This window comes from Strongylocentrotus purpuratus, unplaced genomic scaffold (assembly GCF_000002235.5).
Source record: "Strongylocentrotus purpuratus isolate Spur 01 unplaced genomic scaffold, Spur_5.0 spur5_scaffold_8, whole genome shotgun sequence".
Classification (NCBI taxonomy): domain Eukaryota; kingdom Metazoa; phylum Echinodermata; class Echinoidea; order Camarodonta; family Strongylocentrotidae; genus Strongylocentrotus; species Strongylocentrotus purpuratus.
Window position 1 is genome coordinate 600,867 of NW_022145614.1, and position 127,201 is coordinate 728,067.

A 127,201-nucleotide genomic window follows, 5' to 3' on the forward strand; every position below is an offset into this window, starting at 1 on the left:
GACACTGTTCAAATGACCCCTTATATCCACAGAACTTTTAAGTCCCACTTTGTGTATTTCAGAATAATCTCTAATCACTGATGAATCACTGAGCCAACTCGCCTTCTCCTTACTTGTCCTAATCTAATATATGGGGAATGTGAAGAGATGTCCTTTTCAGGGGACAATTTTCTTTAATGATACATTCTCACACTGACATGAAAAGAAAGAAGAAGCTCACAATTATTTTTCACTTTCCCAGAACTCCATAAAATTTACGATTATTTTTTTTCTTAAATGAAGACCCACCTTCCTTCACAAAGCTAATTTGTATTTTCCCGTATGTTCTTGCATTGTAGGCTATATTTTACTTCTCCGAGTATAGGAAAGAACAAATGACTACTATCAGAATGTGATATTTAATAACTTGGAAATAAGCCGAATTGAATCGAATGAATTTTGTTAACGGTCTCCCTGCTCCGGCAGAATCATTCTAAATTGTAAAAATGTGTAACTGTTTAACCCATACAAGATTGGGCTACTTTGAAAATTTAAAAAACTGGGGGGAGGGGGGGGGGGCTAAACTCTCCCTAAGATCTCGGCAGCCGAGACTCCGATCGACTCCAAATTTGGCATGGTAAGAGATGTCCATAAGATCTACAATATTGCATAGTTTAAACATTTATTTTAATTAGAATATGCTTATTAGAGCTAATTGATTATGCACATTTTTTTGTGTGTGGATATTTTGTGTATTTTTCTATCATATGGGGATTCTTATGAAACAAAACGTGTTCATGGCACAATATACATGCTAAGATTATATATTCAAGCATTACGAAGTAATCGCGAAAATAGTGGAGAGGGGGGGGGGGGGCTTAGTAGGGTTAAACTTGAATACATTATGTCGGGAAGAGTTAAAACAAATTAATTGGCTATGTCTGCGCGATTCTGATCAAACAAAACATGCAACTGACACAAAATTGTCGTTTTCTCTTTTCTATATCTGAACGTATTCATGCAAATACCGATTCATAGTGCTGATAGATTTTCTTTTTTCTTTTTTTTTCTTTGCCCTTTCTTAAAGTATCCCTGCAAGGACGAACGGTATTGGTTCGGACTGAAGAAGTCAGTTCCTGGTCCATTTCTTTGGTCTGACGGGACACCAGTTGACTACACCACATGGGCACGGGGTGAACCTAATAACAAGGATAGCAACGAAATATGCGGCTTTATTAAGTATAACCAAGTTGTTTGGAATGACAATGCTTGTCATAGTAACAAATACTTCATCTGCAAATGTTCTGCTGTCTGTCATCATGAATAAAATATCTAACCTTAATAGGCAACTACCCGAAAAGAAAGCAGAAAAATGATAATAATGATATTCAGCTTTATATATATATATATATATATATATATTATTCATGTCGGACGTCTCTATAAGCGCTTTACAGAATGATAAACTATTACCCCGGTCATTGGATTTACTGCTTGACGGCACAAACTGTGTGCACAATCTCCACTTCCCTGGGGAGCATTCCAGCCAGGCGTGACTTGACGCTTAAAAAACTGTTTGACCAACAATGACGGTCGCATCCTATAGGGTACCCATTTAACACCTGGGTGGAAAGTAGAAAATGTAGGTTAATATCTTGCCTAAGGATAATAGTGCCGTGTCGGGATTCGAACCCTCGACCTTTGCATTTCCAGTCACGTGCCTTAAACCACTCGACCACGACACTCCCAGACAAAGAAGACGAAAGACTTAATGCGTGGCTGATCGTCAACAAAAGAGAGTTAAGTCTTTTGTCAACTCTGTTTGATGCTACGGCAGGCAGCCAGTGAAAACAAATTCGTTTAAATCAAATTATGGAAATGCAAGCATTACTTTAAGGCCCGGTCACACAGAGGGGACGCATGGGGAACGCACGGCCAGCGCATTGGAAATTTTCAATTTTGGCCAGTGCGTTGTCGTGCGCCCAACTTTTGTCGTAGCTACAGCGAGCTGACACCAAATGCATAGCGTGTTGCTAGCGCGCTGAGCGCATCCAGGGCGCATACAGTGCGCATACAGACCGTACCCAGAGCGCACATGATAACAAATTCCACGAATGCACAGCGTGTTGCTAGCGCGCTGGACAAATGGTCCACGCATGCACCGCGTTCTACGACGTACGGCCAGCGCATTGGAAATCGGAAAAGGCCGTGTGCCTAACTTTTGTCATGATTTTGGAAAAGCTAGCGAACTGACACAAAGTGCACAGCGTGTAGCTAGCGCGCTGTGCGTATACAGGGCGTGTGCTCCGCGTATGTCTGGCGCTGGTCTAGCGCGCTCAACGCACGTCTGGCGTGCCTTTGGCGTGTACATTCATGCGTCGAGCTCCGCGCACACTTTTGAGTATGCTCAAAAAATTCCGACGCACACAGCGAATGACGACGTATGCATAGCGTGGGTCCAGCGCGCTCGACGAACGAGTAACGAGTGATGACGCACGCCTAGCGAACGACAACGCACTGGCCAAAATTGCAAATTTTCCATGCGCCGGCCGTGCGTCCCCCATGCGTCCCCTCTGTGTGACCGGGCCTTTAAACAGACATGAACTTTATCATTCGTGGCTCATTTTTGCTGATTGTGTTGTCATATGAAAGGGCAGAAAATGAACTTTCTATAAATGTGACTTTTCCTTTGAAATTCAGATACCGCCCGCCAAATGACATTTTGGTACCCTCTCTTCAAATAGTTTTCAATCACCCGTGCGTGAAATATGCATCATATTAATTGCATCAAATGAAAGAGGATGATCTAAGTTTTACAAATATGTGTCATTTATTTATTATAATTGTGACAAAGTTCTGATAAAACATGGATAATTCTCGGTTTCGTTTTTTCTGGGACGCACTGTAAATATATACATACGCTTGTGTACAGGTGCATGGTCGATACATTGATTGATTGATTGATTTTCAATTTTAATTAATCAGGATTACCTCTTTAATAATTGTAGCACTGCTATCATTGAAACCAAGGGTAAAAAATCAAAACAACAAAAATATGTAAAATAATACTGAAATATATATTGAACGATTGAAAGACATATTCACTGTATAATAAGTAGAAGAATTAGGGAGCTATATTCTTGTTGTGTTTAATTGTGTTAGGGTTTTTGATCAGTGGTGGATCTAGATTGTATGAGTATGCATCCTTCTTATTATTTTCCTCAGCAAAGAAAGGACCGCTTGGTTACTTGGAATATAATACGTTGTACAGTTCACACATATAACATTGCGGTGAAGGCTATTGAAATTGCCTGAGGTTGATTTTTTCTCGAAAGCCTTAGTGATCGTGTTTAATCAGATATCTGGAAATGGATTCTAAGAGTGATCTATATTATGGAACAGATTCTAAAGAAAAAACAGGTGAGTGCTCGCTTAATTTTGTGTACAGATATAAACAATATGCATGGATTTGAAGTGAAACAGTGTTTTGTTTGATGTTTACTTTATTATGATATTGATGTTTGTTACAATACTTGACAAGAAGGATCAGAAAAAGTTAAGAATAATTTAAAATGAAAATGTACGATTTATTTTCGGGAAGAGTGAATCTGAACGGAGTGACTATGTCAGCGCATACGCGTAACTGCGTGATTCTGATCAAACAAAACGTGAAATTATGACACGAAATTGTCGTCTCTGTTATCATGGTTTATATAGCGATACGTACAGTATTCATGTAAAAAAAAAAATTAAAAAACGAGTCATAGTTTTGCCTTTTAATTTTTTTGTATTCACAAGCCTCGAAGTGATATCACACGTCAAAAATCCCGTCCTGCGTACAAAAGGAAGGAGCGCTTAGACTAGGAAACCTTTGTTTTTGCAATGTATGATACGGCCATAATTTCTTATGAAAATTGGGTTGTTCTCGGTCGAAATTTTATAAGATTTTTAGCACACCTACTCCTTGAAATATAAAAAAAATGGCATCAGATTAGACATTAGACTTAGAGGAATATAATAGAAATCATTCGTCATTTCCAAGCCCAAGCAAATATTAGATGCGCAGACATTCGGCTCCCATAAAAATTCAGATGTAGATAATTATTATTATTCATTTTCATCATCATTATCATCAATCATCGCCATTCTCATTTTTTTTTTTTTTTTATCATTCACACTTCGCCAGGTTGCGTCTGTTTTTTAACCTAGACCAGCCATCATAATTATGTGCGTATGTTATACCAGTAGGTCCATGGTTATACCAATTGAAGTGATAATGGTTTATTTAGTCAGACTATATCACATGAATATTCATGACATAGCGTACTTTAGATTATATAGGTTTAGGAATAGGGTTTAATAGGGTTCTGGTTTGGAAGTTAAGGTCAGTATTAGGTTAAGGATCAGGGTTAGGTTTAGGGTTAGAGTTAGGCTACGGTTATAAATGATCGTGCAAACCATCTGTCATCAACCCATCACTAGGGACCTTTAGATTCGCAGGCTGCCATTGTCGTCTGTATTGTCTGAGGTCTACCCCCACTCATTCCGGCTACCCGTCACAATCTACCCCCACCCCCCCCTACTTTCCGAATATACTGTACTGCGCTTAATAAAAAGTATCATATTATTACTCCGGCTGTAGCTGAGCTGCCATGAAAAGGCGCTAAAGCATTCAAGGAATTTCTGCCTACCGGGTCGCATTTACTTCACCTGGGTGGAGAGTGGCAAATGTATAGATTAATGTATTGCCATATAGGACATTGATTTGCCCCTTATTTATATTTCTTGAGAATGTGACACCTAAACGCCTTCAACAAATTCCCTTATTCAACCATTCCCCCTTTCATTCATGAGTTACGAAAAAGAAAAAGAAAACCATCTAATTTAAAGTATTCATTTGTTTATTATGCTTGTGTACAGATGCAAGGTAGATTTAATGGATTGATTGATTGATTGATTTTCAGTTTTAACTAAGCAGGGTTACGTCTTCAATTATTGTTGCACTGCTATCCCGGAGAGCCCAGGGTAGAAATCAAAACAGTATGTACAAAAATATGTAAAATAATCCCGAAGTATATATTGAACGATTGAAAGATATATTACTGTATACTAAGCAGAATAATTAGGAGTTAGATATTTTTTTTGTTTAATTGTATTAGGGTTCTTTATTCGTAGTGGATTAAGATTGTATGAGTATGCACCCTTCTCATTATTTTCCTCAACGAAGAAGGGACCGCTTGGTTACTTGGAATATATACGTTGTATCGTATTTAGAAATAATATTCTCTTTAAGTGACATTGTACAGTTTACACATATCAAAACAATGCGGTGAAGGCTATTGAAATTGCCTGAGGTTGATTTTTTTCTTCGAAAGCCTTAGCGATCGTATTTAATCAGATATCTGGAAATTGATTTCATGGGTGATCTATCGGACAGTGTCTAAAGAAAAAAGGGTTTATGATCGCTAAATCTTTTGTACAGATGTAAAAATATGCATGGATTTGAAATGAAAGCGTGTTTTATACAAATATTGTTAACTTTATTGTGATATAGATGTTTGATACAGCACTCTTGGCAAGATGGATCAGAAAATGTTAGAAATAATTCACAATGTAAATGTAAAATCTATTGATTGTTTAAACCTGTGTACATAATAATGTCAAGTAAACAGTGAAACTGAACGGAGTGTCAGCGCATACGCGTAACTGCATGATTCTAATCAAATAAAACGTGAAATTATAACACAAAATTGGCGTGTATGTTATCACGGTTTAAGCGATACGTATCTATGTTTTTTTTTAAATAGCCATAGTTTGTCTATTTAAAAGAATGTTATTCACAATCCTCGAAATGATAGTCTTATCTAACATCAACAAACCCGTCCTGCGTACAAAATGAAGGAGCGCTTAGCCTAGGAACCTGTATTGTTGCAATATATGGCACAGCCGTAATATCTTGTCAAACTTGCATTGCTATCGCTCGAAATTAATACCCCCTTCACATACATGGATTTTTCTTACGAGTCCTTACGGATCGCACAAATTCAGGGATCCTTACGAGTTAGCCACTTTTACCACAGATTTAAGAGTTGTTACGAGTTATTACGAGCTATAACGATTTATTACGGATTAGTACGAGTAATTATTACAATGTATTTACGGGGGGGGGTAAAGAAGAGGTAAAATTGTGGTTACCATCTCCCCCCTCCCCCTTTTTTTGGCCAGGAAGTGGGGCCCGTCTTTAAAAAAAAAAAAAGTGGCGAATCAGCCGGCGAATACGCGAGGATTGGGGGGGGGTAAAGAAGAGGTAAAATTGTGGTTATCATCTTTTTTCCCCTGTTGGGCCAGGTATGGGGCCCGTCTTCTTACATGAACATATTTTTCATTTCATTTTCATCATTATTATCATCAACCCCATCATCGTCATCATCACACCATCATCATTTTTTGTTATTTTATTTTTTAATCATCCACACTACCCCGTGCCGCGTCTTTTTTTTAACCTAGACCAGCCATTCTAGGTGTGTGTGTTATACCAATTGAAGTGATAATGATAATACGGTTTGATTAGTCAGACTACATATCTCATTTATATTCATGACATATCGTACTTTAGATTAAAGGTCAGGGTTAGGAATAGGGTTTAGTTAGGGTTCTGGTTTGGAAGTTAAGGTCAGGATTAGGATAAAGATTAAGGTTAGGTTTAGGGTTAGAGTTAGAGTTAGGATAAGGTTTACGGTTATAATGATAATGCAAATCAATCTTTCATCAACCCATCGTTTACTCAATCGGTCAGGTATAAGCCTACGATAATACTAAAGCAGAGGGTTCGAATCCCTGTAAATATTCCTTCCTATCTTTGGCTTTATAAATAGTGAGACAAAGCAAACAAATTATCAATTGTTGTTGTTTTCGCTTTTATTGCGTGTATCATTCATTTACAAATATTTACGATATTTATCATTGTTGTTGTTGTTGTTGTTTTAGTCTTAAGGGCGTGTGTCATTCAATTATGAATATTTACGCAAAGTTAATTGGTTGTGACCTGTTTCCAAGCCGCTTTGATTAATCAATAGGCCTGTCAACACTATCTATCTTTTAAGCAGTTACTGTGATAAGCGCTTCAGCAGATTTATTAATGAATAATTCTTGTTAGTGTGATTTTCGTTTACATTTTGTTTTGATGTCAACATTTATATTATAATTATATTCTGTACACGTTCAAACAAATGTTGTTGTTTTTTAAATATAATTCACTAAGATAAGATTTGATCTTTATGTTTTGCAGAAGAAAATTAAATGAAAAGCACTTAAACATTTAGCCCTCATATTCCTATTTAAAGATACTCAGTGAATCCCCACTGTAAAAATGACCTAGTACAATACGAAATTATCGAACTGATCGCATATTGAATCAGACTCCCCTCTGCTCTCGATGCAGACTCGGCTCCAAGGGAAAACACTCTGAACCTCGGACTAGAACATTAACCGGAGACCCCGTGTTTAGGAGAGTACACTCCTTGCAGAGAGTAGAGTGTAAACCCGGTGTTTAGTGTGCCTGCATACAAAACTGGTGCACTTTTTACAGATTTCTTCGTGATAGGCTGCATCTATAGTCCAGTAGACGGTACCATATACCATGTACATTACCTGAAAAAGTTAATAAGTACAAGTTTTTTTTATATATTTGTGTTCTAGTATGGGTATTGAAGTAATTCAGCTTGGTTGCCAACTTGGCAACCTTGGGCAACTTTTTTTTAGCCATATTAGCACAATCATCTAATTAGCATAATTTGTGCATAATGTAATAATGTTGCTAATCTCAATCCAGGAAGCCTGAAACCATGGATAATACGACTTTTCAAGGGTTTTCTATGACGAGGAATTCATTTATTCCAGGAATTCTGCCACAAACGATGATGAATTTATCCTCATGTAGCTGTTAAAGTAGATATTCATTGAATTTAATAACTAATTTAATGTTCATTATTGCAAAGTTGAAACTTTGATTCGAGAAGGTTATTAAAATTCAATGCTTGGAAACATTCGAAGTAATGATTATTATAAATTACAAAACGCTTAAATACAGCCCCGGCAAAGCACCTGAAGAGCTCTCCGAACGCTGCTGAGATGTGTGAGATCACAGTATGGACATGATTTGCGCAAGCAGACGATGTCCCATGACATCTTACACATTTTCAGTGCCTGTGTTTTCATCTTCTCTTGAGTTCTTTCTCTTACTTCACTACCGTCAGGCTAAATGTATAATCTATTGCCTCACTCTAAACCCCGCGCATGGTTTTATTTTGATGACAAATGCAGCGATACAAAAATAAAGGAATCTGTCGCTTTTAAACAGAATAAGAAGCCATTGTATATTCAGCTGCACACACCCCGGTATGTTCGGCGTTCCAAGAGGGAACAAATGCCGTCCTTAGTATCATTCCGGGGGGTTTTCAATTTGAAAGTCTGGTTTCTTTGATTGTTAATTAACCCCTATCCTGTGTATTTACAAGCAAAAGATTCTAGTTATCAGAATCGGGTCATATCCCCTTTTGAATGGTTTGACATGCCATTACATTTATATACACTAAACTCATTATAATTTGGCAAATAATAGCTTCGCAATTATGTTCATTCTTTATGGGATGTCGTCTGCTTGGGCAGTATTGGTCCATATAGTGACGTCATTAAAACATCGTTATTTTTTCCGGCGAATCTCTCGTATATACCAGCTGCTATGCTATGCCGGTGGTTGTATTTGTATTTTTATAAATCACCCGATATGTATTTGACCTAAAACTTGTACGATAGCCATCTGTTAGCTTACCAGTTTCTAGTGATACATTAGTTGACATATTTTTGATTTTCTTTGAATTTCACCTTTAACGAAGATTAATTTATCCTCATTTAGCTCTGAACGAAGCTGAATTTATCCTCATTTAGCTCTGAACGAAGATTAATTTATCCTCATTTAGCTCTGAACGAAGATGAATTCATCTTCATTTAACTGTGTGTATGAAGATGAATTTATCCTCATTTAGCTGTTAACGAAGATGAATTCATCTTTATTTAACTGTGTGTATGAAGATTAATTTATCCTCATTTAGCTCTGAACGAAGATGAATTCATCTTTATTTAACTGTGTGTATGAAGATGAATTTATCCTCATTTAGCTGTTAACGAAGATGAATTCATTTTTATTTAACTGTGTGTATGAAGATGAATTCATCTTCATTTAGCATTTAACGAAGATGAATTCATCTTTATTTAACTGTGTGTATGAAGATTAATTTATCCTCATTTAGCTCTGAACGAAGATGAATTCATCTTTATTTAACTGTGTGTATGAAGATGAATTCATCCTCATTTAGCTGTTAACGAAGATGAATTCATCTTTATTTAACTGTGTGTATGAAGATTAATTTATCCTCATTTAGCTGTTAACGAAGATGAATTCATCTTTATTTAACTGTGTGTATGAAGATTAATTTATCCTCATTTAGCTCTGAACGAAGATGAATTCATCTTTATTTAACTGTGTGTATGAAGATTAATTTATCCTCATTTAGCTGTTAACGAAGATGAATTCATCTTTATTTAACTGTGTGTATGAAGATTAATTTATCCTCATTTAGCTCTGAACGAAGATGAATTCATCTTTATTTAACTGTGTGTATGAAGATTAATTTATCCTCATTTAGCTGTTAACGAAGATGAATTCATCTTTATTTAACTGTGTGTATGAAGATTAATTTATCCTCATTTAGCTCTGAACGAAGATGAATTCATCTTTATTAACTGTGTGTATGAAGATGAATTCATCTTCATTTAGCATTTAACGAAGATGAATTCATCTTCATTTAGCTGTTAATGAAGATTAATTGATCCTCCGATTTAGGCTGTTAAATGAAGATGAATTTATCCTTTTTTTACTGTGTGAACGAAGATGAATTTATCTTCATTTAGCTGTTAACGAAGATGAATTCATCTTTATTTAACTGTGTGTATGAAGATTAATTTATCCTCATTTAGCTGTTAACGAAGATGAATTCATCTTTATTTAACTGTGTGTATGAAGATGAATTTATCCTCATTTAGCTCTGAACGAAGATGAATTCATCTTTATTTAACTGTGTGTATGAAGATTAATTTATCCTCATTTAGCTGTTAACGAAGATGAATTCATCTTTATTTAACTGTGTGTATGAAGATTAATTTATCCTCATTTAGCTCTGAACGAAGATGAATTCATCTTTATTTAACTGTGTGTATGAAGATTAATTTATCCTCATTTAGCTGTTAACGAAGATGAATTCATCTTTATTTAACTGTGTGTATGAAGATTAATTTATCCTCATTTAGCTCTGAACGAAGATGAATTCATCTTTATTTAACTGTGTGTATGAAGATTAATTTATCCTCATTTAGCTGTTAACGAAGATGAATTCATCTTTATTTAACTGTGTGTATGAAGATTAATTTATCCTCATTTAGCTCTGAACGAAGATGAATTCATCTTTATTAACTGTGTGTATGAAGATGAATTCATCTTCATTTAGCATTTAACGAAGATGAATTCATCTTCATTTAGCTGTTAATGAAGATTAATTGATCCTCCGATTTAGGCTGTTAAATGAAGATGAATTTATCCTTTTTTTACTGTGTGAACGAAGATGAATTTATCTTCATTTAGCTGTTAACGAAGATGAATTCATCTTTATTTAACTGTGTGTATGAAGATTAATTTATCCTCATTTAGCTGTTAACGAAGATGAATTCATCTTTATTTAACTGTGTGTATGAAGATGAATTTATCCTCATTTAGCTCTGAACGAAGATGAATTCATCTTTATTTAACTGTGTGTATGAAGATTAATTTATCCTCATTTAGCTGTTAACGAAGATGAATTCATCTTTATTTAACTGTGTGTATGAAGATTAATTTATCCTCATTTAGCTCTGAACGAAGATGAATTCATCTTTATTTAACTGTGTGTATGAAGATTAATTTATCCTCATTTAGCTGTTAACGAAGATGAATTCATCTTTATTTAACTGTGTGTATGAAGATTAATTTATCCTCATTTAGCTCTGAACGAAGATGAATTCATCTTTATTTAACTGTGTGTATGAAGATTAATTTATCCTCATTTAGCTGTTAACGAAGATGAATTCATCTTTATTTAACTGTGTGTATGAAGATTAATTTATCCTCATTTAGCTCTGAACGAAGATGAATTCATCTTTATTAACTGTGTGTATGAAGATGAATTCATCTTCATTTAGCATTTAACGAAGATGAATTCATCTTCATTTAGCTGTTAATGAAGATTAATTGATCCTCCGATTTAGGCTGTTAAATGAAGATGAATTTATCCTTTTTTTACTGTGTGAACGAAGATGAATTTATCTTCATTTAGCTGTTAACGAAGATGAATTCATCTTTATTTAACTGTGTGTATGAAGATTAATTTATCCTCATTTAGCTGTTAACGAAGATGAATTCATCTTTATTTAACTGTGTGTATGAAGATGAATTTATCCTCATTTAGCTCTGAACGAAGATGAATTCATCTTTATTTAACTGTGTGTATGAAGATTAATTTATCCTCATTTAGCTGTTAACGAAGATGAATTCATCTTTATTTAACTGTGTGTATGAAGATTAATTTATCCTCATTTAGCTCTGAACGAAGATGAATTCATCTTTATTTAACTGTGTGTATGAAGATTAATTTATCCTCATTTAGCTGTTAACGAAGATGAATTCATCTTTATTTAACTGTGTGTATGAAGATTAATTTATCCTCATTTAGCTCTGAACGAAGATGAATTCATCTTTATTTAACTGTGTGTATGAAGATTAATTTATCCTCATTTAGCTCTGAACGAAGATGAATTCATCTTTTTTTAACTGTGTGTATGAAGATTAATTTATCCTCATTTAGCTGTTAACGAAGATGAATTCATCTTTATTTAACTGTGTGTATGAAGATTAATTTATCCTCATTTAGCTGTTAACGAAGATGAATTCATCTTTATTTAACTGTGTGTATGAAGATTAATTTATCCTCATTTAGCTCTGAACGAAGATGAATTCATCTTTATTTAACTGTGTGTATGAAGATGAATTCATCTTCATTTAGCATTTAACGAAGATGAATTCATCTTCATTTAGCTGTTAACGAAGATTAATTGATCCTCCGATTTAGGCTGTTAAATGAAGATGAATTTATCCTTTTTTTACTGTGTGAACGAAGATGAATTTATCTTCATTTAGCTGTTAACAAAGATGAATTCATCTTTATTTAACTGTGTGTATGAAGATTAATTTATCCTCATTTAGCTGTTAATTGAAGATTAATTTATCCTCTTTTAGCCGTTAAATGAAGATGAATTTATCTTCGTAAAGTAATAGATTTGTACAAGTATACGTATTTATTTCTATTCATTTCTACATATTAAATTGAACGGTTCATTTGCATATCTTGTGTCCATTTGTTTCAATTAATGGTCTGGAGGGACTGACATTCCTTTATGTTCAAATGATAATTGAGTGAAGAGACTGTAGAACAGAGATCGATAATTCAGATATGTGGGTGGTAGTGTGCGGAGATGTGAAAGAAAAATCAAGGAATCAGTTTGAGGAAATTTTGAGGAAAAGTTCGTTCATTTTGAAAAGATATACTGTTTAGAGATCATTTTCAGATTACGTGATAAGGTCATCGTCATATTCGCTCATTTCAATAGGTGACGCACAATGCTATTGACATTAATTGTCCTAGGTTGAATTTTCATCTCCTGCTACCAATATCCCTAATGCCACAAAACATCATCAATTCTCTCCTCAATAGAGCACTCTTGTAATTAATTAAATGTGATGCATACAACTTTGTTATTGCGACTTGTTACAATTTATTTCATTAATACTTAGGGGGTATACAGTAGGTTTTAGAGACATGGAATGTTGTTAAAGGTCAAAGGTCGTTTGATATCAACATGTGAAGTGCCTCAATACAAATTATTTCATTCACCTGGTGAACAATATTTTTTCAATAGACATAATCCAAACTGCATACATTAGTTGTTGCCAGGATGGACAAACATTATGGTTTGACCGACCTAGCAACACTTGATATATGCAGTTTGCATTCTGACTATTGAATTACTATTATGCTTATCAGGTGGATGAAATAATTTGTATTGAGGCACTTCACAAAGACTTGTGCATTAAATTTGGTTACATTACGAAAATAGTCTATTCACAAGATGAGAAGTGATCAGATCGACTAGAATATGGACAAAAGATAAGAAAACAGATCGACTACATTTTAATAAAGAACAGGTTCAAGAATTGTATCAAGCTGGTAAAGACATGCCCAGGGGCTGACATAGATTCTAATCACAACCCGGTGATTGCAGAAATCGAAATAAAGCTAAAGAATACACTCCCCATAACAAAAAGAAACCCTCTTCCAGATGTCACAGCTCTAAATAAAACAGAGGTAGCAGAAAAATACCTGATGGAAGTTAGAAATAGGTATAATTGTCTAGTCACAGCAGAAATAGAACAAACAAATAATGAAGTAAATGACATTGAGAAACTAGAAGTGAAGGGAAAATACTTGAAAAAAAGCATTTAGCATGGAAATAAGATACTACCAACTAATAAGAAACTAGCAAAACAACCATGGATGACAGAAAAGATTCTGAACTTGATACAGGAGGGGCAAAAGCAAGTCAGAAACTCCAAATCATACAGAGACATCAATAAGGAAATTGATAATGAATGTAAAAGAGCAAAAGAAGAATGGCTAACTCAAAGATGTGTTAGAATTGAGCAATTCCCCAAGACAAACCAAACAAATGAAATGCACAGATAAACCAAAAAAATTAAGAAGAAGAAAAACAAGGCAGCAAGCGGATGTTTCAAGAACAAAGATGGAATATCTTTCCTCTTTGAAAAGGATGACATTAAACAAAGATGGGAAGCATATATCAAAGACCTATTTGATGATGATAGAGGTCCAGAATTTCCCATCACTGGCAACGAGGGTCCAAGTATACTTGAATCAAAAGTTAAACAAGCTCTGCATTCACTATGGGAACTTCTAAATCTGAAGGCCCAGATGGGATAACACGGGAAGAACTTGTGGCCTTAAAATAATTTGGGATTGAACATTTGACTAGTATTTGCCAAATGATATACATTACAGGTCATATTCCTGAAGATCTGAAAAAGTCGATGTTTGTGCCAATTCCAAAGAAGCCTAAGGCAAGTGTATGTGAAGATTTCCGGACAATTGGTCTTATGAGCCATGTATAAACCAAGTTGCTCTTAAAGATCATTCTCAACAAAATAAAAATTCAAATTGACAATGAAGTAAGTAAGGAACAGTTTGGTTTTAGATAGGGATGTGTAATGTCCCCATCTCTGTTCAACTTGTGCACAGCGTTGGTATTCAGGGAAATTTCAGATATGAAAGGTGTTAGTATTGGGGGTGTAAATATTAATAATTTACGTTATGCTGATGACACTGTAATTTGCGCAGAGAATGAAACAGATTTACAACATGTATTGGATATTGTAAAAGTCAAGAGTGAAAAGTTTGGTCTAAGCATGAATGTCAAGAAAACTAAGTCCATGATTTTTAGTAGAACAGAGAATAAGCCTAGAATCTGTTTGAAACTCGATGGACATATCATTGAGCAGGTCAGTAATTACATCTACTTAGGACAATCCATATCACAGATGATGCCAGATGCGAAGCAGAAATAAAAAGAAGAATAGAAATTGCTCGGAATACATTTCTGGCAATGAAAGTCTTATTCACAGATAGAAAGGTGAAAGTTGCGCTTAGGTTGAGACTAGTAAACTGTTATGTATGGTCTGTCCTATTGTATGGAACAGAAACATGGATAATAAGCAAGGCTATGGAAAATAGAATAACATCTATTGAAATGTGGATTTACATAAGAATGAGGAAAATATCCTTGAAACGAATGAAAACCAACAAAGAGATATTGCACATGGCAGGGCGTAAACAAATTACACTAATAGGATTAGTTAAGGAGAGAAAAATCAAAGACTTTGGTCATCTTAAAAGGCACCAAAGCCTCTTAAAGGGTGTATTGGAGGGGAGATTGGAAGGAACTAGACCGAGAGGGAGACAGAATCAACTGGGAAGAGGGTGTCAAGAACGGGAGTGGACTAAAACTGCACGAGTGCACCATAATGGCAGAAAAAAAAAGTGAATTGAAGAGATGTTGCAATCAACCTCGGAACCGGGAGAAAATACCTAGATAGATAGAAAGAATTCAAAGAATACCAAGCACCGTAACCAAGAAAGAACCTTTCTCATATCCCCTCACATTGGCAACCATATAATGCAAAGTAAAACAAAACCATTACAATCGATATGAAATTGAAACCAATACACACATATTACATATCCTTCCCATCGTGGATGCCAATAACAGTTTGAAAACATTTAGTAATCAAATTATGAGTTTTTTTTCTTCTTCTCCAAATAGAGAATAACTAGTCCTTGTTTAATGGAAAGGAATTCATCATATCCAAAGTTTTAAGTAGGTGCAACTGGTCCGATGGTTGGTTAGGCCGAGCAGGAGAGTTCACAGTCTTGACAACTACAGCTGCTTTGATTGCCAACAGGTGCGTTACAGTAGAACGAGGTAGGGTTCATGGGCTCCATGCCTACAATAGGTTAAATGAAGAGAATTGACTAAATTAATTTCCTTCGTAAAGCATATCAAGTACTTACATATTGCTAAATATATTACTCATTGCGGATAAAGTATCGAAAATAATATCGCTAGTGATATTCGTTTGTCTCGCAATGTGGTCAATAAGGAATCTAAAAGGTCACGACGTTTCGTATGCTACTGCGATACTTCGTCAGGTGATAAAAACTGTTGTAAGCAAGGGTCTTTTATACTTTACGGGAGGACCGTAAAGCGGTCTAAAATTCGATCGATAATTGGAACAATAACGCCCAATGCCTATTGGTCGACGCACACGGTGATCGACCAATCACCAAGGCCGCTGGTTCGGCCGCTGGTTCGGCTGATGCACCAGGCCTATTGGCCGACGCATACGGTACTCGACCAATCAACGGGCCGCTGGCTCGGGCCGTCTGCTGAATGGAATCGACCGTTGTTGGCTGGCAGGACGGCGAGTGTCATGGCGGCGTATCGTCCGCATCCAAAATTCGGGGATATCGATCCCGTTGTCTCTGTTGAAATTATTAGGATTGAGACGGATATTGATAGCTTCTTTTACCCTCCGTGTATACCAATGCCGTTCCTGGGAAAGGCACTGAACCCCGTCCCAGTCTGGTTGATGCTGGTTGTCCCAAGCATGTTCGGCTACGGCTGAGTTGTCAGTTCGACGGAGTCTGACGTCCCTCTTATGCTCAGTGATTCTTTCTTTTATCGGACGGGCAGTTTCACCGATGTAGGATCTATCACATCCTTTACAAGGGATGTTGTACACAATGCCGTCCCGTCTATGTGGAGGAATTGGATCCTTGGGGCGTGTAAGTTGTTGACGTAGGGTGGTATCTGATCTGAAAACCGTTCGAATGCCATGGCTCTCTAGGCGGCGCTTGAGTTGTTGGGAGACCCCATCAATGTACGGCAAGACTGTAAAAGTCTTGTATACCTTCTGATCCCTGGGTTCCGACGATCTATTCTTGGTATTGTGTATAAAACGGCGTGGGTAACCGTTGAGACTCAGGGCACTGCGAACACGGGTCCGTTCTTTGCATGGCTGTTGTGGACTTGTCACAATGCGTGAAGCTCTGTCAAATAGACATTTCACTAGACCTCTCTTCACCGATATGGGATGGTGAGAGTCAAACGCTATGTACTGGTCTGTGTGGGTAGGCTTCCTATAGACTGAGGTGGAGAGCCTATGGTTGTCGTGTCTATGAACTAGAGTGTCTAAGAATGCTATCTTCCCTTCACACTCTATCTCTGATGTGAACTGGATGGTTGGTTCAAGGCTATTCATGTGTTTAAGTAGCTTATCTGTTTCAGAGATGGGAACTATGATGAAGGTGTCATCTACGTATCTCTTCCAAACACGAGGCAAGCAAGAGAGGGGACATGTGTCCAACGCTTCTTCTTCGAAACTCTCCATGTATAGGTTGGCCACAACAGCCGAGACTGGACTGCCCATGGCTGCCCCTTCTGTCTGTTCATAGTATGAACCTTTATACAGAAAATATGTGGATCGTAGAACAAACTCGAGGAGTTGAGTGAGTTGTTCCGGTGAGAGTGCGGTCCGGGTAGACAAATTGCTGTCTGATTGTAAGCGTTGCAATGTAGCATTGCATGCGCCCTCAATCGGTACATTGGTGAAGAGTGAAACTACGTCAAACGAAACCATGCGTTCTTGAGTACCGATGGTTTGCTCTGCTATGAACTCTGCAAAACCACTCGAATTGGGAATCGTATATTCAGTCAAACCGGTGAGCGGAGAAAGAATTTCAGCTAGGTACTTTGAGAGGTTATAGGCAAAGGAGCCTATGCATGACACTATAGGTCGTAATGGTACTGTGGGTTTGTGTATCTTGGGTAACCCGTATATTCTAGGAGGTTGCTTTTGTGTGGGTTTCAGTCTACGATAGGTCGGTTCATCCATCACATTGTCTTTCTTTAGGTTCAGCAAGGTGTTGGTAAGCTTGCGAGCCAAACGATCTGTGGGATCTTTCTTTAATACACGATACGGACCAGACTCCAATAAGTCGGTCAATTTCTCATGGTATATTGTGGTGTCTAGAATGATTGTGGCACGACCTTTGTCGGCTGGAAGAATAGTAATACTATCATCAGCCTTCAAAGTTTTGAGAGCGGTGTGCACCGTCCTGCCGATGCGTACCATGGGGGCAAAGAAGGCAGCTGAAACGGCATCCCGTCGTTTCTTAAAAGAACGGATTTTTCTAACCAGACGCACTCTTGGCTCGGCCAAGACCGAATATGAAACTTTGAAGGCCGAAGTCATATCGAACTTAGTCCCCCAACATAGCGATGAGATAGTGAAGGTTAATGAAGATATCTACCGAGATGTCTTCATGAAATGTAAAACGAGACAACAAACGAAATTTGATAAACTTACACAGCCAAAGTCGAGCAGGACGGTGCCCTCATTAGCGAATGAGGAGAAGTGGGTTATTAACCTATCCTCTAGAACGATCACTTCTTCGGAAGAAGAGATTCTTAAGAAAGGCCTCGGCTTTGCCGTCTCCCCTAGACGGATTCCAGCTACCGAAATAATTGCGAAAGTTGAGACAGCGGTCAAGTATCTTGATGCGGAGTCGGCCGACGCCGCCCGCAGAGATGTAGACAACATCCTACAAAAAGCACGCCCCCCTAAACACAACATTTCGAAAGAAATGCACACCGCTCTCAAAACTTTGAAGGCTGATGATAGTATTACTATTCTTCCAGCCGACAAAGGTCGTGCCACAATCATTCTAGACACCACAATATACCATGAGAAATTGACCGACTTATTGGAGTCTGGTCCGTATCGTGTATTAAAGAAAGATCCCACAGATCGTTTGGCTCGCAAGCTTACCAACACCTTGCTGAACCTAAAGAAAGACAATGTGATGGATGAACCGACCTATCGTAGACTGAAACCCACACAAAAGCAACCTCCTAGAATATACGGGTTACCCAAGATACACAAACCCACAGTACCATTACGACCTATAGTGTCATGCATAGGCTCCTTTGCCTATAACCTCTCAAAGTACCTAGCTGAAATTCTTTCTCCGCTCACCGGTTTGACTGAATATACGATTCCCAATTCGAGTGGTTTTGCAGAGTTCATAGCAGAGCAAACCATCGGTACTCAAGAACGCATGGTTTCGTTTGACGTAGTTTCACTCTTCACCAATGTACCGATTGAGGGCGCATGCAATGCTACATTGCAACGCTTACAATCAGACAGCAATTTGTCTACCCGGACCGCACTCTCACCGGAACAACTCACTCAACTCCTCGAGTTTGTTCTACGATCCACATATTTTCTGTATAAAGGTTCATACTATGAACAGACAGAAGGGGCAGCCATGGGCAGTCCAGTCTCGGCTGTTGTGGCCAACCTATACATGGAGAGTTTCGAAGAAGAAGCGTTGGACACATGTCCCCTCTCTTGCTTGCCTCGTGTTTGGAAGAGATACGTAGATGACACCTTCATCATAGTTCCCATCTCTGAAACAGATAAGCTACTTAAACACATGAATAGCCTTGAACCAACCATCCAGTTCACATCAGAGATAGAGTGTGAAGGGAAGATAGCATTCTTAGACACTCTAGTTCATAGACACGACAACCATAGGCTCTCCACCTCAGTCTATAGGAAGCCTACCCACACAGACCAGTACATAGCGTTTGACTCTCACCATCCCATATCGGTGAAGAGAGGTCTAGTGAAATGTCTATTTGACAGAGCTTCACGCATTGTGACAAGTCCACAACAGCCATGCAAAGAACGGACCCGTGTTCGCAGTGCCCTGAGTCTCAACGGTTACCCACGCCGTTTTATACACAATACCAAGAATAGATCGTCGGAACCCAGGGATCAGAAGGTATACAAGACTTTTACAGTCTTGCCGTACATTGATGGGGTCTCCCAACAACTCAAGCGCCGCCTAGAGAGCCATGGCATTCGAACGGTTTTCAGATCAGATACCACCCTACGTCAACAACTTACACGCCCCAAGGATCCAATTCCTCCACATAGACGGGACGGCATTGTGTACAACATCCCTTGTAAAGGATGTGATAGATCCTACATCGGTGAAACTGCCCGTCCGATAAAAGAAAGAATCACTGAGCATAAGAGGGACGTCAGACTCCGTCGAACTGACAACTCAGCCGTAGCCGAACATGCTTGGGACAACCAGCATCAACCAGACTGGGACGGGGTTCAGTGCCTTTCCCAGGAACGGCATTGGTATACACGGAGGGTAAAAGAAGCTATCAATATCCGTCTCAATCCTAATAATTTCAACAGAGACAACGGGATCGATATCCCCGAATTTTGGATGCGGACGATACGCCGCCATGACACTCGCCGTCCTGCCAGCCAACAACGGTCGATTCCATTCAGCAGACGGCCCGAGCCAGCGGCCCGTTGATTGGTCGAGTACCGTATGCGTCGGCCAATAGGCCTGGTGCATCAGCCGAACCAGCGGCCGAACCAGCGGCCTTGGTGATTGGTCGATCACCGTGTGCGTCGACCAATAGGCATTGGGCGTTATTGTTCCAATTATCGATCGAATTTTAGACCGCTTTACGGTCCTCCCGTAAAGTATAAAAGACCCTTGCTTACAACAGTTTTTATCACCTGACGAAGTATCGCAGTAGCATACGAAACGTCGTGACCTTTTAGATTCCTTATTGACCACATTGCGAGACAAACGAATATCACTAGCGATATTATTTTCGATACTTACATATTGTTGTTTTGTTTTTTCCCGTATAATAAAATCAGATAAAAGACATACAAAGTAATCATACAGAGAAAAGGGACAACATACAGCTGGTACCCCATGTTCAGCTGCAACTATATTGTTGCTGCTGGTCTTCAATGGGGCCAGTTTATACAATGTACAAAATATATATAATATTATAAATGAACAGAACAAATAAATACAAAGTATCGGTCGAAAACATAGTATAAATAATTATTTAAAAAAGAAGAAAACAAATTGGTAATATCACTATGAAAGAAACCATTATTGTGTTATTATGTATTGAGCTGTTGTTGTTTTAATGAACATCATCATGGTACAGGCCTATTGTGGTGTATATCCCAATCAGTTATATCAGGAGGAGGGACCCAATGGTTACAATGATTTAATGATATCCCTCTCATGCACAGGTGATTTCAGCTAAAGATGATTATAACGAAGCAGTATCTACAGTGTACATGAAAGGGAGAGAAGCAGAGAAAGAGCGAGGAAGGGGAGAGAGACAGAGGGAAAGAAAGGTGTTGAGACAGCAAGCCAGTGTTAATAGAAACGGAGTCGTTAGACAATTTACGATAGCACTCCTCCCACCTCTCAAATATTAATGTACTCATAAAGCAATCGTAAATTCAAGAAAAAAATTGTCATCATAATCATGTAAGAATACATTGGGCCATACTCGAAGGCTATATGCAATGCACGGATGATTTTTACCCTTTACTTGTTGATAAATTTAGTAATGAAAACTTTTAAAGGTAATAGTTAATTAATTACAAAACAAACTTTTTAAATTAGGAGTGTTAGGGTATAGAAGGAGGACTAGAAGAAAAAGAAGGAGGAGGAGAAGGAGGAGGAGGAGAAGAAGAAAAAGAAGGAGGTGGAGGTGGAGGAGGAGAATAAGTAGGAGGAGGAGGAGGCGGAGACGCGGAAGAAAGGGAAGGAGGCGGAGACGAAGAAGAAAAAAGAGGAGGCGGTGGAAAAGAAGAAAAAGGGTGAGGAGCAGAAGAAGAAGTAGAAGAAGGCGAATAGAAGAAATAAAATATAAAGATGGAAAAGAATTTTGAATCAAATGAAGAGATAAATGAGATGATAATTCGTTTTCCACTTACTTTTGTCCATGCCTTCGATTGTTTCTCCTGTTGGTACAACTTTGAAGTCAATATTCCAAGGAATGAATCCATTAGCTGTATCACCAAAGAAGTCAAGCCACCTCTGAGGGGAGCAATCGTCACCGAGATACCCGCCACATATTACATCCATCACAGGTGTATTGCAATGGGGGAACTTAACATCCTTACCTGAAAGAATATCGATTGGAATCTCTCAAATTAATGATAATGATAGTAATAGTAACATTCGTATAACTCTTAATACTATGTTTCTAAACGCTTCGCCATGTTTATATTGTAGTCTAGTATTACCCCGGTTATTTTATTCATTTTCTATTCCCCTTTTGATAGTGCACATGATAGTGCACACGTTTTACAAGCGCAATTTAATATTGAATTTACTCACCGTGTGGGTTAAATCCGTATAAGTTATGACTGTTCAATACTATAAAAAGACAATAATGCGAAACGATTTTGGTTGGAAATGTAAAAATAACTGACTGATAAAGAAATAAAGATACTAAAATGAAACTCGTCGCCCCGACTGCGTGCCAAGCTGTATAACATTGTGGCTTCAGTAATTGTGATTTACTGTAAGTGTTCGATATTTTCTTTATATTTTGTTTACTTATCCTGACCAGCGATATACATGATCAAAGTAATACATTCATTTTAAGCAAGCTTCTCTCGAAGTCACCAAACAAAGAAAAAACAGAAAGAAAAAAAAGGCATCGGAGACAACTTACATGTCACAAAATGGCTACTATACACAGGTAGCCTGTAAAGAGAGGTGGCCTCCAAGACAGATTGGACTTTATTTAATAACGAATTGGGTGAGATGAGGCTTACATGAATCATAGGCGATGTCAGCGAACTCCTGTGCGACGAAGGCATCGAAGCGACGAACGCCGACTCCATCATCGCTTACCAGAAGGACTGTAGCATTGGTATAGAGACTCTGCTGAGGACTACAAACCAGCTGACACATCATCGTCTCAATGTTTTCTAGACAGGCTGGACAACGACCGAATGCAGGCCGCAGTGCAGTCAATAAAGGCTATAAATACAAGCATTGAGATACATTCCTTGAAAGAGAATTTACTTTGAATAAGTTTCTTTGATGTCAAGAAATGTATTGGAAGACGCCTTGGGCAATAGCACAATTCTAACCTTCCCTTGAGCGTACAAAAACAACTATTTCTCTCAAAGCAGTCATTAATACTATACTATTATTGTTATTCATTGATATTATTACTACCTAGTGATACATTTGATAATGACACTGTTTAATGATGATAGTTTTACCTGACTGCTAAGAAAGCATGTATATGCTTGTAAGAACAACCAGGGGACCGAAGGCTTTAAGTCCTCTCTGAGGGACTTAGTAATTAGGATTACTACCTTACCAAAGGGTACGAGTGCATTGACTTGGTTTCGAAGCCGGGACCTCCCGGTTACGAAACTACTGGTCTACCAATGAGCCATCGCGCCCTATCTAATTATTATCTTTAGAACTATGGATCAAAAGCATGGTCGTAGACCCTGGTACATGTAGATACTTGAAGATGTTGGTTACCTGCATGGTTCTAAGTTGGTTAAGATCACAGCAGACTTCATCAGGGTTGTAATCTGGACACATATCACTTAGAAGACGATTGGCTGCTGCTGATCCAGTAGACCGGGCTCCTTCATTGTCCAAGCAATTTAGATCTGATCTTAAATTTGTATCAGGATTTCCCCCGCATTCGCTATACATCATACACCGCCCTTCCTCGTGCAAAAACGCCTATAAAAACAATTAACATGTAAATACGGATATCAATCGAATCATGTGTTACTTTTAATAAGTTGATAGATATTTTAATATGTTTATATGTTTACATAGCAGCATATCAAGGGGAAGATAGATAAGGACGGAGATAGGAAGTACTGGTCCATCATATCACGAGGAACCACAACGACTCGGCTGAAGTAATGTAAGGTAAGTATCAAGAGAGAATGGCAAGTATGCAAACACACTTGCGAGACACTGTCTAATTTTCTTACACCTATATCAGTTTTTGATAATGAAAGTCTATTATGTAATCCCGATAATTAATAGTTGTTTTGTTTTGTTATTTTCTTTTTCGTTATGCATCTACCCGACGTAAGAATTAATCAAAACATGCATATACAAGGACGTGAAGTAACAGAATGTTAATCAGATTTTCGCATTTTCAAACATAAAAAGACGATTGTTATCTCTTGAGGTTTGGACTGAGGGTGCGATTTTCTATAAAATAGAATCCCATAAGAGTAAAGAGAATGTACGTTGCTGTTAATATTTAACATCTTTCCTCCATATAAAAGCAGGTCTATTTCTCTGATTGAAAGAGTTTCATTTTTGCTTGTGATAGTAAATGGAATTTAAAAAAATTAATTAACCAAGACTTAAACGAAATGATTATTTATATCATGCATGTATATCACACTATTATATGAATGAAAGAGAGAATGAATCGGTATTATGCTCACTGGTCCGATGGTTGGTAAGGCCGAGCAGGAGAGTTCACAGTCTTGACAACTGCAGCTGCCTTGATTGCCAACAGGTGCGTTACAGTAGAACGAGGTAGGGTTCATGGGCTCCATGCCTACAACAGATTAAATGAAAAGAATTGACTAATTCATTTCCTTCCTAAAGCATATCAAGTACTTACACATTATTGTTGTTGTTGTTTTCATTTCCGTATAATAAAATCAGATAAAATACATGCAAAGTAATCACACAGAGAAAAAGAACAAAATACGGATGGTACCCCATTTTCAGCTGCAATGGACGGATGATTTCTACCATTTACTTGTTGATAAATTTTGTAATGAACATTTTTAAAGGTAATAGATGATTAATTACAAAACAAACTTTTGAAATTAGGAGTGATAGGGTATAGAAGGAGGACTTAAAGAAAAATAAGGAGGAGGAGAAGAAGAAGGAGGACTAGAAGAAAAAGAAGGAGGTGGAGAAGAAGAAGAAGGATGTGGAGGTGGAGGAGGAGAAGGAGGAGGAGGTGGAGGCCGAGACGAAGAAGAAAGGGAAGGAGGCGGAGACGAAGAAGAAAAAAGAAGAGGCGGCGGGAAAGAAGAAAAAGGGTGGGGAGCAGAAGAAGAAGTAGAAGAAGGCGAATAGAAGAAATAAAATATAAAGATGGAAAAGAATTTTGAATCAAATGAAGAGATAAATGAAATGATAATTCGTTTTCCATTTACTTTTGTCCATGCCTTCGATTGTTTCTCCTGTTGGTACAACTTTGAAGTCAATATTCCAAGGAATGAATCCATTAGCTGTATCACCAAGGAAGTCAAACCACCTCTGAGGGGAGCAATCGTCACCGAGATACCCGCCACACATTACATCCATCACAGGTGTATTGCAATGGGGGAACTTAACATCCTTACCTGAAAGAATATCGGTTGGAATCTCTCAATTTAATGATAATGATAATAATAGTAACATTCGTATAACTCTTAATACTATGTTTCTAAACGCTTTGCCATGTTTACAGTGTAGTCTAGTATTACCCCGGTTATTTGATTCTTTTTCTATTCCCCACATGAAAGTGCACAGTATAGTGCACACGCTTTACAAGCGCAATTTAATATTGAATTTACTCATCGTGTGGGGGTAAATCCGTATAAGTTATGACTGTTCAATACTACAAAAAGACATTAATGCGAAACGATTTTGGGTGGAAATGTAAAAATAACCGACTAATAAAGAAATAAAGATAATAAAATAAAACTCGTCGCCCCGACTGCATGCCAAGCTATAGCCTTTATAACATTGTGGCTTCAGTAATTGTGATTTCCTGTAAGTTTTCGTTATTTTCTTTATATTTTTACTTATCCTGACCACCGATATACATGATCAAAGTAATACATTCATTTTGAGCAAGCTTCTCTCGAAGTCACCAAACAAAGAAAAAACAGAAAGAAAAAAAAGTGGCCAATGCTAAAGGTGGCCTTTCTAGACAACGTACTTCAACACATATTTCTTTCCGGCAACGGAGACAACTTACATGGCAAAAAATGGCTACTAGGTAGCCTGTAAAGAGAGGTGGCCTCTAAGACAGATTGGACTTTATTTAATATCGAATTTGGTGAGATGAGGCTTACATGAATCATAGGCGATGTCAGCGAACTCCTGTGCGACGAAGGCATCGAAGCGACGAACGCCGACTCCATCATCGCTAACCAGGAGGACTGTAGCATTGGTATAGAGACTCTGCTGAGGACTACAAACCAGCTGACACATCAAAGTCTCAATGTTTTCTAGACAAGCTGGACAACGACCGAATGCAGGCCGGATTGCAATCAATAAAGGCTATAAATACAAGCATTGAGATACATTTCTTGAAAGAGAATTTATTTTGAATAAGTTTCTTTGGTGTCAAGAAATTTATTGGAAGGCATCAACGATGGAAAAGAGCTATTCCTTTTCTAAATTCATGAAAGTGGTATAGTAAGCAAATAACTACCGTTGGTGAAGGTGATGGGACAAACTATCACTTCCGAGGCTATCTGGATGTAGCTATCTTTCCGAAGCGTAGCTGAGGAAAGATAGCGTATACATTCTGATCGACGAGGAAGTGATAGTTTGCCATCGCCTGAAACCAAAAGGTGATTATTTGCTTTATATTCCACATCAACAACAATTTAACTACAAAAAGAAAAGGATGTGTATGCATCTACATGAAAGACACCAGGCCCGAATTCACACCAAAAAAGTTAAAAGTTTAACCCAACTCCTTGAGGGTACGGTGCGCGCATGTGTTTGCTTTAATTGCGCTCATTGGTAATGCGCGCTTAATTACGCCTGTTTTAGTGCGCTTTTGGATAATCTTCAGTGAAAGTACGTTGCCCTGTGTAGATAGTACCTCTATTTTCAGTTAAAGTGCGTTGCACTGTGTAGATAGTAGTACTATCTACACAGTGTAACGAACTTTTTGCTTCTCCCATAAATAATGGGCGAACTATCTTTCATCACGTGATTTACTTTTGACCAATCGTAGAGCAAGATTCTTAGTATGTGGAATATAATGGTAATTAACAATCAAGTACATATGAACTGTAATTACATCACTGCCATCATGCCACGATGTGAAACTGATTTGTTTGTCCTGTAGTTTTGTAACTCCTGTCAAATTCCAATGGTAATATCTTTGCAAAGTGAAAGCCAAGAATATTTAGTGCAACATAAAAGACAACTATCTAAAATGAAATACTAAAAAAGGAATCGAAATTGAAGATGCAAATTTCACATGTAAAAGAGGGATTTCAAAATATTGTATTATTTGTTATGTTCATAATTACCATGGTCACAGTTTGTTCGAAGCAAATAAATATGCACATGCTTTAAAGAATATTATGCACTAGGTTTCGAACCCGGTTACGAGACTCCTGGTCTACCAATGAGCCATCGCGCCTTCTCTAATTATTATCTTTAGAACTATGGATCAAAAGCATGGTCGTAGAACCTGACACAATTCATGAGGATACTTGAAGATGTTGCTTATTATACCCGCATGGTTCTAAGTTGGTTAAGATCACAACAGACTTCATCAGGGTTGTAATCTGGACACATATCACTTAGAAGACCAATGGCTGCTGCTGATCCAGTAGGCCGGGCTCCTCCATTGTCCAAGCAATTCAGGTCTGTTCTATTAGTAGTATCAGGATTTTCCCCGCATTCGCTGAACATCATACACCTCCCTTCCTCGTGCAAATACGCCTTTGGAAACAATTAACAAGTAAAAACGGATATCAATCGAATCATGTGTTACTTTTAATAAGTTGATAGATATTTTAATATGTTTATATGTTTACATAGCAGCATATCAAGGGGAAGATAGATAAGGACGGAGATAGGAAGTACTGGTCCATCATATTATCACGAGGAACCACAACGACTCGAATAAAGTAATGTAAGGTAAGTATCAAGAGGGAATGGCGAGTATGCAAACACACTTGCGAGACGCTGTCTAATTTTCTTACACCTATATCAGTTTTTGATAATGAAAGTCTATTATGTAATCCCGATAATAAATAGTTGTTTTGTTTTGTTATTTTCTTTTTCGTTATGCATCTACCCGACGTAAGAATTAATCAAAACATGCATATACAAGGACGTGAAGTAACAGAATGTTAATCAGATTTTCGCATTTTCAAACATAAAAAGACGATTGTTATCTCTTGAGGTTTGGACTGAGGGTGCGATTTTCTATAAAATAGAATCCCATAAGAGTAAAGAGAATGTACGTTGCTGTTAATATTTAACATCTTTCCTCCATATAAAAGCAGGTCTATTTCTCTGATTGAAAGAGTTTCATTTTTGCTTGTGATAGTAAATGGAATTTAAAAAAATTAATTAACCAAGACTTAAACGAAATGATTATTTATATCATGCATGTATATCACACTATTATATGAATGAAAGAGAGAATGAATCGGTATTATGCTCACTGGTCCGATGGTTGGTAAGGCCGAGCAGGAGAGTTCACAGTCTTGACAACTGCAGCTGCCTTGATTGCCAACAGGTGCGTTACAGTAGAACGAGGTAGGGTTCATGGGCTCCATGCCTACAACAGATTAAATGAAAAGAATTGACTAATTCATTTCCTTCCTAAAGCATATCAAGTACTTACACATTATTGTTGTTGTTGTTTTCATTTCCGTATAATAAAATCAGATAAAATACATGCAAAGTAATCACACAGAGAAAAAGAACAAAATACGGATGGTACCCCATTTTCAGCTGCAATGGACGGATGATTTCTACCATTTACTTGTTGATAAATTTTGTAATGAACATTTTTAAAGGTAATAGATGATTAATTACAAAACAAACTTTTGAAATTAGGAGTGATAGGGTATAGAAGGAGGACTTAAAGAAAAATAAGGAGGAGGAGAAGAAGAAGGAGGACTAGAAGAAAAAGAAGGAGGTGGAGAAGAAGAAGAAGAAGGATGTGGAGGTGGAGGAGGAGAAGGAGGAGGAGGTGGAGGCCGAGACGAAGAAGAAAGGGAAGGAGGCGGAGACGAAGAAGAAAAAAGAAGAGGCGGCGGGAAAGAAGAAAAAGGGTGGGGAGCAGAAGAAGAAGTAGAAGAAGGCGAATAGAAGAAATAAAATATAAAGATGGAAAAGAATTTTGAATCAAATGAAGAGATAAATGAAATGATAATTCGTTTTCCATTTACTTTTGTCCATGCCTTCGATTGTTTCTCCTGTTGGTACAACTTTGAAGTCAATATTCCAAGGAATGAATCCATTAGCTGTATCACCAAGGAAGTCAAACCACCTCTGAGGGGAGCAATCGTCACCGAGATACCCGCCACACATTACATCCATCACAGGTGTATTGCAATGGGGGAACTTAACATCCTTACCTGAAAGAATATCGGTTGGAATCTCTCAATTTAATGATAATGATAATAATAGTAACATTCGTATAACTCTTAATACTATGTTTCTAAACGCTTTGCCATGTTTACAGTGTAGTCTAGTATTACCCCGGTTATTTGATTCTTTTTCTATTCCCCACATGAAAGTGCACAGTATAGTGCACACGCTTTACAAGCGCAATTTAATATTGAATTTACTCATCGTGTGGGGGTAAATCCGTATAAGTTATGACTGTTCAATACTACAAAAAGACATTAATGCGAAACGATTTTGGGTGGAAATGTAAAAATAACCGACTAATAAAGAAATAAAGATAATAAAATAAAACTCGTCGCCCCGACTGCATGCCAAGCTATAGCCTTTATAACATTGTGGCTTCAGTAATTGTGATTTCCTGTAAGTTTTCGTTATTTTCTTTATATTTTTACTTATCCTGACCACCGATATACATGATCAAAGTAATACATTCATTTTGAGCAAGCTTCTCTCGAAGTCACCAAACAAAGAAAAAACAGAAAGAAAAAAAAAGTGGCCAATGCTAAAGGTGGCCTTTCTAGACAACGTACTTCAACACATATTTCTTTCCGGCAACGGAGACAACTTACATGGCAAAAAATGGCTACTAGGTAGCCTGTAAAGAGAGGTGGCCTCTAAGACAGATTGGACTTTATTTAATATCGAATCTGGTGAGATGAGGCTTACATGAATCATAGGCGATGTCAGCGAACTCCTGTGCGACGAAGGCATCGAAGCGACGAACGCCGACTCCATCATCGCTAACCAGGAGGACTGTAGCATTGGTATAGAGACTCTGCTGAGGACTACAAACCAGCTGACACATCAAAGTCTCAATGTTTTCTAGACAAGCTGGACAACGACCGAATGCAGGCCGGATTGCAATCAATAAAGGCTATAAATACAAGCATTGAGATACATTTCTTGAAAGAGAATTTATTTTGAATAAGTTTCTTTGGTGTCAAGAAATTTATTGGAAGGCATCAACGATGGAAAAGAGCTATTCCTTTTCTAAAGTCATGAAAGTGGTATAGTAAGCAAATAACTACCGTTGGTGAAGGTGATGGGACAAACTATCACTTCCGAGGCTATCTGGATGTAGCTATCTTTCCGAAGCGTAGCTGAGGAAAGATAGCGTATACATTCTGATCGACGAGGAAGTGATAGTTTGCCATCGCCTGAAACCAAAAGGTGATTATTTGCTTTATATTCCACATCAACAACAATTTAACTACAAAAAGAAAAGGATGTGTATGCATCTACATGAAAGACACCAGGCCCGAATTCACACCAAAAAAGTTAAAAGTTTAACCCAACTCCTTGAGGGTACGGTGCGCGCATGTGTTTGCTTTAATTGCGCTCATTGGTAATGCGCGCTTAATTACGCCTGTTTTAGTGCGCTTTTGGATAATCTTCAGTGAAAGTACGTTGCCCTGTGTAGATAGTACCTCTATTTTCAGTTAAAGTGCGTTGCACTGTGTAGATAGTAGTACTATCTACACAGTGTAACGAACTTTTTGCTTCTCCCATAAATAATGGGCGAACTATCTTTCATCACGTGATTTACTTTTGACCAATCGTAGAGCAAGATTCTTAGTATGTGGAATATAATGGTAATTAACAATCAAGTACATATGAACTGTAATTACATCACTGCCATCATGCCACGATGTGAAACTGATTTGTTTGTCCTGTAGTTTTGTAACTCCTGTCAAATTCCAATGGTAATATCTTTGCAAAGTGAAAGCCAAGAATATTTAGTGCAACATAAAAGACAACTATCTAAAATGAAATACTAAAAAAGGAATCGAAATTGAAGATGCAAATTTCACATGTAAAAGAGGGATTTCAAAATATTGTATTATTTGTTATGTTCATAATTACCATGGTCACAGTTTGTTCGAAGCAAATAAATATGCACATGCTTTAAAGAATATTATGCACTAGGTTTCGAACCCGGTTACGAGACTCCTGGTCTACCAATGAGCCATCGCGCCTTCTCTAATTATTATCTTTAGAACTATGGATCAAAAGCATGGTCGTAGAACCTGACACAATTCATGAGGATACTTGAAGATGTTGCTTATTATACCCGCATGGTTCTAAGTTGGTTAAGATCACAGCAGACTTCATCAGGGTTGTAATCTGGACACATATCACTTAGAAGACCAATGGCTGCTGCTGATCCAGTAGGCCGGGCTCCTCCATTGTCCAAGCAATTCAGGTCTGTTCTATTAGTAGTATCAGGATTTTCCCCGCATTCGCTGAACATCATACACCTCCCTTCCTCGTGCAAATACGCCTTTGGAAACAATTAACAAGTAAAAACGGATATCAATCGAATCATGTGTTACTTTTAATAAGTTGATAGATATTTTAATATGTTTATATGTTTACATAGCAGCATATCAAGGGGAAGATAGATAAGGACGGAGATAGGAAGTACTGGTCCATCATATTATCACGAGGAACCACAACGACTCGAATAAAGTAATGTAAGGTAAGTATCAAGAGGGAATGGCGAGTATGCAAACACACTTGCGAGACGCTGTCTAATTTTCTTACACCTATATCAGTTTTTGATAATGAAAGTCTATTATGTAATCCCGATAATAAATAGTTGTTTTGTTTTGTTATTTTCTTTTTCGTTATGCATCTACCCGACGTAAGAATTAATCAAAACATGCATATACAAGGACGTGAAGTAACAGAATGTTAATCAGATTTTCGCATTTTCAAACATAAAAAGACGATTGTTATCTCTTGAGGTTTGGACTGAGGGTGCGATTTTCTATAAAATAGAATCCCATAAGAGTAAAGAGAATGTACGTTGCTGTTAATATTTAACATCTTTCCTCCATATAAAAGCAGGTCTATTTCTCTGATTGAAAGAGTGGCATTTTTGCTTATGATAGTAAATGGAATTTAAAAAAATTAATTAACCAAGACTTAAACGAAATGATTATTTATATCATGCATGTATATCACACTATTATATGAATGAAAGAGAGAATGAATCGGTATTATGCTCACTGGTCCGATGGTTGGTAAGGCCGAGCAGGAGAGTTCACAGTCTTGACAACTACAGCTGCCTTGATTGCCAACAGGTGCGTTACAGTAGAACGAGGTAGGGTTTATGGGCTCCATGCCTACAACAGATTAAATGAAAAGAATTGACTAATTCATTTCCTTCCTAAAGCATGTCAAGTACTTACAGATGATTGTTGTTGTTGTTTTCATTTCCGTATAATAAAATCAGATAAAATATATGCAAAGTAATCACACAGAGAAAAAGGACAAAATACGGCTGGTAGCCCTTTTCAGCTGCAACTAGATTGTTGCTGCTGGTCTTCCATGGGGCCAGTTTATACAATGTACAAAATATACATATTATTGGAAATGAACAGAATAAATAATTACAAAGTATCAGTCGAAAACATAGTATAAATAATTATTCTTTTTAAAGAAAAAAAAAGATAGGTAATAACACTATGAAAGAAACCATTATTTTATTAGTATGTATTGTGGTTACAATGATTTAATGATATCTCTCTCATGCACATGTGATTTCAAGTATACAGTTAAAGATGATTATAACGATGCAGTATTTAAATGAAAGGGAGAGAAGCAGAGAAAGAGAGAGAGAGAGAAAGAGGAGAGAGACAGAGGGAAAGAAAGGTGTAGAGACAGCAAGCCAGTGTTAATAGAAACGGAGTCGTTAGACAATGAACGATAGCACTCCTCCGACCTCTCAAATTGTACTTATATCAATCGAAGACTGTACTGCAATGCATGGATGATTTTTACCCTTTACTTGTCGATAAATTTAAAAGTGAAAAATTTAGAATAGAAATTAGTTTATCAATTACGAAACAAATTTTTGAAAATAAGAGCTGATACGGTTTAAAAGGAGGAGAAGGCGGAGATGAAGGAGAAAAGGAAGGAGGCGAAGGCGAAGAAGAAAAAAGGAGGAGGCGGCGGAAAATAAGAAGAAGGACGAGGAGGAGAAGAAAAAGAAGAAGAAGGCGAATAAAAGAAGAAAAATATAAAGATGGAAAAGATTTTTTTTTTTAATAAAGAGATACATGAGATAATAATTCATTTCCCTCTTACTTTCGTTCATGCCTTCGACTGTTTCTCCTGTTGGTACAACTGTGAAGTCAATATTCCAAGGAATGAATCCATTAGCTATATCACCAAAGAAGTCTAGCCACCTTTGAGGGGAGCAATCGTCTCCGAGATACCCGCCACACATTACATCCATCAAAGTTGTATTAGCAGCTGGGAACTGAACATCCTTACCTGAAAGAATATCGATTGAAATCTCTCAAATTAATGATAATGATAATAATAGCAACATACGTATAACTCTTAATACTGCGTTTCTAAACGCTTCACCATGTTTTCATTGAAGTCTATTTTTACCCCGGTTATTTGATTCATTTTCTATTCCGCACATGATTAGTGCACACATGATAGCCTTAATAACATTGTGGCTTCAGTAGATGTGATTTTCTCCAAGTTTTCATTATTTTCTTTATAAATTATGTGTCCTGATTCTGACCACCGATCTACATGATCTAATCAATGCATTAATTTGAGGCAAGCTTCTCTCGGAGTCACTCAATAAAGAAAAAACAGAGCAGGTAGCCAAAGCTACAGGTGGACTTTCTAGACACACATTTCTTTCCGGCGAGAGAGACAACGTACATGGCAAATTACATGGCTACTATAGAGAGGTGGCCTCTAACCCTCTAAGACAGGTTGGACTTTATTTAATATCGAATCGGGTGAGATGAGGCTTACATGAATCATAGGCGACGTCAGCGAACTCCTGTGCGACGAAGGCATCGAAGCGACGGACGCCGACTCCATCATCGCTAACCAGGAGGACTGTAGCATTGGAATAGAGACTCTGCTGAGGACTACAAACCATCTGACACATCATCGTCAAAACGTTTTCTAGACAGGCTGGACAACGACCGAATGCAGGCCGCAGTGCAGTCAATAAAGGCTACAAACACAAGCATTGAGATACATTCCATGAGATAAAGTTGAATGTGAATAAGTTTCTTTGATATCAAGAAATTTATTGGAAGACATCAACGATGGAAAAGAGTTAGTCCTTTTCTAAAGTAGAATATTAGTAATGAACAAGTATAGACTGTTATTACATCAATGTCATCATGCCACGATATATATATATATATATATATATATATATATATATATATATATTTTTTTTTTTTTTTTTTTTTTTTTTTTTTTTAATGAATATCTTTGCAAAGTGAAAGCTAAGAATATTCAATCCAACATAAAAGATAACTTTCTGAAATTAAATACTTAAAAAGGAATCAAAATTGAAGATGCAAATTTTACATGTAAAACAGTGAATTTAAAATAGTATTTGTTATGTTTATAATTACCATGGTCTCATTTTGTATGGAACGAAAAATAGGCACATGCTTTAAAGAATATTATGCACTATAAGAAACACGTATTAAGCTGTATATCACTAATACCATTATTGTTATTCATGGTTATTATTACTACCTGATGATGCATGTGATTCTGACACTGTTTGATGATGATAGTTTTACCTGACTGCTAAGAAAGCATGTATATGCTTGTAAGGAAACAACCAGGGGATCAAAGGCTTTAAGTCCTCTCTGAGGGACTTAGTAATTAGGATTACTACCTTACCGAAGGGCACGAGAGCATGGACTTTGTTTCGAACCCGGGACCTCCCTGTTACGCGACCACAGGTCTACCAATAAGCCATCGCGCCTTCTCTAATTATTATCTTTAGAACTATGGATCAAAAGCATGGTCGTAGACCCTGGTACATGTAGATACTTGAAGATGTTGGTTACCTGCATGGTTCTAAGTTGTTGAAGATCACAGCAGACTTCATCAGGGTTGTAATCTGGACACATATCACTTAGAAGACGATTGGCTGCTGCTGATCCAGTAGGCCGGGCTACTTCATTGTCCAAGCAATTTAGATCTGTTCTAAAATTTGTATCAGGATTTCCCCCGCATTCGCTGAACATCATACACCTCCCTTCCTCGTGCAAATACGCCTGTGAAAACAATCAATAGTTAAATACGGATATTAATCGAATCATTTGTTAATTTTTAATAAGTTGATAGACATTTCAATATGTATATATGTTTACATAGCAGCATATCAAGGGGAAGATAGATAAGGACGGAGATAGGAAGTACTGGTCCATCATATCACGAGGAACCACAACGACTCGGCTGAAGTAATGTAAGGTAAGTATCAAGAGAGAATGGCAAGTATGCAAACACACTTGCGAGACACTGTCTAATTTTCTTACACCTATATCAGTTTTTGATAATGAAAGTCTATTATGTAATCCCGATAGGAAATAGTTGTTTTGTTTTGTTTTGTTATTTTCTTCTTCGTTATCCATCTACCCGACGTAAGCATTAATCAAACCGTGCACATGCAAGGACGTGAAGTAACAGAATGTTATTCAGATTTTCGCATTTTCAAACATAAAAAGACAATTGTTATCTCTTGAGGTTTGGACTAGGGGTGCGAGTAAAAAGAATGTACGTTGCTGTTAATATTTGATATATTTTCTCCATATAAAAGCAGGTCTATTTCTCTGATTGAAAGAGTGGCATTTTTGCTTATGATAGTAAATGGAATAAAAAATGTATTAACCAAGACTTAAACGAAATGATTATTTATATCATGCATCATACTATTATATGAATGAAAGAGAGAATGAATCGGTATTATGCTCACTGGTCCGATGGTTGGTAAGGCCGAGCAGGAGAGTTCACAGTCTTGACAACTACAGCTGCCTTGATTGCCAACAGGTGCGTTACAGTAGAACGAGGTAGGGTTCATGGGCTCCATGCCTACAACAGATTAAATGAAAAGAATTGACTAATTCATTTCCTTCCTAAAGCATATCAAGTACTTACAGATTATTGTTGTTGTTGTTGTTTTCATTTCCGTATAATAAAATCAGATAAAATACATGCAAAGTAATCACACAGAAAAAAAGAACAAAATACGGATGGTACCCCATTTTCAGCTGCAATGGACGGATGATTTTTACCATTTACTTGTTGATAAATTTTGTAATGAAAATGTTTAAAGGTAATAGATGATTAATTACAAAACAAATTTTTGAAATTAGGAGTGATAGGGTATAGAAGGAGGACTAAAAGAAAAAGAAGGAGGAGGAGGTGGAGAAGGAGAAGAAGGAAGAGAAGAAGACGAAGAAGGAGGTGGAGGTGGAGGGGCAGGTCCAAGCTATTTGGATTGTGACGTACGGGACATTCAGAGACTTTAAACAAGAAATAACAACAGATGAAATTATTGTTATGGCTATCTTTTGGTATGAGTCTGTGGCTACTATGGACTAGTTCATTTGTGGAAAGTTTTAGTTCTGACAAATTTTTTAATTAATTTTTAATGTAATTAATGTGCAGCGTGACGTACGGTTCACAGCGTCCCGTACGTCACGCAGCACATTAATTACATTAAAAATTAATTAACAAATTAGTCAGAACTAAAACTTTCCACAAATGAACTAGCCCATAATAGCCACAGACTCATACCAAAAGAAAGCCATATAAATAATTTCATATGTTGTTATTTCTTGTTTAAAGTCTCTGAATGTCCCGTACGTCACAATCCAAATAGCTTGGACCTGCCCGGAGGAGGAGGAGAAGGAGGAGGAGGAGGCCGAGACGAAGAAAGGGAAGAAGGCGGAGAAGAAGGAGGAGGAGGAGGCCGAGATGAAGAACAAAGGGAAGGAGGCGGAGACGAAGAAGAAAAAAGAAGAGGCGGCGGAAAAGAAGAAAAAGGGTGAGGAGCAGAAGAAGAAGTAGAAGAAGATTCAAGATTCAAGATTCAAATAAGGTTTTATTCATGACTTGTCAAAAAGTCCGAAGACTAAAAATGCAAGTTTACATCAAACATACAATCATATAAAAAGCATTCAAAAACATATGTACATATAAATAAAGATAACATAGCAAATGAGAACAAATATATAACTATGAATAAATGTTTAAATCAAAACAATAAAGTAGTAACAACAAAAAATCAACAATTTTTTATTTTTTTTTAAATACAAGATATGAAATATTGCTAGCAAAAATGAATAAATGTTTACATCAAAAACAAATAAGAAGGCGAATAGAAGAAATAAAATATAAAGATGGAAAAGAATTTTGAATCAAATGAAGAGATAAATGAGATGATAATTCGTTTTCCACTTACTTTTGTCCATGCCTTCGACTGTTTCTCCTGTTGGTACAAGTTTGAAGTCAATATTCCAAGGAATGAATCCATTAGCTGTATCACCAAGGAAGTCAAACCACCTCTGAGGGGAGCAATCGTCACCGAGATACCCGCCACATATTACATCCATCACAGGTGTATTGGAACGTGGGAACTTAACATCCTTACCTGAAAGAATAACAGTTGGAATCTCTCAAATTAATGATAATGATAGTAATAGTAACATTCGTATAACTCTTAATACTATATTTCTAAACGCTTCGCCATGTTTACATTGTAGTCTAGTATTACCCCGGTTATTTTATTCATTTTCTATTCCCCTTTTGATAGTGCACATGATAGTGCACACGTTTTACAAGCGCAATTTAATATTGAATTTACTCACCGTGTGGGTTAAATCCGTATAAGTTATGACTGTTCAATACTATAAAAAGACAATAATGCGAAACGATTTTGGTTGGAAATGTAAAAATAACTGACTAATAAAGAAATAAAGATACTAAAATGAAACTCGTCGCCCCGACTGCGTGTCAAGCTGTATAACATTGTGGCTTCAGTAATTGTGATTTACTGTAAGTTTTCGATATTTTCTTTATATTTTGTTTACTTATCCTGACCACCGATATACATGATCAAAGTAATACATTCATTTTAAGAAAGCTTCTCTCGAAGTCACCAAACAAAGAAAAAACAGAAAGAAAAAAAAGTGGCCAATGCTAAAGGTGGCCTTTCTAGACAACGTACTTCAACACATATTTCTTTCCGGCATCGGAGACAACTTACATGTCACAAAATGGCTACTATACACAGGTAGCCTGTAAAGAGAGGTGGCCTCCAAGACAGATTGGACTTTATTTAATAACGAATCGGGTGAGATGAGGCTTACATGAATCATAGGCGATGTCAGCGAACTCCTGTGCGACGAAGGCATCGAAGCGACGAACGCCGACTCCATCATCGCTTACCAGAAGGACTGTAGCATTGGTATAGAGACTCTGCTGAGGACTACAAACCAGCTGACACATCATCGTCTCAATGTTTTCTAGACAGGCTGGACAACGACCGAATGCAGGCCGCAGTGCAGTCAATAAAGGCTATAAATACAAGCATTGAGATACATTCCTTGAAAGAGAATTTACTTTGAATAAGTTTCTTTGATGTCAAGAAATGTATTGGAAGACGCCTCGGGCAATAGCACAATTCTAACCTTCCCTTGAGCGTATAAAAACAACTATTTCTCTCAAAGCAGTCATTAATACTATACCATTATTGTTATTCATTGATATTATTACTACCTAGTGATACATTTGATAATGACACTGTTTAATGATGATAGTTTTACCTGACTGCTAAGAAAGCATGTATATGCTTGTAAGAAAACAACCAGGGGACCGAAGGCTTTAAGTCCTCTCTGAGGGACTTAGTAATTAGGATTACTACCTTACCAAAGGGTACGAGTGCATTGACTTGGTTTCGAACCCGGGACCTCCCGGTTACGAAACTACTGGTCTACCAATGAGCCATCGCGCCCTATCTAATTATTATCTTTAGAACTATGGATCAAAAGCATGGTCGTAGACCCTGATACATGTAGATACTTGAAGATGTTGGTTACCTGCATGGTTCTAAGTTGGTTAAGATCACAGCAGACTTCATCAGGGTTGTAATCTGGACACATATCCCTTAGAAGACCATTGGCTGCTGCTGATCCAGTAGACCGGGCTCCTTCATTGTCCAAGCAATTTAGATCTGATCTTAAATCTGTATCAGGATTTCCCCCGCATTCGCTATACATCATACACCGCCCTCCCTCGTGCAAAAACGCCTATAAAAACAATTAACATGTAAATACGGATATAAATCGAATCATGTGTTACTTTTAATAAGTTGATAGATATTTTAATATGTTTATATGTTTACATAGCAGCATATCAAGGGGAAGATAGATAAGGACGGAGATAGGAAGTACTGGTCCATCATATCACGAGGAACCACAACGACTCGGCTGAAGTAATGTAAGGTAAGTATCAAGAGGGAATGGCAAGTATGCAAACACACTTGCGAGACGCTGTCTAATTTTCTTACACCTATATCAGTTTTTGATAATGAAAGTCTATTGTGTAATCCCGATATTAGTTAGTTGTTTTGTTATTTTATTTTCGTTTTCTATATGCATCTACCCGACGTAAGAATTAATCAAAACATGTACATACAACGACGTGAAGTACAGATTTTCGCATTTTCAAACATAAAAACAATATTGTTATCTTTTGTGGTTTGAACTAGGGGTGCGATTTCCTATAACACAGAATCTATACAAGAGTAAAGAGAATGTACGTTGCCGTAAATTTTGTTCTCTTTTCTCCATATAAAAGCAGATCTATTTCTATGATTGAAAGAGTGTCATTTTTTCTTATGATAATATATGGAATAAAAATTAGAAATTAACCAAGACTTAAACAAAGTTATTATTTAGAAAGAAAGAATGAATCCGTATTATGCTAAAACGCGACGTAAGTATAGCTTTACATTTGATTAAATATGATTCTACATGAAGGATCATTGTATGTATCAGTGGCTTAGCGGAGGCTGAACTATTGAGAGGGGTGGGTGGGGGGCACTGACGTCATGGACAAGGGCATCTGAAATAGTAGTAGACTCTAGTATCATTATTACTATTATAATTGTAATATAAAATTACTTTAATATTATTATCTCCTCCTTTTTACGTTGCACTTTCCAATCTCCCTTTCTTTCTTTCTTAGTTTTTGTTTCTTGTTTGTTTGTCTTTTCCCCATTCAACTGAGGTGCCCATGAATCCCTATTCCGTGCACGTGACCACGCCACTGAATACCATCCAGTGTTATCTTGTATATTTACTATAGCTGTAAAGCACGTATCTCGTGCTAGACTGTGCTATGTATTGGTTCAATAAGGGCTAATCCAGACAGAGTGTTCGAAGCGCCATACGCATGCCCAGGGAGTTGATTTGAAAACGGAGGAGGTGCGAGCTAAACCTTAGGGACCTAAATCATGGGATATAAACAAAATGTAGAGGGGGTGATTGTGCTCCTTCTACCCCCACCCGCCTCTGTATCAGTCACTGTTATCAATGCAAACAATGAGACAGAGAATTGTTCTGAAAACAGATGTTTATTACGACAGTACAAAGGGCAATTAAATATGAAGTATCCAATGATTGGTCTAGAGTGGTATTATTCAACAGATAAAATTATATAATGGCTACATTTTGAAGGCCTAGATATGTAACGTAAAACCAGTTATGAGCAGAAGAAGTATTAATTAGATTAGTCTTGAACCCTGTCCCTAAATAATTTTCTCATCAAACCCTTGGTTTGACCAGACCCCCTAGTCGGTCCATTTCATCCCGTCTACCAAGAAAGTGGTATGACTGTACATTACAATACGCAAAAACTGATTAAAATATGCATTGGGATAAATAGGGTAACAATGTTTGTTTTCCTAAATCACACTGACCATATTATGCCTGAAGGGAGAGGTATTGCTGTACATCATAAAACAGAAAAAGAGCTTCAAAACTAAATTCAATTCGGAGAGACCCCTTGAAAGATCCCAAATTGCCCTCTGACTAAACATTGAAAGCTAGGTATACCATATTCATGCGTTTTACAGCAAGCGTTTTAGTTTGTTTTGTTTGAGTTTTGTTTAAATAAAATGAGATAGAATCATGAAAAGTTTTCTTGCAATACAGTATAACTATTTAACTATGTAAACGAAAAGGATAGCATTGGGGGTGGCAATCCCTTAAAAATACCTCAACGATGATTATAAATTCAACATCCAGGTGGGAAATGTGAAATGTAAGCCAAATAAATATTTGTCAATATTTTCTTGGGCTTCACCTGAAAAATCAAAATCATCTATTATATCCCGCATACTAAGAATCTTGCAATCTGATTGGTCTAAACGAGGTCACATGATCAATGATAGATAAGTACAATCTCCATGCGATAGGACTTTTGTAAAGTAATTTTTTGCTGCTGCCCCACTTTCCCATTGAATAAGCATATAGCGCATAGCAAAGTAGGTTACGCGAAATGTCAATGTCAATGTCAAATGAGCGCGCATCGACTTTGTTACATGTATGCATGTTGTGCTTTGTAAAATCTAGCCGAAGCTAAACTGTCTGCAGAATCAGTTCTTTTAATTGTGTAAAATTCACTTTAAATAGACCTTATTGCCGATGTGGGATATAAAACAAATATTAACCTCCTTTACTCGGGCAATAGCCTATCCGATAGGCGTCGGGCTAAATGGCAAGTGTACTAATCGCGTTTGGGAGACTGACATCGGCGCGGGCGTCAGCCCGAGCGCCTATCATCACTGGTCAACTCATCATTATTCATATATGTGTATCGTATGTGTGACGAGCGTATTCTTATGCATGATTCATAAGACTAGCTTTATTTGGTGATCGATCACTTTGATTCAACCAATCAAATATCATCTCCAGGTTCCCCATCGCTCATTGGCCTATTTTGGTCTATGCTACATAAATATTCATGAAGGAGCTTTGCAGGGGGTTCGTAGATTTTCTTCGAACGAAACGTGGTACATAAAATAAAATAAAACTTTTCGCATGTACCAGTGATGAAAGGCGCTCGGGCTGACGCCCGCGCCGATGTCACTCTCCATTATAAACGCGATTAGAATACTTGTAAAGCCCGACGCATATCGGATAGGCTACTCGGGCAATGAATACAAACTATCCTCGCCTCGGTGATGATAGTTTGTATTATATTCCACATACTAAAAATCTTGCTCTACGATTGGTCAAAAGTAAAGTCACGTGATGAAATATAGTTCGCCCATCATTGATGGGAGAAGAAAAATTCGTTGCACTGTGTAGATAGTAGTACTATCTACACAGTGCAACGCACTTTCACTGAAGATAGAAGTACTACAGTGTGTCCCGAAAAAAACTATACACTTTTGAAATGGCTGCCGAATAAAAAATATATGATTCTAGGGGGAAAAGTTGTATATGTATGGAAAGCCCATAAACTCAACTTTCATATGACACCAAAAGTTGCGAAAATAATTCATGCTCGGGTTAGCACTGCTCACTTTTGTAAAGGGTATGAAAATTAGGTTGCGCAGGAATTAGCCTACCAATGTGTGAGAGGTAAATCCTTTGGAGCTTACAACATTGAGGGTGATATGATAAATTCATGATTTACTGAGTGAATTCCATGGTTTATTAAACCAAACTTTTATGCACGGAACAGGAATTTCATTTTTCTATTGTAGCATTGTAACTTTCCCTGGTAGACTCAGTGGTGTGTTCATGAGAGTCAGGATGGGGTGATGGTACACGTTGTAATTTCCATGTTACAAACTGTTATTTTTTTACATTTGTGACTTTGAATAAAAACCTTCACCCCACATTTCAGTTACCATTTACCTGAATAATAAGTAGCCGACATCTTGGACATTCCTTTTTTCAACAAACCGTATTTGAATATTCGATTTACATTATCCCTACCTGGGTATTGACTAAATCAATGAGATGTTCAACTAATCTTACAATAATTGAAATGTGGGGTGAAGGTTTTTATTCAAAGTCACAGATGTAAGAGAATAACAGTTTGTAACATGGAAATTACAACATGTACCATCACCCCATCCTGACTCCCATGAACACACCACTGAGTCTAACAGGGAAGTTACAGTGCTACAATAAAAAATGCAATTCCTGTTCACTCATGCATAAAATGTTAATCCCATAAACCAAACATTTCACTCAGCAAATCCAAACTCATCACAATTGATCATAAATGGCCATATCATCCTCAATTCCGTAAGCTCCAAAGGATTAACTGTCACAAATTGGAAGGCTAATTCCTGCGCAACCTAATTTTCATACCCTTTACAAAAGTGAGCAGTGCTCACCCGAGCATGAATTATTTTCGCAACTGTTGGTGTCATATGAAAGTTGAGTATATGAGCTTTCCATACATATATAACTGTTCCCCTAGAATCATATATTTGTTATTCGGCAGCCTTTTCAAAAGTGTATAGTTTTTTTCGGGACACACTGTATATACACTTTAATATTGTATACGCTGCGTATTGCTCTCCTCTTTAAGCGCTTTTAGTGTTAGTACGCGAACTAAATGGTCACACCACCATACTGCATGCACTGTACGTATCGTACACCGTTTGCTAGCTGTTAATTGATGAATTGTTGCTCTAAAATGACGGAAGAAGTGAAATGTTTCCGATGTGGAATATAAAGCAAATAATCACCTTTTGGTTTCAGGCGATGGCAAACTATCACTTCCTCGGCGATCTGAATGTATACGCTATCTTTCCTCAGCTTCGCTTCGGAAAGATAGCTACATCCAGATCGCCTCGGAAGTGATAGTTTGTCCCATCACCTTCACCAACGGTAGTTATTTGCTTATTATATTTAATTTTTGATCAATGAAATCCTGTTCAGTGATTGGTCAACACAGCATCATGTGACCAAACATAACATTGCTATGATGTAACCGTGACGTCATTCATGGTATAGTGCAAACTATACCATAGCACTATACCATGGATGACGTCATATATATGCGATTGATCAAGATCAATGTGCTATCGGTCGCGGTCGCAGTACTGTCCAGGGGCGTCGCCAAAGGGGGGGGGGGGGTGTGGGGGTGCGATCTGGGTGCGACACCCCTCCACCTGTCAGGAAATTGTCGGTAAAATTGCGCTGCCGTCGGGAAAAAAGAGAAAAGGGGGAGGGGAAAAAAAAGAGGGAAAGGGAAAGAAAAGAAAAAAGAAAAGGAAAAGAAAAGAAAGAAAGGAAAAGAAAGGAAAGAAAGGAAAAGAAAGGAAAAGAAAGGAAAGAAAAGAGAAAAAAGAAAAAGAGGGAAGAGAAGAAAGAAAGAAAAGGGAGAAAAAAAGAGGGAGGAGAGGAAAGAAAGGAAAAGAAAGAAAAGGGAAAAAAGGAGGGGAAAAAAGAGTAAAAGGGAAACAAAAGAAACGGGGTGAAAGAGAGGAGAGAGAGGAGAGGTAAGAGCCTGAGAGAGGAGGAGTGGGAGTAAAAGAGAGAAGGGGGTTGTTGGGTGGAGTCGTCTTGTCGAGGGAGCAAGAAAGACACGGGTAAATATGTTGCTATGTCGGGTCAGCTGTGTCGGTATTCTTGCTCGTTCCTCGTGTACTATATCAATGCAGAAGTTTGAAGTCGGAGAGATGTATATTGTCGGTCGGCCGACAAGTTTTTTTTCACTACGAACTGTGACTTTTTATCCGCTGTGACGACTTCAAGAGTGACTACAACTACAATACTTGTATTTTCTCGAAGTTTCACTTTCCTATAATATCAGCTAAAGAAATCAGAGGTTTAAAATTTTCGGGGAAACTAAATTCAAACAAGGTTTAAGAGTCGACAACGGTACGACGAATCGTCTTCCTATCTCTAATAATTTAATGAAACGTTAAAATTTCACGGGAGGGGGAAGCTTTATTCAGACAAGGATTAAGAGTCGAAAACAGTATACCACATAGGGCTTATTAAGAGTCGAAAACGGCACAAACGAGTCGTCTCTTTCTCTAATAATTTAATGAAACGTCAAAGCTTCCGCGCTTCGCGCGAGAGGGGGAAACTGAATTCAGACAATTAGGGATTATTAAGAGTCGAAAACGGTACAACGAGTCGTCTTCTTTCTCTAATAATTTAATGAAACGTCAAAATTTCCGCGCTTTGCGCGAGAGGAGGAGAAACTGAATTCAGACAAGAATTAACAGTCGAGAACGGTACAGCAAATCGTCTTCTTTTCATAATAATTAAATGAAACGTCAAAGCTTTCGCGCTTCGCGCGGGAGGGAGGGAAAACCTCATTTAGACGAGTCGAGAACGGTACAACGAATCGTCTTCTTTCTCTAATATTTTAAGGAAACGTCAAAGCTTCCGCGCTTCGCGCTAAAGGGGGAAACTGAATTCAGACAATTAGGGCTTATTAAGAGTAGAAAACGGTACAACGAATCGTCTTCTTTCTCTAATAATTTAATGAAACGTCAAACTTCCGCGCTTCGCGCGGGAGGGGGGAGCTTTATTTAGACAAGGATTAACAGTCGAGAACGGTACAGCAAATCGTCTTCTTTTCATAATAATTTAATGAAACGTCAAAGCTTTCGCGCTTCGCGCGGGAGGAAGGGAAACCTCATTTAGACGAGTCGAAAACGGTACAAACGAATCGTCTTATGTCTCTAATAATTTAATGAAACGTCAAAGCTTCCGCGCTTCGCGCGAGAGGGGGAAACTGAATTCAGATGAATAGGGAGTAATAAGAGTCGAAAACGGTACGACGAATCGTCTTCCTTTCTCTATATTGTGATGAAACGCCAAAAATTCCGCGCTTCGCGCGAAGGGAAAAAACTTCATTTAGACGAGTCGAGAACGGTACAACGAATCGTCTTCTTCCTCTAATAATTTAATGAAACGCCAAAACTTCCGCGGGAGGGGGAGAAACTGAAGTCAGACAAAGATTAACAGTAGAGAACGGTACAGCAAATCGTCTTCTTTTCATAATAATTTAATGAAACGTCAAAGCTTTCGCGCGGGAGGGGGGGGACTTCATTTAGACAAGGATTAACAGTCGAGAAAGGTACAATAAATCGTCTTCTTTTCCTAATAATTTAGAGGCCTATCACCCACACCCCCTAATGAGCGCTCTTTAAGTGATTCGCTTGCTCACTTCCGCCCTCCCTAAAATAATATCCTAGCTCCGCGCCTGCATTAAAATATATCAGCTATGATGCTGACTAAGTTGACGAAATAATTCGTATATTTATGTCGTCGAGGAAAATGACTATTTGCGCATATGCAAGTGCTATAGATAGTCCATAGGAAAAACAATTTAGCCTTCGGCCCCGGGTTTATAGGGTTAAATTTGTAGATATTGGACATTTCATTTTGTCGGTAATTGGTCGCTAGTTTTGTCGGTAATCTTTGGCCTCTACACACACACCCCCCCCCCCCACCCCACGTCTAGCGACGCCCCTGGTACTATCGTCTGTGCTGCGCTCACTGCACTCTACACTACTTCAGTGACAGTTAACATAATAATTATTATCATTATTATTTTTATGAAGGTTGGTTTGAAAAATATAAAACTAGTATATCATGCACTGTTTCAAGCCACTAGTTAAAATTATGGATTCCTCGGCGACAGAAATGGCACTATTTTCTTCGGGGCTACGCCCCTCAGAAAATAGTGCTATTCCTGCCACCTCGATCCATAATTTCAACTAGAGCCTCTCAGTGCATGGTATATTTGTTTACCATTTCCCTCGTAGTCGATTAATATTTGCTTACTATATATCTTCTCCAGGAGAGAAAAATATCTCATTGACTATGATGACGTCAGTAATCAGTACTAGCTCGTGCTGTACAGTGCGTCCCCAAAATAACTATACACTTTTGAAATGGCTGCCGAATAAAAAATATATGATTCTGGGGGGAAAGTGTTATATGTATGGAAAGCTCATAAACTCAACTTTCATATGACACCAAAAATCTTGAAAACAATTCAAGCTTGGGTGAGCACTGCTCACTTTTGTATGGGTATGCAAATTAGGTAGCGCAGGAATTAGCTTTCCCATTTGTGAGAGGTAAATCCTTTGGAGCTTACAAAATTGAGGGTGATATGATACATACATCTATTTTTTTTTAAATATAAAAGAAAATAAGTAGAAGAAAAGGGGATGGAAAGAGAAAGAATCCTAAAAATAGTCATTTATGACATGAAATTGTACATAATATACCGGTATATAAATAATTCATAAAATAGTGTGTGGCAAAAATAGTCAACTGTGACTGATTGCCAAATAAAATAAAATCAAGAAGAAGCGGTCACATAATGTTAGGGTAGCCGCACGGCGTATTTTGAATTTGTGGAAACAGAAAACTCCGGCTTTGAAGTGTTGACGCACGGTTGCATTAGGGCGTCTTGCAGCGGTCGTAGGTTCTTGACAAATACTAAGGCAGGCGCAAGGTGCCCGCATGGCGGCCGAAGGGGGGCCATACGACGATCGTACGGCCATACTGATGCTACCGCCTCACCCCTTGGAGTATATAAAATGCAAGCCATCGTACGCCCTAAGTTCGGTCACCGTGGTACCGCTCTATGGCATGGCTACGGCGAACATAGTAATGTAATTAGTTATAACCCCGCTTTCGTTATAATCCCAGCGACCCGTACGGCCTGTAAAGATAGGGATACGCCCTAGGGTGACCCGGAGGCCGCCGCAAGTATCTCTCGATTTCGGGGGCGTACGGCCGCCGTATCCTAGCCGTAGAGCAAATGTGACCTAGACATCAATCTGAAATTAACGACCAACTTCGTCTCTTCTGTCGCATATGTTTTGAATACAAGCATGAACGAGAAAGAGACTGAGTGAGAACTGAGAAGAGACAAGAGCAGCGCGATTAAGAGCAGTGTCCGTAAAAGTTGTAATAAATTTCGTTACAATATATATACATAGCTTTATAATCATTATAATCATTTCATAGGAATATATGAAAGTAAAATACATTTCTGCGATGCCGGTCACTAATTCCTGGCATTAACCTTAAAGAGAAAAGTTTGAGATATATTTCTATTGAAAGAGGCTTTTTTATTTTATTCCAAAACTTTCAATCTTAATCTTGACTTCTTTTGTATTGACACTCATACAAATAAAGAGAATGAGAAGGCTATTCATAAATGCGTTTTTAATGTTGGAAAGATATACGATCAACGATATATATTGTTTATTCTTAGAGGTAGATTACTACGTCGACGAAAAATGAATTTTAACTTACATGGGATCCTGATGCTGTCAAGAATAAAATGGCGGCGAGAAATGTCCACATCTTCCCGCTCATGATGAATCCAGGATCCTGGGGAAAACAGAGATGAAAAAAAATCCTGTCAGAAATCAGCTGGATATTAGTTAACGAATGAAAATAAAGATAGTAGTCTTCAGCTGGGGATCTTATACTTCCCTTTTAAAACCAAAGAAATGATATTTTTTTATCAAATCCAGTAAATATATGGATTATCCTGCTGCCAGTAATATGAAGATTACACCAATCAAATAGCAATTTAATTTAACTACCTAATGGCGTGATGTCTAATAATACATCAAGGTGGGGGCACGTACAAGAATCGGATTGTTTCATCATCATATGATTAATGTTATTATTATTAATGATTAACGATTTTTGTAAATATGTACGAATCTACCAGATAACTTACCAGATAACTTACCGCTCGATTCAGAAAGTCCTCCCATTTACCATCTGTCGAAATTTATCTGCAAGAACTAAACCAGGAATACAAACTCTCACGCAATCTACGGACATCTTCACAATTAAACTTCGTGTCTACTTCGGTGTCAACTCTTTCTTATGGTCATCGCACTTTTTGCAAAGCTTCTGCTGAACTTTGGAACAAACTGTCAAACTCTTAACCATTTCAAAACTCGTCTTAAGACACTTTTATTCAAAATTGCTCTTGATGATTAATTTACTCTGTTCACATTGATTTTTAATATGTAATTGTTCATCAGTCTATTTTGCCCTCTTTGTCAACAATTCTAGAAAAAGTCATACATAAAACAATTTTATTCTTACCTTAACCAAAATAATCTATTATCAGAACGTCAGTCTGGATTTAGACCGCTTCATTCCACAACCACATGTCTTACAGAAATTACTGATTACCTTCTTGATAATATGAACTCAGGTCAGATTACTGGAACAATATTTTCCGATCTTAGGAAAGCGTTTGACGTTATTCCACATAAAATAACACTTGATAAACTATTTTTGTATGGCATGAGTAAACAAGGTGTATGAATAGTTTAAATCTTACTTAATTGGTAGACCACATTGTGTTACTATAGATAATCATTGTAGCGAGTATTTAACTGTTAAATCCGGGCTGCCACAAGGGTCAATTCTGGGCCCCTTGAATTTTTGTTTGTACATTAATGAAATTAATAGTTTAAAATTTCATAATATTTCCAAAATATCACTTTATGCTGACGATACTGTCATTTTTAATAATTCTAATGTTTTTTCTGAAGTTCAAGAAAATTTACAGAATGACTTTGATTTAATATGTAAATGGTTTGATATAAATAAGATGTATATACACCCTCAGAAAACTATGGTGATGTCATTTGGATAAAAAAAGAAAGTTGGAGAACAATCGTCTCTCAATTAACTTAAATGGTAAAAACTTACAGTGAGTCGAAACAATGAAATACCTAGGAGTTATACTTGATTCACAACTTACGTGGTCTGAATTTATAAAATATATATGTACTAAGATATCTCGTTCTATTGGACGTATTCGTCGTATAAAACGCCTAATACCCCGTAAAACTCTTGTAAACCTCTATTTTGCATTACTTTTACCACATATCGACTATTGTTGTACTGCTTGGGGAAACTGCTCAAAGAAAAATTTATCGAAGCTGCAAAAGTTACAAAATAGATTTGCGAGATTAATTTTAAATAAGGATTACGACACACCACAATGAACGCTTCTTACGACTTTAAATTGGCAATCGGTCGAACAAAGATTAAAATATCACTACTGTTTATTAGCTTTTAAAATTATAAATGTCATGGCCCCAACTTATTTAAAATCACTTATAAATTATCGCACCTTCAACTATTGTACCCGCTATTCATTAAATTCTCTTCTTGACATCCCATACCCCGAAACCGAATTTAAAAAAAAGATAATTCTCGTATAAAGCAAGCACCCTTTTTAATAAACTTCCTCCCTCAATAGACCAGTTCACGGTTAGCACATTACTGCAATGACCCCGAATATCCACAGATCTTCAAAACATGAAGAGATCCCACTTTGTATATTTTGAAATAATCACTCCTACAACGATGGAGGTGCTCTATAAATAGCCTTTGTTTCCCATTTTCAAAGTATACCGTACTTGCACCTGTGTATCATCATAGACGTATCATGGAGTGCACTGAATGTGCATGAATGAATAATGATTACATAACTTTCATGAGCACGTATCCAGTATTAATCTCCGTGTATTTCAAAATTTGTTCTGCAATGACCTTCATCTGCTCATGCTCAGACTGCAACCGTGAACTGGTTTATTCAATCAACCAAATCAATTCAAATATTAAGCGCGGATGCCAATTGGCAAAGCATTTATTACAGTATATTCTCCGTTCTTATTTCCCTCTACCGGTATAATTATTTTTCTTATGTAATTATGTTTGTACTCTATATTATGTCAAATATGTCATTGTTTAGTTTTGATAAATGTTATATTTTTTCATATATTCCTTGTATTTTTGTATATCACAAACTTGTTATGTCGTTCTAGAGGGCGTACTTGAAAAGCAGTTTTGTTAAACTGTATGTACCTACCCTCTATTTTAGAGGACACTTTTCTTTTTTTTTGGTCTCGAAATTTCTAAATTTGACATTTTGTCCAGTTGTGGGGGGGGGGGTAAGGTCAGCTTTTTAAGGTCAGCCATGGGCATTTTTTTTTTTTTTTTTTTTTAATTTAAATTTATTTTAAAAAAAATTTAAAAAAAAAAATCTCAAAAGGGGGGGGGGGGGGTTTTCCAAAATGACATACATAAAACATACACATAAAAAAACTCGAGGGGGGGGTTTAACCCCAAACCCCCCCCCCCCCCTGCGTACGCGCCTGATTATATAAGAATCTACCAGATAACTTACCAGATAACTTACCGCTCGATTTAGAAAGTCCTCCCATATTTTGTCGAAATTGCTGAAATCAATGAAATAGCCTTCTTTATGGCCTTCTGGACTCGCACATTGGATACCTCCAGAGAATCAAAAAACTCTGCTACCAGGCTTGTAACACGCACGCGTTCTTGTGAACACATCACTCCAGTACTTCGCAAATTGCATTGGTTGCCGGTGACGTACCGCATTATGTACAAAATCTTGGTTTTAACTTATAAATGCATTCATGAATTGGCACCAATTTATCTGCATGAACTAATCCAGGAATACAAACCCTCACGCAATCTACGGACATCTTCACAATTAAACCTCTTGTCTACTTCGGTGTCAACTCTTTTCTACGGTCATCGCTCTTTTTGCAAAGCTTCTGCTGAACTTTGGAACAAACTACCTTTAAATTTCAAAAACTGTCAAACTGTTAACCATTTCAAAACTCGTCTTAAGACCCATTTATTCAAAATTGCTTTTGATGATTAACTTACCCTGTTCACATTGACGTGTATTTTATATGTATTGTAATTTGTAGGTTTATTTGCACTCTTTTGTTTTGTTTAATATGTAATAGTTTATCAGTCTATTTTGTTTGTTATAGCGCTTAGAAACTTCGGTGGTAAGTGTTTTATAAGAATAGTTTTTTCATTATTATTATTAAATTGCTCCGATAAACTACTCCAGAATGGGAGGTAAGTATTGACTTAACTGCAGTCCGTTATACAAACGACATTTACCAAGAGATGAATTTCTTTCTGGGTCGTTGTTGTCAAAGTCTGGCGTTTTGTCAGATGCCATAACATTTTGTTTTAGAGTCATATTACCCAACATAAGGTTGTACAAATTTGCATCAAAACTTTGAAATCTCTTCAAAGCGTCAGATTTACAACCTTTTATCATACATATACTCAGGCGCGTACGCAGGAGTTTTTCGAAGGGGGTTTTAAAAATTGAAAATCACGCCGAACAGTTCGCAAATAAGCGGGGGAGGGGGGGGGGTAAGAGGATTTTTTTTTTTTTTTTTGGGGGGGGTCCCAAAAATTTCGCAACGACTCAGTCAGCCTCTGCATAAGCGGGGGGGGGGGGGGTAAGAGCACATTTTGTGTGTGTGTGTGTCCCAAAATTTTGAAAATTTGGCCGACCGATATTTTCGTTTCGTTGGGGGGAGGGGTAAGGTCGGCTTTTTGGGGTCACCCGTTACCACAATTTTTTTTTTTTTTTTTTTTTTTTAAATAAAAACAAAACAAGGGAGGGGGGGTCCTCCAAAACACACACATACAACAAATTAAAAGGGGGTAACACCAACCCCCCCCCCCCCCTGCGTACGCGCCTGCATATACTACTATACTTTACTTTCTCATACTGTACTTGTCATATTTGTCATATATACATTATTTGCAATCTATAGATTATGTGCGTTAAACTTAAAATATATAATTGTAATGTAGTTCAAATAAAATTATGGAAATATTATGGTACTTCACAAAATTCTATTACATTGATAAAGATACACATCTTTACATGTATATCCACATTTTGTTGCAGAAAGGGCATTATTGGCTAAGCTGCAAGTGATGGTGAAGGATTCTAATCACCCTCTGCATAATGAAGTGGTTTTTAATAGATCAGGAAGAATTAGGTTACCTAGAATAAGAACTGATAGTTCGGCAGGTCCTTTCTCCCAAGTGCAATGAAAGCGTTTAACAACAATTTATGTAGATGAATAACCCTGTTCACCTCCCGAGTACGATCCCCTACATTCTCGTTCTATCTCTCCTGTTTCTTCTGCTCTCTCTCTCTTTCTAAATATTATTATTATTATTATTTCTATATAATCCTACATGTATCTCTCCCTTTCTCTCTCTCTCTTTTCCTTTCCCTTTCTCACTTTCTCTATTTCGCTCTCTTTCGCTCTCTCTCGTGTCTCTCCTCTTTGCCATCCAGTACGATGTACGTTAAGTTTGTCTGCTATCAAAACAAATTATCTGAAATTTTTAACAATTGATGAACAATTGATTTTAGATCTTGGCTGTGACTTGTTCTATTTATATGACATTGATTGTTGTCATGTACATTTTCTAGAATATATTTAAGTTAGTATCGTATGTTGGGAGCCAGGGGAGTACAAATAATCAAATAATTCCCCTGGATCTCAACAGAGAGGTTAAATTATATTACATTGTTATTTTATTTTTGTTATTTGTAGTTATTTGTCTATGATATGTTAACGTATTGTTATATTTTATACAAATGTGAGCCGTAAGTCGAGTTGTATGTCTTCATTTCATTTTGTGCATGAAAATAAAGAAATTCAATCAATTTCCTTCACTCAAACATAATAATAATGCTTGCTGGGCTGCGCCATCATGTACAAAAGTTCTGATACCGACTAGATTATACTTTGGGTAAATATGACCATAATATTGTATATTCCTTTATTTTGTAAACAGTTATATTATTTATATTATATTATAATCAGTTTCAAGAATGAGACGAAGTAAAAGGGAAACGCTTTCTATTTCACTGTTCAGACGAGCCTACCTGCAAAATGATGCAGTGAGAATTTTAACCCTAATAAGGCCGGGCTATTTGAAGTCTTACTACGGCCGGGGGGGGGGCCATTATGGCCCCCCCCCCCCCTAAGATCTCGGCCGTGAAGCGGCCGATCTCCGCGAAAATTTGCACGCATGTCAAGTGAAGTGTATAGAACAATATGATAATTTCAATTTTTTGAAAAAAATCACTCATTTGCATATTTATGGTAATTTATGCAAATAACGTCATAAAATCACATTTTTACCCATAAATCATATATTATTCATATTTAAGCATTCTTTTTCACTACATATATTCATTAGACCATTTGGAACAATAATAAGACAAAAAAATTGGAAGAGCCAGCTTATTCCTTATGTTATCTATTGTTTTGATAATTTCTTATGTATTTCATTGTTTTTTTTAACTTATTTATGTTATTGTTTTTTGTTTTTTTTCATTTCTTCCTATAATTCAACTATTTTGACTCCCAAAACAACCACCTAAACTTTAAACAAGACCCAAAAACCAATGTTTGATCTATTTTTAGGAAAAATGACATTTCCATATGTTTTGTACACAAATCACAAAATGAGCGATTTTCGGGCTGACATGCAAAGACAAAAGGTCACGTGACCTTGTAACTATAGGTCCAATTTTTTTAATTTTTTTTTTAAAGATGCGCAAGACTCTAAAGAAAAAAGTCAGCGAGCGGCGAGGCGCCATCCATATGCGTTCTCGAACAATCAGAAAAATCGTGGAGGGGGGGGGGGCCATAATGGCCCCCCCCCCCCGGCCTTATTAGGGTTAATGATCGTCCCGGATAAAATGATAACTGTAGAAAATCATTAATGATTATGATTATCAGAAATCGTCAAACTATGAGCAAATACGTCAAAAATGTCAGAGGGAGTAAATGGTTTTATTAGTATTTTAATCCAGGCGCGGATCCAGGGAGGCCGAGCGGGCCTTGCCCCCCCCCCCCCCTTCCCCCTCAAAAAAAGAGAGAGAGAAGGAAGGAAGGAAAAGAAGGAAAAGGGAAAGAGAGAAATGAAAGAAAGAAGAGGAAGAAGAAAAGAAAAGGGGGGGGGAAGGAGATCGGGGGGAGGGCAAGGGCTTGCCTCCCAGGCTGTTGCCTCTCCCCCTCTCCTCCATCAAAAAATTAGAGAGGAGGAATGAAAGTGAAAGAAAAAAGGAGAAGAGGATATAAAGGGAAGTGGAAAAAAGAAGAAAAGAAAGAAAGGGGGATATCAGTTATGGATCGGGGGTAAGGGGGCCAAAACGTCCTTGCCTCCCCCCCCCCCCCCCCCCCCCCACGCCCCGCCCCAAAAAGAGAGAGTAGGAAGGGAAAGGGAATGCGGAGAGCTAAAAGGCAAAAAAAAAGGAAGAAGAAAAGAAAAGGGTGAAAAAGGAGGGGGAGATCAATTGCGATTAATCCCGCCAACAATGTGTGGATCGGGGGGGGGGGGTCGGAGGGGGGGGGGGCAAACCTAAAAGAGAGAGACGGAAGGGAATGGAAAGTGAAAGAGAGAGACAGGGAAAGAAAATAAGGAGAAAGAAGATAGGTAGGGGAGATCAGTTGCGATTTTTCCCGCGAACAAGTTGTAGATAGGGGGTGCACTGGCGTACTGATGGCAGAGGGGGGGGGGGGGGGGGGGGGGGGGGGGGGGGGGGGGGGGGCTTGGAAGGGGGAAGTTGCTCCCCCCCCAAAAAAAAAAAAAAACAACAACAACAACAACAACAAACAAACAAACAAATAAAAAAACGGTAATTTACAAATGTTGCTGAAATAACATTTTCCGAGATTTTTCCTCACTTCAATATTGCTTACATTTTGAAATAGCGCCCTCTCAATTTTCGAAAATGAATATTTTTGAATTTTTATAAATCAGTATTCCTTTAGCTGAGCCGTACCCTTTTTCAAATGTAATAAATTCAAAATATGCGCTTTCTGAAGAAAAAAAACAACAATCAAATTTGAAAAGGTTTATGCAAAGCGAAATGGTAAAGATGGCGTTCTTTGAAAAAAATATGTTAAACTCGTCATAACCTTGAAACCAATATAGCTAGCCCCATGAAACTTGGCAACAACCGTGTTCAAGATCATTTGACAGTTGTGTGCCCATTTTCAAAAAAGTTAGGGGGGTTCAACCCCCCGAACCCCCCCCCCCCCTTTTTTTGTGTGTGTGTGTTTTGAAGGAAACCCCCACCCCCCCCCTTATTTATTTATTTTTTTTATTACAAAAATAAAGCTGTCCTCCCCCCCCCCCCCCCCCCCCCCCCCCCCAATTAAAAGAAATAGGTCCGTTAAAAGAAATATTTAGGTCCGTTAGATAAATGAGAAGAAACATTCTTGCAAGCAGGAAGTAAATCTTTCTTTGAAATGCGAGCATCAAGGTTTCTTAATGTTGAATGTACATAGTATGTATTATACAACACCTACGTGGATCCTTGTCATTTGATTGGACGATTGTTGGTCACATGATATTCAATAGATGGTATATTGCACGGTCGTGCATTTTTGGTTATATGCGCCGTGCATTTTTGGTTATATGCAGACTGCGTACCTCTCTGCTGCATGTGCGCGCGCGTATCCCTGCGTGTATCTGACGCGAAGGCAATCTGCATGTAATTGAGAAGGCTTGACTCGAACTGTAATTTATCTTTATAAGGAGTAAAGCATAATTTGTTGATTAACGTTCTATTAGGTCTTCTTCGATGTTGTATAAAACAAATAATGAATGTTTTTCATTCGTTTAATAGTGCAAATATTTTCATTCGTTGAAAGATTAACGTTAATTCTATTCAACTCGGCTGACGCCTCGTTGAATAGAATGTTAATCTTTCAACTCATGAACATATTCGCACTATTGAACTCATAACCATTCATTATTTGTATACTATTGCATATATATAAATATTGTATGTTCCCTAGATTAGTAGCCTGCCAGAACTTCATAATTGTTATCAAATATAATGCATCAATATCACTCCAGCCAATAAATCTGTTTGAAATGAAACAAAAAACAGGCTATCACTTGCTGCAAAAGTTTGAATTTATTTCATTTATCTTTTGAATTTTAACTGGCGCAAAGCACTGCCTTACAAGACAGACAACAGTAACTATAAGTATAATACTTCAACTTTTTAATGCAAAACAGCTATACATCTTTTCTTGTAAATAGAGTTTAATATTTTTACACACATATCTTTTCTTTACAAAAGCCATACAGAAATTAATAAACTATATGTAGTTTTGAATACAAAATGTACTAATACAGCAAAATACAAACATATTACTCTGAAGAAAATGATAGAAAACACAATAATTTACAAAACAAAGATATAACAACAATATCAAAGACACAATAAATCTGTAGTTGTAGAAAATAAATAAGGTTCACATAATAATACAGCTGCATTTTTAATATGCTTCATTTTATAGTGTATTATCAAATGCAGACCAACATTGTTGTTGTTGTTATGTTTTGTTTTCCCCTTGGTTTTTTGTACTAAAATCATTCATTCCTATTTATAATTCAATAGATTTCTGTGAAATCAATTTACACATACATATCTAATGTCCAAGGAGATGACAAACAGGTGATGGGATATTTCAGAAAAAGTGACTAACGTTGGATTAATACACATCTAGACATATGGAATAGACACAAACTAAGAATTGAATACCATAACCGTCCATGTCATAACAATCTTTTTTAACCAAAGGAACAAACAAAACAACAAAATAGTTTTCAACAAACAATTTTCATGCAAGGCATTGCATTTTCAAATTCTAATGATAAATAAACATAAATTTGTGAACTGTTTGTACTGTACTACAGATACTCCATTTCAAACATTGCTATGAAATGAATGCAAACATTAAGGAATACTGTACCTTACAACCTTCATTAACATAAAGACACACAAATCATCAGATCAAATAAGGGCATTTTATTGGTCACCACTCCTCCACGAGATAGCTTAAAGATATGAAATGGAAAGTAAAGACTTTGATTTTTATAAAAAGCAATTATCTATCAATCAATCAATTATAGGCATAGTAATTCAGACATTGGTGTATGCCTGCCCCACTTAACAAGGCCCCAGATAAGGAAATTACCAAATACCAATCATTCCATAAAGCTACCTTAAGACGATACCATTTATTTATTGAAGAAAAGCAAGCCATACTCAGAAAACCATAAGATTCTAGATTCGTTTTTATTTCTTTGGGAAGACATTCATCTGTGACATTATTGCACTTGAAGAAATAAATGATATTTCATATATACATTAGACATATATTGTTATTTTACAACTCCGGACATGGTCACTCCAGACATGGTCATTTCTGTACTTTGCCTTTCTTCTCTGCTACTATGTCCAGACTTCTCATTCATTGTATGACTATAAAGCAGCCCTTTACTTGGGAGATCCTTTTTTAAATATGATTGGGACACTGAAAAAAGGTCATGTGCTGAATGCCAAAAGGGCCTTAACTCATATAATTGTACACACATAATGCCTTTCTGGCCCTAAGCAGGATACAAAGACAAACAAAATAGGCCACCATCATACCAAAAATCAGAAATCTGCTCGCTCACCCACCCAAAAAGTGCAAAGAGAACCATGAAAATATAAGCCTAATACATCTGCTATTTTGTAATTTTTTATTGTAATTTTGGAAGAAGCATATTCATACGCAACAATCTAGGTTGAGATCTGGCCTACCTACAAAGTTGGCAGCCCCTCTAAGTAGACTTTCTAAACAAGCTTTGCTTTCTGTATGCTATTTATGGTGTGATTGAAGCCCTTATGTCCGTCACTAAGCGGATAATACTATAGCTGGCTCGTTTCCTGTTGTCTTATATCACCGACCTTAAAACATTTACCAATGTACCACTCATATTATCAATATTCAAAAGATGTAGTTCTAAGAATTCCAAGCACCGTAACCAAGTAAGCACCTTTCTCATATCCCTCAAATTTGCAACCATATAATGCATAATAGAGCAATACCAATTAAACATTGATTTGCATCTGAAATCAATACACACATATCCTTTCCATCTAAGCAGGGAAATCTTAACTTCTTTATAATATATTCTTGATATTCTTGTTCGCTTTCTCTTCTACTGCCCTTTTATATACCTACATGTAGATTTAGTTTTTTGCTGCTGCTGCAAGAAGTGTACTTCTCTTTTTTTTCCTTGTTTATATTAATGTTCGCTGTTGATTTTTGTTTTTGTATTGTTGATCTTTTTATGTATTTCAATTTGGTGGCCCCTTTTTATAAGCCCTGCTTTCTCCGGGGTCACCAAACCATCATTGTGTTATTCTAAATTCTTGATGTAAATTATTTTGATTGTATATATATTTTGATGGTTGAACAAATAAATGAAATTGAAATTGAATTGGATGCCAGTAACAGTTTGAAAACATTCAGTTATCAATTTATGAGTGTGACCATATATTTTTTTCTCTAAATAGAAAATAATTAGTCCATGTTTAATGGAACAGAATTCGCCATACCCCCAGGTTTAGACAGCCAACTCCAATCTGACGTGAAATCACCACATATTTTACTGTAAATAATTTCTAAACATTGGCAGTGTAATTGTGATAAACAAATGAATATAAATACATCTTTACTTTGTAAATTAGATAATTTTCATATTGTATTACTCAACCTACACATCAAGCTGGTGGTAAATCAGTTGCAATTTCTATTGAGTAGTAATTGCTCATACTTTGAGCAACAACTTTATAGTGGAAATATCAATGGATTTATTCAAGATTTCGAAGAACATAGCCAGACTACTTCACCGTTAACAAATATGCCTCCCCCCCCCCCCCTAAAAAAAAAAAAAAATTGCTGGAAGCATACATATAATTCACCCATGTTGGATATCTTTCCAAGTCTAGTTATCTGTGAGGTTGATATCCACAGAACAATTTCCCCAGTAGTTTTGTAGCCTATATTTGTTTGTCATCAATACCAGCAATAGGCTCAGCTTCCAGAGACTGTGTAGAGTCTGTGAATGTACATAATCAATGGCACTCTCCACTCAGCTCAGATACAAGGCTATGGTGTGTCTGTGTGTGTATAACCATGAAGCTCCGATGTTTACCTGCTACCACAGACTGAGAAGAGTCTGTGAATGTACATAATCAATGGCACTCTCCACTGAGCTCAGATACAAGGCTATGGTGTGTCTGTGTGTGTATAACCATGAAGCTCCGATGTTTACCTGCTACCACAGACTGAGAAGAGTCTGGGAATGTACATAATCAATGGCACTCTCCACTGAGCTCAGATACAAGGCTATGATGTGTCTGTGTGTGTATAACCATGAAGCTCCGATGTTTACCTGCTACCACAGACTGAGAAGAGTCTGGGAATGTACATAATCAATGGCACTCTCCACTGAGCTCAGATACAAGGCTATGATGTGTCTGTGTGTGTATAACCATGAAGCTCCAATGTTTACCTGCTACCACAGACTGAGAAGAGTCTGTGAATGTACATAATCAATGGCACTCTCCACTCAGCTCAGATACAAGGCTATGGTGTGTCTGTGTGTGTATAACCATGAAGCTCCGATGTTTACCTGCTACCACAGACTGAGAAGAGTCTGGGAATGTACATAATCAATGGCACTCTCCACTGAGCTCAGATACAAGGCTATGGTGTGTCTGTGTGTGTATAACCATGAAGCTCCGATGTTTACCTGCTACCACAGACTGAGAAGAGTCTGTGAATGTACATAATCAATGGCACTCTCCACTGAGCTCAGATACAAGGCTATGATGTGTCTGTGTGTGTATAACCATGAAGCTCCAATGTTTACCTGCTACCACAGACTGAGAAGAGTCTGTGAATGTACATAATCAATGGCACTCTCCACTCAGCTCAGATACAAGGCTATGGTGTGTCTGTGTGTGTATAACCATGAAGCTCCGATGTTTACCGGGTGACTTGGGTTTGTAGAAGATGGGTACCCTCACAAAATGCTTAGCTCTGATGGTGTGGGTGTGGTGCTGAATGTAGAACGGAGCGTCAGGGTTCAAGAATTCAACCTGCAAAATAGAACATTAAAATGACTTTACTGATTAATTTAATAATTGAAATCAACTTTGATGAACTTATACTGAATATAATTGTTTTCTAGCTGTAGTGAAAGCAACATCAAAGGTACATTAAACATCACAGCCATTAGAGTCGAGTAGCAGAAAGGCAATGAGAACAGAGTTTAGAGAACAGAACTTGGTATATAACTTCTTAATGAATGAAGTTGAGATCTATTATACTATGTTGAATCTCTAAGACATTTTGCACACATAATTAATAATAAACACAAGCATGAAGACTTTCAAGAAATCGACCTAAAAAAGAATCAATAGTACTGCAAATCAGCATTTCCAAATGATATGATGCTAATATAAAAATATAATGAATTCTTACCGTTTGGTCTGCTCTGCTTGTGTTCTTACACATCAGTTTCATCATCTGTGATTGACCTACTGAGGTCGGGTCAAAGGTCAGACCATCTTGTCCCAAGACAATGCCATGGAGCGTTTGGTCTTTCTTCAATCTGTAAAACATTAGAATCAACAGTTATTATACAGGATTGGAAGGATACATTTTTGAGAAGAAAAAAAAACAACTAAAATCAAATAACTGTAATGGAAGTCAATATCAGGTATAAGATCAGACACAAGGAAATGAAACCGAGAAATCAGTTATTTTTGTTTGTTCAATATTTCCTTCGTTTGGGTAAAAAGACTCTTTCTCTTGGAAGTACATAAGAGGGAAACTCATATTACAAATGATTCATCATAAGTTAACCAAAATAATTCTGTGAAATTGATATTGCACAACAGATTAAGATGTACATACATTACAACCTCTAGCTAACCCTTAGGATTGGAAAAATATGTTTGCTATAGAGAAAGATGTCACTTTAGTCATCTTACAATATTTTAATGTCATGATGGTACTTACTTGGCAGTAGCCTGAGCTGGGGCAGGTAGAGGAGCTACACTGCTCACAGGCTGAGTTGGGGATCGGTCCTTGCGTGGTGATCGGATTTTTCTTCCTAATCTCCCAGTCAGGCTAAGCAACACTCTTGACATGTTAGTGTAGAAGAGTGACCAGGTGTTGGAGCCAGGCTCTATGTCAAACTCTAGAAGAGGGTTAAAGTGTACTTGATAAAATACAGATGAACCACCTTAATAAGGACAACGTTTGTAAGCAGTACTAGTAGTAATTCAGTTTTGTAGAAGGTCTACTCTGTAGTAATACTTTTCTAAGGTCACAATATATTTCAGATGAGCAATAGTGAAGACTTGGCCAGTTTTATCTTGAAAAAACGAAAATTAATTTCAATACCAAATATATAGACAAATAGCCAAGAATAAAGTATGTTCACAGAAAATCATGTCACTTATACATATTCTTTGTAAATGCACAAATGTAAAGGAAGAAAAGGTTGGAGAGTTATATTATATTTGAATGGGTTAAAGTAGACTGTGAGGTAAATATCTTCCTGTTTTGTTTCTTAAAATATGAAATTTGTGCTGACTCACTTTCCTTGCAGTGTTCTTCTCCCAGAAACCTGACATCAAATGACACACCTCTCAATGGATTATCAGGAGACAAGCCAGCCTGACGTGATGTCATTTCACTTGGAGACAGCCTGAAGCAACAGAGATCAAATATACATGACCAATCAGAGTTGAACACAACAACAACAACAACAAAGAAAGTTACGGCTTTCCCAGAGATTCATAAAGAATTCATTCAATGTAAAACTCTTGACTCTACATGATGGAAAATCCTCAAAATCTTTCTAGTTTCACCATCCCATGTCCCCCATTGTTTACCCATTAAAGGGATCCGGTAACTTTGTCTCAGATTCTGAAACAAAATCCTGGATTTAGCTCATGCTACAATGATAATTATAAATTTAGGTCAGTCAGGAACCCAATGACTTTTACAAGCCGATCGCCTGTGTGATTATCAAGATACTTATGATTGGAAATCAAAACCAAATTTTGCGTTTGCTTAACGGTTTTCATAACACTACAGTCTATTGGGGAAAACTAGTATGGTAAAACCGGTCACTCAAAGATTTTAAACTTTTTTGAGGCACTTCTTGATCATTTTGAAGCGGGATTAAGTTTTAGGGCTTCAATATTACACCATATCACAGACACTGATGATGGGATAGGGCCGTGCATCTCAGATTTATCATTGTTAAACGATGCCTTTAAGTTGACGATCACTTTAAAATGTCTACTTACCTTTTAAGAAGTTTTCTGAGGACTTCATCTCCATAGAACAACCCCACCGCTGCCACCTCTGTGGTCTCTAAGGCACTCAGGATATCATCTTCCTTAGGACTGAAGATCACTGTCAACGTCTTACTCATCTTAGGTGAGATCACAAACTCACTAGGCTCTACATTCAGATGACTGCTGGGGAGCTTTACCTTTGCTCTGGAGTCTGCAGGAATCAAAGTTCACAGAGAGGAGAATAAAGACAATTGCTGTTGTGATTTGAAATTCTGACGGTCAACAAGTAAAATCCAACATACTTCTTCAGATTAAATAGAAGTGTTATTTCTGTTAATAGCATTCAACATACTTCATTACTTGTAAGCTAGATTTCTCTCATGTAAATTTTCTTCAACTTTCCTATGAAAATTTGTTTACTTTATTAATTTGTAAACAGTTATTAGCCCCAACAGGAATATGTAGAGATCCATTTGATATTTAAATGGAGTGATATATAAAACTTCTTACCATTGAAACACAGTGCTTTCACGAAGGCAGCCCTGAGTCCAGTATTGCGCACTTTGAATGTGAGTACAGTGTGTCGACCTGGGGTCAAAGGTCCAAAGTCATGCAAATATGTGTCTCCCCTGAGATTAGCGTCCTCCAGTACAAGATTGCTCACACCACCATAGCCACTTAAGGGTATCTGTTTGAGAGGAATGAAGTCATGAATTACACTAAAGAAAGTCTGATACAAATGCTGCCTACTTATATTTTGTCCATATCTACTTCCTCCTACGTTGCTGCTCGCTGTCTCTTTCTCTCATCAATCTTACATTATAAACTGTGTATTCCTTAAGATTACTTTGATAAATCAGTTTTATATTACTTAAACACCAATATATTTCATTCAATAGACGACTATAAGGCCAATACATGTACTTTAGAGTACTGGTGCTCACACTCATCATTATCATATATTAGTAGTAGAAAAAAAATTGTACTTTTTTAAATAAAAGAAAAAATAGCTTTGTTTGACATAAAAATAATGAAAACATGCAACACTTGCTTTAAAAACTTGTTAATTGGTACAGCACCTGGTGAGTAGCATGCTCTAATGTGAACAAAGAAGGAAGACTTGTCATGAATACATACAAGGTACTTGGTAGAACCATTGATGGGTTTGACGTCTAGGGTTCCTTTGAATGATGAGAGCTTTGAAGGGTTGAAGACAATGTCGACAGGGAAATCTTGCTTAGGTTTAATCACAACCTGACGTGAGCTGGAAAACTTCTTCTGATTCCCATGAGAGCTTTGCAACTGCCAATCAGAGAAAAGACGACGACTATTATTTATTTAACAACTTCCTTAAACAAGTAACTGATCAACGTGCTCTACAGTAAATTATTTCATTTCATTTCATTTATTTATTTCACTCTCTTTTAAAAAACATCAAAAGTATATACATGTTCGTTCATTATCAACATAGATAAAAAGTGGGGAATCATGATAGCCAAAATTGGCTTGATGAGAATGATCCCCAAATAAATACTAAGCATAAACAAGATACAAACTTATTTTATCTTGATCATTCCATTCAATTACGACACTGCACTTAGCGTATACCCACTCCATTTTTATGGATGCAAACATGCTCATCCAACGTCATTGACATTTGTACTCTACTCGATACCCATTGAATACTTAGTTGTATTTCTATTGAACATCTTGCTAGCATATTTCTTGCTACCATTATATTGATGTCAATGTAACACCTCCCTTGACTAACAGCTGTTATGCAATAATATGCATATTTGATTTTATTTGATTTGATTTATTGGTTTCTGCATCTTTTTTCTTTTTTTCATCAAACATTTTCATGAACATAATATGGCTTGATACAATATTTCAAGTGTATATAATTTTATACAGATAATAAACGATATTAAACAAATATATTGAATTTAAACGAATACATTGAATGCATGATTAACATACATTAGATACAGGAGGGCTACAGAAATAAGCAAAGTAGCTTGACGTGCCGGCAGCCCTCAACTTAGATACAACAATACAAATAAAAATAAAAAAGAGTGACTTGCAGAAAAGAAAAGGAAAGGGGAGAGAAGGAGGAGGAGGAGGAGCGTTGGTAATAATACAATAAATCTCATACATCTGCTGATTGAATGCAGGTTCATTCATGAATGAAAAAACGATGCTAGGTCATGAGATGGGGTCATTTCCCCAGTGCATTAAAGAGCCTTGAAGGATATCTTCAAACCGCTTAGAGGCAATATGCAATTTGCGGTATACAAATATCTTATTATTAGCAGCAGCATGTCTCTTAACATAATATTACCATCCTCGCTAAACTTTAGAAAAGAGTAAGTGACAATGAGTAAAGACAAATTTTCAAGGCTTATTTTTTCTCACTTTAATACTCCAGTATGTGGCAAACTTCCATAGTAAAAGATGGTTCAGTTGAAATCATGGTCATCAAGAAATAAGATTGAATGATAAGATGTGAAACTGACCTGGTAATCCTCACAATCTCGTATGGTGAGTTTGAGGGACACAATCTCACTGCTTGGATTCCGAAGTGTCGCACTCTTTTTCCTGAAGAGAGAGAGAGAGAGAGAGGGGGAAAATGATCAAATACAGAGAATCAAATTTGTCAAGCTAAGAAATATAGATTATCATATTGTGAATCAAGAGTTTGACAAATTTTCTTCACAAAATGTGTGAATAACTTAAGGTGCATCTATTGACAAGGTAAAACAAAAAAGGAACAGCCTATGCTGTAGAGGTGTTGTGGACTAGTGGATAAGTCACCTGACTGCAGATCACAAGGTACGGGGTTCAAGTCCCGCCGCGGCACTAATGTCCTTTGGCAAGACGTTAATCTAAATTTGCCACTCTCCACCCAGGTGTAAATGGGTACCTGATATGCTTGAGCGCTATTTGGCAGCTCGGCTACGACCAGGGTAATAAGTGTAAAGTGCCATGAGCGTCAGAACCTGACGGATACTGGCACTATATAAATAACCATATTATTATTATGCTAGCAATACATATCCCTCTATGTAAATAGATGGGAAACCTCATGCAAGGCCATAATAATCAACTCCTTTCAGTATAGGCATCAAAAGAAAAAAACAATACAGATTTTCGTTTACTTAGGGTAAATTGAATGAGGATGTACTTACAAAGATTTCCCCAGTGGAATTCCTCCGAAAGATATATACTGCTTGTTGCATAGGACCTGGGCATATTGTTTGGGCTTGACTCTCTGTTCAGCAGTCTGGATCTCTCCACGTAGTTGAAGCTCATAGTTTGGCCCGTCTGATTTACCTTGTATGAACAGAGGCCTATGGAAGGAAGACAAACACATGACAATATCATTAATACCCCTGTATTAACTCAGTCCACTTGGTACTTGGTACTTGGTTGGGTAATCCGTTGGGAAGCTCACTCAGGAAGCTATACTGGGATGGTAGGTGAGGCGCGTAGCTACAAGGAGTGTCATGAATTGCAGGAATGGTGTGTGGACAAAGCACTCGTTAAGTCCAGTGCAAGTAAAAACTAAGCTAGTAAGCTTATATGATGTGGGAACCAACAGGAGGCTGTATCAATCTGGTGGAGGGTAGAGCAGCCTCCTTGAAGTTGGTTATTCATGTTGCATTGACTGCTGAGCCTGCCTGGCAGATAATTCCAGGTCCTTATTGCTCTTGGATATGTACTCTCTCCATTGTTAATATTAAGTCATGTACATGTATGTGATAAATTGATAATTCACATGTACATTAATAGCACATATTGAAACAAAGAGCATATACATATCTACTTGTTATCCTAAATTTGCATGCACAATACAAGCTCTCTTATTACAACATCTCTCCAAGCAAAACTGCTTTCTACATAGGCTTATTTCAAACAGATCTTGCTGCATGTAAATGACCACTAATTAAGCTTTCAGAGAACCACTCTTGGTAATGCTAGATACACTAACGATAACAATTACACGATATCATCCTATGAAAAGACTCACGCTTCAACGACAGCCATCTCTTCTTTTGGTGTGAATCTGACCAGTATGTCCCTCTGTTGACCAGGCTCTAGGACCAGCGTGTCTGGGACCACCTCAAATGAATCGATACCCCTTGGTAGTCTCAGTCTCATATCAAGTCGGACGTTCCCTGCGTTTTTCAGCAGCAGGTTCCTACTCGCTGTCTGACCAACAGTTGACTTGAACAGGAAGGCCTCTTGCTGTAGGGTCAAAGGTCACATATATTACCATCACAATGAATTTAAGATTTGCATCATTACATATTCATAGACACGTCAGCCTGAATTTCAAATAATGATGTACAAAATTATACAATGTGAAAAACCAAAAAACGGCCTAAACCTAAGTAAACAAACAGTCCTTTTGGGACTTGCTACACAATATGTCATTCAAAGCTTTCCTAAAAAGCACACTGATATCAACTCATTCGCTGATTGTTTGTTGATTATATTTTGTATGGAAATGTAAGGGATCACCTATCATGTAACTTTATATAGTCCAGATGCTCTTTACAGAGAGGCTTGTGATAGGTACCTTAGGATGAACAATTGTAAATAATAATCAACATATTTCTATGATTTTAAGGGGAATTTGTTTTAATCATACAAAGTTACATGCAATATTTCCAAATATTCTTAGTAAAGCATTATTGCTACTTACAGCAAGAGAGTCTGGCAGATGGAGTTTGGCCACACCTACTCGAGCACAAAGGTCAACATCAGCCAATGAAACGGAGCGCTCCGGGACGTCAAGCTCCATCTTGAGATTGAGATGGATGTTCTCAGGAGGACCAAGAGAAGCTGCTTTGAGATGAGGTTCACTCCGCTGAGTTGTGAGCTTGACTGTGATTCCAGCTGGTGGTCTCATCACTTCACCATCGATAGTGGTGGTAGAATGAGCCTGGGGATTATCAACGATTCAAAGTGATTACTATCATGGCAGGTTACTGATTTGTACATGGTATACAATAACCAATTATATTCATTCCAAAACCAAACACATGAAACATATACAACTCAAATATTGAAACAATAACTGAGCGAGAACAAGACAGACAGTGATAGAGAGACAGATACAAACAGACAAAGAAGAGATCTAGAGTGAGATAGAAATTCAAGGATGGAGTCTGAGGGGAAGAAGGAAATAAAATATGCAAGATATAATAAGAAGGGAGAGAGAGAGAGAAGTGGGATGGGAGCAAGATCAAGATAGAAATAGCCTATAATCTAGGCAGAGTGCCGAGCTTTTTTCTTTGCTGCTAGACTAACCCTAAGCAGAACGTCTGATACGGCGAGACTACGAACCGTGAGTCGCGAAGCGGCTCACCGCCTATAATCACTGGTCTAGCTTTAGTCGTTGTTTTTTTATTATCGACCTTGAATCCGTGCCAGTTTTCGTACGAAAAACTGCCGCGGATTCAAGGTCGATAATAAAAAAACAACGACTAAAGCTAGACCAGTGATTATAGGCGGTGCGCGGCTCACGGTTCGTAGTCTCGCCGTATCAGACGTTCTGCTTAAGGTTAGTCTAGCAGCAAAGGAAAAATCTCGGCACTCCGCCTAGATTATAGGCTAAGATAGAAAGGGAGAGCATTGTTAGAAAAAGAAAGGGAAGGGAGAGTGAAGGGAGAGTGATGGGGAAGAGAGAGAGATTCAATATCAGCTTTGATTCTTACTGGTAATGTGAGATGAAGTGGTCTAGCTGGAGCTGCAGATGTGCAGAGGTCTTGCCCATTTTCAGCAGTGATTGTTGCTGTGTACCACACTGCTACCATCTGAAACACAAATCAACTCAAACAATCTCATAATCAGTCTTTAAAAATGTACTTCTTTTTTTTACAATGCAAATCTTAATTTTGTTTATGTTGCTGTTAATGCTTTGTATTCCTTTTTTTTTTTTTTTTTTCCTACAATGATTTTCTCTTCTCCTTATATTTCTATTGCTAAAGGATTTTTACCTTTCCTTTCTTTTTAACTTTCCCTTGCTGCATCCCTCCCATCCTTCGATAAATATTAGTTTTTGAGCAAGTAAATCCTTCATCGCTAACTTCATGAATCACCTCTGGAAAGAACCCCTTTGGAAATGCAAGTATAGTTAAATTAAATTAAGAGAAGGTTGAGTTCTGGGAAGAAGTGAAAAATAATTTGTGAGCGTTACCATTGTATTATAATGCAAGTGTGGAAGATCATCAGACAAAAATGTTCCCTGAAAATATTCTAAATATGGCATGTAGCATCATAAAAATCGGGACAGATTTTTATGCCACATGTTTGTGTAGTCCCATATACATCTTTCTGTGTACAGTGATTGTAACTTTACCAAGACTGGGCCAAATTTCTCATCATTTTGAAGATTCAAGAACCTTGCAGTACACACAAATACTGATATTTTAGAAGATCAACCTTTTCTGATCAATTCCACAACGTTTCTTTCACAATGCAATTGCATGACCAGAACTAAACTTTATCTTTAATAGATCATACACTACTTCATGCACCCTCCACATACACATCTGTTATGAGGGTACATGATTGGGTTAGTGTTATGAGGGTACTACCTTGTTGACAAAGAATAGTCTGACTGGAAGTGAAGAGCGCCCTCTGTTGATCAAACGAACAGTCTTTGATCTTTCCATACCAAACACCATCTCTCCCAAATCAAGTCTTCCTTTAACTGTACCTTCAACCTGACATGAATCAATAGAAACAAAAAGACTGTTTATAAAAACATCTCAAATACAGAAGCCTCATCTCCTTACAAATGTGTTGTGGTAATGTCAATAGTTTTCAGCTCTAGAATGTTGTATTTTCATGGAAATATCAACAAGGATCTTCAAATCACTATAGCTTCTCATTTTGTTTTAAATCTTGTGATAACAATGAAAATGTAAGGACACATGTCCACTGACTTTCATGTTGTTAATCAGAAGATGTTATCTAAGTAACCCTTCACACACAGTTCATTTAACTTTAATTCATTAAGTCTTTGTTTTCCCCTCATATACATGGGAAACTATTAACCAGGATTCTCATACATTCAACAGTGCTGGCTGATACAAAGATACATACTTCTAATTAGATTCCAGTTCATACCTCTATTTCAGGCAGCTCTGCAACAGCCCTCAACGTCATCATAGGTGGCGCTGTGACACGTAGCAGACCAGCCTCACTATCAGCCACCACAGGACTGGATCCAACCTGTATCTTAGCTTCATGAATGCCTGGTTGACGGGGTGCAAAGGTTATCTTGTGTTCCTCTGTGGTGTATGGTCCTATGATGATACGAGGTCGCATGAAGAACACACGCGAGGAATGGTCCACCTGCAACATAGGAGGTAAACATCTCTAGCATTAGGAATGGGGATGGACTCTTCAAGCATAATAAATGATGGCAAAATAATGGCAGCCATACTTGCCGAGGTAGAAATTGTGGAGCGCCGAGGTGTCAAGTCTGACAGACATAAGCGCTCTACAAGACCCCACAATTTTTTGTATTAGTACTTTTAATTGTATTTAAATGTGTCCAACATAGTGGGGAATCATGAACAAGATTGAAGCAAATTATTGGTGAATTATCTCACCAAAGCGACATTTCAAAATAATGTCTTCTCAGCTTAATGGACAATTTGAACGCACCAATTCTGTAAGGTGGTGTCACTATGGCTACAAGGTGCCTGAACTGATATGAGCTGCATGCTACATACTGTGCTGATCACATTGGATTTACCATCAACATGAACAGCTTGTCAACAATTTACCATGTGAGGTCATTCCTTACCTCCTCTCCATTGATAGACAGGGAGACTACTTCTAGGAAGCACTGAAGCCACCGAGACGAAGGATTCTGTAGCTGGATAGAATCTTGAGCTGCGATACCGATGCAAGCAACATCTCGGAAACGATGTTCATAGGGAACAATCAGGTTGGACACTATTGAAGCTGGGGCACCTACATCATGACAAATGAATTAGAATTTGACACCTATAAACGTTTCTCATAGGCAGAGAAGATATACAGTAATTAGAATTAGAAAGATACAAGATTCTTGATAACTGGTTTCTTAAATACCCACTGTACACAACTCTTGTACACAAAGAACTCATACATGGGATGATAAAGCAATAGGTTTTAGTGACATTTCCTACATCTTCTGATATTAGCCACTTTATGGTCATCCAGAAAACACAACCATCACAGGTAAATTTGGTATGATTTCACATGCATTTAATTCAACAGTATGATAAATCATTTCACCTATTCAAAAACATCTATATTTAGTGATAAACCAAGAGCTCAAAAGCTACTAAGATTGTTTGCTACTCACCGGTAGGATGACTCAAGGGGGGTACAGGAACTGTTGGTCCAGAATGAACAGCAGTTTCAAGAAGTCCTGCCACACCATTAGTCTTGGTATCTTGCATATGATATGCTGGCCATAACAAGGGGTTCATAGAATGGGGTTCAACTGATCGAGAGCGAAGACGTCTCTGTGGCTGCTGCTGCTGCTGCTGATGTCCCCCTAGTCTTGCTGCGTAAGGATCCGGGTGTAGGGAAGGGGCACCGGATCCACCTGTCGGGTCCATACCGTGAGGGGCTCCATAGGGATTCGATGCAAGGGGTGCGGTTTGTCCAAGATACAGGCCAGGCTGGCGAGGCCCATGAGGTATTCCCAAATGACTAGCTGAATGTGGCTGCAATGTTTCATGAAGGCTTGGAATATTTGTTGAAGAGAGTTTGGATACTGGTCTGTCATTCACATAGTGCTGGAGGAAATTAGTCTCTGATAGAGCTTGATTGGTATAGAATGTTGGTTGTTCTACGTAAGATGGTAAGACCAGTCTCCTGGTAGGATTAGGTATCGACGATGCAGTAGCTGCTGAGCTGGTGTATTGTTGGTGGTAAGGAGGAGGAGCAAGGTGATGAGTGCCAGCAAAACTTGGCGGGTTTTCAAGACCCTTGTTAGTATTGTCCATTTCTGGTTTTGTACCACGCTTTGGGGTTGAGCAAGATCGGTCGCTGCTTGAGGATGCACTCTTGTTCATACTACTGGCAATGCTATGAGTACGTGAAGATCCACTACTTCTTGGGCTCACTAGCTCAGGGGTTTCTGCCACTAAAGTTCTATTGGTAGACTGTGCAAGAAGCGTCCTTTCAGCATCTGAACCTGCTGATGTGTTTTGTTTTGATGGACCAACTGGAGACTGCAGAGGTGATTGCCTCGGGGAAGGAACTGGAGAAATAATTTCAGCATTTATCGCTGAGAAATTATGGCTTCCTTCAATATCATCAAGAGTGACAGGTAGTTCTCTTGACCCCTTCCACATTTCTTGTACATGAGCAACATTTGATACAGTAAGCTGAGGTGCATTACCAAAATGTGGTAATCTATGTGGGTGTTCACTACTGAATCCAGAATCCACTTCAGCATCAACAACCACATCTTTCCTTTCTCCTAGACAAAAACCTTCCACTCTTTGACGATTCGTAGCATTCTCAATTCTCCTGTCACGCGGTGTTTGTATGATCCTATGCTTTCCCAAAATGATATCAGCTTGACTGTCCATGGAGAAGCGAGATACATCCACTTCCCTCATAACTTCTGCATCTTCAAGCCCTTCAGGAGGTCGTTGTTGACCCTTATTGCTCAGTGCATCATGAATGCTGGTTGATTCATGTCTTCGACTTTGTGGAGCTGCAGGTGCATCAGGTCTTTTGAAGACATCATCATCCCTTGAGGCAGTCTTTTGTGAGCCATTTTTTCCAAAAGAAGCACCATCAATTGTCCTTCTCTGTCTCAAGGACTCTTTTGGTCTGCAGGGTGATCCATCCAAGGAATTTCTCTGAATCAGAGAACTACTGGCATCACGCCTGTCCTTTGGTGGGGTCTTCTTGTCCTTCTGCCTCGGTGAGGCACTATTTGACCTTTGCTGAGTCAAAGAAAGTGATGTAACTTGATCCTCAAGATCATGTCCAGTGACTGATGGGGTCCTGGATGTCATGCTAGGTTCTACCTCTGTAGGTTCCCCATCTGGAATGGCCTGGCTTCTTGGTTCTACCATTTGACCCAACTCAAGATTCTGTCCATTCCCTTTCCTCTTGGGGACATTGTACACAGATCCTCTGGATAAGATTTCTCTGTTAAAATCATCTCCTGGAGCTACTGTCCGATGAGCAAGGTGACTGTGGGACTTTGGCATCTCTAAACTATCTCTTGATTTTCTATGCTTTGATACAACTGGAATACTCTGTGACTTTAGTGGACCAATATTTTCTTTCAATGCACGATTTGTTCTATTCGATGCACTTGACAGATTATCTCTACTTTTCTGCTGCAGTGTCCTAATATCCTGGCTAGAGTCTTCCACTCTGGCATACATGTCAGGATGCCTTACACTAGAAGAATCATGACCTTGTCTTGAAACCTCTTCATTTCTTGACAATCGATCAAATTGTCCGGCATTTCCATTAGATAATTTTTTCTTCTGTAGCTTCTTAGAGTCATCAACCGCTACAATTTTTCTTTGACTCTCCAAGTCTTTCATATCTTTGAGTTTATCTTGGGAACTTCTAACACTTGTGCGACTCTGGTTTCTCTTGTAATTTTCATTATCATCCTCAAAATCTTGAAAATCAATTGTATCTGATATATCTGTCCCTCTGACAGGCAGTCCGTCTCTTGTTATTTCAGCAAAGTAATCATCACCTAGTTGACTTGCCCTTTCTGTGAAATCTTCTTTTAATAAGGACCTATCACTATTGCACTTTTCATATGATCCTGACATTCTTTTCCTATTTATTGCTGGTTGTTCATCTATTCCCTGTGACCCTCTAGATGAGCTTGAACTTCTGCTCTGCTGCCCTGATCCACCTGAACCATCTAAAGATGATCGCTCCTTCAACTCTTCGTTATCTTTCAATGTCCTGTCATATCCTGATAACTTTGGTCTACCATTCATACGTGAAATTAAAGGTTTCTGTTCTTCTTGTTTTCTGCTATGTGCTTTATCTCTCAATTGAGATGTTGTATCGAGCTGATCCATCGTTTTTCTTTCTCCGTGCTTTGACTTCAGAGGATCGACTCTTCTAGTCTGTGAATGCCTAGGCTTGGCTGCATCCTGCTTGGCAGCTTTCTGTTTAGCTTCTTCTTTAGCTGCTGCTACCTTGTTGGATGCAGAAAGGATCATCTTAGCAAGCTGCTGTGGATCTGCCGTGCTGGAAGCCTGAGCAATGGCTGCAGTCAGGAAGCTCAGGTCCATTGGAGGTGTCTGGTATCCTTCAGGAGGATCCACAAGGGAATCAGAAGCAATCTCATCTACCACCCTTGTCTTCTCAGACCTATTCTCCTTTCTACTCTTCTCACCAAATGGAAATGCAGAGGCCCTGGATGGAACATAGACTCCAGACCTGTTCTCTGGTTTCTCCTCCTGTCTTAATACATGACTGGCTTTCTGACTCTCAATTCCAGTGGATGATTCTCCTACTTCAACTGGCTTTGGTAGATTTTGGAAGGATCTAGATACATCTATAAGATAAATAAAGGAATAAATACAGTTATAAAGTTACAACAAGATTTAGTTTACAATATTGAACAATGCTTTTGTTTTCCTACTTGTAAAACAAACATTTTTTTTCTTTCTCAAATGTAAATGTGTGGTGAGTTACATGTACATGTAGCTTGAAAAGCTGATGTTGCCATAAAAATTAATTACACTCCTGCATAAACCTATTTCAAACTCCATTCTGAATGCAAAAATCATTCCATCATTCTTATCAACATAAACATTCTTTTTCAAATCTCTGAACTGGTTTAATTGGTAAACGAGTGACATACCATGAGTATTTTGTCCAACCCCAGCTTCTCTCTGAGATGCTGGATAGATGTCCTCATCCTCATGGTTACTAACTATCATGGATCTATTGATCAGGGGATATGAAGGAACCGGTGGAGGAGAGATGATTGTGCCGTCTCCAAAGTGAGGCTGGGTGGATGAAAAGAAAAAAAGCAGAAGATGAATGATTTACATTGCAATTGAAGTGGCATGGTGGCTTAGTGGTAGAGCAGTGGTCTCATAACTGGAAGGTCCCAGGTTAGGTTTGAAACCAAGTAAGTGCACCAGTGCCCTTTGTTTAGGCATTGATCGTCAACACATTCCTCAGATATGACATACATCTGTAGATCCCCTGGTTTGTTATTAACAAAAAAAATATACTTGCTATCTTTGGTGATAGGTTACCATCATCATCATCACCCTCACCCTCACCCTCATCATCATCATCATCATCATCATCACCACCACCATCACCCTCATCATCACCACCACCATCATCATCATCATCATCATCATCATCATCATCATCATCATCATCATCATCATCATCATCATCATCATCATCATCATCATCATCATCATCATCATCATCATCATCATCATCATCATCATCACCTCACTCATCCTTACCTTAGCTCCACCACAATCACCAGAGAGAGAACCAAGTGCCTCAGACCTCATAGCAAGGAGCATCTCAGCAGAACGATTATAAGATTTCTCATCGTCCCATGCTACAGCAGCCGATAGGGAGAGGGAATCACGCAGGGTCATGTGACCACCATTAGGCAGGTCCCATCCTGATTGGACATCGTCTCCCATGTCACGTGACATGTCCTCATCCTATGAATGATGACAATAATCATAGAATGTTTCCTATACATGTTTGCACTTTGAATACTACCAGCCTGGCTTTGGCCCTTGGCAATGAAATGAAATTTCCTTTGTTCAAGTTTACAATAACAATTGTTCTGTCAAAAAATACTGTGTGTTAATGATATCAGTAATTTAAACAGGTTGGCACTGAAATCGCCCCAAAAAACTGCTGGATAGGGAGAGGGAGAGAGGGAGAGAGAGAGAGGGGGGAGGGAGAGAGAGAGAGAGGGGGGAGGGAGAGAGAGAGAGAGGGGGGGGAAGAGGGAGGGAGAGAGAGAGATTTAAATTTGAAGTACTCACTGGAATTATTCTATTGTCAACTGGCTGTTATGGTTGAATATGGTATTGATTCCTATTGACAACTACACTTTCATATTAAAGGTAATACAAAGTTTTGGGAAATTTTGAAAATTGGGTGGATAGTGATTCTTTACAATTTTGATATATTTGGATGCCCCTGTGGATGTATTATAAGCACTAGAAAACTTAGCCCTTAAACTACTTCTGCTTTCGAGAAAAATTGAATATAAAAATTTACCGGTGCTCCCGGTAAATTTTGATAAATTTCAAATAGCGCCCACGGCCGTACAATGGTAGCTGCAATCGTGAAAATCTCAGAATATGTAGTTGTGATTTATAATTTCCGAACGGGAACAACTAATCGGTAGATTTTAGTCAAGAAATATTGTTTTATAGCTTGATTAAAGGGATCGTTTAACAATGTTAAATCTGAGATACACGGCCCTACGTATTATCAGTGTCTGTGATATGGTGTAATATTGAAGCCCTAAAAAAATCCCGCTTCGAAATGATCAAGAAATGCCTCGAAAAAGTAAAATTCTTTGAGTGACCGGTTTTACCATACTCGTTTTCCCCAATAGACTGTAGTGTTATGAAAACTGTTCAGCGAACGGTTTTCAAAATTTGTAATTCTAATCATAAATATCTTGATCATCAGACAGGAGATCAGCTTGTGAAAGTCATGGGGCTCCTGACTGACCTCAAGCTTTATAATTATCATTGCAACATGAGCTAAATCCAGAATTTTGTTTAAGAATCCGAGACAAAGTTACCAGATCCCTTTAATATCTTGACCTTGAGAGGAAGCTATACAACATACAGAGTTTATTATTCACAATTTCATAACTTAGACTTGATTTCAACCGCGACAACGATCACTGAATATTGTAGGACCGCATATGCATCCAATATGCATCCAATATGCATCCAATATGCATCCAATATGTTCTGTAATATTAACATGACTTATTCACATAACTGCGACTTAATTAATATTTTCCTATTGACATTACTGTTTACTAGGTTAATGATATATGTTTATTTTGCAAACGAGTATTATTTTTGTAACTGTTCTGTATAAATGTTATAAACGATGTAAATATGTTCATTCAGGGCCCCATGGAAGACCACTACTTGTTGGTGAATGGGCTACCCTGTCAAAAGAATAGAAATAAATAAATAAATAAATAAATATGTTCATTTGAACCAAATTCATGACCCCATACCAAAACTTTGTATTACCTTTAACCTAGGTTTAATATAGTAACCTGTATTACAGGCAATAAGTAAAAGAGAAACTGACCTGTCTAAAAATATTCTCTCTTTCACACTCTTCTTGATCCTTGTCGATCAGTGCCGCAGCATCATCTGAAATAACAACATCATTCAATGAAACAATGTTTGGGGTACATGAAAGTGCATGTATGTTCTTAAAAGATAAAATTACTTTGAAATGGGAATATACACTTTGTTGAAAAGAACTGGGGGAAGAATTTGATGTGACAAATGGAAAATAAGTGAAAGCATAAAAAGATGAGAAATACAAATGATACATAACAACATCATTGCTGAATCCATAACTATCAGATCTTAAGGCTGTATGACAATGTTTTTAAAGCTTTTAGATTTAAAAGAAGAATTGCCATAAACGTGGCATACATTCCCAAGGAAAAAATAACATTATGTAGAGCATTTTTAACGCTACACAATCTTGTGTATGATATGTGTGACCACAAGCCTACTCTATGATAATTGACTTTGTTCAGTTGACAGAAACAAGGCTTGTATATGTATTTGTCAAAATTACAAGCATAGTCAATTCAATTAACCATTTCATGTGTCAGTACTTACATATAGATTTTGATGACTATAATAACAAAATATTTATTCAACTGAATCTTACCTTCACCAAAGAATTCATCTCCACTTCCAAACCCCATGTCTGTCATTGGAAGACCATTCTGATCTGGAAGCGGACCACTGTCAAAGGGATTATATGCACCATCTCCTATAATTTAACAAATTACACACAGTTAGCATTCACAAATTTTTAATCCTTCAGGGTCATAGAGTGGTTTAAAATGGCCCCTTCTGTCACAATCATCTTCGTTACATAAAATTTAGAATGAATACATCATTTTCATCATTGTCAAATACAATCTGAATTTGTATTTTAATGTAATGAAGTAGTATTTTCCCATATTTATTTTTTTTATAGATACAAATTTTTAGAAAGACAAAGATAATGACCACCATATACAAAAATAAATATGATTTTTCTTCAAACTTACCAAAATTATAAGCTTCAGCTCCATTCAGGTTTCCTGTCTCTTGAAAATCATCACCAAATCTCTGTAAAAAAATCATTAAAAAACACACATAATATATCATAATATATATATATATATATATATATATACCATACCGTATATATAAATATATATATATATCAATACCTGTCAACAAAACTGTTTGTTATTTCTTTTTTAACTCAAGCTTTAAAAAATGTCACAATAGAACTATGATTAGCATTAACCCTTTGATGAAATTGCCGATACAGATCTTGGTGAAAGGCTGCATATCCATTTGAGTAAAAGATGAACACATTTCAGTCAGTGTCTATACGAAATGCATGCTATATCAATATCAAACCATCAACACATCAAGATAAAAATATTTTGAAAGATTTGAATGCAGTTTCATTGTATGAAAAACAAACATAGATACTAAACGCTTGCATTACTATATAATTTTCTCTTACTTTATCATCGTAATCTATTTACAGCTACATGTCAACACAATTGTGAATCCCCAGGAAATCAAGATGTGTCACATCGTCTAAGCTTAGAGATCGTGTCTCAGAGAAAGAGGAGGTAGCATGAGGTTACCTTATGAAAGCTTGTTGAACCGTCACGCGGGAGGGATACATTGTTACTAAAGTTCATTGACCCTGCTCCTTGCTGCCAGATATCCGTCTCTCCAATTGGTTGTACTCTGGACTGTCCCTTTAATAGGAAATGAAGAAATGTAACAAAACAGTTTATATCAGGAGAGCACAGTACAGTCTAGATATTAGGAAGGAGCATCGCTCCAAGGGGATGCTCATATTCAAACCAGTTCAGAAAGATACTCCCTAAAAGCTCATATTTTAAGGTTTACTTTTTAATTTTTTGGGAATTCAAAACACTTCTTCCCTCTTGACAAAGCACATGCTAGCAAATGCTACAATCATAAATTGCACCATTGATAGTTGGTCAATAGTTGGACCAGAGAGCGAATGACACTCTGCTAATCATCATGGCAAGTATGTACAAAGTACAACGGTAGTAATTATGATGTGATGTGATGTGATGTTTGTAATTCATACAACGGCCAAAAAGAAAAAGTATTATTTAGCTCCCATGAGCCAGCCTTGGATAATGCCTTACCAAAAGAGTACTTGATTCTTAATGCCTTTAATATCAAAGAGCATTAACGCATCAACTTCATTTTGCACCAGGCATCTATTAGTTACAATTTTAGTAATCTACCTCTTGAGTTAAACACACCTCCACCAACTTCACACTATTAGGAAATACAACATCATTCTGATACTCACTGAAAAGACTCCCATGTGTGGAGCTCCATGATCACCCTCATCATCCTCATCATCTGCATCTTCATCATCATCAGCAGCACCCCGAGCCATGGCTGGACGGTCCATAGCACCACTCCCAGAGGTCATTGTCCATTCTCTGCTGCTCCTGTTAGCCCCCTGTCCTTGAAATGCCAGGAGGGTAGACTGACCAAAGGTGACCGGTGCATCTGGCAATCCAGAGCTGGTGGTCTCTCCATCACTCATACCATCACCACCTCCACCACCATCTCCAGGATCTAAGATAACCTACAAACAACAAACTAAATTTCAAAAGCAAGCACTCCTCTACGCTTCATACTTTCTATAGTGCGTATGTTTCAGAAGCACATTAAAATAAAATTAGACTTTGTAAAAAATTAGCCAATCATAATAAACAATTTAGTTCTAACTCAATAAAAGGTGGTTACGTTTCATCAAAATCACAAAGATGTTAAAAGCAGAATATCAATGTTCTTCCATGTAGAAGGTTTTTTAGTAGCAGCCCAAACCATGGCTGGACTGTCCATAGCACCACTCCCAGTGGTCACTGTCCATTCTCTGCTGCTAGCTCCCTGTCCTTGGAATGACATGGGTATACTGACCAAAGATGACCGGTGCCATAACGCTACTATATTTCTTGACTGAATTTTATCACAGTATATTTTCTTTGATTCTTTTTGTATTCATTCCCAGATGAAATGGCATCTTTTCACTGGACACATTTGTGAGTATGCTCACTTAAAGAAAACAATGTACTTTCTTCATGTGAAACATACAGTATATTAAACGCAGAGTTTGAGAAACAGAATATGATGATAAAGTGAATGTAAAGTGAACTTACCACCTCTCCCTCAGCTGACTGCCTAGGTTCAGTGAGTGGAGCCCTCTGATGATCATCTTCTGAGCTTCCTCCATCAAGCTGGAGTCTAGATACCTGATTATCCAACAAGGGGTCTCGTGAACCATTGAATCGTTGATTCCTATAATCATCATCATCATCACTATCATCATCTCTGCTCTCTCCTACCCCAAGCCTGTCAGCAGGATCAGGTACATATGGCCTGGTTTGGGCAATTTCCTGAAGAACAAACACAGGCTTATAAGTAACCAGGATAGCTTTTGAGGGTAGCAAATGTTCACATTGTATTGTGCTACATAGTGACATGGTCTTTACCTTTAGTATTATGATTGTGATCATGCCAAGAATTGGAGACTTGATAAAGAAACACAAAAGGAAATTTCTACCCTATGTACCTAATGAAACTTTAGATGATTTATCTCAACCTTCAGACAAAAATATCTCCTTGACCTTCTGAACCTTTCCCCTGCTGTTCTCAGCCGCACTAACACTACTCTAATTCTAAATTACATCCTTGGACCTAATAATATATCAAACCTTAACCCTTTACATAAACTGACCATAAAATCCCAATTGCAGTTTGAACCCTAATCCCATCTTTGACAACATAGAACACGAGCAATGTTGATATCACCTAGGTAAGTTTTGTGGTATAATGTAATGTGTAGCTATGTAACATATAATGTGGCTAGATGTGTCAAGATGATAGTTGAAGGGATGGGTATCTTTGTCTCAGATTCTGAAACACAATCCTGGATTTAGCTCATGCTGCAATGATAAACCTTTAGGTCAGCCAGGAACCCCATGACTTTTACAAGCTGATCGCCTGTCCGATTATCAAGATATTTATGATTAGAAATCGAAATTTCAAAAACCGTTTTCCTAACGTTTTTTTATAACACTACAGTCTATTGGGGAAAATGAGTATGGTAAAACCGGTCAGTCAAAGATTTTTACTTGTTTGAGGCACTTCATGATCATTTTGAAGCACAATTTTTTTTTAAGGCTCCAATATTACACCATATCACTGACACTGATAACACGTAGGGCCATGCATCTCAGACGATGCCTTTAAGTGTTGAATGCTAACCTGTCTGACTGCATTGAGCTCATCTTCTGTGTCTATCTCACTGCTCCTTCCACCCTCAGTCCCTTGTGTCTTGGATCTCAAAACATGAGCTGGAACTGAAGCAACAAAATAGATAGACAACATGTACTTTCTTACAGAAAATGAAGGTTGTTGAACAATTTTGGAAATAACCTATTGTGGGAATTAACAAAATGATCTGGTGGATAAACCTTTTCCAGTTAACACAGAGACAGAGTTTCTAGATGGCATTGACTACAAGATAGTCAAAATAATTGAAAAGTATAGATATGTGTAACTCCAAACAACGGAAAACAAATGGAATTTGAATTGTGTACATGTACACTACATTCAGTCTAGACCTGCTTGATAATCAATGTTAGATGATACCCTGCTTTAAAGTCAGGAATAAATCACTTGTGTTGTACATGAAAAATTCACATTAAAGTCACTTTTAGGTGTACCATAATTCAGACATCAAATGAGTTTGGCTGCACCCATGATTCGTTTACAACTCATCCTTGACATAGCAAAAATATTTTCTTCCAATCAAGGGTTTGATTAATTATTATCATACAGTTCATTGGTTTCCTCACATTGTTTCCACAATACACAATAATAATATAATCAGCTAAAACAAATAAAAGGAAGGTATGTCATGATCCCCAAACCAGTGCTTGAAATCAGGATGTGTTCATAGTATATTTATAGCAACAAAGAACTACAGGATACAAATATGAAGAACTACCGGTACATATAATCTGATGTGAGCCCGAAGAGGGTTCACTCTACCGGTATGTAAAAAGATTGAGTCAATGCTCTTCTGGCTCTCAACAGTAGATAGATAAAAGTGACAAATGAAAAACAGTGAAACCTGTCTATAAAGACCACCCAAGGAAGACAAGAAAAGTGGTCTTTATAGGCAGGTGGTCTTTATGTACAGGTTCTTTTAGTACATGTGTCCATGAGAAATCATGTTCAAGGGAAACAACAAATGTGGCCTTTGTAGACAGGTGGTCTTTCTAAACAGGTGGTCATTGAAGCAGGTTTGACTGAAGTACTGTGTACATTGAGATCAGTTAATCTTATATGGTACATGTAGCGCTTAATTCAAAGTACTAATCTCTAGAGTCCTAACCTGGGGTAGCTTGTTCATTAGCATCTGAGAAATCACTTGCAATGCCTCTATCTTCATCCTCTTCCTGACTATCAAAGAACATGATAGAAGCAGCACTCATCTGTGATACCGCCATACGAGACCTACCACCACCTGCCCTGTGGTTTGGGGATGGGTAGGAGGGCTGAGGGGTGGCCATCTCTTCACCGTCACCAATACCAGAACGAGGAGAGTTGATATCTTGTGACAGGTCCATGAAGTCATCGTCTAACTCCTCAAGACCTGATGCTGCAAGATAACATTATCCAATGGAAAACAGTCTATAAAATATAATTTGAAGAACTTTTTTGAAAGATGGGTGTAAAGTTTACCCTCACAATATATCATCAAACTTCTCAAGGCTTAAAATTGTGTGAAAGAAAGTAAGGTAAAATGTCATAAATCTGTCTTAAAGCTCCTTCAAAGTGTTGGAGCCCCAAATTCGCTAAAAAAATTATGGCAAAATTTCACTTAAATTGTGTAATGAAGTGAAATAGGATGTCATATAACACTCAATTCTGTGAGGATTTTTCACAACAAATATGTTTCAAGATGAATATTGATGAAGGAAAACAAAACTTGGGTTTTGTGTTGTACGCAGAAAACCTAAATTCTTTCCTCAATATTCGTCTTCAAACACATTTATTCTGAAAATCCTTGCACAAGTCAGTTGCAAATGACATCCTCTTTCACTTCATTATACAATTGAAGTGAATGTTTGCCATCAAATTTGTTGGGCTCCCAACACTTAGAGAAGCTTTAAGGAACACAAACACTACCCATCCCCAGGCCCCATGTCTTGACCAATCTTAGTAGTTAGGTTTTTCCTGCCTGAGGAAAGAATTTGTTGAACATATCTACTGGGCACCAAGTTCAACATATTGTATGCAAAGTTGATCCTGAAGGTATCAATTGAAACATTTCACTTTACCAATTATCATGCTTAGTTTATTGCAATCATGATTTCATCTATAATTTGTACAATTTAAACACTGTCAGGGCTGTCGTTTAAAGCCGGTAACCGGTAAAACTTGCCGCCTATTCACTCGTTTTTTACCGGCTATAATTCCTATAATAAACCTTGCAAAAATCACAGAAAGTAGATCTAAATCAATGCTAATCCAAAATTTCCTTAATTTCGTCCAAGATATAATTAGTGCCGCACATACACGGCCGCAGTCGACGAAATCCCTTACGATCACGAACGCGACGTCGTCCGTACTTACCTAGACCTATCTATCTAACGTTACATCGCAGTTCTCCCCCCACAGCGCGGCGGCCAAGCCCGCCCGTCCCTATCTCATTGCGATCCCGATGTGCATGCGAGAAGACGATGCACTGCACAAAATATATACACACTGATCATAACAAAACTGAAGCTAGCTCGCTGTAACCAAACTATCCGTTGCTGATTTGATATTTGAAGATCACGGAAACCGGGGCCTATACATGTGCGTGCAATGTCTAGAGACAACGTACTTTAGATTCTGAGATGCGCAAATCGGCAACAGAGTTTTGAACTCGGCTGAGTTTAGGCCGGCCACGGCCGTCCCCGGCGGACCCCCGCAGCTAGCTCGCATGATATATGCAGGCTCGCGCTCCGCGAATATTCAAAACTAACTTCCGATCGCAATCGATCTCGAGGCCGCGATATAACATTATAAAATGAACAGGAACTGAAGTAAATTCTTAAATGTATTCAATAATTTCATGTCAAAAAAAAATAATTAAATGAGAATTCATATGGGGAGCCACATAAAAGTCACAAGTAAAAAAAAAAATCAAAATCTAGCCTCTGCTGCCCATTATTTAAATACTGTACATGTATTCAACAAATCATGATGTAGAAAGATTGAGTATGGTGCATCATCTCAGTTTAATTAAAAATTACAAAGTAATGGTACAAAGTGATAAATAATTATCAACTTAATAACTTTTCTTATGAGTTATGATGTAATATTAAACATGAACAATATGTGTGTTTATTACAATATATGTGTAATACAAGGTAGGAAAGATAACTACAAATTTTCTTCTTAGGTATGCACCAGATTGCACGATTTCAAGTGGAAAATCCCAAAAGGTCCCTACCGTGGGAGGGGGGAAACCCCCCTCCCACACCCTCCCCCCCTCGATCGCTTCGCTCCCTCGCAGTGATGGTACCTCCTATAAAATTCAAATTACCTCCTTCAAAAATAATTAACAAGACCCCTGACTGTATATATATCATTTCCCATGACAAATACGGTGGGCCTCATATATTTACCTGAAATTCTCTCACTCTGCTCAGCTCAATACAGAAACCAATAGAGGAACTAGGCAACGTTACACAATACCACTTGATTTATGTCCTCATAGAACTTATTTCCTCAGTCTACTGCAGATTTATCGAGTTTTCTTCATTACAATATTTCATTATATTTCTCATCTAATCAAGCTGCCACTAGTGACAGCAGGATTACAATTACTCAATAAATGTAAGTTTTCATCCCTTTTAGTTTCTACGTTCTATTCCTGGCAAAGCCTTTTGATTATATCTACAGTGTATATTACTGACTTCCTCCATGTAAGATCCATGTTAGACTTTGCACTAAACAAACTTTGTGATTGTTAAATACACATAAATTGGTGACTTCCTGAATGTTAAAGAGAATGTTCACTTCTGGCAGGGCCAAAATCTAACTATGGGATCTTTTTGTAGAATGCCAATATTAATATCCATTCAATTTTGGTTTATTGATTTCATATATAACAATGTGGTAATTCACAGACTAATCTGTTAATGCTTACCAAGTAAAATTGACATACATGTGGGAATATTGATAAAAAAAATTTATAGAATAATTAATTCAAAATAAATACACACTTTGAAAGAAACTTGCATGTATTATTGAAAATGACATATTAGTAGACAAATTTACAAACTAATAATAATTCATAAAAAATAATAACAAACCATAGTTTGGGCTGGTATGACTTTTGTGAATATCTGTATTTGTGTTTATTTGGTGATTTAAGAAAAGTTCAGAATTTTTGTTTTGCATTATTATTAACGAATTGAATTCAAATTCCCACTTATATTAATGACAATTATTCTTACACAAAGATGTAAGACTTACCCAGGTCATCAAGGTTAAGGATGCCTAACGATGTATCGGTCATATCTGAGGGAGCAAAGCTGACCCTTGACCTTGCACTATCTGGTACTGCATCCCCATTCTCTTCTACAGCAGCTCCCTGCTGCATACTCTTTGTCAGCTGACGAAAGAGCTGTGCATGGGAATCCTCTAGATCTTGTCCATCTCTGAAGGGGTAAAGGTATGGAGTTTAAGAAAAGAAATGGTGACTGAATTTTAAAAAGAAATAATGTAATGTTTGCTTGTGGAAGAATTTTCTCGAGATTATTATTTTAGGGCCTAAATGTAGTAACATTACCTATTCCAATGTATGTCAAGTATGCAATTTACCAACTCTTGAAGAGAGGAGACTTGCACTCTGTAGAAAATTTGCAAAATCCCTTTTAAAATCGCTCTATTTGTCAGACCTGGTTACCTCAGAAAAAAATATATGTCTTCGCCGTATTCCCACTTATTAGCAATTTCAATACAAAACAAAAAGCTTTGAAAATAGCGCACTGTCATTTTTAGTTGATTATACTCAACAAAACTTTAAAACTTTTTTTGTTTTTTTAAACTGTTAATGTAATTTGTAGGTATACTGAGTGTTTGTCTCCTCCCCCCCCCCCCCCCCCCCCCCTCCCTCCCCCGAGTTGGCTGTTTTGAATGAACCTACTTGAATCCTTTTACCATGCTTGTATTGACTTTTATGATATAATACATGTAGGAAATTTGTAAATGATAACAGCTCATGTTTTGTTGTATTTCAGGTAACTTGTGCAATGTTTATATGGTTTTAAGTTACAGAATCTTAAGTCCTATTTTTTATGCTAGTTTTTTACATGTATATCTTTAAAAGTGTTATTTATTTCAGCCATGGCTGTCTTTCACGTAAAATTGTATTTGTATGAACCATGTTTGTGTCATAATAAAAACCATTTTTGATTTGAATTGAAGGTGTGGGCTCTCCTACAAACAGTATCTCCATTCATTGTACATGTTATTTTAAGGACGCAATGTTTCACAGTGCTCCCTCACCTGTGTCTATGGAACGGAGGAGGGGGGATGTTTGCATGCCCCTCCTCCTAAAATACACCTGAAATAAATTTGAATACCGGTAGTTGGGTCTATAACATTGTCAGGGAGACTACATGTACATGTATGTATCAACTCAATCAATTTGCTTCCTCTGTGTTCAAAATTATTTTGACTTTATATATACAATAAAATAGATTTGAATATCCAACTAATGCTTTATTTTTCTAAAGATCTTCGAAAGATCTAAAGGTTCTTGACAGAACTATATTAACCACTTTATCAAAACCATCTAAGTTCTTGGACATCCAATAGCAATATATGTTATAGCATTAAAATGCACTTATATAATAATAATAATAATACATAACATTTATTTCTTTTAAGTACTAACACATAGATCTCTCCAAGAAAGAATACCCTAATCCTTATAAGGACTACACACATGGTGTACCCATTTAAGCTTTCTTCACTCAAAAAACTGTTTCCAATCTTGTGCAAAAATTGCACATGAAATTTGTCAACTGCCCATACATTTCATGCAATATAAGACATGTAGTACATAATTTGTAATTTTAAATACACAACGTTTATTAACACAAGATTCATTTCACACTTTAAAAGAGCACCTGGGGGCGGTTTCTCAAAACCGTCTAACATCTCGGACATCCCATTCCCATAGAAACATGTGAAATAGTCATATAATTAATATGCATTTCTATGGGATGTCCGAGAACTAAGATGGTTTCAAGAAACTGGACCATGGAGTGAGGACGGTACTAGCAAAATATCTTTTGAGTTGTTTACCTGTGTGTTGGAGGCAAGAGAGGTCTAGCGACGGAAGAGGCTGCCATGGGGGATCCTATAGATGATCTCAAAGTAATCTCCTCAAAAGGAACCATGCTTCTATCATCCATTGAAATGAAGGAATCATTGTCAAGGAAACGAAGCACTTTCTTCTCCTTGTTATTCATCCTTTATCCACTCTCTAAAGCAACAGCAGGCATCTACATGAATGGATTAGAGAAGTGATATATAATTTAGATGCTTGTATATCTAGTAATCACACATAGGCTTTGCCGTGTCAATAGTGTTAATATTAACCATAATAATTAAAAAGTGCTTACCGGTAGTGAGAAAATACATGAATTGGAGGAAGAGTGGTTTACCTCTAAAAATGGGAAAACATCTCTGACAAACTAAATACTTGAAATCACACACCTTCAGCAAAATATATCCTTATAAAACACAACAAAAAACAAAAAAGAGAAAAAGGAAATAAAGAAGAACTCCCATGATCCCAGGCCATGATGAGTGGGGAAAAAATATGAATCAATTTCCTTCACTGGAAGTACAGTATGACGAACATGCCTGACAACATTCTTAGTTTCATGCACTTTATATGACACTTAGTCTTTAAGTTAAAACTTATCAACACAAGTGTGACTAGGAGGGATTAGACCACACAGCGAGGTCACTGACAGGTGGCTATCTCATCAACTCAGCTCTCAAATAACATAAGAAATAGAGGATCATGGGGGACCAACAGGCACCAATTGGGGAAGTTTTCTATATAGAGAGAGCAAGTACATTGTAGCTACAAGTAGGACAGTGGGGCTTTAAATATCAAATTTCAAATACCGGTGAACCCATAGCTATTCTTTGTCTTACAGTGTATGATTTAATTTACAATGCGAAAAAGTTTTTTCATGTACACTGCATTTATTTTAATTTCAGGTGGAACCAACATTGCAAACTCTTGTAAGACTAGGACTGTGGTCAGCATTTTAGAAATATACTTTGCATGTTAGCTGATTATCATCAGGAACACGTGGAACTGGAAGGTACCGTAAGCAAATGGATCACGTTCACTCAAGTATCAAAATCTCATTTATTTGTTAAATTCGTGAAGAAAGAAAAGAAAATCGGCTAGTTTTTGCATGCGGCAAGCTACATGTAGTGTTGCCGTCAGTTTCATTAACTAAGAATTTCCCATACAAAACAGTTATTTCAATCATCATCATGATATGAGGAGAGGTACATGTAGACTAGATCCTGTAATCTTCACTCACTTCAAGCAAGGGTTGTTAATTATGAATTGTTTGCACTTGCGCAGGGTTAGGACCGTTCTGACTTTTTATTATACTAGTACAAGAATGAGGATCGTCCGCATAAACGAGGACATCCTCTTATACACGGACAAAATGCGTCCTAAAAAATAAGGATCGTCTGCGTTATTGTGGACGTTTTTTTCTTCGGCGCTCTGCGGGTTTCGGGTTGCCGATCAGAGCGCTGCTGATGTGAAAAACGGATTCTCCGTATAAAATACCCCCAGTTTACCATCTACTTTTACACGTAGAACTTTAGCTTACATTTAGCGCATGAACTTGATGAAGTAGAACGTTCATCTGATCCCAGCAAATTGCAACCTCATTTTACTAAATGACCATAACAGACAACAAACAAGTCAAAGGTATGGACAAGAATCAGTGAAATTTTGCATGAAATATCATCAGGAAAGCCATCTAAATTGGTCACAAATTAGAGAACACACCAAATTCGGCGCTGCAATGTCAATGTCAATGACTCACAAAACAGCATAAAATTCAACTATCATCCACCAAATGAATACGAACAATTGCATTATGATTTATATACAATCTTCAAAACCTGTATCACCGTTAATCACAAAAAATAAAATCACAATCTAGATCTAGACTCTGTATCTACGGCTAATATAGACTCAAGTCAACATGGTCAAGACTAGACCGAATTTTCCGTCTCTTTCGTTCGTTAGCCTCTTATTGGGGTAGGGTCGGCTCTCTCTTTAGAGACGGAAGCCGTTTATACACATGTCCGTGCTAACGCCACGGCCAGTTCTGGTCGTAGCGTTTTGCCCCCAAAATCCCCCAAAATGTCATTTTACCTCGAGCATGTTATATTGTAAATTAGGCCTAGGCTATAATAAATCAGTTCCACTTACCAACTTGACTGAAATAATCAGTTTAATAGTCCCTTTTTAGGAAATTATGGGTCAAAATCGGAATCCATGTTGAAAAAGATTTTCAAAATGGATTTCGATTTTGACCCATAATTTCCTAAAAAGGGACTAGATCTATTAAACTGATTATTTCAGTCAAGTTGGTAAGTGGAACTGATTTATTATAGCCTAGGCCTAATTTACAATATAACATGCTCGAGGTAAAATGACATTTTGGGGGATTTTGGGGGCAAAACGCTACGACCAGAACTGGCCGTGGCGTTAGCAAGGACATGTGTATAAACGGCTTCCGTCTCTAAAGAGAGAGCCGACCCTACCCCAATAAGAGGCTAACGAACGAAAGAGACGGAAAATTCGGTCTAGGTCAAGACTAAGTAAGGAGAGAGAGAGAGAGAGATGAATTCAAATCTGTAAATAATTGTAAAGTTGTTATTTGAATTTTGTTAGGTTATCCTATACTAGACCTATAGTAGGCTATACTTTAGTGTGTTTTATTATTTTGGGTTTCTAACTTCAGTTTAACCCTAACCCTAACCCTAACCCTAACCCTAACCCTAACCCTAAACCCAACCCTTACCCTAACCCTAACCCTACCCTAACCCTACCCTAACTCTAATCCTAACCCTAACCCTAACCCTAACCCTAACCCTATGATATGCACGTAGTCTAGAGCTGTTAACTGAAGTTAGAAACCCAAAATAATAAAACACACTAAAGTATAGGATTGCCTTTTGTTAACTTATAACTCACATAAATAATGATATAATTAGTCATTCAATGAGAAATTCTACTTGCAGTTGTAAAAATCGAATCTGCACTGTTGCTAATGCTTCTATGAGTTTGAGCAAAGAGTTTGAATGATCAGATTTGTCCAGTGTGTTTACATGTAGGCCTACGTACGTTACGGGCCTATATGTATAAAGTACACTCGTCTTCGCGCTTTCGTTGAAACTGTAAGGAGGAGGCTAGCCACCGATAATGGAGCCTGTAGTGTCTCTAAATCACAAAATCAAAAAAGGAAAAAGAAAATTTTGCACTTGTCTGCTGAAGGTAACGGCAATAGGAGTAAGACATTAGATTTGGATGTATTAAACACTATCGTTTGATATTCAACTTACAGAATGACTGACATCATTGAAATTTGAGATCTTACTCTTTAATCTCATATATATCACATGCCAAAGCAATTTGTCTGGGTATTACTGTTTCAGATTTAATCTAGGGCTCAAACCGGCATATACGGGGTTTATTCGGGCATTTTGAGTATTATACTCCGGGATTGTACTCAAAATACCCGAATATAATAGTGGACAAAATGCGTTTCATAATTTGAAGGCAAACTGTCGTATAACATTTTAACTAAATAATGACTGGCATCATTTGAAAGGTGAGATCTTATCCTTTACTCTCATAATCAATTGCCGAAGCAATTTTATACGTTTTATACGTTTTAAACACTTGAAATGTGCCAGTTTATAAGGTATTTGATCCGATATAATATGCCACGTTTTATTGTAATTCAAGACTACAGTAAAAGCTATATCTAATTTATCTTCTCTTTATCACCCATGTTACACAATCATTTTTCGTTTTCCTTTTTGAAGACACCATAGCGCGATTTATATTGTTTAATGGGCTACCTTCGTCCGAATCCTTCATCTCTTACTACGCGTTACGGTCAATTTTATTTAATTTAATTTCCAGGAACAAAAAGGGGCGGAGTCAGAGGCGGCCCTCCCGGGGGGCAGGGGGCACAGTGCCCCCCCCCCCCCCCCTTTTTCAGATACCCCCAAAATGCCCCTTTTTACATAGGAAAAGTGCCCCTTTTATTTTGTAAGAAGTGCCCCTTTTACATAGGAAAGGTGCCCCTTTTACTTTGACAAGTGCCCCTATTACTTAGTAAAAGTGCCCCTTTCCCCTTTTCACCTCTGACGAGTGCCCTTTTTATTTTTGACACGTGCCCCTTTTCCTTCGACATGTTCCCATTTTCCTTTGCAATAAATGTTCATTTTCCATTCTCATGAATCTTGAAATTATCTTGAATAAGTGCCCTTTTTAATATCTAGTAAGTGCCTCTTTTCAGGTACGAGAAGTGCCCCTTTTCACTTTTAATAAGTGCCCCCTTCACCTCTGATGATTGCCCTATTCAAAACTGAGAGGTGCTCTTTTTACTTTGACAACTTCCCCTTTTTACCTTTGTAAGAAGTGCCCCTTCTCCTTTTAATAACTACCCCTTTTTTAAACTCGGATGAGCGCACCTTTCATTTTAACATGTGCCCCTCTTATTTTCTAATAAGTGCCCCTTTTCCTTATGATAAGTGCCCCCATTAAAAAGAGAGAGCTCCTTCCCCTTCTCATAACTTCCCCTTTCCCTTTCTAATAAGTGCCCCCATTAAAAAGAGAGAGCTCCCTCCCCTTCTCATAACTTCCCCTTCCCCTTCTCATAACTGCTCCTTTTAAACATCTGAACGGTGCCCCCTTTTCATTCAACAAATGCACATTTTCCTTTATTATAAGTGCCCCTTTAACATTTTCATAAGTGCCCCTTTTCATATCTGGTCAGTGCCCCTTTACAACTCTGATAATTCCCCTTTTAATAATGATACGTGCCCCTTTTCCTTTCTAATAAGGGACCTATCCCCTTTTCACCTCTTATAAATGACCCTATTAAAATCTGAAGGGTGCCCCTTTTCCGTCAACAAATGCCTATTTCCCATTTTCGTAAACGCCTCCTTTTCATCACTGGTGAGTGCCTCTTTTCAAGTGAAAAAATGCCTCATTTTCACCTCTTATAATTATCCTTTGTACTTATACACGTGCTCCTTTTCTTTTCTAATAAGTGTCTTATCCCTTTCGATAATTGTCCCCTTTTCATGTAATCATTAAACGTGCCCCTTATTTAAAGCGACTAAGAGCAGTTTCCCCCAAAGTTTGCTCGCTGCGCTCGCTCGCATTTAAAGATTATATAATTATGTTACTTATCAAAGGTCTTTTCAGTCTTCCGTTATGAGAATGTGCTTATAACCCCATCACGATTGGCTTTTTTCCTCTTTATAAGATGTAATTTTTCGCACTGCGACCTCACAGATCTTTACAAATTTTCTCGCTCGCTTCGCTCGCTCGTAAATGCATATTCAGACATCACACCCAACTGTAAAGTTTGATGCTTAAGCGATATCTTGTATGATGTATGAAGAGAAACAAATATTGAAATCATCCCTGATAATGTAATCACAATGTAGGGGTATATACCAATGTCTAAAAATTGTATATTTTCGCTTTGAGATTTCCCACTGTAGGTGCCCTTTTTTCCAGAAAGTGCCCTTTTTTGTTGGTGCCCCCCCCCCCCCCACTTTGAAAGTCGCTCGGCCGCCCCTGGGCGGAGTATAACAATAACAAATAATGCAGCCCGTATTGTTTCAAATGCAAGAAAATATGATCATGTGTCTCCCTTGTTTAAACAACTACACTGGTTACAACGAAATGTTGACTATATAGTTTAAAAAACTAAATTTTCTTTTCTAAATACATGACAATTATATAATAAAATGTAATTATGAAAGTTAATTGACCTCTCTTTTTAAATTATTTGTTTTTATTGGTGTCACTGTATATTTTGGTTATGTCTCGCACTCAAGTGCGGAACAGCTATGGTGGCTCGATACCTTTGGGATACTTTTATCTGATAACTCAAAGGAAATGAAATTAAGTGTGAACTGAAAGTAAATCTTTGACGAGGGAATTGTTTGCACTATAGCAAAATCAGCAAAAAATATGGGCTTTTGATGAAAAAATAAAACTGAATCTGAAATGATATGGAACTAAACAAAACGAAAATATTATACATATTATATCAAATAAATAAGGCACATATCCTTGAGATGCCTCTATAGACTTCTCAAAGTCCGGATCGCGGGCCATGTCAATCCGGACCGAGTCTCGATCTGTTTTTACTTCCGATTTTTTGTAACCAAAAAAGGCCGGGGGCAGAATCCACCGTCCATCACGGCCTCCTATTTTTTGATACGTATCAGTGGCGGATTCAGGGGTGGGGCCGAAACGGCCGCGGCCCCCCTATTGGCGGCGCAAAAAAAAGGGAAGGAAAAAAGAGGAAGAAAAGAGGATAAAAAAAAAAGGAAAAGAGAAAAAAGGGGAAGAGAAAAGAAAGGAGAAGAGAAAAGAAAAGAGAAGAGAAAAGAAAGAAGAGAAAAAAAACAGAGAGAGAGAGAGAAAAAAAAATTAAAAGCAGAAACAGCCGCGCTCCCCCCCCCCCCCTATTGGCGTTGCAAAAAAAAGGAAGGAAAAAAGAGGAAGAAAAGAGGATAAAAAAAAAGGAAAAGAGAAAATAAGGGAGAAGAGGAAAGAAAGGAGAAGAGAAAAAAAGAGAAGAGAAAAGAAAGAAAAGAAAAGAAACAGAGATGAGAGAGAGAAAAAAAAGAGCACTCTTTGGTGAGAAATTTGAATAGGGCACAATGTTTTAGATAGATGTCTTTTGAATAGAAACTATATTATACTCAACAGTCAAATTTTTAATTAACGGTAGAGGGGCCGCTTCACAACTCTTATTTTGCCCTTCATTTGGCTTCAGCTCATACCAACTCGCTTGAGTTTGTATTTGAGGTCATGTTGGTAGTAAAAGATATATAGCGGAAAGAACGTACATATTGGCCTTCGGGATTTCCTAGATTGCATAATGTCAGCATTCAACATTGCAAAACCTCGCTTGGTCGCTATACGCCCCCTCGCCCAATAACAAAAAAATATGATTTGACACTCCGCCCACGCTCCCGGCCGTGATTTATCCATGGTTGGTGTAATAATTATGTTTTTTTTTTTTCATTTCTTCTAACATTATTGTGTGCTATCACAATCATGATTGTTTCATTTTCCATTTAAAGCAGGGGCGTAGCCAGGGGCGGGGGGCAGTAAGAGGAAAAGGGAATTCAGACAAGGATTAAAAGTCGAGAATGGAACAACGAATCATCTTCTTTCTCTAATAATTTCATTAGAGGTCAAAGCTTCCGCGCTTCACGACGGAGGGGGTGGGAAACCAAATTGAGACAGGGAAAAAGGGTCGAGAATGGTACAACGCGTCGTCTTCTTTCTCTAATAATTTCATTAAAGGTCAAAGCTTACGCGCTTTGCGCAGGACGGGGGGGGGGGGGACACAATGCACCTCGAATGCATATCGATTGCCGTCGGAATCTATTTCATTTTTTTTGTACTAAAAGAACCCATCTGTATTCCACTTGGAATACAGATGGGTGACATGCGTATCAACAACATCAGATATGCAGATGACACCACCCTGATGGAACTCATATTTGAAAACCTCCAAATCTCAACAAATGAACTGGAGAAGGCTTGTAGAAGATGGGGTATGAAAATCAATGCAACAAAATGCAAAGTCATGACAGAGGATCATCAAGATATTTCACTTAACAACACCAACATTGAGAAAGTGGAAAAATTTGTCTTTCTCGGCAGCACAGTTCCATCCATAGAAGAGGACGTGAAGAGACGTACACGACTGGCTGCTTGGGCATTCGGAAGACTGAAAAGTGCCATCTGGTCCAACCAAGATATTTCTAGGAGTCTCAAAGTCAGGATCTACAGAGCACTTATCCTCCCTATTGCCACATATGGAGCAGAATCCTGGACTCTCCGAAAATCTGATAGAAATAAGCTTGAAGTATTTGAAATGAGGTGTCTCCGGACCATCCTTGGAGTTCACCTAATGGACAAGATTAGGAACGAAGAGATCAGGCAGAGACTGAACATCCCAAGCACCATATGCGAGGAAATAACCAAACGTTGCTTGAAATGGTTTGGCCATGTTTTACGCATGCCGCATCACCGCCTACCATACCAAGCATTCCAAAATGACTTTAATGGACGCAGACCTCGGGGACGCCCTCCAAAGAGATGGAAGGACCAGGTTCAATACGATGTGGGATTATCCACACAAGAGGCAGAGCAACGAGCCCAGGACAGATCAGACTGGAACATGATTTCTCGTAGGGGAGCAAGGGGACACACCGTCCTATGCACCTAAGTCAAAGTAAGTCAAAAGAACCCAACAGGAATGCACTTAGAGTGCCGTCGGAATCTTTCGATTGCCGCTCGAATGAGGTTCGATGCAGTTGGAACGTCCCAACTAGGATGCAAAAATGCATCTCGATTGCCGCCGGAATGCAGTTCGAATGCCGTCGGAATCTTTAGATTGCCGCTCGAATGTGGCTTGAATGCAGTTGGAACGTCCCGACTATTTCTTTTTAATCAACACCCTTCCTGCCCCCCCCCCCCATTCTTGAGCAAAAAAGTACTTTTTTTTACGGGGGCGGGATCGCGCGAATCCGCCAAACCCTAGTGCGTATACGGCCGGGGTTTGTACCATTCCTTGAATGGTGGAATCTTCACACATATAAATTGAAAGTTGCATAATTATATACCACTTGCATCTTCGAAAAGAATGATGATAAAAATATAGAAAATTAAAGACTCGTTGCCTTGCTTACTGTTTTTTCAAATTTTTTGGAAAAGTCATGAATACTTTGTGTAATTATTTACTCAATTGTAATTGTCTTCTTTCAGAGCAGTTTGGTTTTTGTGAAAATTATAGTACTGATTTGAGCATTGTGAACTTATCAAATAATATCCTACATGAAATTAATAATGGAATGTTTTGTTATTATCATAATTTATGGTGCCTCTTATTTTCTGCGTCGAAGCGCAGTCCTGGTCGTTCCGCCCTAGTCCAGAATCTGGCCTATTTAATTTTGATCTCCACCACCAACGCTAACCTCTCCCTACTTACTTGCTCCCAGCCGATGATGGCGTGATCATGAAATTAGGACGCCCAGGCTGGGCTTGTGAGCATAATTATGAGTTTGTTGATAACGCCATCTTCGACGGCTTGAATCAAGTGTAGGGAAATTATAAAGGACCGTGCAGATTCTGGACTAGTTCCGCCCCTGCATCTTTTCTAATTAGTTAAGTTTTTGAAGAACAAAACCTTCTTTCTGTTTTGGAGAGGGGGCGAAAGATGGTGTACACACGTTAAATGACATCATGTAATCAATAGCCCTATTTGAAATGAGGCCGAAATTTGCCATAAATCTAGATATGAACAGGGGGTTTCCCGGGTGTTCAATTATTGACAAAGCCTGGGAGCCCCCCCCCCCCCCCCCCCCCCCCACTCTGGAGGGACCACATTCGTGTTCCCAAAATCTCCGGCAAAGGGGTACCGTTTCGCCCGACAAAGTTCGGCCCGAGAATCGTAAAAAAGGGGGTGTATTCGACTTTTAATCCGGAGATTTCTTTAAAAAGGGGGTTAAACTTTTTTTCTTCTTCGATCTCTCTCTCTCTCTTTCTTTGGATTCCTGGGAAATCTAAAAAAGAGGATATAAAATATCAAAAAGGTTTTTTTTTTTGTTCTCTCTCTCTCTCTCTCTCTCTCTTTGGACTCTGAGAAATTTTAAAAGGGGTTATAAAATATCTTGAATATCATAGATAGGGCGGCAGGCGCGTATGAAGGGGGGGGGGTCGGGGTTGGGGGCTTAACCCCCCCCCCCCCCTCAATTTTTGTTTTGGCTGATTCGTTGCGAGTATTATATAAGAGATGCTTTTTAGAGTAAATAATATACCTGAACCTAGCCGTGTTTTACAGATTTGTCAAACATCGATCTGGATCTTCAGGCCAGACTCGAAGCTAATAATTATTTCTAACAATCCGCCCTTGGCATATCATACATCGTTGATTTATGGAACGCCGAGCGTACCGTAGACAAAGTGCACCGAAAACAAGACAAACATCACTTTCTAAAAAATGTCTTCTCACAATACCATTCTCCCAAGACAACTTCAAACTTCATTATTACAAGCTTCATCGCGTTTGTATGAATCAGCATGTCCAAACTTGGGTAGAAGTGTAATGTGAGTATTGGTAGCGTGATTCCTGACATATTTACAAAGTTGGTTCGTCTGTACCTAACGACTGTATGGTCCCACACCTAGTATTTCATGCAGGCTTGCAGTGCATTGTAGATCTGACATTAGAACTTAGACTAGAGTTAGAAAGTGATGCCGTGGGCTCATGGCTAATGTTAAACAACTAACACCTGATTGCATATATATATATATATATATATAAACTAATAAAATACTATTCACAAAAACGTAATTGTTTGTATCTTTTTTTAAATGTATTCAGAGTTGGGCTTGCTTTAACAAGTGAGATATTGTTGACCAATAGGAAGTTCAGTGTTTGAGTCAAGAAAGAATATATACTGTACCACTGCCATGTGTACTATGGTGTAGTGTATAAATGTAGTTCACTTTGGATTTGAGTCAAGTCACTTTACAATTGACTATGTTTATAATCCCCCTTTGGATTGCATCCCAGAATCTGGTTTTGAAGAATTCTACTGAATTCCAGGCAACAATGTTTGGGGAAGTAGATTCAAGACCTGAATGTTTCTTTGAAAGAAGGCGAAACAATAGGCATCCATGTTGTGGATCTTGTGCAGTGATTGCCATTGTAGTTCACTCTACAGGTCTGTTCCATATTTTCAGATGACAAATCTTGTTCCTTAGTTCTGAAGTCCCTCTCGTTTTTGTATGTGTTTGCTTAAAGATTCAGAATTCAGAATCAAATGAAACTTACACTGAATGTTCAGGATCACACACATAAATGCCATTTGCCAAACAATTTTGGTAGGAAATGTATACTGGCTGAGTAATGACCATAGAAAGATAAGGAAATCAAGGTAAGTAGGCCCGACGCCATTTGTGTAGTCCATCTTTCTGTGTACAGTGCTTGTTACTTTACCAAGACTGGGCCAAATTTATTATGATTTTGATGACTCCAGAACCTTGCAGTGCACACCAATACTTACATGCTACACGATCAACTTTTTCTGATCCATTCCACACCTTTTTTTCACAATGCAATCACATTACCAGAACTCACCTTTATCTTTAATCTTGTGACTTGTGTCTTCAAGGAGATATTTTGTATACAAGTGTTTTAATTCTTTTACTGTCATACAATACTTTTAAGGGAGGTTATTCCAGAGAATTTGGTCATTATAATACATATCTTTTGAGTGACTGCTTTCATATGTTTTGTTTATTGTTATTTGTTTATTTTAGATCCAAGGTACATGAATTTACAGCAGCTAAAAAGGATGGTAAGGAGTATGCTTTATAACCTATATTGTACAATATTTCTCTTTTTAGTGACTTTCTCTCTCTCTCTCTTTCATATCCCTACAGGTCATTTAATTGTTTATTTGTCTACTCTTTCTATGTACTGAGAAAACTAATGAAGCAAATGAAATTAAAAATCCATTTGGAGTTTCTCCAAATTTGATTATATTATTTCAAAAGTGAGGCAATGTTGTCTCTTGCATCTCACCATCAAGAAGTCATTTTCTGAGTCCAAATGGCAGCCAATTAATGAAAAGACAAAATATTATATATTAGACAAAATAATGTATCTGACCATTTTGGAAACTGTTATATCTTCCTTTTTTCTCAATCATAAAATGTGTTTAAGTTGCAGATTTTACTATTTTCCATGTTAAATAAATGAATTTTTACATATCGTACTACTTAATAGAGGTGGTCATTCCCTCCTGTAGACACAAATATTAGTCTCTGTTGGACCAGTTTATTTTGCCAAATTTAAGTTATGATTGCATTAGCCTTGCATATGATAGTAGAGGTGATATTTATGAATGTTTTGGTGTATTGTCTTCCAAGCTACGAGACAGCACTGCATACACTGCCATAGTCCCTTGCATCCAGGTGTGTGTAGGGTCAAGCTGTATCCCAGGCCTCGGATAACAAGAGAGATTGAACGTCTGAAGAAGAGACTTGACAATCCCAGAGATGGCTCTCTCAGTTCTACTCAGAAGAAGAAGGTCAAGAGATGGATGAATAGCAAGAACATCTTGGTGAGTCTCAGAGAATCAAGCGCTAGCTCACACCGTAGTGGATATAAGGGAGTTTTTCTTTTGACCTCAACCCCCCCCCCCCCAAAAAAAAAAAAGAGTATGAAAGGAGGAGTATGAAGCGAAAAGAATAGATTTGAGATTCTGAGCCGAAATGTGGGATTCATTTTAACAGTGTACATGTATCCAGCATTTTCTGATGTTGAGAATATAAGTATTTGCTGAACTCACAAACCAATATCATGACAAACTTTATAGCAGCTGTGAAAAACATAATGTTATAATGTTACCTTCACAAAATCATGACTGGTCACTATAAATTTGCTGTTCATATCTTGATTCAATAACATCAGTTGTTTTACCACATCCATATATTTTATGTCTTTCTTTCACATTTTCCCCTTTCATCCTATATAAATTTAATTATCAGGTTATTTGCTGCAGCTTTTGCAAGAAAACTAATAGAATTCCATGTGCCAAACGATCTGAAAGACCACAAAGTTTAGAAAGCCAAGCTTCACAGAACGTCTCGTTTCAAGAGTAAGTTGAAGTAATATTTATAAAAATGATGAAAGCAGTATGTTAACCTACCAGCATTATAGAATCATTCATACATACTTTGTGTGTCTGTATACACATCATAAACATGAATTAAATATATTAAAGAAACATCGAAATTTAAAAGGTTATGAGCAGGTGTTTGTCAAGGTCTTGCTGAAAATGTGTTTTATTGTGTATATGTTCAAATCTGTAATAATTTTTATCTTAATAAATTTGTCTTTAAAATCTCATTTAATCTGTTTTCTCTGTTAATGCTACTGTTCTCCTTTGTAAAACCTAACTCCAAATTGTAGTTATTTTGAGGTTTGTAACATGAATCCACCTTTATCCATGCATTGTAATTTGTGACATAATTCCATTATGCAAATCAGTAAACTTCATTGGTGGTGAATAATGTGATCTAAAAAATGCAGGCATTTCAGAGCAAACTTTTTAGAGTCAGGAGTCTCCTTTTTTCATACTAGTTCTGCGTCCAGAAAACGTAAAAGGAGATCAGAATCCACTGATCCACTCTCAAAATTGGCAACGTCATCGACTGGGGGAAATTTTGTGAGGTGAGTGTGGAGTAAACATTTTTGCTCTATATTTTTAATCCATTACTGGACATGGTGAAGGCATTCAGATTGTAAATATTTTTAAGGTTACATAGGGCACCTGAATAATAATCTAATAATAATCTGGATTTATATGGTACTTTATATGAAATACTATCTCTAAGCGCTTTACAGATATCTTTATCCCGGACATCGGATTCATTCACGCACAATATGCACCATCTCCGCTCCCTGGGGTATATGCCTACCATATGGTCATTGTGAGGGCACATGGCAATCACTAACACAAAGGCTTCTGTCATCCTGCCAGGTCCCCATTTCTCTCCTGGGTATGGAGTGGCAAATGTAGATAAATGCCTTGCCAAATACATATACTGTCTATTCTAGGACATTATGATGTCTTTTCTTCCTTACAATGGTGTATATATTATACCATTTGCTGACTGCTAGAAGGTCCTTGACTCTATGTCAAAGTGTACTAGGTAATAGCCTTCTAGCTCTTAGCAGATGAAGCTCAGGAATATTGAATTCTGTTTGATATGCCTTCAGATAATTGCTTGATTACATCTTTGTTTTATCACTTTTATGAATCCTGTCCCAAAATTCCATATGAAAATTGTGTATGTTTGGCAAAGAAGTCATGATCATGTAAGATACAATAACCAAAATATTATTAAGTGTCTGATTTTTTGTTTTGTTCTTTTCACCTCTAGTCCACCATCCAAAAAGCAGAAAAGACAGTCTTCCTCAAGTAGTACCTCACTAACATCATCAACACCAGGAAGATTAGTTCATAGGTGAGTTATCTGGGAATCATCAGTAATCAAATTTAGGAAATATTTGTATGATTTACATATCTTTTTGTAAGAACAACTTTGTTTATAATCCATTCACATTTACATTGGTGAAATGACCCATAACTGTTTTTGTGTGGTATTTAATTTTATTCCTATAATGCAACAAGCTATTTCAACTTTAAACTAGGTAGATATATATAATAATAATAATAATATGTCTTGTTTATCCAGGGTAGCCTCATCAGTATTCATACTGTTCTCCCTGAAGGCCCTGCAATCATATATTATAGTTTTCAATGTGACATTTTATTCATGTTGAATAACTTCAATACATTATATTGAGATAAGAAGTGAATGTGTGCAAACCATTTTGCAAATCTGCAGGAATGACTGATCAAATAAGAGAAATGGTTGATCTTATCTTCTTCTTTTTTTACTTCATTCAATTTCTCTTTTATTTTCTTCCTTTTCCATTCAATCCTCCCTCTCTTATCCTTTTGTTATTTATTTTTTTCTCTTATTCTCTTTTTCATTCTTTTTTGTTCTCTTTCTTTTGATGACTCAGTATTGATGCACCACACCCCAGCCCATCAGGAAGATCAAGTAGAAGTGCTAAGAAAGACAAATACAGACAGCTCCAAACCATGTTGAAATCAGCCAAACAAGAGCAGCATACCAAAAATCAATCGCCTCTTTCAAAATTTCTTACATCGTTATAACTGTTATAACTTAATATGTGTCCATTCCCTTCATTGAATGGCTCTTATGTACATGTATATGAACATGTGATGCATCAGTTGAAAAAACACCCATAAAGCTTAGCCCATCGAACTTACAATGATTTGATTTTGAAAGAATTTGTAATAGCATATCATGTTAACATTCAAACATGTGAGATTGTAATTATTGTGGTTCTGAATAGTCATATGCAGGGGCGTACGCAGGATTTTCTCGAGGGGGGGGGGTTTAAAATTTGAAAATCAAGCCAAAAATTTCGCAATGACTCAGCCAGACGCTGAATAAGCGGGGGGGGGGGGGGGGGGGGGGGGGGGATCAGATCACAGGTGGATAGTAGGTTTATATGTGTCTCATATCCAACAACAGAGCAAATGTGATTGCTCTTCAGAATAATGAAGTTTATTTATTTATGAATTCATTTATTCACATATATTTATACAGGAACAAAAGATCAGTATGTTACTGTTCTCCATCCTGATATCAAATATGAACAATAATGAATTCAAAAAATGTGCTCACCCACTTTGCTTGTTTATTTTTTTAATTTCTCTGGGAATAAACTTCAAGTGTATATCATTAGGAGCTTTTATCTCAGTTGTTATTGTGTGTAACCCAACTGACAAAAATAGTGCAATCATGATTTTTCATTTAAGGACATGAACAATAGAAAGGAAGAGATTTCTCATTTGAAATAGCAAAATACTATTTAGGGCCTCTGCTTTTGACAAATTTTGGTTTATTTCATGCAATGTAAGAACATAAGTTTCTTTCAGTTCTTATAATAAATCTCAAAATCTCAAAATCAATGCACTTATGTCCATTTATCTACTTCCATTTGTCTGTTGGTTTGTTCCATATGTCTCATGGTTGATGATTTGATTCATAAACTGAGTTTTCAGTTGTCGATTCCACACCCTTTCTTTCACAATGCATTCGCATGACCAGAACTCAACTTTATCTCGAAATAACACAGATATTTACAGATAAATATGTAAGGCCTTTAAAAAAAAAGATGTTGTATTGCCCTTTAGGTGCCAAAACATGGGTTGATGGAATGTTTTTTTTTTTTTCAACTTCCTTTTTGGGTTTCATTTTTGAATGCTTTAATACATTTTATTTCTAAACAAACGATTTAAAAAAACAACACTTTTTATAAAGCCGACCGTAAGTTTCAAGATTTTTGGGTCAGTCGCAAAGGAAAATATAACCTCTTTTTTGTTTAGGCCTAACCCTCATTCTCTCCTCCCGGTATAACTAATTTGGGGTGTGCAGGTGGACCACAACACCGGGGTTTTCCCCTTCTCTCATACTAATAGTGCAGTGGATTTTTTTTCACTTTCATCTTTTGCTTTTTAAACCCTTGGTTTGTTAATATTATGGAAAACTTGCTAAATGACTGGAGTTAAATTAGAAAATAAAAAATCTGGAGCCCCAGAAACTTAAGGGTTTTAGGATTTTAACTACGGACAGATGAACATATTTTGATACCTTATTTGTGGCATATGGTATTATCTGGTAGGTCACTAATTGGTGTGGGGCCAGGGGACAGAGCCCCCAGGAGCTCAGGGGTTTTAGGCATTAAATTACCGTCAGATGAGCATCCAGGTGCCTGACTTTGGGCCCTAGGTGAAATCCAGGGGGCAGAGCCTCCGGAAGCCCAGGGGTTTTAGGCATTAAATTACCGTCAGATGAGCATCCAGGTGCCTGACTTTAGGCCCTAGGTGAAATCCAGGGGCAGAGCCCCTGGAAGCTCAGGGGGGTTTTAAGGCTTTTAGTCACTGTCAGATGAGCAATTTTTTTTTTTTTTGCCCGGAAATTGGAAAATTACTTCGCAAGATATTTAGTTCAGTGGCTTGGGGGGGGGGGGGGGGGGGGGGGGGAGGAAAACACCGAAATCTGACTCTCTTAATTTTCATAAATGTATTACATGTAATTAGGAATAATATGTTTATTTACTTATGTACATTCCATTCCATGCTCTCTCTCTCTTCCTTTCTCCCAACCTCTCTCTCTTTCTCTACTCAATTCGCTCTATCACTCTCACTTTCATGAGCCATATACCTTCCCCTGCTCTTGTATATCTCCTGCTAGTACATCCTTTCACTTAATGTACATAAACGAACGCAATATAATTCTGCTGTATTGTCATTATGTAACTGATTTATTTACTATCTTTCGTAATACTATTGTACATGTAATACTATCGTAATACTATTGTACATCACTGTACCTTTATAAATTGACCCTTTCAGCCTTGTGCTGTTGGTCGATCATTATATACCAATAAATAAATAAAAAATAAATGACATTCTATAATCTGATATTTCTTTTTTTGCCATTTTAAGAAGTCTTCATTCATTTCATTTCATCTCATTTGTTCATTAATTTTCATCATCATTACAATATTATACTTTTTTTTTTTAATTACATGCAATCATACATATTAACAGTAGCAAAGACACCAAATTTACAGAAAATGAGAAAAGGGGAACTAAAATAAGGCCAAAGGGCCTTGTAAAATAAGTTCCCTTAAAATATAAAATTATCATTTTTTTTCTTCAATTTATTCTGTTACTGAAAGACATGTAAACAAATTAAACACAAACAGTGTATAAAAAACCAAAAGAAATAAGCCAGAGGAACAGCTAAGTGTAAAATATGGTTATGTTTTACGTCAGTATTTGGACAAATAATAAATGTTCAGATATTTTTTGAATAATCTTTGGTTATTGCAAAGGGGAATATATTTTGGTAATGAATTCCAAATCACCGGGAGATTACACCAAGGAGATTTTTCTTCATACATAAACATAGTTTTCCAACGATGAAAATTGGTTCGATTTCTCTTGTTATAATTATGAATACTAAGATTTGTAGGAAACATGTTCGAAATTGTATATGGAAGAAGATTATGAAAATAAAGGAACCCTAGCACTGCTGTATGATACTGGTATAAATCAAATTTTTCAAGGTTTTGAGATTGATAAAAAGAGGAGCGGAATGAGCAAGATAATGGCTACTGGTACAAATATGCAGTACCGGTACTTTTTCTGTAATTTAAATAAGATGTTCATTTTTAGTTTGCCACAATTATACCCCAGACACTGACACAATATGATAAATGTGGTAATACAAGTGCATTATATAATGAGAACAGAGCATGATCGATCTGAAAGATAGTCTTAACGTTTGTTTAACTCAAAGTATTTAGATGTTTCATTAACCTCTTCCAAAAAGCATTTTTAGATCTTTTTGCTCTTAAATCATATGGTACACTATTCCATATTTTCATGCCCATAAATGATATCTAAAATTGACCTTGTGTGGTTTTGCATTTAGGCAGATTTAGTTGTCCGTGTTCTTTGCGCCTTGTGCTATATCTGTGCTCTATTTATTATCTGACAGTATTCAATTAAGGAGTGAGGAAGATTGCCAATAACTTATAGATGAAGGTTGAGACAGATAGGAAATGAAGGTTGTAATTATTGAAAAAAATTGTGTCTTTAGGAACAGGGGTTCTGAATGGGTACCTCTTGGGCTAAAGGTTATTGCTCTCATCGCCATTTTCTGGGTAAGGAAAATACAATTCAAATTGGTTTTGTATGTGGTTCCGGATACCTCAATTCCATACAAAATATGTGGCTGGATTAACGCTTTGTATAAAAGCACTTAAATGTTCTGTGGAACATAATGCCTTATTCTGAACAAAATTCTGACTTTTTAACGAATCTTTTGATTTACTGTACCATTTTTATATGCTCAATCCATGAGAAATACTGATCAATCTGTTGGTCTTTGTGTTACGATTGGTGCATGTTTATCACATATCTCTTGAAATAACTTGTAAAACATGTCATATGCTAGAGTGCCGTAATGGCTGCCTTGCTAAAGCCAGGGTAATAATCAGGGCAGCGCCAAGAGCGTCAGTGTGACGGACATGTGAGCTATAGAAGAAGCCACCATTATCATTATTATATGCTTTATTCATGTCTTTTTGTTTGAAAATAAAATCCCATCTTGATATTGATAATTCATCCTGAAGCTTTTTATCTTCATAATTTGTAAAGCTACAGTAGACAATTCTCCTATTTTATGTATCATTACTAGTAACTGTACATTGCTCAAAAATTACAATGATAGAAAAATGGTCAGATATATCAGTTTCTATTACACCTGCATGAATTTTTTGAAGATTTAAATTTGTATATGCATGATCAATCAAAGAAGAAGTCAGTTTTGTAATCCTTGTGGGGGTTGTAATTAATTGCTCTAATCCTACGCAATGCAATGCAGTTTTGAATGTTCGACCTTCTGATCAGTATCTAAAAGATTGATGTTAAAGTCTCCCATCAAAATGCAATTTACCTTTTCAGATGTGAAGTAACATTTAACAACTTATCTTGGAACTCATCCACACATCAGTATTTGGTTTTCTGTATATTATACCTACAATTACTCTTTTCTTGTCAATACACATTTCAAGCCAAAGGCTTTCTGCATGTGATACTTCAAAATTTAGAGTGGGATATTTTAAAGATGAACAGATATATGCCCCTGCTCCCGTCCCCTTGAATCTTTTCTACACTTAACCTCTAAGGTAAACTCAGTAGTGACGTGTTAGACACATTCCAACCTTCTGAGCAGGAAATTATATCAAATTTAGAATCTAAGTTATCATAGAGAAGGGATATTTCATCCTAATTTTTCTGTAGTGACCGAATGTTCACATGAAACAAACTTACTGAATTTGGAAAGAGTTATCTAAAGCTTTTATCAAATATATCTGGACATAAATTGTAAGAAGAAACTACAAAGTTAGAGTCTTCGTGTTCCATTTATTGGTTATTTAGGACATGATATTCAGACACATCTTAATTAAGCCTAATCAATGAGATGAAGCTGGAACTCTCTGTACTTGACATCGTCCAGGCCTACATCTAAGAGGTCATTCGGGGTGCAAAGCACCACATGGCTACTGAGGTCGGGTCAAAGGTCAGCCCATCTTGTCCCAAGACAATGCCATGGAGCGTTTGATCTTTCTTCAATCTGTAAAACATTAGAATCAACAGTTATTATACAGGAATATGATTGGAACGATACATTTTTGAGAAGAAAAAAAACAACTAAAATCAAATAATTGTAATGGAAGTCAATATCAGGTATAAGATCAGACACAAGGAAATGAAACAGAGAAATCAGTTATTTCTGTTTGTTCAATATTTCCTTCGTTCGGGTGAAAAAGACTCCTTCTGTTGAAAGTACATAAGAGGAAACTCATATTACAAAATATTCATCATTAGTTTCTGTGAATTGATATTGCCTAACAGATTGAGATGAGCATACATTACAACCTCTAGCTAACCCTTTAATAGGATTGCTAGTAATGTTTGATCTTCTTGGTAATGTAAGTAATGATAATTCCATTAGTAATATTGATTTTTCTTGAAGTAATCTTGATTTGTGTACAGCGCTTTGAAACTTTTATGTCACAAGCGCTATATAAATTTTTTGTATTATTATTATTATAGAGAAAGATGCTATGAAGTGAAATTATGTCACTTTAGTCATCTTACAATACTTTAATGTCATGATGGTACTTACTTGGCAGTAGCCTGGGCTAGGGCAGGTAGAGGAGCTACACTGCTCACAGGTTGAGTTGGGGATCGGTCCTTGCGTGGTGATCGGTCCTGTCTTCCTAATCTCCCAGTCAGGCTAAGCATCACTCTTGACATGTTAGTGTAGAAGAGTGACCAGGTGCTGGAACCAGGCTCTATGTCAAACTCTAGAAGGGGGTTAAAGTATAATTGATGAAATACACATGAACCATTTTAATAAGGACAAGGTTTGTAAGCAATAGTAATTCTGAATTAGCTTTTAACTCTAATAGAATGTCTACTCTATAGTAATAATTTTTCAAGGCCCTATACACTGCGTCCCAGAAAAAATGAAACCAAGAATTATAGATATTTTATCATAACTTAGTCACAATTATAATATTAAAAATGACACATATTTGTAAAGCTTAGATCCTCCTCTTTCATTTGATGCAACTCATATGATATGATGCATATTTCACTTCTTTCAAAGTTCAAATCAATTGATAGACACCAAAACCCTCTGACGCAATGATAGATCGAGATACACCTTATCATATAATTTCAACCAATCAGTGAATAATAATCTATGTATGAGGTATACAGTGCATCCCAGAAAAAACAAAATCAATAATTATCAATGTTTTATCATAACTTAATCGCAATTATAATCAATAAATGACTCATATTTGTAAAGCTTAGAACCTCCTCTTTCATTTGATGCAACTCATATGATGCATATTTCATGCATGAGTGATTAAAAACAATTTGAAGACAGGAAGACAGGATTATTAACGTATTGTTTTGTCCCCACCCCTTACAACCTTAAAAAAAAGCATTTACAATAAATTACATAACATGCCCCCCCTAAAACAGAAAAACTCACGACAACAAAAAGAAAAACATTAATAAAACTTATTTACAACATGATGCTATGAAGAATCAAAAAGGCTTTGTAATACGAAAGAAAAGAAACTTGAAAAACTGACTTATCAAGAAATAAACATAGACACAACAAGATCTAAAGTTTTCTCGAGGTGCCATTGACGTTTATTTGGAACACTTGGTGAATTTAAAATGTTTTAGATATAGATATTTGTTTACATTAAAAATTATTGTTACACAAAATGTTTCGTTTAGATTTGTTAAACGATGCGAGCATGTTTGGGCATGCATTCCTTATTTCATTTCATTTTTTTCTTTACTGCCGATCAATGCTTAAGTCATGTATCAAACAATACAAATGAACAAAATGGCATATGACCATAGTACGCGCATGACCATAGTACGCGCGTGACCTCAGTTCGCTATCTCAAAAAATCTAAAAGATTTTGAAAATCTGATATCACCAACAGAAAGAGGAACATAAAATTACCCAGAGATGAAATTTTCTTTGGAATTGGGTGTGAAATTATGAAAATATTGACTAATTTTGCAGTCATTTGAATCCGTTCCGAAAAATTATTCACTTAGGCCCCCCAAAAAACTTGTTTGGTTGTCCTCGATTGCTTTTCTGGAGTAGAGACGGGCGGGCGGATCTTTTTTTCTTTTTTTTTTCTTTTTCTTTTTCTTTAACCAGCCGTTAGGAAAACATCTCATTTGAGCTCTGCTCACCAGTTCACCACTTTTCCTGGTGCTACCATAATCTGATAGGAGCACTGATCACTGATAAAGGGATTACCAGTAGGGTCCATGGGGAGAGAGACAGCGGTCAATCATAGCCTAGTTACTGATAAAGGGATTACCAGCTGGTATCTGATATCCAATCCAGATTCATAGTCTTCTCATCGCAGACCCTACACCTATATTGATAATAGGCCTGGATTCAGTGTGTCTAAAGTCTCACTTGTTATTGATTTTTTAGCAAGTACTAGCTATTTAAGTTTCTTTTACGTATAGAAGAGGACATTGATGTGCTTCGCAATGGAAAAATGCAGAAGGAAAATATAAATGGAGGATAAAATAGGAAAAGACGGGTGATAATAAGGAAAGATGGAAATGGAGGGAAAGAAGGAAGAGAAAATAAAGAATAGCATAAGGAAAGATAGAAAAGGAAGATAAAAAGTTTTTAAAAAAATACATAAGGAAAGATGGAAACAGAAGATAAAGAAGGTTAGAAAAAAAGAAATACATGAGAAAAGATAGAGAGAATAAAACGAGAGGAAAATAGAGGAATACATATAAGGAAAGATGAAAATTAGAAAGATGAAAAAGATAAAATTAGGATCAAACGACACGGCAAATTTTTAAGAACACTAAAAGTAAATACACTGAAAAACGGCCGCTCAGAGTGCTGGGCGCATTCACGATACTGCATGTGGCAAGCTGTTCCAAATTTGGTGGTGGAGTATACGCCTTTAACAGAGGCTATATTTGTCGACCTTACCCGACTTTCAAATGGAGAATCTCACTTTTCGGTGAACGGGGAGCGAAATACCCCACTTGCGTGTCTGGTATTACAGACCGCTTTCTTTCCCGATATCTTCGCGTACACCAAGCTTCGTGAGAATGAGCAATCTCAGAATCTGGATGAATGTTGTCCTTGTAGTGTGAGGTTCATGAGTAATTATTGTTATAAACTACGACATATAGTATGGATGATAATGTTTGTCAAGTTTATTGCGGACTATGTCATCATCATAAAAGTATTAGATCAAGTAAAAAGGCTTCAATTAAAATAGTTAAACATGAACAGAAATCATTTCGATGTTAAGATATTTTTGACGCACTTCTCGTCATGATATTGAATTTATAACATACAACGAAACGAGGACATCATAATCATAAAGACGTTCGTTGTGCAGATATGTACATACAGTAACAACAAGAATAATGCGCTATAATCATGAGCAAAAAACCAAGAGGTTTCGGAGAAAGGTAAAAAATCATCCGAGCAGTTATTAGGCAATTCTTCAACAATCTTTAGTATAAAAAAGTTAAAAGGTTTAACTGTCGTGATAAAAATGAGCTTGTCATAGAGATTTATTATGCAAGTGAGCATCGAAATGTTTCTTTAACGAACTGCTATAAAATTTTGAAACCAAATACTCTTGTGCTGAAATTTCATATCCTCAGTATCGAGAAGCATAATGTTCCATTATGGTTGCATCAACTATTGTAAAATAGATTAAGTCCCTCGATGTCTTGTAATGCCCTAATCACTCAGCTAATTATTATCTTTCTAAAGGATTGTAGATTTGAGAGTTTCTGTTTCTTTCGTGTTACATGCAATGGACATTCAATCATCACGGCTTGATGTGTTGTGGGGAAATAAATATTGTATCCTATACGTATACAGATCATATTAAATCGAATAAAAGTTTGATGAAATTCAATTCTTATCTTGCCAGAATCATCACTTTTTTAAATACCGTCTTTATAACGAATTCCAAGAAATGTGACGTCTGCCTAAACAACCACCCCCCCCCCCTATTTCAAATTTGACGTCTGAGCCCCGGCCACTCCCTATTTTCAAATCCTTGATCTGCCGTTTGGGGGGGGGGGGCAAGAAATAGGCAATAAGAAAGTTGAGTAGACCTTCAGATTACGCACGGAATAAATGTAACGTAAACAATATTTACAACATTCTATTCTTGCTTTAATACCTCAAAAATATTTAACGGTCAAACCAACAAAATTTATGTTTTCCCGGCCTTTCCTTATAGGCCTAGGCCTACTCCATTTTTCTAAACGCGTTCGAGTTTATTTCGTCTATGCGAATAAATTTGGTGGTGGAGTAACGCCTTTAACAGAGGCTAAATTTGTCGACCTTACCCGACTTTCAAATGGAGAATCTCACTTTTTTGGTGAACGGGGAGCGAAATACCCCACTTGCGTGTCTGGTATTACAGACCGCTTTCTTTCCCGATATCTTCGCGTACACCAAGCTTCGTGAGAATGAGCAATCTCAGAATCCGGATGAATGTTATCCTTGTACTAGTGTGATGTTCATGAGTTATTAATTGTGAAAATGGGAGAAAGATAGATACAAAAAATAAAGAATAACATAAACAAAGTTATAACAAAATGATGAAAGGAGGTTTAAAACAAAAAATAAAATAAGGAAAGATGGAAACGGAAGAAAATAGAAGGTTTAAAACAAAGAATAACTTATGGAAAGATAGAAATGATGGTATTACAGACCACTTTTTTCCCAGATATCTTTGTGTATATAAACCAAGCTTTAATTGGGGTGGTCTTGGAGAATCCGAATTAGCAAGCTGGAGAATCTGGATGAATGTTATCCTTGTACTAGTGTGATGTTCATGAGTTATTAATTGTGAAAATGGGAGAAAGATAGATACAAAAAATAAAGAATAACATAAACAAAGTTATTACAAAATGATGAAAGGAGGTTTAAAACATAAAATAAAATAAGGAAAGATGGAAACGGAAGAAAATAGAAGGTTTAAAACAAAGAATAACTTATGGAAAGATAGAAATGATAGAAAAACAAAAAAAATGATAATGCGGAAAAATAATATAAAGGAAGGAAGAAATAAAGGATAACATACGGAAAGATGGGTGATAATAAGTAATTATTTTTAAAGAAAAATGGAAATGGAAGATAGAAGGTATGTAAAAAAAAAAATAACAAAAGGAAAGATGGAAAAGGAAGATAAAAGAAGGTTTAAACAAAATATATATTAGGAAAGTCAAAAATATGTGTTGAAAGGAGGAGAAAAATAAGGAATAACATTAGCCGGAAGATAGACCAAAGTTGATAATAACTAAAAACATAAGGAAAGACAGAGAAAATAAAGAACAGCATAAGGAAATACAGAAATGGAAGAAAAGAAAAGAAGAAAATACAGAACATAGTAAAGCTAAATGAAAAAAAAACGGAAGATGAATGAAGTAGAAAACAATTAGGAAGATACAAGAAGGAGCCACTAAAGAATAATGTAGGGAAAGATGGAAACGGCAGATAAAAGAATTTGGAGGTGGAATAACTATGGTGGCTCCTAAGGGACACGCAAACGCAAAATTCGACGTATACCTATGCAACAAATTTGTGGATTTTCACGTCAAAGACGTGAAAATCCACAAATTTGACGTATACCTTTGCAACAAATTTGTGGATTTTTACGTCAAAGACGTGAAAATCCACAAATTTGACGTATACCTATGCAACAAATTTGTGGATGTTCACGTCAAAGACGTGAAAATCCACAAATTTGACGTATACCTTTGCTTGGTAATTTTTTCGTTTTTTCTGTACTCAATGGCCCTGAAGGGACACGCAGACATGAAAATCTGCGTCCGATATTCATGTCTGCGTCTCCGAAAAGGGACACGCAGACGTGAAATTGGACGCAGATTTTCTTCTTCCTCACGTCTTGGACGTAAAAAGACAATAAAACCCTTGCATAGGCATACGTCAATTTTGTGGATTTTCACGTCTTTGACGTGAAAATCCACAAATTTGTTGCATAGGTATACGTCAAATATATACGTCTACGTCGGCCCAAAAGGGACACGCAGACGCGAATATTGGACGCGAATTTTTTTTCAGTAAGCTGAGCACCAGGAAGATAAGCGTACATGGGTTTGTTTGCCCCTAGTTACTGATAAAGGGATTACCAGCTGGTATCGAATACTCTGTCCAGATTCACAGTCTTCTAATTGCAGACCCTACACCTAACTTATTCAGTGTAGTTTGCAGGCACAAATCCTGGTCAGTCGTAAAAGAGAGTAAAGAGAGTCTGCACTATAAGACTACCATAGGCCATGTACTATAGCTGCTCCTGACACAACCAGTAAGTAGCTGGGCTAGGCTTCTCTCAAGGCACAATGATTTTTTGGGGGGTAAAGTGTCAAATTAGGGTCTGTGCTTGCAGACTATATTCAGTGTCTCTAAAGTCTCACTTGTTATTGTTTTCAGCAAGAATGCACTTGGCAATGGAATGGTACAGGTTGCAACGTACATGTTATTCATTCACTATCGTTATTATTGTTTGAGGACAATCAGATGACTAATAGAGGAAGTTATGAAACAATAACAATACAAAATTGGTACCATAAATTATGTGGACTTCATTTGTTTCATTAATTTAGTTACCAACAGCAAATAAATACCGTAGGCCTACAATGATTTTTTTGTTAAAACCATTTTCATGACAAAATCGTATAGAGAGATAAAAAAATTTAAAAAAGAAGAAGAGGGAAATAGAGGAGTGATAGAAACGGGAAAAAGAAGGTGAAGAGAGAAGGATATGTTAACAGAGAGCAGTAGAGTAATGTACGTGGCTCCTAAACATCATGTCTACAATTTCAATTCAGACAAAATGAGACAACAAAATCACAAAGAAATGCAAATGCATTGAATATAGCTCAAATTGTTGATTTTCTTCTTCTCTCATTACCAATCAATTACTTCTTTTTGTGCTTCTTGTTGCCATTTGCCCCCCTCCTATCACCCTTTTATTTTCTCTGTATTTCTTTCCATCTCTCTCTCTCTCTCTCTCCCCTTCTCTCGATCTTTTCCTTTCTCCCTCCCAATCTGTCTCTCCCTCTCTCTCCTCTTTCTATCCCAATCTGTCTGCCCCTCTCTATTTCTCTCTCCCAATGTCCCTTTCTCTCTTTCTCTCTCTCCTTTTTATCGTTTCTCACTCCCAATCTGTTTATCCCCCCTCCCCTCTCTCTCTCCTCTTAATTCATCTTTCTCCCAATCTGTTTATCCCCTCTCTCTCCTCTTTCAACGTTTCTCTCTCCCAATCTGTCTCTCCCCTAGCTAGCTCTCTCCTTTTCTCTCTCGATCTCTCTCTCTCTCTCTGTCGAAATTCGAATACACATAGTACAGAGAGAATGGGAAGGGAGGATGGACAGGAGAGATAGAGAGAGATGGAAAGAAATAGAGAGAGAATAAAAGGGTGTGATAGGAGGGGGGGGGGGGGGGCAATTGGCAACAAGATGCACAAAAAGAAGTAATTGCTTGGTACAGGCAAAACAGGCAAATGTCGAGATAAAGCTGTTTTAAACATAGCTGAACAAACCCATATACACTTATCTTCCTGGTGCTCAGCTTACTGAAAAAAAATTCGCGTCCAATATTCGCGTCTGCGTGTCCCTTTTGGGCCGACGTAGACGTATATATTTGACGTATACCTATGCAACAAATTTGTGGATTTTCACGTCGAAGACGTGAAAATCCACAAAATTGACGTATACCTATGCAAGGGTTTTATTGTCTTTTTACGTCCAAGACGTGAAGAAGAAGAAAATCTGCGTCCAATTTCACGTTTGCGTGTCCCTTTTGGGAGACGCAGACATGAATATCGGACGCAGATTTTCATGTCTGCGTGTCCCTTCAGGGCCATTGAGTACAGAAAAACGAAAAAATTACCAAGCAAAGGTATACGTCAAATTTGTGGATTTTCACGTCTTTGACGTGAACATCCACAAATTTGTTGCATAGGTATACGTCAAATTTGTGGATTTTCACGTCTTTGACGTAAAAATCCACAAATTTGTTGCATAGGTATACGTCAAATTTTGCGTTTGCGTGTCCCTTAGGAGCCACCATAAATAACGCCTTTAACAAAGGCTGTATTTGTTGACATTACCAGAGTTTCAAATGGAGAATTTCAATTTCGGTGAGCACAGAGCCCAAATAACCCACTTGCTTGTCTGGTATTACAGACCACTTTTTTCCCAGATATCTTTGTGTATATAAACCAAGCTTTAATTGGGATGGTCTTGGAGAATCCGAATTAGCAAGCTGGAGAATCTGGATGAATGCTATCCTTGTAGTGTGAGGGTCATGAGTTATTATTTGTAAAAAATATGACTATAGTATAGATGTTGATAATTGTCAAATTTACTGCGGAATATTTATCAAACAAATATTAGATTCAAAATAGTTGAACACTGGAACTGATATTATTTCGAGGTTCAGATATATATCAAGCCTAATATTTATGCGCTATAAATCATGAACAGGCAACCCAGAGCAGTCTAGCGTATATTATATCCTATACTATTTGTATAATGCATTATTATTTATATCACATTTACTTATGTCCATGCATTCCAAACTAGACAATGATGATGAAAGGAACATAAAGGAAAAGCAAGGGAGATGAAACTGACAACTCCCAGGTATAAGAATGGACATAATCCGAACCTATATCAGACTGTGAATAAGACTAGAGTTTCATAGAGAGAGTTCCAAGCAGTACTTATCAAGGTTGGGCTGGCGATGTCCTGGCAAAGTTTGTTTACACTGGAGATTAGGGACTTTTCTCTCTCTAGCTCTGTGGTGAGCTTCTTCCCAAACTGCACCCCACTTTCGGGTCCAAAGTGGGGTGAAGTTTAAATGGACTGTTTTCGTCATTTTTGTGTGTCTTTTTTTTCTTTTTTTTCTTTAACTAGCAATTTTTGTGTGTCTTTTCTTTTTTTCTTTTTTTTTTACAAAAAGAATATTTAAATGAGAATCTTACCCCAAATAGTGATGTGGGACACAATGACATCCTCTGATTAGATGGAGAGGCAGGAGTACGTGACACAATAGCATGTCCACTGGTGTTATTGTTGCTGTTGGCGTTTAGATGCCGCTCTTCAATCTTGTCAGATTATCTGCACCACAGCATCCTTCTTTGAAGTTCATCTTTTCGAACTTTTGATCCTGGCTCACTTTTACTGATGTTTTTTGGCTGTCTTTCCAGATTCCTGTTTTTCGGGTCCAGAGTTGGCTCACCTGTCTCACCTGCACGGCTTACACACACTAAATATTAAAGAGAAAAGGCTGGACTTCACCATTCCACTAAGAGGGGTGATGGGAAAGTCACAATGAGGGACAATTCAAGGTATGACAAAAAATACCTTGTAACTTTGCAGTGTCAAACTGCAAAGTTTCAGGTTACAAAGATTAACTCAGTAGTCTGCTCATGCGCCCAAAACATCTGTAATTTTACATATTAAAGGTACTACATGTCCCCTTTGCAGCCAACATCAGTCTGTAGAACTTTGCAGGAATTATGAATATGTCACGAATGTCTGTGAAATTTAAATGTTAGCAGTGTCCTAATATTCAAATTATGCAAGGAAACCCGTTTACTTCTAGACTTTACTGTCAGACACTATTGAGTGACTAAATGACTTCTTTTTTTTCTTTGGTAATAACATACAGAAAAGGATACATTTGTCTACATCAATAACCCACTTCTTGTAATGGCCCAAATTAAACTGATTGAATCTTTGCGCAGCACAAAACGTACAACCATTCAGTACAAGGGTCTGAAAATCAGACTATTACTGAATGGATTGCAATCACTAAAGTTGATTTGACAACTAATTTTCAAGCCCCTTTTGTTTTGAGGAAAGTTCTAAATTAAAATTATCTTTAAAATGCCATTTGAATTTAAACTTTTTTTAATTGTTTGGCCTGCAAATGGGACATATTACCTTTAATACCCATCAGTCTAGGTTGAGATGTGGTCAACCTACAAAGTTGGAAGCACCTCTGAGCAGACTTTCTAAACAAACTGTGCTGCCCATATGCTATTAATGCTGTGGTTGAGGCCAGAAAGATGTTAACTACTTATATTGACATTGAATCACTGCCCATATGTTCGTCTCTAAGCCAGTGCAAGACACATTTTCATTTAGTGGCATATCGAGCATAGCATTTACCCGGTGTAAGCACCCCCCACCCCCCCCCCCCCAAATGAAACTGAACATTTAGTATGTATAAGGCAGGTTCATTCTTTCATTGCGTCTCCCGTTCCACCCCTTTGTTCATTTATTTAAACATGTCACCAATGATGCACACATGTTATCTGTCTGCATTGCCTTTTCCAGCTCTTCACCGACTTTTATGGCGATTATTCGCCTCCACACCCCCCCCCCCCCCAAAAAAAAAAAAAGATTTGAAGAAATACTGTTCAGGAAATGCAGAGTGTAACAACAAAAATATCTTGACATCTCCCCTCTCCACTCTTTGGGTCACTAATGACCCGGTGTACAGAGCCCCACCCCGCTCTGTACTGTGATGGACTACCTTCGGTTAAAGATAAAGACCAGTTATGGTCATGCGATTGCATTGTGAAAGAAATGTTGTGGAATCGATCAGAAAAGATTGATCATCTAGCATACAAGTATTGGTGTGTACTGCAAGGTTCTGGCATCATCAAAATGATAAGAAATTTGGCCCAGTCTTGGTAAAGTTACAAGCACTGTGCACAGAAAGATGTTTATGGGACTACGCGACACGTGCCCTATATCTATCAGGTCCAAATAAATATATTATATCAATTAGTAGGCGGTTTCTCAGCAAAATTTGTATCATCACGTATTAGTGAAAACATATTCTTTCACATGATTGGTAATAAGAGCTTCCATTTCATTTTTTGAGAGGGGGACATTTCCAAAACTGGTCTTTACCTTTAACCGATAATTCCACCTCCAATCATATGTTATTTATTCTACCAATCAAAAATTATACAATCAGATAATACATAGAAATTTCATAATACATGCAAACAATTTTAGGAAAGTGGAGAGAAGAGAATTAGGATACAATCTGCTGTTAGGGGTGACAAAAGCAATTGAAATTGCTATTACTCAAAATCATGTAACCCCCCCCCCCCCCCCCCCCCCACAGGCTGTATCCTGGAAAATAAAGAGTGAAGAACAAAATAAGAATTCACAATATGAGATAATAAACATATAATAATTTGAACAATTACCATTATATCCATCATTACTTTCATTACATTATTTTGTCATTACAATTTATATTCATCACATAAAACTAAAAACTTTCATGTCAATAACAATAATTTCTAACTTTCAAACTAAAATGAATAGAATTGTAATATGAAACCTCATATGAACAGAACGAAACAAAGAAAAGAGTTTACAATATTTTTTTCTTTTTCTAAGTGACAAAATATACATAAATTAGTCATTTATGATCTAGGTGAGATATATAATTATTAATTGGGGTTTCCAAAAAGGCACAGGAAAATTACATATCGGCGGCTTTTAAGTGGAAATCACATTTTGAGAATTCACTGCATGAAATTGAGAATTAAAAAACTTTGTTGAGTTTGCTTGAAATCAGACACGAGTTCAAAATATTCAAGGTACTACCTGTACTAAAATAGCCATTTACATGTGGATTTGTATAAACTGTTCTACTAACCGAAATGGCAATATACACGTGAACATGAACAAAGGTCCTACTACTGTAAACGCTTTTTTTGTGTGTGTGATTAATTTTTAGGACTGAGCGTCCTCAAATCATATTCGCTGGTTCTTAAATTTGTGTGGCACGCAATTCAGCCCGTTCAAAACATGCATAAGAAGTCATGCTTATATATTTGGGAGTTCTAAATCTGCACATTTAATGTACTACAATGGTACAACTACCCAAAATGACCATGATCACGTAGGCCTGTAGAAAGGTACTACCAACCAGAATGACTTTGTTCAAGTGGGCCTGTATAAAGGTATTACCAACCAAAAATGACTATGTTCATGTGGGCCTGTATAAAGATACTACCAACCAAAATGACTATGTTCATGTGGGCCTGTATAAAGGTACTACCAACCAAAAATGACTATGTTCATGTGGGCCTGTATAAAGGTATTACCAACCAAAATGACTATGTTCATGTGGGCCTGTATAAAGATACTACCAACCAGAATGACTATGTTCATTTGGGCCTGTAGAAAGGTACTACTAACCAAAATGACTATGTTCAAGTGGGCCTGTATAAAGGTACTACCAACCAGAATGACTATGTTCAAGTGGGCCTGTATAAAGGTACTACCAAGGTCCATTGGAGGTGTCTGGTATCCCTCAGAAGGATCCACAAGGGAATCAGAACCAATCTCATCTACCACCCTCGTCTTCTCAGACCTATTCTCCTTTCTACTCTTCTCACCGAATGAAAATGCAGAGGCCCTGGACGGAACATAGACTCCAGACCTGTTCTCTGGTTGCTCCTCCTGTCTTGATACATGACTGGCTTTCTGACTCTCAATTCCAGTGGATGATTCTTCTGGCCTTGGTAGATTTTGGAAGGATCTAGATACATCTATAAGAAAAATAATGGAATAAATACAGTTAAAAAGAGATTTGTTTACTTCTCAAATGTAAGGGCAGGGCCCATGGAACAGGGGGGGGGGGGGTCTCAATCTCCCCTTTTATTAAAGTATGTTAAAGAGGAATAGAAAGAAAGAAAGATGCTTTTAACGGTTAAATTGTAAAAATCATACTTAATGGAGATCCTGGAAAAGGAAAACTTACATTGAAACGCATATGAAAAGAATGGTAGGTATAGGCCGTATGCATAGCAAATCATAGACATGGTAATTAAATGCCCATAAAAGCGGTCTGGGTGAAGGCCGATATGTTTTAATGAACTGACTTGATGTACCGTATAGAATTAATTTAAGTCTCTCTGTGTTAAGAAGGCTTAAAGCATAAAGGGATTTACTGCAACGACAAAATGGAAAAAAAAGTCAGGCAAGAATGGCGTTAAATTCTATGGGTTTGTTGGTTTTGTATTAAGAGATTGTTAAATACAAAATTATTACATTGTGCTTTATATACCTCTCTTCAGTACATTGAGTAAATCAAGTGATCTGATCGGTCGAAATTGGAGTCGTGGTTTTAGCCATGCCCGCCTACCGGTCAATAGTTTTTTTAATGTGCTGTTTCATGTGTCAGTACTTACGTTTAGACTGAGGGGTGGCCATCTCTTCACCGTCACCAATACCAGAACAAGGAGAAACGATATCTTGTCCTGGGTCCTCAGCTACAAGATAAAATTATCCAATGGCAAACACAGTCAATATAATATCATTGAAAAACAGGAAAATCTACTGCATTTTGAAAAATGGGTATCAAGTTTACCCTTACAAATTATCATCAAACTTTTCAAGGCTTAAAACTGTGTAAAAGAAAGTAAGGTAAAATGTCATAAAACGGTCTTAAATCTGAGGCTGGGATACAACTTTACTCTACAATATTAGATCTGATGCTCACATAAATAATCAACCACTCAATAAAAAATCCCACTTGCAGTTGTAAAAATCGAATCGGCACTGTTGCTACAATGCTTCTTTTAGTTTGACTGTAGCGATGCTTTCATTAATTGCAGCTCACAAATGAAAAAGAGCATGCCAGTATGCATTCACCTTATATATGTCCAATGTCTTTACGTCATTTGTATTTGCAAAAATTGTAAAATAGAACGTTCTAGACTGAGTGTGTTTACGTATATCATTTGGGAAAACCCCCCACTAATGGGGAAAACCCACTTGAATATTGTGGGTCCTGTTTCATAAAAACTTATTGTCAATAACAAGTTACAATAGCTGTTGATTAATTAATTTGAATACATTTACTTATGTATGACAATATTTTTAAAGATTTTACATTTAAAAGAAAAATTGCCGTAAGCATGTCCTATATTCCCAAGGAAAAACTAATATCATGTACATGATCTTTGTCTCTACACGATCTCATGTATGTTATGTGTGACCACAAGCCTACTCTATGATATTTAACTTTGTTCAGTTGACAGAAACAAGGCTGGTCATGGTATGTATAAAAATTAGGAGCATACTGTAAACGTGGTAATATTATTGGTAAAATTTACCATTATGCGCTGTATCATGTGTCAGTACTTACGTTTAGACTGAGGGGTGGCCATCTCTTCACCGTCATCAATACCAGAACAAGGAGAAACGATATCTTGTCCTGTCCTGAAGTCGTCTTTCAACTCCTCAGCTACAAGATAAAATTATCCAATGACAAACACAGTCAATATAATATCATTGAAAAATAGGAAAATCTACTGCATTTTGAAAAATGGGTACCGGTAAAAAGTTTACCCTCACAAATTATCATCAAACTTTTCCAGGCTTAAAACCATGTAAAAGAAAGTAAGGTAAAATGTCATTATAACAGTCTCAAACCTAAAGCTGGGATACAACTTTACTCTACAATGTGAATTAGATCTTTTAATCACCTAAATAATCAAACGTTCAATGAGAAATCCCACTTGCAGTTGTAAAAAATCAAATCGGCACTATATGTTGCTATAATGCTTCTTTTAGTTTGACTGTAGCGATGCTTTCATTAATTGCAGCTCCCAAATAGAATAGAACATTCCAATGTCTTTACGTCATTTGTATTTGCAAAAATTGTAAAATAGAACGCTCTAGACTGAGTGTGTTTACGTATATCATTTGGGAAAACCAACTATGGGGAAAACCCACTGGAATATTGTGGGTCCTGTTTCATAAAAACTTATTGTCAATAAGAAGTTACAATAGCTGTTATAAGTTACTGAAACCATAGCATTTGCTTGGCTGAAAGCAAATTTGTCATAAAAATTTAGCATTTGTTATTGATTACAAGTTTTATGAAACAGGGTCCTGTTCTATTCTCTCTCTCTCTCTCTATCAGTTTAAGATGTACATGTATCATGCACCAAGCTTTAGTTGGAAAGACTTTTTAAATCAATAACAAAACCTTTACTTGTCAATGAGGAAAAAGCATATGAGAAGATAGAAATTATATTTTTAGAAAAATATATATCAGGGGACCAATCTTAACTAATTCATTTAAAAATACTAATTTATAGGAGTTGACGATTCTACTTCATTCATGAGAAACCTTCACCCCTGAAGAGCACCAACTTATTAATGCAATTTGCGTTCTGGCAGTTGTAGTACAAAGGATAATAGAAGGTGAATCAAATGCTTCATCACCATCACACACACCTCAGAAGGAAGCATCCATTAATTTGAATACATTTACTTATGTATGACAATATTTTTAAAGATTTTACATTCAAAAGAAAAATTGCCATAAGCATGTCCTATATTCCCAAGGAAAAACTAATATCATGTACATGATCTTTGTCTCTACACGATCTCATGTATGTTATGTGTGACCACAAGCCTACTCTATGATATTTAACTTTGTTCAGTTGACAGAAACAAGGCTGGTCATGGTATGTATAAAAATTAGGAGCATACTGTAAACGTGATAATATTATCGGTACATTCATTTTGGCGGATTTCGCGCTAAAGTCAAATGTCCGTGAATTTTAGAACTTTCAAAAATATAAGCATGACTTCTAATGCGTGTTTTGAATGGGCTGTTATTTGTACAACACAAATTTAAGAACCAGCAAATATGTTTTGGGGTCGCTCAGCGCGAAAAATTAATCACGCAAAAATAACAGTGTTTACAGTAGTCAATTCAATTTACCATTATGCGCTGTATCATGTGTCAGTACTTACGTTTAGACTGAGGGGTGGCCATCTCTTCACCGTCACCAATACCAGAACAAGGAGAAACGATATCTTGTCCTGTCCTGAAGTCGTCTTTCAACTCCTCAGCTACAAGATAAAATTATCCAATGACAAACACAGTCAATATAATATCATTGAAAAATAGGAAAATCTACTGCATTTTGAAAAATGGGTACCGGTAAAAAGTTTACCCTCACAAATTATCATCAAACTTTTCCAGGCTTAAAACCATGTAAAAGAAAGTAAGGTAAAATGTCATTATAACAGTCTCAAACCTAAAGCTGGGATACAACTTTACTCTACAATGTGAATTAGATCTTTTACTCACCTAAATAATCAACCACTCAATGAAAAATCCCACTTGCAGTTGTAAAAATCGAATCGGCACTATATGTTGCTATAATGCTTCTTTTAGTTTGACTGTAGCGATGCTTTCATTAATTGCAGCTCACAAATGAAAAAGAGCATGCCAGTATGCATTCACCTTATATATGTCATTTGCAGCTCGCAAATACAATAGAACATACAAATGACGTAAAGACATGACTTTGTAAAATAGAACGTTCTAGATAGATTGTACACATCATCTGTAGCTTGCAAATCGAATCGAACATTCTAGACTGAGTGTGTTTACGTCATTTGGAAAACGCACTGGAATGTTCTGGGTCCGGTTTCATAAAAACTTATTATCAATAACAAGTTACAATAGCTGTTATAAGCTACTGAAACCATAGCATTTGCTTGGCTGAAAGCAAATTTGTCATAATACTGAATACAAGTTTTATGAAACAGGGTCCTGTTCTATTCTCTCTCTCTCTCTCTCTCTCTCTCTCTCTATCTCTTGCTCTCTCCCTCCCTCTCTCTCTCTCTCTCTCTCTCTCTCTCTCTCTCGCTCTCTCCCTATGGAGATAGGTTCTCTATTTCTCTCAGGAAACAGGAAACAGGAAATAAGGCACTGTTCTTCTCATGTTTGGATTATTTTTACTGGTACTTTGTCTTATTTTGTGAGTGCACATTGACCTTCATCATGTTTCCCATATCTGTAAGGTTGGCCATGGCTACCTTTTGGATAATTTAGATCCTTGCATCAGTGTTTTTGACTAGTTTTACCATGGAAGTCAAACACCAACTGAATAGCCTTGTATACACGAGATTCTTGTTTTATTGGCATGAAACCTGGTTGAAAGAAAGTATTCCTGACAATGTTATTGATATATTCCACACTTTGATGTAGTAAGAACAGAACAGAACAGTCAGAGAAAAGCAAAGGAGGAAGCGTATGTCTATATATAAACCAAAAGTGGTGTAAAACTTGGAATGTCAAGGATGCCCATAAACTTGAATACATTTACTTGACAAACGACATCACTTAGTACATCACGCTATCAAGAAAATGACGATGCCCATGTCGTGCTGAGAAACTGTACATAATTGTTGCTTTATGTCTCTCTCATAATGGGCAAGAATATAATAAATCTCTTAGAATAAATAAAGTTATTTATTGGGGTGAGGTTTCCTTTTTATTAATTCATGTCAATACACATTTTGTGAAGAATTTAATCTACAATTTAGCAAATTAAAGTCTAAACTGCCATTCCTCCGACGAATGCTAGAAGCCTAATGAAAACGTTTGATGAATTACAAATTGAGCCAATTGAAACCAATTGAACACCAATTGAAATTTCAATTGGTTTCAATTGGTTTCAATTGGTCTCAATAGGTTTTAACAGGTTTCAATGGGACCTCAGATGTTTTCAATTGGTCCAGATTGGCCCCATTGGCCCATTGGCCTAGGCCCCATTATACTTTAATGGGTCCCCAATTGGTTTCAATTGGTCCGGATTGGCCCCATTGGACAAATTGGCCCCATTGGCCCCATTGGCCTAGGCCTCGACATTGCTATGATTGAAACTTGGTTCTACTCTTCTACAAATATTGAAACGTATTATGTAAACGGATATTCTCGTTTCTAAAATATATCCCTTCATGCTCTGGTTCATAACATTACGAGCCAGAGCAATATAACACTGAGATCCCATATGGGATCTCAGTGTTATATTGCTCAATCTTTTTATTCAGATGGTCATATCTCAGCCAATACTTAACATATTCAATTGATTTTCGACATTCCAACATTATTTTTGATGCTCTTTTTGAAAATGAAGAAAAAATTGACAAATTTCAAAAATAGATTTTATGTCACAGCTTCGGTACTCTATATTCCTAAGGAATAACTAACATCATGTAGAGCATCTTTGTCTCTACACAATCTCATGTATGCTATTTGTGACCACAAGCCTACTCTACGATATATAACTTTGTTCAGTTGATAAAAACAAGGCTGGTCATTGTATGTGTCAAAATTACAAGCATAGTCAATTCAATTATTAACCATTATGCGCTGTTTCATGTGTCAGTACTTACGTTTAGACTGAGGGGTGGCCATCTGTTCACCGTCACCATGCCAGAACAAGGAGAATTGATATCTTGTCCTGGGTCCATGAAGTCATCATCCAACTCCTCAAGACCGATGCTACAAGATAACATTATCCAATGGAAAACACAGTCAATATAATATCATTGAAAAACAGGAAAATATATACTGCATTTTGAAAAAATGGGTATAAAGTTTACCATCACAAATTATCATTAAACTTCTCAAGAGCAGTGGTCTCATAGCTGGAAGGTCCCATGTAAGGTTTGAAACCAAGTTAGTACACATGTGATTTTTCATTTAAGAGTATGAACAATATCATTTTTATCAGTTCTCATCTGAAATAGCAAAATACTATTTAGGGCCTCAGATTTTGACCAATTTTAGTTTGATTCATACAATGTAAGATGGGTTGTGTATTAAATGAATCTTCCACTGTTCAAACATAGTTTATTTCAGTTCTTATAACTAAGGCAAAATCAGTACACTTACCGGTATGTCCAATTATCTACTTCCATTTGTCTATTGGTTTGTTCCATCTGTCTCATGGTTGATGATTTCATTCATAAACTTCCCTGAATTCTCAGTTATACCTTTTTTTTGCATCTCAATTCTGTATAGTACCTTTCTGCATTCTAAACACTGAAAATTATACTTTTGTATGTTGTTGCAATATTTATTTAAAGAGACAAAATACAAATTTTACTAAAACTGTAATTGATTTCAGTCTTATCCATAGCAATTTATTGTACAAGAAAAATGTCCATGAACACATCATTAAGGACTAGTTTATTTAAATAACACAAATATTTACAAATAAAGATTGGCAAATACACATATACGCTTCATTTCTACAGATACAATTTCATTCTTAGTTTGGGCACCCTCCATCATGAATTAGAACAAATTGTAAATTTCATCTTTAATACAATAAGGCTCTTTAAATTACAATTATAACATACACTTGAAATACATGTACCGTAATTAACGGTGTATAAACCACCCTCGTGTATTAACTGCACCCCTCTTTTTCGCCCTAAAAAAAAAAACGACTTTGAATTTTTTTTGGCGGCAAAAAGGTGCGGTTTATACACCGTTAATTACGGAAAGAAGTAAATATGAGAAGATAGATTTTTTGATGTAGCATTGTTCTGATAAATAAAACATGGACATGGAATAAAACAAACGAGAAGTAATAAGCACAATTCAATATAGAAATCTCACACATGTGTATATCGCATTCTGCCACATTACATGAATTTCATACATGTATTGACAAATTGAAGGTGTTGATGAAATACTGATATTCTGGACAATTTTGAAATATGTAATGGAAAACATGTATTGGGAAGTAATTGGAATGTCTCAAAATCATACAAAACAAAATTATAAGCACCATTAAACCCTTGCATATCATTAAC

General features: G+C 37.1%; 3 protein-coding genes and 1 long non-coding RNA gene across 5 annotated transcripts; 1 reads left to right on the forward strand and 3 right to left on the reverse strand.

Annotated features, from left to right (window-relative positions):
* Nucleotides 1–14,609: 14,609 nt before the first annotated feature.
* On the reverse strand, nt 14,610–48,420 carry LOC115920225. Its single transcript, XM_030975531.1, has 21 exons — nt 48,176–48,420; nt 38,951–39,160; nt 38,222–38,429; nt 37,315–37,503; nt 35,824–35,939; nt 34,916–35,125; nt 33,849–34,056; nt 33,156–33,344; nt 32,076–32,191; nt 31,135–31,344; nt 29,730–29,937; nt 28,823–29,011; nt 28,091–28,206; nt 27,150–27,359; nt 25,745–25,952; nt 24,839–25,027; nt 24,110–24,225; nt 23,172–23,381; nt 22,445–22,652; nt 21,596–21,784; nt 14,610–15,697 (listed from the first exon to the last, which is right to left on the reverse strand). Exons 1-21 carry the CDS (start codon nt 48,236–48,238, stop codon nt 15,597–15,599), a joined length of 3,663 nt encoding a protein of 1,220 aa, XP_030831391.1. The 5' UTR covers nt 48,239–48,420; the 3' UTR covers nt 14,610–15,596.
* An 8,263-nt stretch (nt 48,421–56,683) lies between these two features.
* On the reverse strand, nt 56,684–90,734 carry LOC586105. Of its 2 annotated transcripts, XM_030975068.1 has the most exons (30): nt 90,618–90,728; nt 87,674–87,873; nt 85,835–86,019; nt 82,698–82,964; nt 81,563–81,657; nt 80,455–80,691; nt 79,596–79,880; nt 78,886–79,002; nt 78,289–78,349; nt 77,901–78,005; nt 77,301–77,365; nt 75,455–75,664; nt 74,827–74,974; nt 71,320–74,517; nt 70,774–70,943; nt 70,089–70,316; nt 69,554–69,682; nt 68,672–68,770; nt 67,657–67,896; nt 66,979–67,196; nt 66,137–66,298; nt 65,465–65,546; nt 64,086–64,250; nt 63,459–63,636; nt 62,958–63,159; nt 62,241–62,350; nt 61,657–61,837; nt 61,117–61,246; nt 60,623–60,731; nt 56,684–60,382 (listed from the first exon to the last, which is right to left on the reverse strand). In XM_030975068.1, the coding sequence occupies exons 2-30, from the start codon at nt 87,838–87,840 to the stop codon at nt 60,303–60,305; spliced, it is 7,623 nt and encodes a 2,540-aa protein (XP_030830928.1). In that variant the 5' UTR covers nt 87,841–87,873; nt 90,618–90,728; the 3' UTR covers nt 56,684–60,302. The 2 variants fall into 2 exon arrangements, with proteins under 2 accessions (XP_030830928.1, XP_030830927.1); XM_030975067.1 differs by having other exon boundaries at nt 56,684–60,731; nt 90,663–90,734.
* A 6,887-nt stretch (nt 90,735–97,621) lies between these two features.
* On the forward strand, nt 97,622–102,659 carry LOC100893280 (UPF0711 protein C18orf21 homolog). The gene is made up of 7 exons (XM_003723663.3): nt 97,622–97,802; nt 99,021–99,058; nt 99,633–99,826; nt 100,254–100,363; nt 100,849–100,938; nt 101,652–101,735; nt 102,301–102,659. Exons 1-7 carry the CDS (start codon nt 97,696–97,698, stop codon nt 102,452–102,454), a joined length of 777 nt encoding a protein of 258 aa, XP_003723711.2. The 5' UTR covers nt 97,622–97,695; the 3' UTR covers nt 102,455–102,659.
* Nucleotides 102,660–105,187: 2,528 nt separating this feature from the next.
* LOC115920286 lies at nt 105,188–116,894 on the reverse strand. The gene is made up of 3 exons (XR_004062288.1): nt 116,509–116,894; nt 108,075–108,255; nt 105,188–107,519 (listed from the first exon to the last, which is right to left on the reverse strand). It is a non-coding gene; the product is annotated as an uncharacterized LOC115920286 (long non-coding RNA).
* Nucleotides 116,895–127,201: the final 10,307 nt, after the last annotated feature.

Excerpts from the sequence above, each read along its gene's own strand:
- LOC115920225 (XM_030975531.1), bottom strand. The coding sequence starts at position 48,238 with ATGAGCGGGAAGATGTGGACATTTCTCGCCGCCATTTTATTCTTGACA. Across the intron at positions 24,226-24,838 it reads AATCGAAGGCATGGACAAAA|GCATGGAGCCCATGAACCCT; the intron begins GTAAATGGAAAA and ends AATCTGTTGTAG. Across the intron at positions 23,382-24,109 it reads CCTTACCAACCATCGGACCA|GCGTTTTTGCACGAGGAAGG; the intron begins GTGAGCATAATA and ends TTGTTTTTATAG.
- LOC586105 (XM_030975067.1), bottom strand. The coding sequence starts at position 87,840 with ATGAATAACAAGGAGAAGAAAGTGCTTCGTTTCCTTGACAATGATTCC. Across the intron at positions 78,350-78,885 it reads GTTCAACAAGCTTTCATAAG|AGATTTGGTGATGATTTTCA; the intron begins GTAACCTCATGC and ends ATTTTTTTACAG. Across the intron at positions 60,732-61,116 it reads CAAGCAGAGCAGACCAAACG|GTTGAATTCTTGAACCCTGA; the intron begins GTAAGAATTCAT and ends TCTATTTTGCAG.
- LOC100893280 (XM_003723663.3), top strand. The coding sequence starts at position 97,696 with ATGTCTTCTCACAATACCATTCTCCCAAGACAACTTCAAACTTCATTA. Across the intron at positions 97,803-99,020 it reads AACTTGGGTAGAAGTGTAAT|ATCCAAGGTACATGAATTTA; the intron begins GTGAGTATTGGT and ends TGTTTATTTTAG. Across the intron at positions 100,939-101,651 it reads ACTGGGGGAAATTTTGTGAG|TCCACCATCCAAAAAGCAGA; the intron begins GTGAGTGTGGAG and ends TTTCACCTCTAG.